Genomic DNA, 113,292 nt, shown 5'->3' with positions numbered 1-113,292 from the left:
TATCATAGTTTTATGATTATTATCTTGCACCAGTATTGTATGACAATGACAATTTGGCATGATACTATGGGTATAGTTCATCACGAATACTAAAGTGATTAAACATGAAATATGCATACATAATTCATACACAATAGAAAAAATATATGTATATATATTATTATGGATTCAAATACTAATGAAAGTGTTGTACCAAATGAGATAGTGTATGATTTATCCACTTCTCTTTTTTTATAGTTTTTTTCCCCATGATTTAGAATTGGCATGTTAGATGATAATAACAACAACATAATGAATAATGGTGCAGACGCCAATTCGATTAATTTACTGACTCTCAAATTGCATAAATTAAACTAATTACAAGCTAATAAAAGACTACTATATTATTTGTCACGTGAATTTGATAGATATATAGTTGGTAAACAAGCTTACAAAAATTTAATGCAATAAATTAAAATTTTAAAATTTGAAAAATACAGTAATCTTATGGGTGAATATCATTTGCTTGGGATTCCATTCATCATTGGGGTGGGAACCCATATATGTGTGTGTGTATTATGTATATGTATATGCACCTATACACTTCTATCTCTACAACTAACTAACTGCTTTTCCAAGCTTGAAGAATTTTTCTTTTTCTTTTTCTTTTTCGTTTTCCTTTTTTTTTTTTTTTTTTTAATTCCCCTGAAATCTTCAATATTATACTATAAAAATGCTTTATAATTAATCATGTAGATATAGATGAAACAATGTGGTCATTTAAATCATAAATGTAATGTTGTTTTTTGCGAGTGGAAAGCACAACCAAGACAAGTTTTTTCAATCAAAGATTCAAAGTAATACATTTTAAACGAGTATTTGGCAAAGAGTACATGTATCTTTTTTGATAATTAAGAGTACGTGCATTCAACTATATATTGTGGGGAACGTATTCATAAAGCCGAAAGTGTCAGTGATTAGCTAGAACTAGCAAGCAGCTTCAATTCTTCCAACCAGAACTCTGACTGGACATTCTTCCTCTGCATTTATTACATGAACAAACGTCCAAGGCATTTTTCCTTTTAAACTAAAATAAAGGTATATCGCATTATGAATATTTTTATGGTGTAAATGGTTTCATGTGGATGATTTGATGTGGATATATTTAAAATTGATAGTTTTTGGATAAAAATATTGATTTTGTTGTATATTGTGCACATTAAAACCGATGTATTTATTTAAAAAGCAACATTCGCACTGTAAAATTCTTCTATACATTAAGATATATCGCAATAAAAAATTAATTATATATAATTATAAAAATATATATATATATATATATATATTTATATAATTTTTTTTCTCTTTCCACATATTTAGAATTTTTCAAAGTTTTATATTTAGAGGTTCATGCATTGTACTCTACTTTATTTAGTTTATTCGGAAAAATGGGGTATAACAACGTTCAAAATAATCATTTTTTATAATGTTTGGCAAAGTATGCTAATATATATATATTTATATATATATCTTAAAATAATGCTAAGAAAACTGTATTTTATGGCTAATGAGATAGTAAATTGAGAAAAACTTCTTTTGTTTTATATAGTTTGGAAATGAAAAAAATTATTTACACCTTTTTAATTTTGTTATTATTTCAAAATCATCATTTATTTCTTTTTAGTTTTATAAAATTATCAAAAGAAACTAATTTATTAGTTTTTTTAATTTATATTAGTTAAATTTAACTATTTAAAGTCAAAATTGTAAATCATTATTTATATTTTTTAAATTTTTTAAAATTATTAAAAAAAACTAATTTATCAGTTTTTCCTCGTTAATTTTAAATATTTAAAACCAAATTATATTTTTAATAGTATTTAATTATAAACACATATTTTTAATTTCTTTACGCTTTTCACCGTTAAAATTAATAAGTAAAAATAAAAAAAATTGATAAATGGATTTATTTTTATATATACAGAAAGTTAAAAAGATATTAATATTATTCTTTTAAAAGCATAATATTTAAATAAAATAATGATAAAATTAAAAAGAGATGTAAATGGAATTTGTTTTAGAAATAAAGCAGACACAAATGTTTTAATATGTTTAAAAGAAAAATAACTCTGATTACTTTCTTGTGCCGACAAAATTTTTAATGTTGGACACAGCGCTCAATTAGAATTATTATTCTTACTAATATTTATTTCAAAAAAAAAAAAATCTCGCATATAGTGTATCTTTACCATGCTTTTGAAATTCCTGAAATTACTAATATTACAATTGGACGATAATAGTATGGCTTTTACTAACAGTTAATATCTTTATTAACATTGGATTATTTTGACAAGAAAATTGTTTTTTATTGGATAGAAAAGTTTCTTTTTTTAATTATTATTATTATTTTGAAGTCGATAGAGTAGGTCATTGGATGAAATTTATCTCAACATCACATAATACCATGTGAACACTAATTAGGATCATCCATGGATGATTATTACTTTTTCTCAAATATTATTTGAAAACGATGCGTGTATATGTAAATCCTTTGACGAGCCAAATAAACTTTGGTTTTCTCATGTAATAGTTATGAGTTCAAATTCTTCTAATGGGAATAAAAAATAATAATAATAGAATTAGTAGACCCAAAAGTACCTTCTGAAACATTTTTATATATCTATATCTATATATATTCCTTTATATTATTAAATGGGTGTTTAAAAAATAGAAGTCCCAATGGCTTTCCTTCACTATCATATCCCTTTTATAAAAATAAAAATTAAAATTAAAAAAAAAGTATACATATATATATATATATATATTTATATAACATATCCCTATTCTCTGGTATTGTACTTATCATCTTTAAATGGTGTCATAACCATCCTTAATAAGTCATTTTCACTTTAGGAAGTGGAAGAAAAAAAAGAAGGCATACTCTAAAGTCATTTTCACTTAAGCAATATTAGCTAACATCTTAATTAGTATGGACCCATTTTATATTAAAGTGCTTTCAAAGCTAGCTAGCTTTTAGCTTAATTAGTTTGGACATTAAAAACTACTTTTTCTCTCCCTGTCTCTCTCTTCAAGGAAAAAAAAATATAAATAAAAAAAGAGAGAAAAACTATCGTATTTAATATATAATAATTAAAAAAAAATTGTGATATTTTAATTTATACATGGATGGAGAAATGGAGTTTTCTAACGGTTACTTTCTGAGGCACATGTGAGTGTTGGCCCCACCAAAATTGTCGTGACCCTTATACAGCGCATGTGAGTTTAAGACCATTTCTCAGTGGCCCAAAAATGACTAAATCTTGTCCAACCCCCCATTATTATTTTATTATATCAACCATCCAAACACTTCTTAGCATTCGGTGCACGTGCTCATAGCCACTGCAACATGTACAATTGTATGTATCTATAGGTTTATTGGTTATCAAATTTCTTATTTATAACTTTTTTCTTAAGTTCAAAGAATCATATTGGAAATTAAATAATTTTGTGAAAGAAAATAAAGATTCATGCAATATGCAATATATCGATATCATTGAGTGCCTTTCAATCCATATATAATATATATGTTATGAACCAATGGCAAAGTTCAAAGGATCTAGGTATTCAGATTTCCATTATTTTAATAAACTCCTCTTTAATTTTGAAAATGGAATTTATATTTCTAGAGAGTATGTGAATAATAAAAAGTGATAGAAAATTCAAAAGGTATAAATGTCAAAACGTAAGGGGTGAATGAAAATCTTTCAAAAATATTGAAAAGACAGATGATACTTTTCACAGGCATGGTCATAGATTCGAAAACTCACATATTTTGATAATAACTAATTAGATCTAATTGTTATTCGGTTTTATGATTTTAAATTTAATCTAAAGTGATTTTAAATTTGATCCAATATGATAATAATTGATTTAAACTTGATTGAGTAGTCAGTTCAAGATTGGATTTGAACTTAAGATATGTAAACTTTAGGTTTTATGATTTTAGATATTAAGTAGTTTAAACTTTTAATTTTGATTTTCTTTTTGAAATAACTAAAATTTTAATTAAAATCTTTTAATATGTTGAAAAATAAAAATATTTATTTTTAAAATAAGATAAATAAAGTGAAATGAGTTAAAATAGTATATTAGTTACAACTCTCTCTCTCTCTTTTTTTTTTCTTTTTTTTATTTACTAGTGGTGCAAATCAATATAAATATTTTAAAAATAACAATAACAATAATTTACTAATTATTTTTAAATATATATTTTTAATTATTTATATATTTAATCAGTTAGGCTTACCGAACCAATTATTAATTTTGAAATTTTAAAACGGATCCAATCTAATTACTATGAAATAATCTATCCAAATAAGTTGGATTAGATTGAATTAGTTGATTTGGTCAATTAATCGATTTTTTTCACACCCCTAATTTTTGAAACCATAAAGGTTGGATTTAATTAGAGCAAAATTTTTGGAAGCTAAATGGTATTAACACTAAATTTAATATTAATAACAGGTAACTTTCTGTCCTTTTAGGGAAAACATAGGAACACAGTCATTATTTTTTAGGCAATAATCATAAGTAGAACTGTAGAAATCCCCCGCTTTCACATAAAAAAACTAATTAGTTATTTTTAATCTTTTCTTTTTACGTAGAACTGTGAAAATTAAATAAAAATTTTCTTGATATTATAATTTTTTACTTTTGAGTAGATAATTAGTATTTTGAAGGCATATTATAATTTTTTTTCTTTTTACTTTTGACTAGATAATTAGTATTTTTAAAGGCATGCAATCTAAGTGTAAGTTGACCAAATCTTAATACGAGTGATATCTTTGTCATCAAAATGTCCTTTGGAGATTTCTTAAATTAAGGAGAGAGGGAAAAAATGTCTGTGGGTGAGTAAATTGTTTTCTTTCATTATACGTTTTACTATGAAAGGTAATCTTAAACTTTGGGTTATCACGCAGAGAATAACTCCATATATGAACTTTTTGTTGTTGTACAAAACCATTTAATAACTTCTTTACATTCCTTTTGTTAAATAATATCTATTTTGCAATTGTATTGTTGTAAGAAGATCTGTTAATTATACCCTAAAGTGGCCAAACCTATATGATAGTGAAGAAAAGATATATACAATTGTTATTTTATTTTTAATTATTATACATGTTAATCACTATAAAAAGTTGTCAAATTAAATGAATTAGGATTGTTTTAACATACAAATGTTAATTAATTCATTATGAATAGGAAAATTAATTAATTATATATAATTCCTATTCATAGCTTGTAGATTGATGTAAACTGGTCTGGTAAAGAAAAAGTTTAAATAAAGTACTATTCTAGAGGGAATAATTCAAAGCACTAACATGATTAATTTGGATAAAAGATTAAAAAAGTATAAAATTAGAATACTATTTTGAGATTCATTGTAATTTCTTTTTGTTTATGACAATGTGTGATTGTTTGTGTTAGTGAAATAGGGAGAGGCATATACGTGGATTGGATTAGTGAAAATGAATCGCACTCATTTCTTCTGTTAAAAAATGGGACAAGAGTAGTTGTCAAAGTGACAAAAGGTCATGGACTTTTTGGCGTTTCAAAAGCACCAAAAAGAAAATGACCCTCTCATTCTCAATCATCTCACTTTTTTTTTTCTTTCTTTTTTTGGTCCTTTCTTATCTCCTTTTTGGATTTGATGAATCATGTTCATCATCATGTCATTGAATTTGCTGCAAAATCATTTTTCTGACCCTCTGATTTATTACTATTGGTTGGATGAATATTGGGTTAATTTAATTTGTTCTATGCCAATGCAGTTTGCTATGAGTTAAATAAGAGCATCTTGGCGGGTGAGATAATTAAAGCATGATTCTTCAACCCTTTTAAAAATTAAATTAAAAATTATATATATATATATATATATAATGAGTGAGCCAGAGTGAGAGAGAGAGGCACATTGACTTAAGAGTGTCTCTATTAATTAGCACTTGTGGAGATTATAATTGTTTACTAGTCTGCTTGGCAATATAATTTTGAATAGACACCATAATTTAGAACAAAGAAAGGTTGGTAATTTAGGTCAAGACCCTTGAAGTGAAAGGACAAGACCTTGCAAATATAATTTATTTCATATATCCGCTCATACATATTTATTTTGTTTTTTATTTGCTAAAACTGCAAAACCAATAAAATTAATTTATTCTTCAATGTGGGGATATTTTTATGAACTTTTGTTCGGTAAATTAAAGATGCATGATTTGCACACCTTATTTTATTTTATTTTTGCCACTGTATTCAACAATAGCCCTTGATATTATTTTTGACATATGACATATGTTAATATATATATATATATGTGTGTGTGTGTGTGTGTGTATATGTATATGTATTTAATAAATCTTTAAATAAAGAAGAATAAAATGAAAAAAACAAACAAATAAAATGAAAAAAACAAACAGATTTTAAAAAGAAAGAAAACAAAAATTGAAATTATGGTTTATTTGAGTTGGTTCCCATTTTTATGCCATTCTTTCTCTTTTAGCTTCTCATCATTTATTGGTGTGAAATTTTCTCTTCATGCTCGTGATATTCCATTAATTAACTTTGTTACTTTTTCCCTCTTTCTTCCACATATCACGGTGCCAAAAAAGTTTTTCCTTTTTCTGTTTTTTTAACAGTTGGGTTTGAAGTTTGAAGAAGAATTGTGATTCCCCAAGTGGACAAAGGGGGTGAGAGATTAATGAGATTGATGAGCTCGATCTCTCCTAACTCACACATGCATGTCACTTTTTCTTGATCATGAAAATTGAGAGGGAACCGAAAGTCCTCCATAGGACAATCATTCTTTTTAGGGTATCATGCATGAAATCTTTTAATTTCCATCTTATTCTTGTTGTCAATGTCTTTTACGAGGAAATTTAGAAAGAAAAAAAAAATATTTTTGGTGTTTTACGAGGCATTATCAATGGCAGGAATAATCCAATTTCTAGAACACTAAAATTGTCAAATTTAATTGAAATCCATGAAGTGTAATATGAAAGAAATATTATACTATCTATTTTTTTGCTTGAAAATAAAATATTTTATAAATAAAAAAAGGTTGGTGCTGAAATGACCATATATGAGAAGATCGACTGGTCTTTCTCCTTCACTACCAGCTCAAAAAAAGAGAGGCATACCACTTAAGCAATCTAGCTACTAGATTAGTAAATGCAATTTAAATCTAAAAATCAAATAATTAGCTTAGATCAATAGCCTTTTATGAACTGAAATATTTGGTTGTAACAAAATGTTAAAGTCTAACCCCTATAATTTTTGGTCACGGACTTAATTGTAATTAAAATAATAATTTTTGTCATTTCGTTGTAAGTTACTTTTAGTTATATTGTTACATGTCACAGCATGTTTAAATGCAACTTGTTTTTGTAAGTGATATCGTCAATATCACAGAATTTTGGATTTTCAGTGACAAAATTTAAAAACCGTACAAAAGTTTTCCAGAGGAAATGGATCCAAAATTTTGCTTCATGGGTTTGTGGATTGCAAGCCCATATATGACAACTGTGCAATTTTTTTTTTTTTCATTCTTTTTTATTTTTCCAGATCATCGGTCCAACCAGCTGTAAAACCCTTTTCTGTTTCTTCTCACAGTCGGTGACAAAACCCATCCCTGGTGCTGTGATGGTTTGCTGAAGCCATCGATATTGAGAAATCTCTCCAACCTCGTTGTGATTCGCTGATGGTGGATGGCCCATTGACTGTAACACCCAACTCAAAATCCAAACTTTGGTGAGTTTGGCTTGTCAACAAGAACTTGTTTTTGAACTTCGGGTTCACAGAAGTTGTATACAATCGCAGTCAATAAGAGCTTGGCCTTGAATCATTAACCAGAGCGCACATTTTCTTCAAAAAGTTCTAATACAGGTTCTTTTTTTCTTCGTTATTCTTCACCACTAGCTTCTTTTTGCGTTTATTCTGATTTGGATTCATGAAAAGATTCAAACTTTATGTTCCAAACTTCTTACTACACTTGAGAGGATTAGTTAATTTTGGATGTTTATTAGGTGTTTGTGAATTTTTCTGTGTGGACCTTTATCCCAAATGATTTTTGCGTTTTTGATATGGCATTGGGCTTGTTTTGAGTGAGAAGAATTCTGATGTAAGTATGAAAAAAGTTGGAAAACATGCCGTTAATAATTGTCGGTTTCTTTTTAATGCTACTCTGACGCGCGTAATCACGTCTAAGTATGCAAAAATGGGTTTTGATGGAAATTTTATATCGCTTAGTGGCCCCATGGTATGTTCAAAAAGTGTCTCTGTCATTTGGAAAATTGACGTTGTAACAAAACTCGTAGTTGGCTCTGAAAGCTGCCTCTTTCTCTCTGATCCTTATTTTTTCACTTGAATTGTTCTTGCTTACTCCTCTCGTTACAATGTAGGATGTTACCAACAATGTCCTTAGTATCAATCATTTATGGTGGATAACATTTTTGTCCTCATGGTATTGGTACCAGAAACCATTAACTCACTTTTGCACCATTCCTCCAAAGTCAAGGCGTTGCGACATGGTCTTGCTTTTCATGCTGCTGTCCTGAAGGCAGGCATGCAATCTGACATTTGCACCTCAAACCATGTCATCAATATGTATGCCAAATGTGGCAACGTTAAATCTGCCTGTCGAATGTTTGACCAGATGTTTGAAAAAAATATTGTTTCTTGGTCAGCAATGATATCTGGTTATGTCCAGGCGGGGCAGCACTTAATGGCACTTGACCTATTTTCTAAAATGCATCTTGTGCCTAATGAATTCATATATGCTAGTGCTATCAGTGCATGTGCCAACTTGGTGGCATTGTCACAGGGTCAACAGATACATGCTCAAGCGCTGCAATTTGGCTATGCATCCATATCATTTGTGTCTAACTCACTTATATCAATGTATATGAAATGTGGTCACTGCGATGATGCATTATCCGTCCATGGGAGTGCCTCAGAGCAAAACACTATCTCTTATAATGCTCTTGTTGGTGGGTTTTTAGAAAATGATCAACCGGAAAAAGGTCTTGAAGTCTTCAAACTTATGCAACGGCGAGGTCTTGTGCCAGATCGTTTTACTTTTGTGGAAGTTTTGGGGATTTGTTCTAATTCAAATAATTTGCGGACAGGCATGGTGTTGCATTGCCAAACCATCAAGCGTACACTTGCCACTACCAATTTTGTTGGTAATGTGATTATGACAATGTACTCCAAGTTCAATCTCATTGAAGAAGCTGAGAAAGTTTTTAGATTGATTCAAGAGAAAGATGTGATTTCATGGAACACCCTTATCACAGCTTGTTCTCATTGCAATGATCATGCTAAAGGCTTTTGTGTTTATAAGGAGATGAGAGAAAATTATGGTGTAAAGCCTGATGACTTCACATTTGCAAGTGTCCTTGCTGCCTGTGCTGGGCTGCCTTCAATTCGCCATGGGAAGCAGATTCATGCTTATTTAATCAAAACGAAACTGTCTCAAGATGTGGGAGTTGATAATGCCCTGGTGTGTATGTATGCTAAATGTGGTTCCTTCGGATATGCATATAATGTATTCAACAAAATGCTTCATCGCAATGCTGTTTCATGGAACACAATCATTGCTGGTTTTGGAAATCATGGGCTTGGAAGACAGGCCCTAGAACTTTTTGAGCAGATGAAGGCAATGGGGGTAAACCCAGATTCTGTTACATTTGTTGGAGTTTTAATGGCTTGCAATCATGCAGGACTGGTAGATAGGGGCAAATCTATCTTCAATTCTATGGAAGAAATTTATGGAATTGCACCTGATCTAGAACATTTCTCATGTCTTATTGATATGTTGGGCCGGGCTGGGAGATTAACCGAGGCAGAAGAGTACATGAAAAAGTTTCCATTTGGTCATGATCCAGTTGTTCTAGGAACCTTGCTTTCAGCATGTCGGCTGCATGGTGATGTTGTGATTGGGGAACGTTTGGCCAGAGATCTTCTAGAACTTCAGCCTGTCACTTCATCACCTTATGTTTTATTGTCAAACTTGTATGCTTCAGATGAGTTTTGGGATGGTGCTGCAAGGGCAAGGAAGATGTTGAAGAGTAGTGGATTGAAGAAGGAGCCAGGCTATAGTCTAATTGAAGTGAATGGAAGTTTTAAGAAATTCACGGTGGGGGATTACTCTCATTCAAGGATTGAAGAAATAAGGGACACACTCAAAAGTTTAAGTTGTCCAGTTGGTGAAGTTTCATTGAATGACTTAACATAGTCCTTTTATATGAAGGTATGTAGTCGCCTTTTTAATCTGACAATAGCTAAAACTAATTGTCAAATGTTGAAAAGTTACAGTTAGATCCAAAGTTATGTAGAAGATACTGTGACCTAATAAATTACACCTTTGTATCTAAAAATAAAGTTTTGCTGACATTACTTCTCTTGGATATGCCTTTTAGGAACCATGATATTCATTAGAGTATTGCACTTCAACATGGATAAATGTTGTTACTCATGTCTCAGGTATGGATCAAAAGACTTTCACTGTTGCTTATGTGCTGTTACTTTGTCTACTAGTTATATTGAAGTGAAGCAACCACGAGGCAATTTCTCGATGCTTTTATAACAATTCATGGCTGACATGCAATATAACTGATGTCCCTGGGAACATATGTTTCATAAATTTGTAAAGTAAGCGTTATTTACTGTTTGACAGGCCAAGTAGGCTAGGCAGGTTAGGTTATGTGTTTTACATTGTCAAATAAAATAAAATAAAACAAACCAAAAAGCTGTTTTTTTATAACCCAAAAGACCAAAAAAAAAAAAAAAAAAAAATCCTTTATACATTGTAGTAAAGGTGTGTTTGAAGTCAACTGTTGTGTTATTCTACCAAAAAGCAATAAAAGAAAATTATTTAAAAAATAAAAAATAAAAATCAACTGCTGAGTGTGGGTTAAAATTATTATTTTTATGATGCATATGGCATTTGGGCTATAGTAAGTAAGAATTTTTATTTTTATTTTGAATTTAACCTTTAGGAGTTAATGCACCTTTTTCCGATTCAGGGCCCGAGCTTCAGTTGCAACTTGCTACTTGGTTTTCCATAGGCCTGCACTTGTTTCTTCCCACTTGTAGTGCTGAATTCTGTTTCAAGCCTGGCAACCTCCGGGCCACCTTTAAATGATGAGGAAGCACTGTCAAGCTTACAGGGTATTCTGAATTCTAAAGGTGGACCTTTTTCGTTCGCTGTAGTTCTTGGTAGAAAATCTAGATGATCATGGTTATGAACTTATGTATGATGTGCGGAGCTTCATTCTTATGTAGCCAATGCCAACTTATTGATTCCTCGGTTCTGTTGTAACAGGTAAATTTAGTCACCTCCTTGTTGTGGAAAACTGTGAAGTGAATGCATATTGGGGATGATGATTGAGCAGGGGAGGGCAAATGCTGTTGCAGTTGAATGTGATTCGGATTTATTTTCTTGGAATGGGAATAAGCCTTCACTGGCATGAGTAAGTGACAACTCCACCTTGTTCTACCACTGGCCGCTTCTGTGCTGCAGGCGTCAAGCCTTCATTTTTTACCATTTGGAGTCAATGAAAGCTACATGTAAAGGTTCTGATAATGACGCAGATTAATTCTTGTCACCCAATGCAGCTGAGCCTTCCACGTGCAAGAAACATGCCTCCTAAATGTCTAAAAAATAAAGATTAGGGATTGTTGATGCATTATTTATGAAATTTGAAGGGTTACGATGCCAAAAATAAAAAGCTGGAAAAGTTTTGTATGGCTTTAGTGCAAAAATCTCTACAATTTTAAATTGATTAATGCTATGGATACCAAGACATTTATAAATATAATATGGCAAGATGACGTGTTATTTTAATGATTGAAATATCAATATAACGCCAATATAAATAAATGAATTTTTGAAAAATAAATGTAACTAAATATAATTTAATAGAATTATAACATTTTATCACATAGTAAATATTTTAATAGACTTCTAGTGTAAATATTTAAATAAACTTCTAGGTATGTAGCATTGTTCTTTAATTGTTCATCCACCTAAGACAGAAAAAGAAAGTAAAATAAAGAGAGAAACCCACATTGATTTAAAGCATTTAACTAAGCTGAGCTACTGTACATGGTACTCTATCTAGATTCTACCAGCACTAAGATCTGCAATGAGAGAGAAAGCCTGTCTAGAAAGGTTGTTGCTGAGGTATTTCAACATATACTTGTGCAATAAAGTAACCGTTTTGTGAAAGATTCGTTGCACCAATGCATTTTACACTAAAAATTTGCCCACAAGCTTTCCCATCTTTCCATACGGCATTATTTTCCAGCAGCAACAATTTTACCACGATCCTTTTATCCATCGCATGCAGATGCTACGAATATATATGGAATCATTGATATCGTTATTAAGAGCTATTAATTAAGATTTCTAATTTTAATGTTTAAGTTACATAAAAAATTTAGGCTGTAGATTAATGTACAAACACGCTTCTTATTGTAGTGCAAAAAATTTGAAGTAAGTTCATATATCACATCAAGGTGTCCACTAGTTGATTGAGAACAACTAGGATAACAATAATCATTCTACTATAAAAATTAAATCTAGGTTCGATTTACAACTTGGAACTTCAAAAACTTCTCACCAAGTCATAATAATAATAACAATAATATATAAACTTCGGTAATTGTTGCATTCATATGACAAAACATATGATTTAGTAATATGAATTAAAGGTTTAGTCTCTTGTTTATACTAGGAGGAAATTTTTGAAGTAAAGAGCTTGCAAATAAGAATACACAATCAGGGTGTATATATATATAATGAATATGCATAAATATATATATATATATATATATATATAATGAATATGCAAACCAATATAATATCTATGTATATGAATAGTATCCTCAATATAGGTTTTTAGTTTTAAAAAATAAAAATAAAAAGAAATTTAAACTATTATTGAGATTTATTGATTTTACTGTTAGCCAGCCAATAATAAAAGTAAATGGGCTAGTCCATAATATCATTACCGATTCAGCATATATGTATTATATATGTATGTAGAGTTTTTGATTCATTTGGGACGTTCTGTTTGGGATTTGTCTATGAAAGCATATTATACACACATACATGTTGGGGTACTCTACACTTGCAGGTGTAAGGCGGGTTATAATGGCTAGCAGTTCCTTCATACGCATATACATTTGTGACAAGAAATATCATTATGCTCACGATCATCAAAATTCCCATGCTCATCCTCATTTTCTGTTCTTTAGATTTTTGAAAGAATTTTTTTAAAATTTTTTTGACGTTAATGCAGAGAAAACAGATTGATTAAATCGACATTGAGATTTATAAAGCAATTTATAAGCAAATATTGTTAATATTAACACTGAAATTGTGGCCGCAATTATAACATCTCATATAGTTTAGCAAAAAAATTTATAACATCTTATATATATATATATATACTCACTTTCATTAGTTATTTTTTTTTTTTTTGTTTCAAAACCTTCTAAATAGTTAATTCTAATGATGGATTTTACTAAAGTTCATATATATAATATATTAGCAATAAGGTTAATTTCTCTTAGAATTGGACCACGTTAGTGAGACAATACATAAATGATTAATTAAAGGCAAATATTCTCTAAATTTATTAGGGACTTTTCAAAATTCTCTAGGTCAATCGGTAAATGTCAAAAAAAGAAAAAAGTAAACGTCATAAAAATTATAATGAAAATTTTTATAATTTTTATTTTTTCTAAAGTGAAAAATCACAATAATTTATAAAGCTATAGAATTGATTGTTTAGCGAATTTAATCATATTATTAAAATTTATTTTCCCTTATTCCAAGTTTGCCTCGCAAGCACTTTGCAAACAGGCCTAAAGTGCTCGTTTCCAGTCCATTTGGTTCTTTTGATCGGACTTGTAACAAGTAGATTTTGTTTATTTTCTATGGATATCCAAAGGATTGTGATGATGATATGTTGTTGAGTGCATTTAGCTAAGAAAGAGAGTTTACAGGGTGAAATTGAAAATGGCTGTCATATTTTGGATCCAAAGTTGGAGATAGTTAACAAGGACTCCAACTCTTATTCTTGTAAATGGGACTGGGTGGGTGTCATGGTGTGGCTAAAATGTCTCATTTTCTGGACAATACGTATACGATGATGGCTCTATTACTGTAGTTGCCTGGGTACAGGCTTTGTTTATCACTTGTAAAGAAGAAAAACAAAAACAGAGGGAAGAAATTGGGATTGCTTTAATCTTACAAGGTAATATTCCTTATAATTGGGACATAAAATGTCCCAATTTTAGGGCAGGGTTGACTTAAGGCATAGGCTATTAAAGGCCTATGCGTAGGACATCCAACATAGAAGGGCCTGAAAATATTAAAATACATAGTATAAGATTTTGTATTTCACTTTTCATTTAATAAATTAGATACAATAATTTTTATTTTTGAAATATAATAAAATTTAATTTAAAAAAAATCTAAATTAACAATATTTGTGTTTTAATTTCTCTTTCAATTTATTTATAAATATATTTTATTAAATTAATTAAGAATTTGGTGTGATGTTTTATGATTTGTTGTCAAAACTTAATCTCAAAAAGCCAAAAAATCATTTAAATTCTTTAATATAGTTCATGAGATAAAAATAATTGTACTTTAATGTGTTTTTTGATCTATTTAAAAAATGTAATTGATTAAATTAATAAATTAGGGGTTTTTTTTCTGATTTATTGTCAAAACTTAATCTCAGAAAGTGAAAAAAAAAATTCAAATAAAAAAAAAATTAGTCTTAATATATATATATATATATTTTTTTTGGGTAAAGACATCATATATTAATTTTTGCTTAGAGCCGTAAAAACTTTTGAGATAACTCTCATTATGGCCTTTGATATTTAAAATTATTATGTCATAGGATCATGAGAAAAGGAGCCATATCGTATGGAATGTGGGAATTTACAAGTAAAGTTCTTGATTTAACATTCAAATAATAATAATAATTAATAATAATGTAATATAATATAATAAACAAACCTCAATGTCAATCGTTAACATCTCTACGCCACATAAAGCAGTGAAATATAAAAAAGTTACGTGCACATTAAGTTTTATGTTGACATCATTGAGCAACTACATAGACCAGATTAACCTAAGTTACATTAACCTTAGCGGTCTATGCCTTAAGCCATCCCTGTTTTACATAAAATCTTAAGAATTGCACTCTACAAGAAATCTCTTTATTGCTTGGTCACAAAAACTAACTATTGTGCCTTAATTTTCAGGTATATAACTAAACCAAAGTGATATTTTTTGTGCATGGTTTGGTTCTTTGAAAGGGAAACGAATTAGATCATGCTCTATACAGAGAGAGTGCGTTTTTTATTGCCACGTATATAAGGTTCTTTGAAATGCTTGAAGATCCATTTTAAAAAAAGAAAAATTGTTATAAAAAAAATTATTTATTTAAGGTTAAAATGCTGCTTGTATCTATTTTTATATGAATGGTATATGCAGATGACAACTAGCCGAGAAGTTAGACTCACACATTCCCAGTTAATTCTAATGCTTGTTTATCTAAAATAAAATGTGTAATGCTTGAATTAATTGTTGAAATTTTAAATGCAAATATGGTAATATATAAAGTACATATATGTTTTATTTTTTCCGAACCTAGCTTTTCTAAAACATGCATGTTTTATACTTACAGCCATTATATGATTTCGGTTACACCCAAAGCTACCTACGTAGCATGAGGTTTAACGCAGTTATTTATATCAAACTTCTTGCAAGCATTCTCTTTTCAAAAAAAATGACTTTTCGAAACATATCCTCTCATGCAAGTAATTGCATTTAATTTGCAATTATCAAATTAAAATGCATTTAGTTTGCATTTTCCGAGCATATATATATATATATATATATATATCTAAAAGTTGTATGAAAACATGGATGATGGTAGATTGTGGAACGGTTTAATTTTTTCGAACTGGTAAAATTTTTGTAGGTATACAAGAAACAACATAATATCGAAGGAAAAGTTTTTGTTCTTTTTTTTTTTTTTTTTTTTTTTGGGTAAAAATTCTCAAAGCACATTGTTCCAGTGGTGGACCAATAAATGGCCATACTAACTTCAAAAGGTTATCATATATAGATGTGTGTGTATATATTTCCCTAGTACTTACCTGTCTAAAAAAATTCCCTTGTGAGATGGATTGGTATTAATGAAGCCGGAGAATCAAGGATTAATTTCCATATAATTAACCTTTTCCCACATCAAATTTTGTTAAACCATATATGATATGTTTAATTTTCTCGTGGACTACATGAATTAAATTTTCATATTGAAAATTAATTTATATATATATATTGCAATTAATATAGATTTGGGTAAGGATATTTATTATATAAGGCTTTGATTAACTGATAACATAGTTTCTTTAGGCACGTAACGAAATAATAAATGTAAGTAATTGCTATTTATCTAATTAAAATTTTAATATTAACCGACGACATTCAACATTCAACATTTTTATATGTAAAGACGCAAAAAATAATGCTAATAATAATAAAAAATAGAAGCCAACCAACCAGACGTCTTTCACTCTCAGTAATTAAGGTAAAGGAATAGGGAGAGTGTGGATGATGCCTGTGCCTGGTTTAATATGATTAAGATGAAATCAATCAGGGAGCTGTGGTTGAGGGAACAAAATAGCACGGCAACATGTTTTTGTCTTTCTTTCTTAGAAGGCAATAAAAAGCAAAACATGCTTTTTGTTTTCGGTCAAGAAGACAAGATGGGAAGTAGAGTACCTGCTTTTCATGATCACTTAAAAGCAGTGGTTGCTGAACCATTCAAATTTTAACAAGTGTCAAAATGTTTAGTTTGATTAGGATTTTAAATAGCCAGATCAACCAAATCAAAATAAAAAAGAATAATAATAATAATAATAATTCTATTGAGAAAAATATATTATATTGGAAAAAAATTATTTTTAGGTGTTAAATATTGAAAAAAAAAACAAGAGATTAAATTGAGGAAAAATAAATAAATAGAGAAATTTTTACTTGGCAAAATAGGAAAAAAAAAAATTCCAAACATTTAAGTGGGGGAAAATTTTTAATGAAAGGAAATTTTAAGTGGGACAAATGAAAAATAAAAATTAAGACCTAATCAGCTAATTTTTACCTCTTGTTAAAACTTAAATGGAAAAACTTTATTAAAAAAAAAAAAGATGGTTCAGTACATATGATTTTTCTCCTTTTTCACTTTGCTTTTTCCATATTTTAAAGTTTTCACTGTCAAAAAGAAATTAATTACCGAACCACTGGTCGCATGCAAACTACCACGACTAATATTAATATTTAATCTATTTAGTAATTTATGTTAAGAAAAAGAAAGTTAAATCAATGGTAGTGTTCTTTCTTTGAGACTGGAACTAATTATTGAGTCTTAAAATGGTAGTTTTAAGTCCTTTTAGAAGCTGTTCAACTGGTCAAGTAATCCAACATATAAACTGAATGCATATATTAAAATAGTGTAAAGGGGGTAGGTCGCTAATTGCCACCTATCAGCATTAACGGAATGCTGTATATATTATATGTAGATTAGAATAAATATATATATTTTTACATGTAAATGGGTAAGCCAGTACAACCTACCAATCAAATCAAACACAATTCCAACCATCTAAATGTTTGTTGTACCTTGAATTTTATACTAATTGGGCGGTTATATATGGATATTATATTTTTATATATCTATATATAATGTATATACGTATATGCTTACATATAAATATATAGATGTTGGTCTTTTTCTCTCTATTTTTGTCTCTTTTTGCAATCCTTGATCTGTTCATGGGAATTCATGTTTATGTTTTTGTGGTTTAGATCGCCAAATTCATATATATATATATATATATATGAATTAGAAACAAAAATATTTGAAAAGAAAAAAAAGTTGCAAAAGGAGATGGACTTTGTGATATAAAGGAGGTTATAACTTGGAAAGTGGAAGGTAGATCTAAAATATTAAATTTTAAAGATGGAGAAAAAAAAAAAAGTAATATATCAAAGGAAAAAAAGAAAGAAGAATATAAATAATACCCGAAGAACTTATATGTACTAAACATGCAGAGCTAGCTTTAGCTCCAAAAGATGCAAAATTCATCCAGGAGGAGACCAATAATGCGACCATTTTAAGCCCGCCATGTGAAATATTGAGACATATTCATAGAACCTTCTGGGTTCGTTCGGTTAATTAAATTGACATCAAAATTGTCAAGTTATTAATTTCTCTGCTTGTTTTAAAGAGTTTGAAAATTTTCATGTGACAGATTCTGGATGATCAAATCTGTATAACTTCAAAAAAAAATTATTAATTTTAATCCCTAAACACAAAATATCCACCTAGATTAAACTGTTGGATATAGCTTATCGTTCAAAGACGGTGGAGATAGATATAAAAATAATTTGTCTACCAATAAATGAATATTGTTTTTGGAAGCGAATCGGTAGCTTCCAGACCACTAAAGATGGAGACTTGAGAGAAAAATGATGAAAAGTGGATAGACATTATCTTGACGCATCTATCTCTTAAACATCTTTATCCCCAAACTTTCGTTGATTGAATCTGTATACTAAAAACACTGAAAAAACCATTTCAGAAAATAAACTATCAAACTATTTTTAATTTTCCAACACATGCAAAGAAACAAAATAAGAGTATTTGATTTGCGAGTTTGTAATTGGTGGAAGGTGTAGATGTGGTTATAACTTATTGGTCAATTTTTGAGAAAATGATGAAGAAAAACTTAGAGACGCTTCCACTTTTTGCTAAATATATTAATGATTTGTATTGAGGCGTGCGCGGTGGAGAAAGAGACAGTTTGGTAGATTTATCTCCATGACTATTTGTTGGACTGCATTGCGTGCTTTATTAATATAAATATTAAATTTTCTTATTTTAAGCATTTAATATAATTCATGGTAAACTTTGAATTGGAAGATGCATTGAAATTGGAATTGACCCTCCATGATTATGACTAATATTTTCTTATAATTAAAATGATGGTGATTATGTAGGAATCAATGTCAATAAAAATAATTAAAGCCGCCTTATATATTGATCCAATATATAATTTTTTGGTCGTGTTGAATTTCTTGGCCTCCAAGCCTTTTTTTTCTTTTTTCTTTTTTTATAGATTTTTTGCCTACTTCTTTTGAACATGCACAACCCTATACTAAATCAGTTTAAAATTAAAATTTATCCTATTTGATCGTAATGTTTAGATCTGTTGCTTTGCATGAAAACATGGCATAAAATCAAGTACTCAATCGATCCACATGGACAAAGAAGAAAAATAATTATTATTTTTCTTTATAATTTTATAATAATCAAAATATTGCACACCTTATTGAGATCATAATCATAACTTGGACATTGGAAAAAGCCCTTCCTTTAATTGACATAAATTTTCTGAAAAATGTTCTAAAGCGCTTATTTAGGAGTATTTGTCATTTTCACAACGTTGTCAATTTGTCAAAATATGATTTTAATTAATAAGCCTTTTATATAGCATACCCTTAGAAGAGTATATATATGTTGTTTGCATTCTTACCATATTGTGAGAGCAATATAAATATATGCATATATTATACGCTATATATTATTTGGTGATTAAACAAGTTTAAAAGAAACTAATCGTTCTCTTAAAATAATCATACATATGGCGGCACCGCCTATACCAAATCCAATGATCTTTTTTTTTTTTTTTTTTTTTTTGGGTGAATACCAAATCCAATGATCAAATAAATGTAACAATATAAAAAGCATAATTCCAACAGCCTTTAGTTTTCCATCTCCTCTTAACCATTTTAATAAATATTAGTGGACCATGGTTTTATGCACACACACATATATGTATATATATATATTTCAATGCTTATCCCCATGTCATTGAGACTCTTTTAGCGTTTACGCTGTATATACATATCCATTTTGAATGCTTTCTTCTTTTTTTTTTTTTTTTTTTTTTTTTTTTTTTTTTTTTTTTTTTTTTTTTTGGTGCGTCTATCCATCTTTGATGTTGGAAAGGGAAGGCTATTTATTAGGTACAAACTTCTGAAGTAACCTATATAAATATATTCTTTAAATAAAAAATTAACATATATCGTATAGAATATAATAGATATCCCAACCAAGATGCCTTTAATTTGTCCCCTCAAAAAAAAAAAAAAAAAAAATCAAGAATCCAAAATTAAAGCCAGCCACTTATATATATATATATATATATATATTCCCAAATCGAAACTCATTGTCCCTTTTGGTATCATATTAATTATTAGCAATCCATGGCACAAGACGCTGCCCATTACATTAGTTACTCTTTTTTTCTTTAATTAATAATGATTGTGGTCAATAAGTTATTGGAAAATTTTAGAAATTTAATAAACTATAAAATCCTAGCTTCTTTTTTTTTTGTGGCTAAAAAAAATAAAAATTAGTTTTAAATCTTTGAAAAACTAAAAAGCCTTACAAGAGATGCCATTATATAGCTTTCCTTCTACAATTTGAGTTGAGCTATCACTCGCAGAATGAATAAGTAATATAGTTTTTTTTTTTAAAAAAAAAAAGAAAGTAAAATGGTTTATATATATATATAGATAATATATCGTTGTTGAATATATAAAATATATCACAAGTTTGTATGAAATAACAAATGAACTATCTTATGGAAACTAATAAGTGAAATTGGTCTTTTTTGGTCATCTAATAAGTGAAATTGTTTGATTAAGGTTTAATGATTACCATCAACAAAATCAATGATTGCATATTTATGTGGCTCTTTAATTTGCTTTTTGGAATAAATACTTTTGTTTTGTGTGAATCTTTTATCATCAAATTTGCAGCAAGCGAAAGAGCGTGTGAAATCAATAAGGTTGTACATATGACCACATCCAACAACAACCCAAAGAAAAATAATAATTATATATTCAATTAGAACCATGGAATTATGTATAAGACAAGGAGAGAAAAACATTGAACCATAAATAAGTCACACATAGCAAGCAGTACAAAGACTAGGCTGTATGAAGTAGGAACTAAGGAATTAAATATATAGGATTAATTAGATTTCGGTATCCTTGATTTTTAGTATTTTACAATTCAACCTTTTTCAAAATTAGAGATTTGAAATCTCAATTTTAAATTTGGTTGTAAATTAGTTTAATTTTCAATTTGATAAAACAAATTGGTAATTATAGTTTTTTTGTCATGTGACTACTTCAACACTTTAATCTTTTTGTTCAATACTATATTTTAAGTTTATATGAAGCTGTGATTAATTTATTTTATCAGATTTGATATTAAACCAACTTGCAATAAATTTAAAAATAAAATGGACTGAATCACTACTTTTGAAAATTGAAAATTTAAATTGTAAAATCTTACAAGTTAAACATATCTAATAAAATTAATCCAAATATTTATATAAAAAGAACAAGAAATTAAGAAACATATATGCCCAAAAACTCTATCAGGATGTTGAAATAAGAAGAATAAAAGTCTGTCAATGAAGTTAACAAAGAATGAAACAAAATAAAGGAGGAAAAAAAGAAAGTAGAAGAAATTGAAAATGATGGTTAAGAATAAGCCTTAGTGGGATAGAATGGAGAAGGAGAGATTGCCAAACCCCTCTAACCCCACACACGTTAAATATAAAAGCCAAAATAAAGAAATGGTATTGTATATGAGAATGATAAGTTTCCTTCCACCATCCTAAGTACGATACATGCATTGGAGGTCCCCCAACAATGAATGGATACAAGAAGATTGATAGTGCATTACATAATATAGTATATAAACTATATAATATATAATATATAAATAATAAATATATATATAATTGATATTATTATAAAATATTATAGTAGCAATATGTATCATAGACAACACAAATACGGACGTTTTGCAGCCACGCTCCTCCTTGTCCATTTGTAAATCCATTTAAAAAAAAAAAAAAAAAACAGTATTCATGGTAGAAATGAGGTTTTCATATTATTGGATGTAAAAAATAAAATAAAAAAGTTTTTCACTTTCACAATCCCAAATTGAACTTCTAAATCATAATGCTTTGCTAATGGACCAGGAAAAAAATTAGGCAAAATATATTTTGTTTTGAACTTTCTTCTTTATGCTTAAAATTTTAAATTAATTGAATGGATCAAGCTCGTTTTACATTTTTTTTTTTCTGATAAAAAAATTGGGTTTATAGTCGAAAAAATAAATAAAGAGAAAAATTAATTTGGTGGCCGAATTGATCAGTACAACGAAATTTGAAAATGATAATGTCGGTTACCGACCAGTAACATAAAGAAAGTCAAAATTTGATTGATGTTTTGGTTTAAATTAACCCAAATATAACAAAAAAAGGAAAAAAAAAAGTACGGACAGAACAGTATATATATATTATATTTTTATTAGATAATTGAATTATATTAAAAATTAAAAATTTAAAAATAATAAAATTGAAAAATGATATATTAAATTTTTATTTAAAAAAATAATATTGTCAATGACTAACAGATATAATTTTAAATATAATTTAAAAATAAAAAATATAATATAATATTAATTTTAATATTAAAAATACGATTTAAACATAGTTATATATACTTATACATACACAAATCTGGATCACTTGGATCTCCAATATTGGTTTGCAGCATTTGCCCGGTTGGTAATTTATTTTGCTATTTCTGGAAAGGAATGCCACAAAACAATTTTATTTTTAGGTGAAAATGTATTTAATTGGTAGCTTCGATTTATTAACTAGCACACCAAGCATGATTTTCACAAATTAAAGATTTAATTACAGAGGAGACAATCGCAAATTGACTACCACTTGATCACATCTATGATCATTTTGTGCCTTAGCATGCTTTTCTCAACATTATTTTTCCAAGTCAATAATCCTATTCTCTCAACCAAAATAAATAAATAAATAAATAATAATAATAATAATAATAATAATTTTAATTTATTAAAAAAAAAAAACTTGCATCTATATATACTGAAGACTCATATCAGAAAAACAGATATTACATTGTGCACTGCCCCCTCGGTTACATATATATATATATATATATATATTTTTTTTTTTCATAATTTACAATTTACTAAATGTCTATATATAATTCATGCATGCACAATAAATTAATTTCAAGTGGATCAATTTGATATAATATACATCTATAATTTTTTTTTTTAATTCATACTGTAAACAGCTATATGTTATATATACATGAAATGTCTAAACGTTTCTATCGACATTTAGGCTATGAACAATAAAATAAAATGGATTAAATTGTGGTCTACATAGTTTGATATATGATTTTTTATATACGTGTTCTAAACGTCAACTAAAATATGAAATTTTTATTTAAGAGTTAAGACACTCTTCAAAGTTTATATGTAAACCGTATGGACATCTTTTTTCGATAAATAAACCGTATGGACATCTTATACCAACATAATCACGTACAGTTTACTTGAAAATTTTCTCTTCGTTTGTATTTAAATTAATTTTTAAATAATTATTAACTTTTTCTAAAATAAATCATCAAATAGAAAAAATAATTGATATACAATCCCGGAGAGAATAATGTTCATATGTCACAACTTTTTTTATATAAAATAAAAACATTAAAATCCAAATTAAAATCATAATATAATATATGAGATGTAAAAAAATATATATTATATTGTTTGGCTGATAAAATTATTGAGATGAGTAGATGGCATTGATTGGTCGGTGGAGCTTTGGAAGGATTGGACCGCCATGAGTAGAAAGGCACGTGGCATAAAATGGTTAGATATATCGATGTACTATGTCTATGAATTTCGATCCGTAATGCACTATAATTCTTTTTTCTTTTTTTTTTCTTTTATACATTGCACTCCACTGTATATATATTTATATATGTACGTATTTATTTAGTAACATTGGAACAATGCTATATGAAATATGATGAAAATGATAATGAGAAAAAAAAAAAAAAAGAAAGAAAGAAAGAAAGAAAATGATATTGAGTAAAAAACTATCTTACAGATATATAAAAGAAAAAAACAAAACTTAATTATCTTATATTATCAATTAATAAGTATTGATTATCAATTAATGCAATGGAATGTAAACACAAGCTGTGGGTAGCCACCACAAAAATTAATTAAAATGCTCGCTATCATAGTTATAAATTTCGCATATAATTAATTATATTCTTCCAAAACAATTAATGCAAGTTTTTTTTTTTTTTTTCCTTTTTCCTATCTGAAATTTCTAATTACGAAAAAGTACTTATGGTTAGAAAAATACAAAAAAGTACATGAATTGATATGCAATCAACAATATATATGAGAAGAAAATTGAAAGAAATTAGAGAATTTGATAGCATTGGCGAACCAAAAAATATATATATATATAATTTTGTACAAATTGATGTGCGGTTAGAACTTTGGTCAAGTCTAAAATTGTAACTTGCTTAAATTAAAAATAAGCAAATGGGCAAAAACCTCTTCAACTTGTTTATAATAAATAAGCCGTCTGCACCAAAAAGAAATTTCCATATGATTACAACATACTAATTGTTTCATATCAGACTTAGGCAAATCTCATGCATCAAATATTTATGTATACACGCATATCATTAGAAACTAAACTAAATTTTAGTATAAATAAACATAAAATTAAGGAATTTGTAACAATATTCAATTATATATTTTTTTTTGAAACTTATTTTTATTTTATTCTGCAGTTAATTGCCCTAATTCCTCCAACCAGGATGCACGTACTGATTTGTGTTTGTAGTTTATTTTTGACTTTTTGGTCAAATTTTGCAGCTCTTGATTTAAAAGATGGTATAATAGTTCCAGTTTCCCCAAACAAAAAAATAATAAAAAAATAAAAAAAACAAACAAACAAAAAGTGATTTTGACATAGAACGATCATAGCCGTCCAATCCAATCAAATTGATGAATGGATATGCCAAGAATATTATTACCCAAAAATTTCAACTCTATTTTTGCTTTTCTATATATTTTCCTAACTCTTCCCCGAGCAACTAAATTAATATTATTATTACCGAAAATTAAATTATTATTATTATTATATTCACCAAAAAAAAATTTAATATTATTAAATTTTTTTTCCCTTCCTCTTTTGCTTTTCGTGATTACATTCTCTTGTTTTGGGTAAATGTGATTACACTCTCTTTTCTGATTCACTAGGATGAATTAGATGGAAATTAAACTAAATTTTGTTTTGTTCTAGTTCATATTATGAATTTATAGTGGATATTAATTTGCAAATATTTTATGTTCTATAATATTGCAAAAAGAGAAAGGAAAAAAAAAAAAAAAGAAAAGAGAAAGAGAGACTTTTCCTATTTGGTATTCACAAACTAATCTTCTCGATTTAATTATTTTCAAGCACAAATTTTTATTTCTCTTTAAGATAATGATAGTAAAGTAAAAATTATCGCTAAATGATTTATATTTATTGATATATATATATATATATATACATATTTATTTTATATATATTTTGTATCCTAAAAAGTAATGTGAAAAACATATGCATGTTATTTATGAAAGAAAATAATTAATCTGATAAAATAAGAGGGAAATCCTTTTGTATCCTTAATTTGTTGAGGATTCTCTATAAGCAAGGTACAATTGTGAGTTAGAAATTTTCTTGTAAATGGTAAAGTTGTCATTTACTGTTTGATTAGATTTTTAAATTTAAATTATAAATGATGTGTTATTTTTAGCTCTTGTCATTTTTTTCCCCCTATTATTGCCGTTGCTATTTCAATAAATTTTCATATTATGTTAGAAAATATCACTTAAATTTACATAAAATTTAGACATATTTAGTATTAGACTTTTGCTCCTTGATTCAGTATTAGTTTCACCAATTTCCCCTGTCCATTTTTTCATGTCCCCGTGTTGTTTATGGAAAATAAATTTTGTTTTAATTCTCAGGTATGAATATGATAAAAAATATAACAGTAAATTTCAATAGTTTAACTGTTTAAGTATTTAATAAAAAAATAGATTTACTATAATTAACATATTAAATATTGAATTAGCAAACGGCAAAGAATAAAGTTATGCCCCCCACCATAGTATATTGTATTAGACTCATAGAGACAACATTGCTCTTCAAGATTGTTCGTAAAGTAAAACATAATGATTTTTTTTTACAAATTTCCTATTACCAATTGAATCTCGCTTTTTTCCCGATAGGCTTCATTAATATAAAGATGAAGTATGTTGGAAGTTATAATAAAAACTTTCTTCTTCAATTCTTACTAAGTTGAAATTCAATCTTCCTTCTTACTTCTTAATTTGTCAACTTCTCACGTTTTTAAATGTGGTCAAAATAAATTGATATATTTAAAAAAAAAAAATAGAAGTTGAAACATTTTAAGTGGATTTGATCAATTGGTTTATTATTTCCATCTAATTTTTAATTTATATTTAAAAAATATTGGCTAGTTTTAGAATATATAGATATATACATTGGACATGGACGAATTTTATTTTTATTTTTTTAAGAAAAAAAAAAAGAAGAAGAATTTTAAGATTTGTCTTTCCGAACCTTCTAAGAAATTGCAATGCAAACTTAAATTCAATCATTTTTAACTCTCATGCTTTATACCATTCACTGAAAAATTATCACATCATGTCTGCCAATACAAGAGAAGAAGCGTATATACCAAACTCACACAAATTAAATATCAAATTTTGAAGTTATCCAAAAAATGATGAAGAATGTTATGATGGAATATGAGAATTTCTATCGGAGAATACATGTCACAAAATATTAAATAAATAGATTAAAAATGGTTGGTGATGGGTACTTGGAAGGTCGGATATGGAAGGTGGTTTTGCAAATGATTAATGGTAAATATTAGAGATCAGGATCCAAATAGTAAATGAATGGTAAGCGAGAATATAATACCAAATATACCAAAACAAAAAATAAAAATAAAAAAAATAAAAAAAATGTCTTTTTTTTTGGTTGTTGTTGGAGAGAGAGAGAGAGAGAGGGGAGTATTAGAAGAAGACAGGTCACCGTAAGCTTCTCAACAGGGTCAAGCACTCCACCATTACCATTTTCCTTCTCTTTCTCTCTTTTTCTCTCTGAACAAACAAACTTGTTATTCTTCTCTCTCTTTTTATCCATTACAGAAAAAAAAAAAGAGAAATAAAGTTGGAAGCTTTGCCCAAAAAAAAAAGGAAAAAAAAAGGGGTTTGGAGAAATTATGGGTTTATAGCTCTCTTTGAGCTTTAGAGGAATCATCTCCTCATCTTTATCTTCTTCTTCTTCCAAATTGAGACGCAGGTTTCTCTCTCTCTCTCTCTCTCTCTTCCATAACTTCCGCATAATTTCTTCCTCTCTTTCTCTCTCTATTTTTTTTTTCTCCTCTCTATCTGTCGGGGTAAAAAAAAAAAAAAAAAAAAAAAGACTGTTTTATTTTTCTTTTTGGTTCCTGCCCCTTGTTATTGTCCGAATTCCCGTAATTTTTGCTCTTTCTTTCTTCATCTTTTACCGGATTTCCATATTCGATTTTCCCAATTTTTCTGGGCCCGGAAAAAGAAGCCCCAATTTGTAATTTTTTTTGTTCGCTCTGTTTCTGCTCAAGATTTTAGCAGAAGATGTGCTACTAATTTTTGCTGGGTTTGGTATTGAATTCGTAGAATTGTTGAATTTTCATTATCGTATTTGAGGAATTGGGTGTTTGGGAATCTGTGAAAATGGCCATTTCGCGAGCATCATCAACTGAGCCGACAATACCAGAACCACGGGCGCCGACGTCGCTGCCGTCGAACTCGAACTCTGGTCCTCCTCAGAGATCTGTGGATGAGAATCGACGTTTCAATGGTCTTAGAAGCGTGGAGTGGCGTATCAATCTTGGGATTTTGCCATCGTCTTCTTCTTCTTCCATAGATGATTATCGTCGTGTCACAGCTGATTCGCGTAGGAGGTAATCTGAGCTCCAAAAACTCTCTGAATTTTATCTCCGTTCAGAAGATTCTGGAATCGTTTATCTGTGAAAAAGCAGCATTTGGGAATTTTTTTTGGTTTTTCTTTCTCAGAAACTTTTGGGTAATTTTCGTCGATTCGAGCTTTAATTTGGCCTAAATTTATCGTTTTCTAGAATATTTATTTTTTTCGACTGACGGTAACCTTTTAATCTTACATTTCTTAGATTTGATATGAAATTGATATATTTCCCTGATCGGTAGTTGGTTTATATAAGCTTTTTGGATGGCTTCAATTCGTCACTATTACATTGCATCAAAGTATAGCTGCATTGTTTAACATTTCTGGTAGTTGTATTTTATGCATGCTTCTTAGTGCATTGACATCTTTTCACTTTGACAATATGTCTGGTAGAGGTATTTAGAGGTGATTCTTGGTCCTCGTCGCAAATATGTTTTCCTTTTCTCATTAATTTTTATACATGATTAGGTTATTAAGCTAATGTTCGTCGAATTTTTAAAACTGGGATTTTTAAATTAATCAAGGTGTACCCTTTCTTGGATAATGGATCAAATGGGTTAATAAACAATCTTTTATTTCTTGGATCCTTAAAGCAAAAGGTTTTGAGAATAGCTATTGCTCATTTCTCAGCTAAGAGATTTGAGCATTTTGCTTTTTAGTATTTGATTGGATCAACAAGTATTGAAGAGACTTGCGAAGTTTTAGAAGTGTTTGATGGTCTTAATTCACGAGTTCTAATATGTTTTGATTGGAGCCTATGTAAAAATCAAATACTTTGGGCCGGGGAAGAATCCTATATTTCCATTGAATTTAGATGTGGTGGTGGGTCATTGATGTTGTTGTGATTCTAATAGTGTAGATTCACTGCTAATTCTGTACAATCTAATATTTATTTATTTCAGATATGCTGGATTGAGACGACGCCTTCTTGTTGATCCACATATTCTAAAGGATGGAAGTAATACTTCTGACCTTACAATGGATAACCCACTATCACAAAACCCAGGTAATATTTGTGGTTTCTTTTGTGCGCTTGCTGATTTTAAGTACATTTTTAAAATTAAGGTAATTTAATACATGGGAATTATTTGACAAATAAATACCTTCATCTTTTGAGTTTACCCATTTATTCATTGTGTTTGACTCAATTTGTTATTATTGTTTTTGGCTGCGGTTTTTCTTTTAGTTATTTACTTATTTTTTGTTGGTTTTTTGCATGGACTTTCTATTCTTGATATTTCCAATGCCTGTATTTTTTATTTTCCTGCTTCACAAAAAATGAATTTCTATTCTCTTATCATTCTGATTACAAGATGGCACATGAGAAGATGACATATTATGTTAGTAGGGAAAAGTGCATTTGTTGAACAAGTGTCTCAAATTTATTTTCCTTCTAGCACCCAATCAAACCATCAAGTGAATTAGTTTCTCCTCATGAATAATGCAATGCAATTTGCCATCTTAGGAAAGATTGAATAATAGAAGTTCTTGTGGCACTATGCACATCAATTTATAGGGTAGCTAGCTAGGTATCTAGTAAATATTGAAATGAATAATCTTATGTTGAATATGAGGTGAATTATTTGTGTAGATAGCACTTGGGGTCGTTTCTTCCGGAATGCCGAGCTGGAGAAAATGGTTGATCAGGATTTGTCACGGCTATACCCAGAACATGGGAGCTACTTTCAGACTCCAGGATGCCAAGGCATGTTAAGACGAATCTTGTTATTGTGGTGTCTTAGACATCCAGAATACGGTTATGGACAAGGTAAATTGCATTGAGAACATGCAGAGTAATTCTCACTTTACTTTTCAATTTTTTTTAGGACTCATTAATCTTTGAATTTGTTTCAACAAAGGAAATTATGTCTGCTTAAAATGATGCCTATGCTTTATGAAGCCGTCAACTAAAGTAGTTATAATGTTGCCTCTCTCTCTCCCCTCTCCTTCATGAGGGAGAAGAGCATAGCTGATCCATTTTGCAGCATCTTCTCAATTCAGATACAAACTTAAGTAATACAAACAGCACATAGTCTAATGCTAAAATGCTGAGGATGGGTCATACCCAATGGTAACTTGAAGCCTCTTTTGGAATACAACTTCCGTTGCAATAATTTATTCTCCATTTAGCATGGACTTTTTCCCCCATTGTCACATGTGACTGGCAAGTTATTAATCAGGCATATATGCTAATGGTTTTTGAAAGTTTAATGATGTATTTCTTTATGTTCCTTTTTGTAGGGATGCATGAACTCTTGGCTCCTTTGTTGTATGTTCTTCATGTTGATGTGGAGCATCTTTCTGAAGTGCGAAAGCTATATGAAGACCACTTCACGGACAAGTTTGATGGTCTGTCATTTCATGACAATGATCTTTCATATAATTTTGATTTCAAAAAATCTATCGATTCTATGGAAGAAAACATTGGCTCTCAGGAAGATGAGTTAAAATCAAAGAGTCCGGAAGAGCTTGATCCTGAGATACAGACTATTATATTGCTAAGTGATGCTTATGGAGCTGAAGGTGAATTAGGCATTGTCTTATCTGAAAAATTTATGGAACATGATGCTTATTGTATGTTCGATGCCTTGATGAGTGGTGCCCATGGTTCAGTTTCCATGGCAGAGTTTTTCTCTCCCTCCCCTGCTGTTGGGTCTCATACTGGCTTACCTGCTGTCATTGAAGCTTCTGCTGCACTATATCATTTGCTGTCTTTTGCTGATTCATCTCTACACAGCCACCTTATAGAACTTGGTGTTGAACCCCAGTACTTTGCACTCCGCTGGTTAAGGGTTTTGTTTGGCCGTGAATTTTCACTTGATGATCTCTTGATAATATGGGATGAGATATTTGCATCAGAAAATGGTAAATTAGACAAAGGTGGTGAAGATGATGAAGGATCCAGCTTTGCAATTCTCAGTTCTCCTCGAGGTGCATTTATCTGTGCCATGGCAGTTTCCATGTTACTTTATTTGAGATCTTCCCTTCTTGCCACTGAGAATGCCACTTCATGTCTTCAAAGATTGCTAAATTTTCCTGAGAACGTAAATCTAAAGAAATTGATGGAGAAGGCAAAGTCTTTGCAAACTCTTGCACTGAACACTAATATCGCATCCTCTTCTCCTCCATTTACTGGGACTTTCTACCGTAGTAAATCAACGGTTGTCAGAGGTCATAGTGATTCATTTGGTTCTGTTTCTCCAAAAACTCCATTGAATTTGGTTCCTGAAAGCTACTGGGAAGAGAAGTGGAGAGTTTTACATAGGGAAGAAGAACTTAAGCAAGGTGTTTCAAAGAAACAGATTACAACTCAAAAGAAGGGGTGGACAGAAAAGGTAAAGTTGAGCCTGTCAAGAACAGAATCTGATCCCACTTCCTCGAAGCTTGAAAATGGCAGAAAGAAGCCTAAGCCATCTGTTAGGCGAAGATTGCTGGAAGATCTATCTCGGGAACTTGGTTTTGAGGATGATATTGACAAAGTAGGCTGTCATGAAGTTTCAGGTCATGAGGAAAAAGTTTCTGTAGAAGTAGATGACAACAAAGTAGATAATGTCAGTAAGGAATTTGCCTGCACTGCTGAAGAAGGTCCTTTGAGTGGAAATAATGGCAGTGAAGAGAGTTCATTTATATTCTCAGATCCACCAAGTCCTCTTAGTGGGGCTAATGATCATGAAATTGACTCCGAGAAAAGTAGTGTTACTTCAAATATATCTCTCGATGACAATGATGAACCTCCAGAGAGTATCTTAGAAGAATCTCCTCTTCCGATTTCTGATAATCCTGAGGGTGTCTCTCAAAAATCTGAATGCAACAATGATTCTTTGGGAACTTCAGGTACAGGGATAAAGGAGCGCAAGCTTTTAGGTAAATTCCAGTGGTTTTGGAAGTTTGGACGAAATGCTGCTGCTGAAGGGACATCTGAGAAAGTTGGCAGTGGCTTTGAGGCTACAACATCTGCCAACAGTGAAAGTAATTCAAACACAGCTGGCCATTCTGCAGCTGGAGAGTCTTTGAATTCTTTAGTTAGCTCAAAAGGAGATGCAGTTGACCAGAATGTGATGGGTACTTTGAAGAATCTGGGGCACACTATGCTTGAACATATTCAGGTATCGTTCGTCTTGTTGTTACTCTTTTTGGTGTAGTTTGTCATTTCCTGAATGATTTTACTGGACCGTCTGTTCTTTTGCTGGGGATATTTCCCTTCATTTTCCTGCAATGCTTATCCTTAAAACTGTTGGCTTCTAGTAGGCTGTACTTCTAAGCTGAAAGTGCTCAAGAATGTAGTGTAGAAGTTTTATTTTGATTTTGATGAAGCCTACTAAATAGGTATAGAAGTAGCATAGTTCAGATAAACATATTGTTTAACATATTCTGGGAAATATGGTGATGAAAAGTAAGCCAACAACTTCTTAGGATCTAAACTCTCATGTGCCATTTCCATGAATATTCAACCGACCATTTTGTCTGTGCAGGTAGTCGAGTCTGTTTTCCAACAAGATCGGGGTCCTCAGGTTGGTTCATTGGATAACTTCTCAAAAAACATTCTAGTTGGCAAAGGACAAGTCACAGCGATGGCAGCTCTAAAGGAGCTTCGGAAAATCAGCAATCTTTTATCAGAGATGTGAGGTTGGCATAATTTATAATTTACTCTGTATATACATTTTGTAATTATTATTCTTTTAATGCCACAATAAATTTAGTTCTATTTGGCTTCTCCTCTGGGCCCCATCTTGTTCTGATATATAAATCCAAAGTTTTGGCAGTGGTACTGTGCTGTAGAGACCGCATATGTGAATACGAGTTTATGTAATGTGAATTTAAATGTCTTGAGGAGATAAGTTCTATACTAATGTGTTATGGAATTTGCATTTTAACAATGATGTTTAGCATCCATACCATACCGTTGAAGATTTGGCAAAATTTTTAAGGTCGAATTGTTTCAAAAACAAAATAAAAACTGAGAAGAAGTGAAAGATTGTGGCAAACCAAAATCGGGTAAGATAATGCTTTTGCCTGGCAAGGTGTTGCAGAGCAAGAAACATGATTTTTTATGGAAAATATATATAAACGATGCTAGAGTCTTAATTATGGTGATCGTCAATGGAACGAATTGTCGTCCACAGCGGTGGATGGATGCAGGCGTTTACATAAAGCCTCAAAGATGGCAATGAAACTTCTATAACGTTATTGGTTATAATTGTAGAATCTATTTGGCAGCTTAAAATTAAAATGAAATATCCACAAATACTTCGTATACGCATACACACAAGTTAGGAGAAAATATTGGATACAACTTGAAGTGGTTTTCTGAAGTAATCCGTGATTAAAGATGGTGCTACTTTAGAAAAAGAAAAGAAGAGAATAACCAACACGTTGTATTATTTTCCATTTCAAAACTAAAAGCTTAGATTACAAACATTTTCTTTTGTGACGTTTTATGCTTTTAGTTAAAAGAAATAAAAAATATGGTATCTAATTATTTAAAAACAAAAAGAGAAATTGAAACACAAAATAATTTGCTTATCTGTTTTTTTAGTTTTATTTTTTTGGGGTTTTCAAATAAAAAAGATGAATTTAATACAGGCTTATTAATTACAATAAAACACTTATTAATTTTTTTAATAATTTTTTTTTTCAAAAAAATCTATTATATAAAACTCTACTTACTAAAACTCTACTTTCATCAGCTATACCTATACAGAGCTCTACATACTAAAGCTCTATTTTTATCAGCTATATCAAATTGACCTTAATTAAACAACGTTTATAATACTAGCGATGCATTTTTTTTATTCTTAACATGGAAAAAGAAAATGTATCACACGAATTATAAATTTTGCGTTTTCTTATGATACATTCAAGGCACATTCGAAGGACATGCGTTCCGATAATGTAATTTTTGGGAATTCTACAGGCCTGGAAAGTGAATTTTTAGCGGTTCATATTTGGAGTTGTACTTTGTCCAAAATATAAAAAATGAAGTTGTACTAAAAAATAATAATAATAATAACTTTTTTAAGGCATTCCAACAAAAAAAGAAAAAAGAAAAATCTGGTATAATTGAATCATAAATTTAGTATTCAAGATTTTAGCAAAGAATGTATGAAAGTGTTTTACGTCTTATATTTTTGGAGTTTATGCAGCTTGACATCAGATGAATACAACTGAAACCTATGCTTAATATCTGTTAAACTATTGTATGAATATGAAAAATTTGTTGTTTGTTGACTTGATATGCACAATAGAATCTAACGCTAATCAATTTATACTCTTGTCGCTTTATAATCTTAACAAAAAAATAATTAAAAAAAAAAAACTAAAATACAGAGCGTGCCTGCTACATGAATAAAAAAGAACCATTAAACTGGGGCTATAATCACACCACACAAAATATGTATTATAAGCTACATCTCAGGGTAAATTGTACTTTTTACATTTATTCAAAACCTTAAAAAAAAAAAGGGAAGACTTTCAATTTTTTGAAACTCCTGAGTAGGCCTGAAAATCACAATCTCAGCCAAGTGTAGCCTAATCAATGTTATGGAAACCTGGGAGAAGAGAAGTGATGAAGCCAAAAACAATCATCTGAATCTCCTTGACAATTCCCCACCAGTGGTTTGCACCATTGCCTCCATCAGGTTCCGCAACATTCTCATTCTCAATTGCCCGATTTCCTTCATCTGCTGGCCGATTCTCAATCTCAGCTCCAGGTTGTCCCTCTGCCAAAGTTGTATACAAACATTTTCTTCTCCATTAAAAAATATTACTAAATCATAACAATAAAAAATAAAGAGAGACATTCGACTTAAAACAACTTGTATGTTCACATAAAAAATAAAAATGAGTGCTACTTGTTCCAGGAGCATAACTTCCTCAGACCATGAAACCAAGCATGGTTTTACTAAAAAGAAAATGAAACCAAGCACGATCTCTGTCTTTTAAAACAAGCGAATCAGGCAGCTAAGTTCGGGTAAATGCTGGAATGGAATGAACAAACATCAACTGATTTACTCACCACACCAGTAGAAAACAAATACATGTGTAAAAAGGGGTCCTACTTCAGGATATGCAAATCAAAATATCAAAGTAATCAGTCAACTTTTTCAAAGGTTCTATTAGGATTTTCTCCTTCTTATATAATATATTTTTTCTTTTGCATGTTTATATTTTAGGTTCAAGCATTCATGAGTAATACTATGTATTTTGAATGTATTGAAACGTGTTCTTGTTCTACTGCTGAACACAACATATTAAAGTGATTTACATTTTACCACGTATAGAAGAGAGATAAATATTTACCTGGGAAAGCAACATTATCAATCCCAGGCCTTGCAGCAGGAGGCACATTATCAGCCCTGACTGCAGCTCTTGGTGGATGGGGAGGCACAGCTGCCCTATGCATACCTTGTGAAAGCCATCGTATCAGTGGTGTGAGGGCACCAGTTTGATATCTACAATGTTGCACAGAGAACAAAGTCAAGCATCAATGTACGACATTTCAAATATTATTCTTAGTCAATAAATGCAAGAAGAGAAGAAAAAGAATTTCAAATAGAAAAAGCACCATGTAGACCAACCTGCATTACATAGAGTTAAGTGATGGTTGAACAGAAAAATAGCAGAATTTAAACAATCAGAAAAGAAAGACCTTAAATTATGGTAAGAAGTTGCAGGCAAAACAAGTCAATATGATTAGAAATTCCAAAACTTACAGATAGACAAGTGAAGCAAAAAACACAAGGACAACAAGCCTTTGTCTGGATCCATCTTGATTGAACAAGAATATTACAGCTGCCAGCTTCAGAATGAGCAACAAATCAAGCTGAAATGCAATTTGAAATCTCCTCACAACAATTTGTCTCTGAGGTGCAGGCTGTTGTTGACGCTGCTGTTGTTGCCCTTCTTGCCCATGCTCCTGACCTGAAGCCCCAACCTCAGCACTAGGCCTACTGTTGATGGCACCCATGAGGATAATCAGCAGAAGTATATAAATGTTAACACTGCCTGCTCTAGGAAAGATGTATATAATAATATAATGAAATCTTTCATAGAGAGAAAAAACCTAAAGAACAAAAGAACTTGAGGACAAGAATATAATTCTCTTGGTAATGCAAAAAAAGATGTTAAGTGCTGCAGAGCTTCTCTCTCCCAAGGCAAAAGCAAAAGGGTCAAGACATATGATAATCACAAACTCCAAGACAAATGTCCTAGCTCTTTATCCTTGCATTAGAAACTGAATGCCTATTACTAAAGTAAAAAGGTTAAAAATTTTCATGCATTTATAAAGAAGGTTCATTGTGCTCAAAGAAGCCAGATTAACTGAATTCCAAGTCTTTCCAGGATCCATTGTCTTCAACCTTGTTATTTTTTATTTTATCCAGATTAGATCGTACATACTAGCCTAAACTTCTGCTCCAATGTAAGAACATAACATCACCAAATCGTACATCATAGCCTAGTTTCTTGATCTATCCTTTTATACCAAAATATACCTATCTGCAGAGGGACGTAGTCATATAACCTTTTCAACTAAAATGTTCTATGGCCTCATAACTTATGACGCTAAAATAAGGGACTTAGTCATATAACCTTTTCATCTAAAACGTTTTATGGCCTCATAACTTAGGAAGCTAAAATAACCCAGCTATGGATGAGCGCTGTAAATCATAGCAGAAAGCTAACTGGTTAAATGATAGCTTCCAACATTCACAAACCACAACAGACATACTTACGTAGGTATGTTGTAGGTAAGAGGAATAAGGGTGTTAGGTGGAACTCCAGCAATAGGCCCCATGAATGGATAAACAGGAACAGCATAAATGCCAGCTCCACGGTTTGTCGGTTCCTGATTTTGAGATGGAGTTACAAGCGTTGGGTACATGATAGGAGGCATCTGAAAATCACCATTTGGAAAAGCTGGAAACCCTGAGAATGCTGGAACCTAGGACAACAAAGTCAAAAAATGATTAAGAATGAACCGCATAGAACAATCCAATAACAAACGAACATGCATGTAAAACCTTATCAAACCCTAACAATAAAACTGTGTTTTGTTTTCCATTTGTTTCCCCTTCAAATATTAAAAGATAAGAAGCTGCAACATGATAGCTCAACATTACAACTCAAATAATCATGGGCAAAGTCTTCCACACCCCATTAAAGGAAATTCAAAAAGCAGATGACTCACTGTTTTTGCTGCTCTGGAACATGAGATACTACATATATTTTAACCCCTAATAATCAGGAAACCCACTAGCACACCCATTCTGCCTATCCTTCTCAAAAGCATAACAGCAATTGGTTAGGGTGGGGGGGAGAGGGGAGGAAAAAGAAGCTTCTTTTAGACAAGGGAGGGATTAGAAGGCAACTTAGCATAAGCAAGCTGAGAAAAACATGCCATTTGGATTAAACCAAAAAAAAAAAAAAAAAAAAAAAAGATGGAACAACTACTGTGTCACGACCCAAGTTTTAATAGTCTATGAGTAATAAAGCTCCCAGAAACATAGCACAGTTTTGCCTTGGTTTCCTAAAGGTCTAATACAAATTTGATACATTAAAAGTAATATGCGTGCGTGAATAAAACAACGATATAGAATATTTTCGAACTTCATAATAATCACCCCTTTTTTTTTTTTAAAGGAAATGAAAAAAATTACTAAGAAAAGAACTATAACATTTCTTGAGTTGATCGAATGTTTATATGTCAAAACCAACACAACTATGCAATTAATATTCACCAAAAGTAATTTATCGCCCAAACAGTGATCAAGATTCTCAAACACATCCCTACACCACCCGAAGCTTAGAGCTTCGAAATTCTTGTTTATGGATATACACAGAGACAACGAATACAAAAGAATAATTTGCATACAATAAAAAAACGAAACCTTAACATCCAAGGAGCTTATCAATAAAAGACAGTGATAAATGAAAGAAATCATCGTAGGCTTCGAAGAAAAGATAATGAAATTGGGAAAATGGGATTGGGAGGAAAGTGGAAAACCTGTGGATGCTTGAGAGAGTCTTCGGGGGATTTCAGGGAAGAAGGAGAAGAAGAAGAAGGTCGTGAAGTAGACGACGCCGTTTCAGGCTGTTCCGCCATTAGAGAGGTCTTCTTGTCTGGACGCTCAACAGGGATGATGATGGATCATGGATTCGATGTGCGTCGTCGTCTTCGAATTCCTTGTTTCTTTTTCTTTTTTTTCTTTTTTTTTTTTGGTTTTTCCTCAATGTTTTATACACTTTATTGCGTGGTATTTTTGTAGTCCACCCAATAGTCTTACGCCACGTCTGCATTAAGGAATAAAATAATTAACCGAACACTGTGCTGTGCATTTATATCTTAAAGTCTCCCTTAAAAAAAATAAAAAAATCTATAATTAAACGTATTTAGCTTTACATTTATGTTTTAAATAATTTTCTAAAAGAAAAATATTAAATATTTGTATTTCAACCTATTAAAGAAATAAAAAAGCAAATTGGGCAAAAACATATTTGGTAAGTGGTAACCATTCTCATGTTTAATTTTTTTCGATTTCCTTTTAAATAAGCATATAGCTTGAAACGGTTATTGCAATAGTAAATAATATTTATAAATATATTAAAATATGTTTTTTTCTTAAAAAAAATACTAAATATGCGTTGTATTATTATTATTATTATTTTCCCTCAGATTAAAACAGTAAAAATTAGAAAGGTTAAAAAAAAAAAAAAAAAAAAAAAGAAGAAGCAGATTTATTAGCTGACCACTTCTATTAACAAATTATTCATTGTCTCCTTTGTTGTTGTTGTTGTTTTTTTTTTTTTTAATATATATTTTTAATAAAATTTTATTTTATTTTTTTCGACTAAGGGAGGCCAAAACCACGAACGAAAAAAGAAAGAAAAATAACTTGTATAAGGTCTCCGACAAGTTACTTTGACGAAAAAAATTCTCTAATTAGTTGTTTACACAAACAATGTAAAAATTTTTAATTTTTATTTTTGATTTTGCTCTTACAAAATGGGATGGAACATTATAGTGAATTTGTGTCATATACTTGGCAAAAGAAAACAATAACAGAGAAGATTTATTTGTATTTTTGATATAATATCTATTTATCAAGATTAGACTAACTAGTATATTCAATTTAAAATTTTAAAATTTTTTAAAAATTTAGAAATATTCAATTCAGATTTAAAAAAAATCTATACAAATATAATGATATTCAATTTAAATTTTGATAAATTTTATAAAAATTTATCAATATCTAAAATGTATTTAATGAAAATTTTATAAATTTTTTTTAAAATCTGATAATATTAAAAAAATCATTAATTTTAAAAAATTTTAAAAAATAATAAATTTCAATTGATTTAAAAAAATTTTAACAATAAAATTACAAAAAAAATTATCAATATAAAATTCAGTTTTAAACTTAAAGATTCAATTATATTCTTATAAAATTTTTATAGAATCTGTAAAATTCCATAACAATCCATCAAATCTTTTAAAGTCTATAACTCATTTTAGATCCATCAAATTCTAAATTGAATACAGCCTAAAAGTAGAATTGTGTAAATAAATAGACAGCTTCAAATATAAGTCAATTAAGGTACTTTTCCACCCCACCCCACCCCACCCCACCCTATCCCACCAACACCTAGGTCTGTACAATATTCCAACTTGTTTTCTTCGCCCTCTGCAGTCCAGATTTTCATTCCTCTTTCAAATGCTTCATCATAAAAGCCATACCAGCCACTGCAAATAAGGAACTTGAGATGGTTAGAAGAGCCACTTCCAAAGGCATAGCAGCTTAGCTTGGAGGACTATGGCAGCCAGGTAGGCATGTAGCACATGAATAAATTCAAACCTACAATAAATGAAGAGATTTGAAATCAAGATACCAAAGTTGAATGCAACCATTAGAAACTGGACCTTAATGTTAAAAACAGAGAATGCTTAGAAGAATCAAGCTCTGGTCATGAAGTGAGATGAAGAAAACAATTATGATTGACATTCATTCAATTAATTTTCATCGGGCTCCGGTGTTGAGCAAAGCTATTTAAGATCGCAATGATATATCCACTGCAAATACTTATTAAGTATCTATTAATGGGAACAAGCTGAGTAATCAGATATTTGAAACAGATCTTGGGTTTCAGTGGAAAGCAAACTCACCCTAGCAACTAGGCTGCTACGGATTTGTTTTGATTATCCTTCCTCATCCTCAAAATGTGAGGTGTTTTGTGAATTGGTTAGAACCTTTACCTCCATCTCCACTTCCATCTCTGCTGATTTATCTGCCTCCACATTGACTTCAAGTCACAAAATATTAAATGTCTAAATGCATATGTAGAAGTGCAAATAATTTACTAAGAAAAGTTTATGCATCAAGGTTTAATAAATTATACAGGAATAACCATATTCTTCAGGAGAGGAACGGCTTCCGACAAGGATGGTCCATATCGTTTGAACATTACCCAAAACCATTATATTCCCAAGTACAATGAAAGAAGCATATATGAATAAAGTAACTAAAAATCCAACTCAAATGCATAAAAAGATATTCAAGTTATGTTAAGATTCTGATTCGTATTCTATTTTTCGTTTTCCTTTTCACCCAATCTTTTGGTTTCCTTCACCTCTATCGAAAATCTGTGACTCGATAAATTCAACAAAGACCTCATATCTTTCTCTTCTCTTCTCTTTTCCTATAACGAAGACAATCTTATGTACACAAACTACTGTTCTCTCATTTTTGGTTGAATAAATAACCATGCTTAACCATATCTTCATGGACACTTTTATATCAAAAAACCTCAATAAAAGAATTTTCTAACAAGGATGCATCATGGATTATCAATCAAAAACTCAGCATGACAATTCCTTAGACACTCCCTCTTATAGATTTGTTGACCCATAAACTATATGCAACATCTGTCCATCATAAATATCAAACTACTACATGGCATAGCTATATCTTGCTGTACAACTCTTGTTTTGCTGTTTCACAGGTTGTATAATCACTACTTGCACCACAAATAATAGGTTGTTGACTGCAGTAGATATAATATTAACGCCAGTAAATCATGTTGAATGAAAATGCTTATCCGTGGGGAGGGTCTCTTGCTATCGATGTATGCATCACCAAAGACCAAATGTTACCGATAGATAGACTTCTCAGTTACACAAGAAGGTTACTCACCCAAAAAAAAAAAAAAAGAAAAGGAGAAGAAGAAGCATGAGAAGCAGTAGCAAGAAAGTTACAAATATAATTTAATCATGACCAAATCAGGTTTTACTTTTTCTGCTTTACATGGGTGTCATCGAACAGGATAAGCTCTCTCGTTTGTCCTAGATAGGTCAACTCAACGAGCTCTACTTGATAAGATAGTAGAAATACAGATGAAAAGACAACTGTTCTTGGGAAGGACCAACAATGCAATAAATTCTTATTGGCGATAACAACAATCCATAGTCCACAAACGAGCACACATATCATGCATTAGGTTTACAAAACTTTTATACGCTATGAAATATTAATATATAAGATACAAATATTGACTACAGCGATACAACAAAATGATTACGTGACTATATAAAACTAATTCCTCTAGTTATTGATGCAATTTTTCATCTTGTACTGTGGTCTTTTGCCCCCTCACCGTATAAATTTTTTTTCCTTTTTATTTTTGCTGAATTTACAAAGAATTTAAACGTGCTTTAAGTTATAAGCAATTCCCACAACCACAATTTTAAGAAGTTATTAATTTCCGACTATAAAGTTGCTAATTTTCCAATTCTCATACAACCCGAACAAATTGAAAGACATAAGATTTATCCGAATTTCATCCATTTCATATGTTCTCTCACCAACCAAACAGCGTAGAAACCCAGAAAATTCGATAATTAAGAATTCGAAAAAGATGAAAAGAAAAATAAAATGGAGAGATTCCTTACCATGGATGAAGAAGTCAGAGCAAGGCCAACCACGGTCGGTGGCTAGGGAGAGAGTCTCCTCCTCGGAGAGCCGGTCGGCCAATTTCCCGACCAAATCGACGAACTTCACGGAGTTGCGTCGGGGCGGGACCCAAAAGGAGGAACCGGGAATGAAGGGAAGCCAATCGGGGGTCGACTTCTGGACGATGATCCTCTGCACTACGTCGTCGAGCTTCCTGATCATCAACGCCTCCGATTCACCGTCCGACGCCGACGAAGACGAAGACGAAGACGACGATGCAGGGTCAAGATCAACCTCGATCAGCTGGGCTTCGCCGGACAGAGTCGAACGGGCTCGGTGGGCCTGGATCAGATAAGCCGGGCCCAGTAGCCTGGAGCTCAGGGAGTGTCGGAGCAAGACGACTTGGGAGAAAACTCGGGCCATCAAGTTTGTCTAGTGGAGCGAGTGGGATAGAAGCAAATATGAATTTATAGACGATGAGCTCTGACGGTGACTGTGACGGTGACGGTCAAATGTAGTGTATGTGTACAAGGATAATAACGGCATGAGAAGTTTTATTCTATTCCCATCAGATTGTGCACGTGTCTAAACGTGAGAACTGAGAAGGAATATACAGGTTGTGTGCATGACCGACTAAGATTTCCGCTAAAGTTACGTAAATAACCTCCGTTTTTTTCTTCCACTTTTATTCCGTTTATATTTGCATATGTAATATATGGCATCCAAATTGCATACACCTTTTTTATTTTTTATTTTTGTTGAATATATATATATATATATATGTATGTGTGTTTTTTATCGATCATCATTTTATTGCCTATGATACATATATATATATATATATATATATTTGTATACATATATTATATAAAAACCCTTCCTTCGTGATACGATGACCTCCTAATCTGATTAGAAAGTTTCCCGAATTTGCAGCTATGACCCTCAAATGAAAAATTTACAACTAGTCCTCACAGTTCACAAAATTGCAGTTAGTCTAAGCATTTTGCATGAACTCTAATTCAAGCTTCTAGCATTTTTATAAAAAGCATGAGAAATGACCAAAAAAAAAAAAAAAAAAATGAATTTGTCAATTTTCTACATAATGACCCTTCTCCAATTGAGAGGTTCAAAAGTTAGCATGCTTAATCTAAGCATTTTGCATGAACTTATAGACTCATTCAAGCTTCTATCATTTTTATAAAAAGCATGAGAAATGACAAAAACAAAAAATTTGTCAATTTTCTACATAATGACCTTTCTCCAATTGAGAGGTTCAAAAGTTAGCATGCTTCTTTATTTAGTGATTCTCTTGTGCAGGAAACCCAAGTCCCTAGTTAAAATTCCTGTGCATTTTATTCATAGTACCCTAGTTATTGCTTAAAAAAGCCTGTTATTGCCAATTTATAGGACATATTCCAAAAATTACTTAAAAAAATTCCATGTATTGGACAATTTTTCATTATTATTATTATTATTTAATATTATCAAAATGATACATCCATTTATTAGTTATGGTTCTCCGAAACAAATATACAAGGAAAAAACAAATCAACTTGTCGACGAAAAGAATTAGCTTATCAAACTTCTAAACAAATTGAATGCCCCTCTTCTACACCAAAGAATAAATGAATAAGCTGAGTAAAATTTCAAAACAACTTCTACATCAGATAATGATTTCCCTGTTGTGGCGCTGTACTCTGTGGAAAAGTAAAAGGATCTCCAAATGGATTTCCTGAAGTTTGAAACTGTTGTTGAGGAAACTGAGGTTGTTGAGGAAATTGAGGCTGCTGTGGATATTGGGGGTATTGGTGAGGTACCATCATCATCATGTTCTGTTGGTACTGTTGAGCCTGTTGTTGTTGCATCATTGCCATTTGAACATTGGTTGGGGGAGCTATGTTGTTGGACATTGAGAATGGGTCTAGTTGACGCTGATGATCAAATGGATTTTGCATGCTCATTCCATCATATCCATTACCATATCCTGCATTCTGCATTTGTAAGCGTCTTCTAGCACCGTCATCCTCGTACAAGCTATCAAGTAATAACCTGTTGAATCCACCACCCTGATCGAAACCCAAAAACATGTTCAAACTTAGGATGGAGACAACCATAACACAACCAAATATCAGTGTACTTATTACTAGGTGAAGTTGATTTTATTAGTATTCATATCAAGAATAACTTTATTATCGTTGAATGAAAGCTAACGAAGCAACATGGTAGATAACTTTTGCTTGAAACAAAGAAATGTACCAATTTGCTTTCTCCCACATGAGCGGTGTTGTTGCTTGGTGTGGTAACCAATGCCAACTCCCAGCCTGAAGATCCACTAAGGTCCATCAAATTACTAGATTGTGAATTGTTTCCTGCATCGTTTGAAGAGCAGTATCATATATCAAAACAGTTACAATCATTTTTAATGAAAAATCCTAGGTAACCTTAAAAATGATCATCACAATTGTTGTGTTTAAAAATGATCATCACAATTGTTGTGTAAAGTGTAATTCCTTTGAAACCATTTATGCTATTTTCCACTATGATGTGCTCCGATATAAAATAGAAAGCCAAGTCCATGCACTGGTTAATTGATTACTGAATGCTGGATACTAGGTTGTAATGTCTTAAAATTCTTAAATCAAACATCGCAATTTGGGGCCTACCACCAGGTGGAACTATAGCAAGAGCCATAGCATTGCTTTCCTCAATTTCTGCAGCTTTTGGATTTACTTCATTCAGACCCTGCAAAAAATATAAAAAAGCAAGCACATATCAAAGCAATATAACCGAATTCCTGTAGAACTTTAATTGCATATAGGGACATACCAGCAGATCAGTTTCATCAGTTGATATCAACGGTGGAAGTTCAACCTTCTCTTCCTTCTCGTCCTCCTCCTCCTTAGGTTCTGGTTCTTCCACTGTATCTGCCGGTGGTTTTTCCTCAACAACTTGTTCTACTTCTTTTTCATTTTCTTGGGGTTCTTCAGTTTTCTGAGGCTGTTGATCAGACTCCTGGTACTCCTACATTGGAATGACATATATATCATAAATCCAAGTATAGGTAATGCCTGTAAACCATGGCATATACTAATATAAGAGTTCACTTATACTTTTTGACGAGTATTTCGCAGAAATTACCAACCTTTGCTTTGTCTTTTACCTTTTCTCATCTTTATAAGAATTTAGGAAGAGAACAGGAATTAATAGGAAACATTTGGATAAAATGGTTTTCAGTGTTTTTCGTTATACATTACATAGGAAAAAAAATACACTGCTTAAAATCATAGGGTAACTGAGAACATCAGTCAAACATATTAACTGCATAACATAACCAAGCCAGTAACTTATTTAAGCCATGATTGCAACTAATTGGGGAATATAAAAGAGGGTTTCTTGAAAGGAAGGAGAACTAATACATGCTATATAGTCTCATAAATCATAATTAACATCCTGAAAACTCACTGAGTTACCAGAAGGTTAAAAGGTTGTTGGTTGGGTATTATCCAGATGGCATCCCTTGAATGCTTAAAAGTTCAGCTAGTAGCTAAAGGTTCTAAATATTTTCATGTTAATGAAAATGTGTAAAAGCAAGCAGGGAGCGTATACTGCCTAAGAGCCTTCGTGGCGGATAAAGCTTGAATAAACAGCAACAAAAACTTGGGTAATACATGTTTACATGGTAAGAATGCTGGATGCAGAAATGCAAAAAAGTATTGGAAACTTTCATCAGGTATCAGGTGGCCTAATTTGACATCTAAGTAGCTCTAAGCAAGAACACATAATTGCTGTATTGAATAACAGTGAATTAAAAGATCAGGGTTAGTCTAGCTCAGCTTAACTCAAGCAGCACAATTACATCGAATTGGCAGGTGAAGATTAATTAAGCAATTTAGGATTGTAAACTTCCTAAATTCATACCTAGGTAAGTGAAATTACAACTATGATATAACAGACAAGAAGGTTTTATCATACTGGAATTTGGTTTATAATCCATGGATGTGGAAATAGATAAACAAAGACACATCCATACAAGTCGACGTGGACATATTCTTCTATTTTTGTGAGAGTTTTCTTACCAATCTCTTGTTAACAGAACCAGTACGAGGTGCTTCTTTAATATATTCTTCCATTGTTGCAAGAAATGATGGAGGTGGCTGTTCAGCAGAGAAAAGAAAAAAGTTCAGTGACCAATTAGTGATTTCAGCTTAGTAATTTAGTTTCACAGAAAGTGGAACCTGTCTCAATGTAGGAAACTGGAAATTTCTAGCAAGGTCCAATCCCTTGCAGTATTCATAAAACTCGGCAAGATATTCAGCCTGCACAAGAATAAGTTAAAAGGAAAAATACGTTATGAATAAACAACTATATAAAGAATCCTCGTCCGGCTAGTGATAGAACAATATATACATACAACTACAATCTTTTCAAAGAAGAGCATCATATGTACCTGCTGACCAGCTCTTTTGTAAATGTTGAGAGCTTTGACGGCATCATGTCTTGACATATCAAAGAACTGCAGGAGGGTTAAGTTAACATTTGGATCATTAGAAAAAATAAAAGAAATTTTTTTCACAAATATGTGATTTGGTCAAATAAACATGGTAATAAAAGTGAAAACTTACCATGTCTACAAGATTTATAATTCCGTCATTGATGGCACAATATATTTTAAAGCTCTCTTTTAATACCTATATGAAAACATTTTTGAAACTAAGTAACTAACAGCTGGCATCATATAAAATGCATTTGAAGAGATGTTGCAGATAAATTTAAACGCGAATGTAATAATGCAAAAAACTGCAATTTAGAGACAAATGGTCCTTCACATTTACTTATAACACACCACATTCTCAAATTACTCAGTGGAAGGAAAATGGTGCCGAATATGTTTTTGCCTATTAGTTGTACCTTGAAAACAATAGAAGTCACAATCATCTTGACTTCCATACTCAGTTTCAAACTTTTATTGGTTCCAAAAACTTTCATTCGGTACTGCTAAGGAAAGCAATTTTTTTTGTGGTTAAAATTTTGCACACGTATTGGAGCACAATTGTTCTAATGTAAACATTCGCCAGCACACAGGTGAGAGGAAATGTGTGCATACATTACTAAATGAAAATAGAAAGTCACTTGGCTGATAGTGCATAACCACTGTGAATAGTATAGACAGATATCATGCATACCAGGGCCAATGCATATTGTATTAGGTAAGTGCAATAGGCTGCTCCTTCAGGCTGCAAAAACATTAGTAAATTAGAAAGCCATCCTTGGATTAACAAAATTAAGCTAAATTCAACAAGAGGAACATAGCACAAAGAAAAGCTACAAGTAAGATCCAAATTCAGAAGAATTATATATCCATAGCAACCAAACCATTACCTGGCACCCAATAAGGCGGTAAAGAAGCTGCTGCAATGCAGGTAGCTGTTCCAACAGTTCATCACAACCCAACATCCTTGTTCTACTATGTACCTGTCACCAGTTAAAGTATCTAAAAGTTATTCAATCATAATTTTCGAGTCTGACGCAAAACTAGGAATTTTATTCTAAATAAAGCAAAGCACACACCTTGGATGCTCCTGGTGAAGTTTTTGTCAAACGCTCTGTCTCAATGTCATATTGCAAGACTCTAAAACACTCAAGCCTTTCTTCCAGAAAGAGCGCGTAGGTCCTTACCCAAGCAGAACAGTCCCAAGCTGCATGAAAACTTTTAGTCTAAGAAGGGAACTTACTATTAATGGAAACCTGTAACAAAAATGCACCAACACGATATCTTGTCCGTCAATTTACCAAGGGGGCTTGAGTCATCTTTAAAGTTGGATATTTGGAGAATATACCCCCGCACTGAGTAGGCTAAAAGCTCCTCTCTAAACGTAGGATCACCCTCTCTTAATGTCCTGTGGATGACTATCAATGTCTTTATGGCAACCTGTAGACGGCTGTGAGTTAAGAGATTTCCATTCATAAATATAGCAGTTGGTAACATTATAAAACTAGTCTCTCTCTCTCTCTCTCTCTCTCTCTCTCTCTCACTCACACACACACGCGCACACACACACACACACACATATATATATATATATATATTTAAAATTATCATGTATAAACAACAAGAACGATTAGAGAAGCTACAACAAAAAGACATTACAATCCAACTCTTCGTCTTGGACAATCTCTTGGCCAGTGCGTGAATGCAGTATGCCACATCTGCCCGAGGACGTACCACCGATGTTGCAGAGAAAATTCCTAAACGAAGAAACGGAATTTCCCAAAAGGAAAAGAAAATATTCAGGTGTGAGAATAACAATGCAACGAAAGCGTGTCCAATCGAATATATAACGCAATTAAACATGTAAAACCGACCAATTTATGATATAACAGCGGATCACTGGAGCAAATTCATATTGGCAAGCAAACAAACACAAAATGTAGGTTGGATTGTGCATTCAATCTATACGATGCAGATCCAAATTCTCTTTGAATCAAATTAAAGATAGAGATATAAATGAACTCACTTCGAACATGACGTTCTTTGGGAGGGCTTTCAACGTGATTGGTGGCCTTTAAAATGGAAATATCCAAATCCTTCGCAACAAAATCATACATACCCAATTACCAAAAATCAAAAATCAAAATCCAAAGCTACCAAACTCAACCAAAAAGCTTCAAAAGAAAAAAGAAAAAAAAAATTACAAAAAACAATGAAAAAAAAAAAACCAATATTTGTAAATCATTTTTTTTTTTTTTTTGGTTCAATTCTTACCTTATACTCGCTATTGACCTTGGCAAGGCCAACCATGGTGGAGTCTTTGAGAGCTCCATAGGCCTTTCTAAAGCTATCCATAAAAAAAATAAAAATAAAAAAAAGAGAAAGAAAGAATTTTTAACGAACCCCCAGAATTATTAATGTTGTTCTGGTAATCGAGTTTAAAGAGAGAAAACGTTTTCTTCGAGAGAGAGAAAGAAAGAGAAGAAGACGGTGAAAAAGGTGACGATGATGTTCTTCTTCTTCTTCTTCTTCTCTGTAACCGTGTCGTTAACAAAAACAACCAACGACTCTCTCTCTCTATCTCTCTCTTCTCTCTTGCTCTCCAAAATGTGCGCAACAAAAGGGACCCAAATGCTTAGAGAGGGGTAGTTTCGTAGTTTTGGTGATCGTCTAAGGCTTAAAATTGTTTGATCGTTTTTGGAATGGAGGATTTGGTTTCTACAAGGATGGTTGACATGCCTCGGGCTTGATTTCAGATTAGAAAATGGCGGGTAATTTTCTTGTTCGTACGTGAAGTTATCGAAATGCCCATTGCTCGTTTAGATATAGTGGTGAATAGCATGGCTGATTTGGTCATTTCGGAATTTACAGGTGTTGGACCCACATTCATGCTGGAGTAGCTTAAAAAGGACAGGCTGGAGGGTAATGGAGAACCGCACTTCCAACTCATAGTTTTAATTTTTATTTTTTTGGGATTTTGATAGGAATCAGGAGGCAGGTGGTATTTCTTATAAAGTTTTCATTAATTTTAATTATACTCTAAATTTTAAGTTCCTTTTGTTCAATGTTTTGACAAATGTTTATGTTTTCCTAATAAAATTCCATCATAAAAAAAAATAAATAAATAAAGAGTGTGTAACTTATTCCAAGTTGGGAGAAAAATACTATATATTCTCATCTCAATCATACATATATAGAATAATAATACATTAATAATAACTACATATATATTGAAGAATAGGGAGTTTCTTATGTAACTTACCTAAGAATAAAGTTTAGAAAAAAAATTATATATATATATATATATGTGTGTGTAGAAAATTGATTGTAAATAAATAAAATAATTATAGTGGATTGTAGTCACATAAACTGATCAAATGTAAATTTAAAAATGTTGATAATATCTCTCTCTCTATATATATAGTCAAAATAACTATAGGCATATTGAAGAAGCGGTGTATTCAAATAAAATGAAGGTGTAGATTTATAATAATTTGTTGATCGACATAAAAGCAAGTGGCTAGTTAGAGCATAAAGAGTATATTTTCAATGACCAAAAGTATCTTATAAGATAAATAATAAAATTTTAAAGTATTCTTTAACAATACTTTATTTTAAAATATTATTTAATAACACTTTTTATTATTCTTTTCTCTATAAATATATATTATTGAATAAAGGTAGAATTTTGGGGAAGGTGTTTAAAAAATAACAAAAACATAAACAAAAAATTAACACAATTTAAAATTGTTTTGAATTTTATGATTATTTTTGTTTTTAACTTTGTAGTTAATATAGATATTTAATAAAATGACATTTTAAAATAAACAAGTTACACAAATTTAGATAATAATAATAATAATAATAATAATAATAATAATAAAACGGCATTTAAAAAAAAAAAAAAAAAAAAAGAAGCTGTTGGGCTAAAAAATTTTAGTCCATTAGATCACCACAACTTGAGCTTAAATGTTAACCGAATCCACTGTGGGCCTAAATGTGAATCGGACCCACTAATTAATCTTTGGCCCGTGATCCTTATAAAATGATCCAATGGCTCCGATGGAGCAGTAATAAATAATTAATAACCGGATAGAGCAAAGTCATTGGCGTACATCATTTTTTTATTAGGGTTGGGTTTTGTTGAAATTTTTTTCTTTATATTCCCAAAGCCAAAATCTCTGAATCTCCATCGCTGAAAAAGGGTAAAAAAAAAAAAAAAAAAAGGGGAAAATGGCGTGGAGGAATTTCTACAACGAGATCAAGGGATTGAAGGTGAAGGAATTGCCCAACTACGTGAAGCCGATGCTGTCGATGGAGTACGTGAAGAAATCGGTGCAAAGAGGTCTGGACAACTACAATGCCAAGTACATCCAGACCAGTTCTATCGATCCTCTCTACCATGTCTGCTTCGGTGGGATGATCTTCTCCTACCTTGTCGCTCTCCCCGAGGAACGCCGCCATCTCGAGCACCAGCAGCACGCCAAGGAGCACGGTGGCCATTGATTTTTTTTTTTTCCTTCGAAAAGGTATGAGCTTTTTGAATGGATGGTTCTGGAGATTTTAGCTCTTCATTGATTTTTTTATTTTTTTTATTTTTAAATTTCTTTTAGCGTTTATGAAATTGTAAATCAAATGGGTGGGTGATTGGAATTTTTTATTTATTTGTTTTCTGCATATTTTTTTGTATCTCATTTTGTTATGTAATCTTGGAATAGGTCGAGGGAGTTTCAATTCAGCTGTTTTGGTCGTATAATTATCTTTCTTTGTTGCTAAACTTTTGTAATTTTTCGTTGATTTTTTATTGTCTCAATTCAGATGAGTGTTTTCTAGGAATGGGTTAATTTCATTAGATGTCTTACTCAATGCAAAAGAAGTTAAATTGCGAGTAATGCACATCTAAACAAGAAAATGCCCCATGCTTAGTTTATATTTTGTGAAAAAAATTAATCATATTGTTCACTAGGTTTTTGTAATTGAGCGATTCCTGTTCCAATGTTATAACTTTCACCTTAACAACTGAACATACTGTTCTATTTTGCCATAGAATTTCAGTTTTGGAACTTTTAAGTAAATTGTTTTGTTGAAGCATAGAATTATGTAGTTTCACAATTTCCTTTTTTTTTTTTTTTTTTTTTCCTTTTGGAGTTATGTAGTTTATGGGGATAGATATTCCCATATGGTTACTGTGGCTTCCTTTTGTTGTGTTCTAGGAATGTTTGAAATGGATGGGTGCTTAAAAAGGTAGGGATGTATAATTCAGGGTGCGATTAAGAAGGCAGTGAATTGAAAAAGGGGTGTGTGGTCTCTAGAATAATGGGAATGCATAAATGGTATTGAAGACAGAGGGTAGCAGAAAAAAATTCTTGTCTTCTTTTGGATGCTGCAAAGAAACTTGAAGAAGGCCATTCTATCAAACTTAAGGGATAATCATTACGATATGAAAGCGCAGCTTAGGATGAAAATTTTCCAATCTAAATTTTTTGTTTCTATGATTGAAGTTTCAATATTTATAGATTAATTTTCCAGCCCTGGTAGTGCATATCTGCACTCGTATTTTACTTATCGGACTAGAATTTAATGAATGTTGTAATGTTGGCTGCTTGAATTTTCTGTGCTCTTTTGTGTTCTGCTCCTGTCTTCTTCTCTTGTCTAATGTTAAGCTGTTTGAGCCCTAAATTGTTCCATGCATAGGTGTTCCTAATGGCCTCGTAAGGCAATGTGGGGATTGAATTCATTGAACCTATGTTACCACAATTAATGGCCTGACAAGACAATGTAAATAACCTGGTTTAAGTGACCAATTCATGATTGCATTTATTAGTCTAGTAGGAAGATACAATGCCAATTTCAGTTCCTCTCGTTTGTGGTTTTTTGCTCAATTTTTTAATTTACCTTTTCATTTTGCTTTCTTTATCTTGCAGGAATGAACCTTGCTGCTGTTGATTTGATGACCATCAATTTGTTCAGTGCTTTTTTGCTTTTGATATCTGGATGTTATAGACAGAAAGATACTGTTTTCTTCAGTGCATGGCAACATTAAATGATAAAATAAAATTCACTCCGACAATCACTTTGACAATTTACTTCGTGATTTGAATGTTAAATGAATGGCTATCCGAGGAAATGACTTTCTTATTTAGTTTTTATTTTTTTTATTTCTGTTAATGATGATTATGAAAATGTTGACATTTTTCCTTTGATGTTTGAGATGAGTCCAATAAGATTTTGAAGAGACTAAATGTTGAGGGTGAATAATGCATCAACTACAAATTATGCTACTTTAACAATTTATTGATTTATTTTTGTTTCTGTTATGGGATGATTTGAACTCAAAAGACTCAAAAAAATAACTATGCTTTTTAAACATATCATATCTAAATTAGATTATTATGTTAATTCTGGTACCAGATGCAAATATTTTGGGGTAATAAATGTTTCACATTACCACAAGTAATGCAAAAATTTGCGGTTACAAATGTTTCACATTTTGAAGTAAAAGCACGTTTCTGAAGACGGAGAAAGAAGAGAGAAACACAAATACATTGATTTATGATATAACCTTTTGTAACATAAAAATATTCTTTACATGAGGCCAAAAAGTAAAGGGAAAGAGAAACTTGCAACTTGCACAAGATCAAGCTTTTTCCCTTAGTTCTGCTACAGGAACATAAATCACAGACCTCCCATTCAAAGATGGTTTCACTGAATTCTTAGCTTTGTCATTTTTAAATTCTAGCAATTTTTGCTTCAAATTTTCTAGTCTATCTTTAATTTTGCAGAGTCTCTCCATCTCCTCTTCTGCAGCTCGGCATTCGCCTACCGTAATGAAATTTACTTTCTTCTTCTCTTTAGTCCGTGCTTTTAGAAGCTTCTTCAAGCTCACATCATCACTAAATTCCAAAGTCTCCTGAATGAAAAAGATACCAAGACATTAATCAGGATTACGAATGATATAGAACCCATGGATGCTTTACCAGGGCCTGATTTTGGCTCTTAAAAGATAAAGGGGAAAGAGGAAAATGCAAGTAGAGAAACCTTGTAAATGCTAAACCTATATGATAAACAAGTCATTTTTGCATAATATCAAATGGTGAAAAACACTCACTCCTCATTCAAAGCTAAGATACCATGCCAAAACTTTTAACAAACAACCAAAACAGAACTTTGCAATTTTAAGATGAAGCTTCTGATAAACATGGAAACAGCCAAAGTAGAAATTCCAATGATGATTTAAATACCATCAACAGTCAAAACTTAATAAGTACACTTCCCATATAGATGCAAGTGAGATGCAATTCTAGCTCTAGGCTTCTAAAGAGAGAACTTCGATTTAAACCATGCGATGCTATATTATTTAAAAAGTCAACTCATAAGTTGATCCATACCTGAAAGGAAAATGATTTATTAACACCCAATCACTAACAACTTGTGCAAAATTTGTGAATGAACTTTGTTAATGTGTGTTTTTTGTTGTCTTGATTATTCATAACTGGATCTACTTCAAAAGGGCTTGAACTTCACTATGATGTACGGAAAAGACAAAACAAATGCACAGAAACGTGCATGCACACAAACAAAACAAAAACAATAAGAAAGGATATAAAGGCAAAAGACCTACCTTGCTGTTATTTGCTGGTAACCTAACCGAAGATTCCTTCGGTTGCCTTTTCTTTACAGGGCTACTTAATGTCCTTCGATGCTTTCTCTGACAAGACACCTTCACATCCTTGGGGTTATGAATCACAGTTTCTGTTGAGGTATCTTCTGATGCCACAAGATCAGCAGAATCTTTATTAAAATTTTCACATCCTGAATCCTTGGAGTTTCCAGAAGTAAAAGAGTGAAGTTTCTGTCTCTCAGCCTGCAGTGACTAAAGCTCAATAAGAGCAATTAACATTTTCAGATACGTGGACAAAATCCTCGAATTCAACTAAAATCCCCACTTTTATATACATATATATATGCATATGTTATCCCTTGTCTTTCATCAGATCCAAAAATACAATTGTATTTGTACAAAGAAGAAGCCAATTATAACACCATATCAGTGTTTCATTTCAAAAGTAGAAAATGTGGGAGTTGGAAATCTATGAGAAGTATTCCACAGAAAAATAACAGCAAGTGAATCCATAAAAAAAACATATGGGATACAAGCTTACCTTTCTGGTTTTCAATGCTAAATAACGCGCATTCTTGAACCATTTGCTAACCTGAAAATTACCCGTTAAAAGTGTTAAGAACTGGAATCTGGATAACAACAAAGGAAAAAGAAAAAAAGAGTAATAAAATGCTTTAGATCAATGCCCCCCCCCAAAAAATGAGGTGTATAATTGTTGGAGAATAAAAAGCCCTTGCTCTGGTTTTAACTCTAGAATTGATTTATTTTGCACATACATGCAATAGTTGTTTATTACCAGTTTTCAATATATTTCAGTATTAGAATCAATCTGATATATGCATAATTACCTTCTCAGGGTCAAGGCCTAACTCTTTTGAAAGATTTTCCTTCACAGCTCTAGAAGGAAGTTCATTTTCAGCAAACACTTCACGAAGCCTCTGGTACAGAACAATTGAAGTGAGAGTGCATAATTAGTAGATTGAGTGAGTGAGAGAGAGAACTTTTAGGATTTTCATCGAAACTTGGATCAAAAGCTTCATGTAGATTGAGAGAGAATGACAATTTTACTACCTCTACTGCATTGTGAGGAATTCTGAAAAATGATCTCCTAATACGTGTTTCTTGAGGAAGTTTCCTTTCCACTTCTCCAACGTCAACATCTGAACATTTTTTGTCACTTTCATAAAGAGTCATAAGGGTACTAGCTGCATCAGACTCCTTTTCTCTTCGCCTTTTTTTAGCAGGACCCCAGTCTTCATCTTCACTAATTTGCTCATATGGAAGTGCCTCCTTTCCAAACATTTCCTTTACAAGCAAAATAGCACATTAAACTAAGATCTGAATTTCAGCTTTCCCTTAAAGAAAATAACATTTCAATACAGTAAGAGTGACATTCTAAGAATTGTCCCGCATTCACATTTTTCAAGGAAACTGTACCACAAGCGTTAAATTTAATCAAGAATGTTACTACAATATGGTTTGTTCAAATAAATGCATAATGTATCCGAATCAATAATGATGCACATTTTGTCCTTCAATTAAAACCAAATAAGACATTATATTATAACAGGCTATCCTACCTCAGAGAGGGCAGAAAGAGAAGCACCCTTGTACTACCTCATGAATAATGGCACATTCAAATCTCTAGATATATAACCAGTATAAGCAACCAAACTCTCTCTCATTTTTCTTTATCCTTTTATTTGGTACTTGCTTCTTAGTAAACAGATATACAGAGAAAGAAGGTAGAAATATTACTTTGATTAAGTTTGCAACAGCCAAAAGCAAATAACCATTAACATGCAAAGTGTTGCTCTTGCTTCTTAGTAAACAGATATACAGAGAAAGAAGGTAGAAATATTACTTTGATTAAGTTTGCAACAGCCAAAAGCAAATAACCATTAACATGCAAAGTGTTGCTTAGAGATCTGTGCATGAACTATCTTTTCTATTTTCGAGAAACCAATTTACCAAATTTCAAGAACTTTGAAATACTTACATCATATAACTTCTTGTAATCTACATCTCTTCGTTGCCTGCGGCTGCAAATAATTTCTGCATCAGTAGATTCGCCAGATGCAGCACTGCTATTTGATGATAATTCATCATCTGACACGTCATCGCCAGTGGCTGCTCCACTGATGCTGCAGCTGTTTTCTCTTCTGTCTGGATTATAATCATCATCTTCAGAATCATCTGAAGGCCATTCTTCGTCTGGATTTAATAGTGAATTTGCACCATCAGGAAAAGCAGCTTCTTCCTTGAAAACATCCTACTCCATGGAATTTGTATTCATTATATAATAAGAAAAAAAAAAAAAAAAAAAAAAAACACCTTTAAAAAAAAAATACCAAAGAATTCCTAACTTTACTAACCTGCCAATTACTATTCAAGTATTCATTATATAATAAGAGAGAGAGAGAGAGAGGGAAAAAAAAAAAAAAAAAAAAAAGAGCAGCTTTAAGAATAAAATACCAAAGAATTCCTAACTTTACTAACCTGCCAATTACTATTCATGGAAAAGTGGGTGCCAAGATGAGCATTGACTGCTTCAAGCATTTCCATTTTACAATCACAAAATCTGCAAAACCAGCCTTGATCTCCCGGAGGAACTGTAAATTATCAATAAAAATTGAAATTACTTAAAGAAGCCATTTGATATGCTATTCGGCCAACCAGATCCACGAGAAAGTGATGAAATAAACTTACTATTTTCAGTATCCAATGGAGGATCCAGACATTTTTGGTGGAAAGCAGAATTGCATGTACCATCACAAAGTATAATATCATTATCAGGGAAAGCATCACGCAGCTTGCACTTTGCACAAAATATCTAGAAGTTCCAAAGACAAAAACATAAATTTACAAGGTCAAGACTAGCAAACAGAACACAATCAATCTTCCTAGTTATGTAAAACTGGTCAACTATCCAAAATCCTAGAAGAAGTAGCTACCTAGTCTAGGTGGTTAGGCCTCAAATGGGAGTGAAAAGATGGCCCAGGCTCAAAGCCCCTCTACATGATACCAACTATATCTCTATGGTAGCCCAGACAAACTAAAGCAAAACACCAACAGCCCAGATATAGGGGCAATTTGTTTCCAGAATTTAACCAAAGATTAAAGACTAAGAAACTTTCAGTTGATATTGAATTGCCATCAAGATAGAGAGAGAGAGAGAGAGAGAGAGAGAGAGAGAGAAATCAATCTGATACTTGGAGCTGTGCAAAGTTAACATAATTCTTAATATGACATCACAATATTATAGTATTGAACACCCAAAAGTAAGTGAAAATTTTGGAAACCATATCTAGAGGACTTGCACACATAACAATATCCTACACCCATGCCCGACACATGTAACTTGGAAAAAGTGCTAGCACAAGTAGGGCACTTGAAAACAGCCCCTTTGAGTAATCGATGTCTAAATGGATACAGAGATACACATAATCAAATAGTTATTGCACACACACAGAAATATGATTGTGACGGCATGTACTTACATGTTCATGGTATACAGACCCATCGGGAGCAATAACAGAATCTTCAATGCTTCCTACTGAACTAAGCAAATCCAGCTGCCGAATTACATCCCGAATACCAAGCTTACACTTTAAAATCTGCTTATTGGCTCTTTGAAGCTCCTTTTCTGGCTTGATCTTTTCTCGACTGTGGTACAAATTCAAAAAATTGAAAGTCATTAAAATGCCATTTGATGCAAAAAGAGCTAAAGAAACTCCAAAAATTTACAGTTCCACTTACCAGCTTCTTATACAGCATCAGTTACTTTGAGATGCATAAATGCATAAAGCATTTTTTATTTTTAAAGGAATTAAGAAAAAGTTACCATTTTGATTTGTTCATAACAAATCAAATGCAGGCCCAAAGCTAGACAAGAAGATACAAAGCATTTTACTTGCAGGCAAGTTGGTTAAGCAGCATTAGTGAATAACAAGATGTTAAATTTAAGGAAAAACACAACATAAAAATTAAAAAGATGCATACAAATCTTACTGGAAAAGTACCTATTTCTATGAATAATTGTGTATATTAAGTTCTTTATGAAATAATGTATAATTTATTTGTACCTAAAACTAATTAAGTTAAAATAAAAACTTCTTAAATTTCAATACTAATACATTTAAAAACCAGCCAAAATGCTGGAGACTCTTTTCCAGCACTTACAGTTAAACACATGCACAGACAGAGAGAGAGAGAGAGAGAAAGAGAGAAACATGTACGATATTCATGGAAGAAATATTATACTTCTAAGAGGTTATATATCATCCAATAGTAATTTTCACTAGTAAGAATCATCTACTTGGTTTGGTACTAAGAAAAAAATATCTGTTAAAATCTTATCATACCTCTGGCCTTTCCAGCCTTCACCAGAATAAGCATCAATAAGGCTCTGTTCCTGCTTCATTTTGATCAAAAGATACCTTGTTCTCCTCTGCAAACGAGAAGCTTCATCGAGCTCCACATTAAGCTTTCGTCTTTTCCTCTTCCTTCGCCTCCTCAATTTTTTAATTTCAATGTCCCCATCAGCAGTTTCCCCGTTCCCTTCACAGCTACCATGGGCAAGTTTCTCACTCTGAAGCCTCAATGAAGAGAGTTTCTTGGAAGACTCTGTATCAGGTGATTTATGGAGAATTTTTCTACCAATCAATTTTCTATTTGTTGGACCATTCCTAGTCCGCTTGTTCAAAGATTCATTATCTTTCCTCTTTGAAAAGCTTGAACCAGTTGTCTTTATATGAGACTTCAATTTTGGTTTATGCTTTTTTCTATGGGAAATTTTGCTGTCCCTTTTCGTATGCATTGTCTGCCAAAAGCATTGACAAAAAATTTCAATTCAATAATGTGCCTCTTCATGGAGATGAACTTGTCCAATAGAACTAAAAATTCATAATCCTGGCTCTAAAATAAGGTGCATTGTTGTATAGAAAACTAATTGCAGAATATCAGTATTGTCTTTAGCATTCTATGATCACTCAAAAGTCAAATAAAAGCAGCAAAAAGTTAAAAAGTCTTTGATCCATGGATGGTGATTACCACCATCATGAAAACCAACCAACCTATGATCACCAAAAGGAGAATTGAACGAATACCCAGAACATATTTACCCCAAATTTACCAAGAAAACATAAAAAGTCGAGACTTTGAATCAAATGTAAACCCACAAAGAACATAAAGAACAAACTTTAACAAAGACTCCCAAGACAGAAAAGTATCAGCCAACAAATAGAAAGCTTACCAGAAAAAGAGAAGAGAAACTCTGCAGAAAGGATCTATAAATTGCTGGGCTTTATAGCTGCTTGTATACATATATATACATAGGAAAAAATGTTGAAATTGATGAAGAATATGCCTTTGAAACTGGTGAATGATTGACGGGATTGGAGTTAATTTACTGAAAAAAAAAAAAAATTCAAAAGTTGAAATTTTTAGATGATGGGTTTCTCGTAATTATGGCTTTTTTTTTTCTTTTTTTCTTTTTTTTCAGTCAGTACTCGTCGCCGGCCTTGCTATTCCCGAAGAACAGCCATCCACCGTTCCCTATTCTCACTGTTCTGCTCTTCTTTCCCTTATTGAAGTTTTCTTTTTTCTTTTATTCACTTTCTTCTTATACTCTTTTATGCAAATCTACCACTTAATTGGAAAATATTTCCATTTACTGGGACTTACTTCTTCTAATTTTTTTTTCCACCCTTTAATAAAATAATTATTTTCTTCACATAAACTCACTATTTTTTATATTTTTTTCTGTTCAAATTCAAGAATGCTATAGAAATTTCCATCATATTATGACTTTAGGAAAATAAATAAATAATATAGAGGAAAAAATTTTCTATAAAAAAGTTTAATCTTTATGGTACCGAATTTGGTTTGGACACTCGAAATTTTTTTTTTCAATAAAAAAATTATATTTTTGGAATAATAAAAAATTTATTAAAATTACTTATCACAAATGTTACTATTGTTGGTGGAAACTTTTTATTATGATTACTAACACATTTTTTTTTTTTTTTTTGTGTAATACTAATAACAAAATATTTAGCCTGTTAGGCATATAGGTTCTCAAGGAGGTCCCGTAGAATTTAACGAAAAGGAATCAAAATTTAATTCAATTTTGTAAATACCATAAATTTAAATGTCATCTAATTCCAAAGTGTTTAAAGGAGTTCCAATGGATTTAATTTAATTTTCCTTGGAATGGTTGCTTTTTTTTTAAATGCGTAATTATGAGTAAATTTTACTAACGAATAACTTCAAAGAAGGAAGATGATAATCAATTTCAATTCAGAGAGGATACAATTAAAAAAAGAAAAAAAAAAGAAAAAAAAAAGAGCCAATTAAAAAACATATGGACATGCAATTCATGTTTAGAATATATTGAATTTTTAATTCTTCGTTGTTTTTTTTTTTTTAATTCTTTTCTAAGAATTTTTATTTATTTTGTTTGTTTAGCCTTTATGAGTGCATATCTCATCGACAAATATTAAAAACCAAAACCAATTTTAAGAAAACTTCTAAATAAAAGTCAAAAATAATTATTTTTAGATATTATATCTATATATATATAATAGCCAAACAACAGGCTAATAACTTGATTGTTAATTACTCAATCATAACTCTCACTCGAGAATATAACAAACACTTATTAAAAACAAAAAAAGAAAAAGAAAAAGAAAAAGATAAAAAATTGATATCCCATCTTTATCACATTATAATCAATCACGTTCACTATGTATCATTTAGGTAGATATAGGAAAACTTGTAATCTCAAAATTTTAAGAATTTGTCCACACTTTATGAATTTAGATCATATAAAAATATAAATAATTTAATCATATTTAAAAATTAAATATATTTATTATTGACAAAAACAAATGTTAAAAAGCTAAATATAATAAATATTGAAATCCCATACATAAGTAGGATTATAAGAACTTTTTTTGGAATTGAGAATCATACAATTTTTTTTGGGTGAATAATTGAGAATCATATATTTTGGACTGCATAGTGCTTATTCCAACGTTTAACACTCAACTTTGTTTTTAATTTTTTGCCCTTAATTTATTTAATTGTTTAACTATAAATGTTATTAAAGAATAATTATCATGGACATATATTATATAATATTTTAATTTTGGATAGAAAGTATTTTATTAATTAATTTTTAATTCTAATTTATAAAAAGAAATTAAGACTAATGTCATTTTTTTTTTAATTTTTTTTGGTGCTTTAAACTAAGACTAATGTGATTGTTTACAAATAAGTAATGAACAATGTCTTTGGATCTAAAAAACTTATGTGGCCCAATTTTGTAATTTTGTAACGCCAAATTCAGATCCGCCGCCGTTCAAAATTTAATCCTCACTCTAAAATTTATAACATAATTTTATAATTTTAGTTTTTCGTTTTTTGGTGGGTTTTGAACATAAAACATAAAAACAAAAAAAAGTTCTGTCAACCAATTTCTAAAAGTTTCTCAAATACATTATTAATCTCAGGAACAATTTTACAGTTCATAATTCATTGAACACAACTGAATGATATAAGATAGACCAGCCAATACTTGCATATTTACAAATGAACAATAATTTGGAAGGGAATGTCAAATCTGTGTTTCAGTTCACATGTAACAAACCAAATTTCATCAAAAACCAATGGCTTTAAGAGTTTAACAAAAAAAAAGATGAGGAGAGAGCTCTAATCAACAATGACACATAATTCAGTTTAACCTGAAAACTGGAAGCAAAAAAGCCAGTGCTTATATATGTATTATAATGGAAAATTTTCATCTAAACTATTACAATCTAGTAAACTATAATGAAATATAGCTCATTGGATTTGTGTGGCTTGAATGTACACCTTGTGTAAAAACTGTGACAAACATTTCAACAATTCCTCACCCGATTTCAGAGTCTCTGTACTTTTTTGCATCCACTATAAGGTTCTCTGAAACGCCATCGCTTTTGCTGCGATTTCACTTTTTCCGGCTAGCAGTCAGGCGTGGCCTCAGCTACACCACACAGTAACATCACAATGGAGGGAAAAAAAAAAAAAACAAAAAAAAACAAAAACGAGAAAAGCAAAACAACATATTGTTCATACACATACAATGAACCAAACGAAGAAATTCTGATCCTAAACCAAGCAAAATTTATACTAGTATTTTCATAGACATGGGCGTTTGGGACACACAAGTTAAAAGAAAGATGCTTCATAAAAGGGAGTCCAATCGATATGAAAGGAAGATGCCTCTGATACTTTGGAAGGATCCGGATTGCCAGCTCCCACTCATAGTTTTCTACAGAGAATTGGGATTCACTATTTCATATTCAGATCAATTTCCAATATTCCTATGTCCCGCCTCCCAAACAGGTCCTAGGAGAATCATATGACGCATAGATGTTTCCCCAAATAAGTTTCACAAAAATGGCATGCTTAGTTTTATTCTCTTAGTTTATCTAGTAAGAACTATTCAGCAGGGCGATATACCATCTCAATATACTTCAGTTGCTTTAACACCTGATCCGTTTCCAATTCCTGAGGCAAATATAAAACAGCAAACCAATAAGAATAGAAACAGTGATAGAAAAGAGGATTAGAAGACAAGAATTAATGATAGAAAAGAAAGCAACGATGAATTTACTTGACAAAATAATGAATACTTCTTTATCTATATATCTATCTACATAGGTGTAACACATTTTACACGACACTGGAAAACACTTTGCAAAATGAGATGAATTCAACCCTGCACCATTTCTGTTCAGTAATTTTCTTGGCCAAAAACAACGCATTGGATAATTATGTAATCAAAGTAAACTCTTAATAATATAAATTTCCAACATAAATCCAGGAAAATGTTCAGATGCTTTAGAAAGTTATTTAGGATATTGATTTCAATGCTAGCAGGTCAGTTTCATCAATCTCGAACAAAATATCTTACGAGGGGGATCAATTCGACTCATATCCTGATAAATAACAACAGTTCTACCAAGAGCATTTCCATTACAGTCTAACAGGGCCAGATAAAATTCACAGATAAAGAGACGACTGATGACTGTAAAAAGAATGTTACCTGAGGCACAGCACAATCGGCATGTGATGGGTCCCAGAGGATGGAGCAGAAGCACTCCCACTTATCAGTTTGGGTTTCAAAAAGAGGAGCCCTGTCATGTAGAAATTTCCAGAATGTCATGCATCTTCAGAATAATCAACAAAAAAGGTGGAAGTTCAATATCATCTTCAGAATAGCAAGACTCTCAGAGGTTCTCTTTCTTATTTTAAAAAATTACAAAATATCAATCATACAATCTACATGCCCTTTTTGACCCCCCAAAAAAAAAAAAAAAAAAATCTACATGCCCTTGACCATTCAACATAAAAGAGTATATTTTGCTTTACCTGCGCCATTTTCCACAGATCGTTCCATTTACACCATCTCCAATACCATCCAAAACCTCACGACATTGAAGCCAATTGCTTATAGGGCTGTGCTTAGAAGGACTGTTTGAATTCTGATCCTACAAGGTAAAGATGTGTAACTTCTCTCAAAAAGTCCCAAAATTCCATAGACAAGTTGGAATGAGGCCTTACATGCAAACTAATACTCTCCATAGGATCCATTTCCAAAGGTTCACCAATGTAGTCAACATTACTGCATCAAATCAAAATAAAAAAGAAGCTATAAGTAACAAAGCAAAAGGTCGGAGTAATGGATCAGCAAGGCAGATGATGAAAAATAAGTGTTCTTTCATAATAAAGGACTGCGAAGACACAGACAAACTTGTCTTTTCTAATCAGAAAAGAAGGTTCTTCACAATTAACTAGGACAAGCAAAAGAGTATAAAATTTCTAGTTAAATTAAATTTCTAGCTTTAACTAACTACTGCACTCCCTAATCTCAGCCCAAGTTGTTTCAACCCACTAGCAGAATATGAGAAACTCACTCCTAAAATCACCAAATTCTGACAAAGTCTAATTCAATCTCAGCTACCATTTCCAAAAAAAAGATCCATGAACTTTATTTGTAAAGATTAAAAGTAGGGGATTTCTAATTAGTTCATGTCTTGATGCTTTAAAGTACTTATGGGTCTTAAGAACATAAGAAGAAGAAAACTGACAGAAAAGGGAAAAGAAAAATATGTGTATGCGTCTGTATGTTTAGTCAAAACAACCTTTACTACCTATGACTAGAAAACAGGAAACCTGATAAGAAAAAAGTTATATTTATACAAGAATTCATGAATAAACACACCTATTTATTGGACCTGACCAGTCAGGAACTTCTGCTTGAAAACCTTTACCAATTCGCACACCAGTTGTATACGGCTCAGTGTCTCTCAGCATTAACGTTATAGCATTTGATTCACCTTTAGATGACAGATTTTTAGCACCGCTCATCACACTGGCAATATGTGGTGCTTTTCCCTTTACTGTCTTCTTTAAATTTTTATACCTCTTTTTTAAGCAAGAATGACAAAACCATTCATCCGTAGGTATTTTCTTTATACGGGGGTTGCAGCAAGACATGTGAAAAGATTCTTCACAATGATCACAGATAAGCAAGTTTGTTGTGGCTTCTGAACGACCACAAATTTTGCATGACCGGAAGCATAAGTCACCATTACCAGTTTCAATATTTTCAGCAGAAGCACAAGTCCTGCTTTCCCAAACTCCTCCTATAAGCCCGTGGCTTCTAAGAATAGAGATGCAGAAATCCTTTTCCGACAGATCTTCTTGCATGTCCTCCTTAACGGTAGCACTAGAAGAGGAGCACTCACCAGTTTCATCCATTTCAGTCTTCATGGAAGATAAAACATGTTCGATATTTGACTTTGATGATGAGCAACTATCATAAGCACTGTCTACCTCTAAAATTCTTTGCACACTACTTTTAGGTGCTTCGTCAACAACTGCTTCACCAACCGAATATCCAGAAACAAATTCTGAATTTGAAATATGGGGCATGCTATTGCATAAAAGAGGAGACAGCACAGGAGGTTGAATGACTTGAATTTTATGCTCAAACTGAGGACCAAGATTTTGATCCTCAGTTGCAACCAAAGGGGCATCAGAACTAATAACAGAAAAGCAATCACCACTTCTCCTTGTGATGTCTGGGACCTGTTCCGAAAGAATGGCAGCTGAGTTCCCTCGCGAATTCCTGCGCTTATACACAAGATTATGTAGAGAGCCTTCCGACATTGTACTCACAGTTGATAGCTGAAAAGAACTTCGAAAATCCAAAGAGCATGAAAAATCTGCAATGCCTTTATCCTCTGTAATTGATTCAACTTTTCTGCAGTCACCATGAGATTGATTGTCGCATTTTGGACACATCTGCCACATTTTTGCACCCAAATCACATAAGATTTTTTCCACGGTCAGAAAACACAGAATTGAGCAGCTTCAATATAACTAGGAGGGGAACTCTTGTCAAAATTTTCACCTGAAAAACAAGCTTTTGAATATCTGGTGTACGTCACTCTGAAGTCCCAAATGAAGACACTGATTCACTTTCTTATGCTTCAAACATGAGTTTCATTCTAATAGCCGGAGCAACCTCCACTCACTGCATTAACTTTCTAGAATCTTGCCAAAATGAAAAATAAAAATAAAATGTTTGGTCAAATGACCAGAATAAGATGCAGGCAACATATTTTTCTCTGATTCTGTAAACTTTTTGCTTCTAATGGATTATATAAGAAATTAACAGCAAACAAAAAGTTGAACCTCGGAAAAAAAAAAAAAAAAAAAAAAAAAGAGGTGTATGAGAAAATACTAGCAATTCCCATGCCCACTCACACATTACACCACTCTTATCACCAACAGAAATGCTTCCTAAGAAATCATTCCCAAACAGGGCCTAAGACAGTTTAAACATATAAATTATTTTTCAAATCCATACTTTTAGAGGACAGAGAATCACATCCACAATTTTGGAGATTACAATAACTGGAACATTTATTTTCTAAATTTAGCCTTTGTTCCTTTACATATAGCACTTTACTCCTCATATATGAGACTTTAAACCTCCTTTCATCGTATATGTGCTCATCATTAAATTATATTTCAACATCAATCCTAATAGAGTTACCCTATTCAGAAAAAAAATACAAAAAAGGACACATACTGAAGAAAAAGCATTCCTCACTTCCATTCATAAAAATAATGTATGAACATTTACATATTAGTATAAATTATCTGGTGTTAAAAAGCAAATAATATCCATACATAATTTCCTTTTTCCAAGCTCACCATGCCATGTTAAGACGTTACTAAAGAGGAAAAATCTTAAGTTTAAATAAGGTGGACCCGAATATATATATATATATATATATATCGTGCTAAGACAATAAATATTCCATGTTGATCGATCCAATAATGTGATAGAAATTGGGCCTTCCATGCTCATCACATGAAGTCCCATCCAATGACCAGACAGAAATTGGGCCTTACATATGCAACACAATAATTTAATAAAAATGGGAATAAGCAAGATTTGAATGTATGATCACATAGATAAAAGGCTCTAATACCATGAAGAAATAGGAATAACAATTTCATAAATATAGGTTGGCCAGTGTTACTAAGAAGGATTTAAAACTACACCAATTCTAAGAGCTCTTAATTAAAAATTTATTTCCTAAAAATATGTTGTATTAAAGCAACACCAAACTAGATATACAAATGAACTAAATGGGAAGCACACACTCCATAATTAAAACACATATCACAACTGTCCAGACAGAACTAGATATAGAAATTAATTAGATGACAGCACAGGGTTCATAATTATACACGCATATAACAATAGTGAAGACATATAATGATAGTGAAGAAATACTTTGGAAGATAAGGGTCAACTTCCAATGTTACGTCTTATTGAATATCAAAATTAGTTTAAAGATTCATTATGACATTCATTAAGTTAAATCATAATGGAAAAAGCATTAATCACCAAATCCAATGCACATGTAACATGACTAGTAAATACAAAAGGAGCTAGAGTCCTCATGTCAGATTCTAAAGTATACATCATATCAAAGCCTTTTTTTTTTTTTTTTTTTTGTTGGTAAAACTCAATATCTTTCCATAACATTTAAACAATTAGATAACCACTCTATTAAATTGTCAAACTAAATAAAATATGAGCATGAAAGATCGTACTTATAGGACTTCTTCCTAAAGTCATTACCTTTTCAATGCTTAGAATCTATTTACTTATATTCTTCTCTAGATATAAATGGTAATAATAGCGGTACCGGTAATATACTAGTTTGTTGTATGTAACCCCATGCATAACCTTTTTATTTTATAATACACAACAAAAGCTTCCTTCCTAAATATACAGAATTGGACAGAGAGTTCTTTCCTCAGTGACCTGGCTTTCCAATCATCCTCTTTACCATACTACCAACTGTTCCTACTTGTACTCATGTTAGCTTTGATCCACCTTGATCCCTTGTTGCTCCGTACTACCAATCATCCAATACACTTGCAGTCTAAGATCCTCCATAAACATTACTAAACCATCAAGTGACACATCCATATGCACTTCTAAAAGAATATTTTTGTTCCTAGTTCTATCCTTCGAGTATCACAACAAATCCATCTTAACATTCATGTTAAGAGAGACGTGTCTTATATCCATGTTGTTTCTTCTATTCTGTATCACAAAGCATAACCAACCTAATAGCACACCTATAAAATTTTCCCTTCAACCTCCTAGGTATCTTATATTCACAAAACTATTCATGCACTCCTCCAATGAATCCATTCGCCTCGCTTTACTTTTGAGAGTGACTTCCTCATTGATATCTCCATCTTTATAATTGACAAAATTATAATCAACTATGCACTGCAAATTCCTAAAAGCATTGACATTTTCAATCAATAAAGAGCCTCTTCATAGAAAATTATATTGTCCCTTTAACAAAATTAAAAATTCATAATAGTGGCATCTAAAGTTAATTTCATTGTCCAATATAGTACACACAAAAAGCAGCCAAAAGAGGGGGGGAAAAAAATAAAAAATCTTGATCCATGGATAATAGTGATGATCACCCAGAAAGCAAAACAACAATCTCAAGAAAACCAATATCAGCAACAGGGTAATTGAAACGAATACCAAAGAGATACTTGTCACACAGTTTTGCCAAAGCAAACGCCAAAACGTATCAACTCCCTGAATCAAATTAGAAGCCAGACAAAAACTAACAAAGCAACCAAGACAAAAAGGCAAAAGTAAACATGAAAAGCTCACCTGAAAAAAAGAAATGCAAAACGCTGGAGAAGAAGATCTATAAAAGTTTGTTGGAAAATTGATGAAGAAGAAGCATTTGAATCAGATGAATTGAAACATGGGTTGGTATTAAAAAAAATTAAAAAAAAATTAAAAATATTCCAATGAAATTAGGATGGTTTTAAGGCAATAGGCGTCGCCGGTTTTGTTGTGCTGAAACCGCCAGCAACCCACCCCACACGGCCTTTCTGTCTCTCTGCTCTCTCTGTCCCTTGTTTTCACTCTTTATACTTACCAATCAGCACACAGACAGACAATTTTTATCTGCCTCCTTCCATTAAAATAAAACTAAACTCCCCATTTTTATTTATTTTTTAAATATATAAAATTTGAATAATATTAAAATTACTTAAATAAATCTACAATAATTTATTTATCTTTTCTAAAGGTTGGTTATGTTAGCCATTGAAATATTAACACATCAGATTTGATATATATTTTAAATGGTATTTTTTAATTTTTTTAATAGTATCTAAAATTTTATAATCTATGTGTAAGGATAAGAGCAATGATAATTTATGACATTTGATATATTTTAAATTCTTTTAATAGTATCCGAAATTTTATAATCTGTGTAAGGATAAGAGCAATGATAATCTATGCAGTAATTTGATATGTTATTATTTTATAGGTGAAAAATAAATAAAACTTAAATATGAATACGTAAATTTTTGATAGGAAAAACATAATTAAATATTAAGTTATAGTTTTTTTTAACTATAAATTATCCTAAATTTTGTTATTTTATTATTCGAACCTAATAGAGATCCTGAATTACTGAAATTATTTTCTTCATTAAGTATAATTTATTTTTAAATAATAAAATTATAATTTAAGAAGTGATATTTTTAGTAGATCGATATTATATCTAAACATGACTATATCATTGAGCAAATTCGAAAAGTACAAATCTTATTTAATAATTATTTAAAAACATTCAGGATGTTTGATTTATGAAATAAATAAAGAAATAAAATATTTATTTTGATTTGGATTTTTTTTATATTTAATAAATTTATAAACTTTGCAATAATTATTTCATATGAATAAATATGTTTTTATTTGAAGGAATAAAAATACATTTTTAAAACCTCAAAATTTTTATTTTTATGTTTCAATCTGAATAAATTTTGAAATATAGTTTATATTTACATTTATTATCCTATACTAAAAATATATAAATAAATATATAATTTAACTTTTAATTAATTTTTATCAAATTCAAATGTTTTTGGAAAAATTATTTATAAAGGCTAAATTTTTATTTTAGATAAATAATTATTCTGTATACTAAACTTAACGGTAGTCTTTTCTATGCATAAAGATTAAACTAAAATAAAGATTGGAGTTTATTAGAGTACTTTCAAGTTTAACATTTCCGAGTGGATACATTCAAGTTTAACTTGATCAAAAACCACCTTAAATGGTAATGTCACTGTTTTTTTAAGTTTAAACCCCCGTCTTTAATTTAAAATTTTTTAAAATTAAAAATATAAGTTCAATTTGTACAAGTTTGATGTTCGAGTTTGGGTCATTTTGTACTTTGGATTTTAGGAATTGAAAATCAAACGCCTTAAGTTTTGTAAATATTAGTCGAGCTTGACATTTAAAGTAGAAACTCATCTTAGGGAACCAAAAAAAATAATAATAAAAAAATAAAAAGCAAATCAACACACTAGTTTATTAGTTCATGAAAATTGATTTTAGCTAGATAATCTTATACTAATTGTGGTTGAAATATAAACATTCTTACAAATAGTGGACTTGATTTGGTTAGACAACTAATAGTCCATAATTTTTCTTTTCAAAATCCGCTTTGGTTTAATATCTACAAGTAAAAAATAAATGAGAGAAGGAAAATAAAAAGCATTTAAACTATTTTTTATTTTATTTTATTTATTTATTTATTTATATTGTATGAAATGCATTTCAAGTACTTTGTAGTTAGATTTTTGGATATGAAAATCACATCAAGGTGCACTCACACAAGGTGCACTTTTAAGGTAATCTAGATTGATATCTCGCGTAGAGTAAAATAATCATTGAAACGTTGGACAAATAAAATGTTACTACAAAAAGAAAGCTAGTCAATACACTAGTTCATTAATTTTTTTTTTTTCTTTATGAAAGATTAATAATTAGTTAGAAAAGTTGATTTTACAGTTTAGTTAGATAATCTTATACCAACTGTGGTTGAATTCTAATTTACCCAAAAAAAAAAAAAATTGTGGTTGAATTGTAAACATTCTTATAAATAGTGGATTTGATTTTGTAGTTATACATAAATTTTCTTTATAGATTTCATTTGGTTCGTCATAAAGTTTTCCATGTCTTTGATTGACATGAACCAATTAGGGCTTTAGAGTTTTTCATATAACAATATTTTACAACTAATAGTCCAATATTTTCTCTTCAGAGTATTCCATATAAAAAGAAAAATTGTTCAAAATTATATTGATTTTGGAATATTGTTTTAAGAAGAATTTATATTTAAATAATATTTCTATGAAACGATAGTTTTGAATATCAGTTTATCAATTTCGTGAAATCCTAATAATAATAATAATAATAATAATGAAAATAAACTTGTGCAAATGCAAGTATGGGTCCAATTTGTTTTAACCCTCGGTTTGCAAAATATTTTTGCCAGTCATCATGCATTCGTGAAATTATATATAGTAATATAAATAAAGGAGTATAAGAATATTTTATGGGAAAAAAAATGGAAAGAAAAAAGAAAAAAAAGAATGTGGTAGTAAATTTAATATCCATAACCAAAAGACTTGCCAGGTTCTCAAAGATGAAAGAGTTAAACTTATGCATGTCCATCAAAATTACAGATCTTCAGTTGGCCAATCAATATCCTAGTTCATGGCAATAAATCATATCAGAAAAGATGAATAATGAAGAAAAATGGGATCAGAGGGACCATAAAAAATATTAAAAAATATATATATCTATCAGATAACATAAGAATACAATTGATCATTTGACAAGGTTCCATCTTCTAATTACTGCCAGCCAATGAGTCATAAACGAAAAGCACTGCAAACAGAGTAAAACAGAAAAAAAGGAATTAACTATGAATCAATTAATAATTATATTATAAAATATACTACCACCTGCTATCATCATTAATGCTACTATCATTTAAAATTTAACATAAATATTGTAGCATAAAAAAAATTGGTGAATTTTGATTCCTGATTAGTAACCGAATCATCGTCAAAGAAATTAAAGAAAATCTAGATAAATTGATCTATCACTTCAGTAGGCTTCATACTCAGCATTTAACTCTATAAGAGCACACGTTTCCATTTTGAGTTTTTTCTCAACAACATCAAATACAACAAAACAAATAAGTCATTTCCCCAATAAATAAATAAATCTCATGCCATATATATATATATATATATATATTATTTCTAATAGCCACTCACTGGATGGAAAAAACTTTACAGGGAAATCCGGCCAATGTATAATCTAAGCGGCTTACTGCATCAACACCAAAGGGTCAAGAAAGAAAAGTTAGATTTATACCAGGAAAAGAAAATGAGATTTGCATAGAAAAAGCAATTAAATCAGTAACACTATATATATGTTTTTGTTTTTTTTTTTTTTTGGGTGAATGCAGTAACATTATATTTAGTATGACTAGTAGAAAGTAAGAACATGGAAGCGAAAGAAAAGGAACAAATTAAGGTGCAATAAAGCTGATAGGACTTTACCAGTTATTAGGAACAATTGCCTTTCTTTTCTTTAAAAAATTCACAGAACGGTTGAAGAACATTCTTGGTGTTGGGATGGTCCCATTCCAGTGATTCCCACCAATTTTTATGCACCCTTACCTTTTGAAGACATGGAGGAGAAGATGATGCTGCATCAAGTAGAGGGATCCTCTTTAGCTTTGGACAATTAACCACCGTAAAGTGTCGGAGAGAATCCGAAGACATTTTGATCCTAGTGTTGTAGAAGCTCTTCAAATTTGGAAGGTTCCCCAACCTTAAATCCTTTAACTTATGGAGACTTGATATGATGATCATATTTGTCGCTTCCCAATCTTTATCTTCTTCAGAAGTATCTGCTATTATCTCCACCATCTCCTCACAATTATGAACTTGCAATTTTTCCAAGTTTTGGAGGTTCAACAGCAATGCAGGCATGAATAAACTCTTTACTTTTGGACATCCAAATATGGAAAACTCTTTTAAACACGAAAAGTAAGTGCCTTTTCGGATCACTAATGGTGCATCTCCATCTGTCCCAATCAAAACCTCTAAATTCATCAAATCTGTAAGATATATTGATTCGAGAGTTCTTAAAAGCTTAAGTCTGCAAGAAGAAGAACAAATCAGTCGCTTCATCCCATTAGAACCCTCAATGAGACAATTCCTTAGTTTAGTTGTCTTTTTCAATGATGAAACATCACATAAACTTGTTACATCATGGCATTGTTGAATATATAGGGACATGACATCTTTAGGGAGCTCAAGCAAGTCTTCTCCTCCAATGCTCTTGCTGATATTGCACTGATGTAAGCAGACAGCTTTACCGTACAAAAAGTTTGATTTCAAGCGCCCAAGTCCCACTAGAAGCAGATAGTTATTGGGGCCTCCATCATCCCGAGATCTTACATATGCATTCAAGGTATTGATGTCATGCAACTGCCCTTTGAAAGTTTCTAGCTTTCTCAAACCAAGTATCTCCTGTACTCTGACTTTTGCTGCAGATAAATTGAGCTCATGAACTACAAGATATTGGAGATGGGAAAGTTTTAGAAAAATACCATCAGGTATCATCTTTAGAGTTTTCGCGTCAAGATTGAGGTATCTCAGATTGACTAACATTTCCATGCCATGGGGCAGTTCTGTGATTGCGGTGTTGTAGAAGTCCAACCTCCTCAACGCTTCAAGTTTTACCAATGAAGGCACATACTTCAATCTTGTACAATCTCTAAGCAGTAAACAAGTGAGACTCCTTAAGCCAGAGATTGAATCAGGCAGAGTTTCAATGTTAGTATGGGAAAGATCAAGAACATTGAGCCTATTCATATGTGCAAACAAACAGTCTGGTATGCTAGTTATGTTACGGTTCCCACGAAGAAGAAATGTTAAAAGTCTAGGACACCTTGGAGATGCAGTTGGAGGAATGTTTAAGATGTTGTTGCGCATCAAAGAAACTCTCACAAGATCTTCTTTCCATTTTTCTTCTTCTGGTAAATCTTTCAGTCCCACTCTAGCTTCTACCATAAATGGTGAACTTGTTTCTGCGATTTGGATTGCCATATCTCTTACCATATCATGCAGTTTCACATACTTTTGTCCAATATAATTTGTTCCACCTTCCAACAAGCAAACATTTTCAAGTTTATTCAGTATAGTGTGCCCTCTGTTTAACTCAGCCTGCCTGTCATTCATTTCAATAAGTCTCTCATCAATGAAAAACTCTATCAACTGATCTCTTCTAATTTTATAGTCTTCAGGATACAATGAGCAATATAGAAAACATTGTTGAATTTCTGGATAATCTTTCAACTTGTCATAACTATATCTTAGTACATGAAAAACCTCACTTTTCATATCATCATGACCTCCTTTACATTCTTTCAGCTCGACCAATGCATTTCTCCACTCACAAATGTCATCTACTTCTCTCATACATCCTGCCATTGAAATAATTCCGAGTGGCAAACCAGCACATTCCTTTACGAGAGACTTGGCAATTCCTTTGATTTGACAAGAAAGTTCTGTGCCATATCCAAGTTTGTCCATAAATAATTCCCAAGATTCTTCATGAGAAAGTGGTTCCACTTTAATCTTCTCTTGGCAATCCATCCTTCTACAAACCTCTAATGATCGACTTGTCAAAATCACCTTACATCCTACACCAACCGGAATTCCCACATTCTCAAAAAGAAAATGATTCCATACATCATCTAAAACTAGTACACAATTATTTCTTCTTGTCAAAGCATCTGCTAGTTTGGCTGCTCTTTTTCTTTCATCATTCTCTTTTGAAAGATCTAGATTTACAGTTTTTGCAATATCATTTTGCAATTTATGGATGCTACCATCCTGTGATACAGTAAACCAAAAGGCAAAAATCCCTGAATGGTTACAAAGTTGGTTGTAAATATGTGTAACAAGGGTCGTTTTCCCAACTCCTCCCATTCCATATATGCCAATGATCGAGATGCTATCATTCATCAACCATTCCCAAATCATGTTCTTGTTTTGTTGAAACTTTTGGCCCACTAATTTTCTTGTTAGCAATGCAACTTCTCTATTGTTCTCATATGCTTCAAGAGTGAGTCCTTCAGCAAAGTTACTCTGCTCAATAAGTTCTCTTACTTCTGTTATAAGTGTATCTACACTATTCCTCAGCAGTAAATTTGTGTGCCATTTTCTTTCTTCTACTTTTTGTTCTATTTGTTGAACTTGGCTTTTTATGCTTTCAACATTTCTCAACCAATTTTCAACAGATCTCTTCCGTTTCTTTAACAACAACGACTCCGCATATTTTAGCTCTTCACTGATATCATATTCTTTACTTTCTAGTTCTATCAGTTTTCTTTTCATTCTGTTCATCTTATCATCAAGGCTGTCAAAATTATTGAACCTCTCCACAATGTCCATTATACTCCCAACATTGTCCATACCTAGTACCATAAATAAGAAAATAAAATTTTAAATGTATGAGAAGAAAAATATTGTGAAAATGATTCATTCTAACACTCCATTATAGTAGGAAGCTATAAAAATAAGATCTTGATACCAAGCATATAAACTAGTAAGGTTTTTTACTGAATTATTCATCTTTATTTCTCTTGAAAGAAGTAATTCTTCCCCCACACCCTCTTCTAGTGTTTCTTTTCTAACTCTTCGTTAACTTCTGGTGTGGTTTTTTTATTCCCCCTATTTTCTCTCCTTTTCTTTTTGTTTATAATTTGTTGATAGATTTCAAATTTTATAAATAGAGGAAAAATAAATGAAAAATGACATCCCAAAAACCAGCACAATTACATAGTAGCTCAAAAAGAACCAACCAAATATTGTTATCTATGATAGAAGAACCAAAGATTGATCAGAATGAGATGGATATAGAGAACGTACCTGGCTCCAATGTCTGATTCTTCAGTGATCTTTCAGGAATGCTAAAACTTTCTAAGCAAAGACCAAACCCACAGCCATCAAAAGAAAGAAAAAAACAAAATATTGTTAATAAATAAAAGTCTTATCATTTGAGAAGAAATAAGAGAAACCAAGAAAAAAAAAATTCCAAAAAAGAAAAAAGAACAATTTTTAAGAAGTCAAATATACCTATCATGAATGCTAAACTGGTATAGGAGTACACAGAAGTGGAATTAGAAGTGGAATTCCACTCCTTGTGCTGAAAGTGCTTCTCTTTCATTTCATGAGAATTGAAAAGTCAACTCAAGCCGAAATAATTGAAATAATGAGCCAAAATGTCAAATATAGCCAAAATAAATAAATAATACATATATATATATATATATATATATATATATATATATATATATATATGTATTTCTTTTTTCCCTAAAGCCATTCCGTTCACGTTGATATGACCGTCTCAAAACATATAAATTAAGGGGAACTTCCAAATTGAAAAGGCCAAATTAAGCAAATGAGAGAAAGATTAAAATCCGGTTGAGAGTTTCCTAGGCTTTGTACAAGTTCAAGGTTGGGATGTATACGTTGCTTTGTTCTTTTGTGTTTGTTTTCAAGGAAACGTTTATATTTCATAGTTCCAAAAACATAATTCATATAAAAACATCATGCATGTTTATAGAGGAAACAGATGTTAATCCATGATAGGAAACAAGGAATTTCTTACTTTGTACAATAAGAAAAGCTAAAATTATTCATTTTATTTACCCGTAACTTTTTTTTTTTTTGGCCCTTTTCTTTTGGGTAAGTGACAAGTCTAAGCATGGAAACACATGAATAACCTTACAAAATGAAACAGAGAGTTCTACAACTCCTGATTCACCCCAAAAAAAAAAAAAAAAAAAAAAAAAAATCTACAACTCCTGTATGGTAAAGACACTGTTTACTTGGCTCTAAAAATTAACAATACTAATTTACATTTTTAGAACCAGTAGTCTACATATTGGAAGACATATTTTATTATTATAATTATTATTATTAACAAAGTATTGAGCATGTACTTAAAAAAAATTATGAAAATATTTGAAAATTTTGAGTGTTCTACAAAATACTTTACTTGTTGATAATATAATGCTTTTATATTATATATAGGACCATGTTCAGGTCAGGTCCTTGCAACATGTTGCATGATAAATTTTCTTTCGTAACATGTAGCAGGACGTAAGTCCAGACAAAGTCATGAACTTAAAAAACCTAGCCTGAGCCGGATTGATATCTACATATATATATATATATATATATGGACTTGAGCACACATAATTACAAATGCCTATACTGCAGGTGCAAAATAAATAAATACATAAGAACCTTAAAAAATAAATCTCTGTTATCAAGAATATAAAGGTAGATCTCAAAAATTATGAAGCAAAACAATGTCATTAATCTTTTTTATTTTTTATATACTATAATGCCATACAAGATGCTTCATCATTTCTAAGTTTAAGACTTATTATACATTCAAAAACCAATGGAATTTTTCAAATCACCAAAATACCTTCTTATTTTACAGAATTCAATACCATTACAACTTCATATCACAAACCAAATATATAACATAAAAGATCAAAATTCCAACCTCAACCATAATAATCAATGGACACATTATGGGTCCTGAAGCTTAATGTTCAGAATCTGTAAAGGTAGAAGACAACCAAAATTTTCCCAAGATTACAAAGAATCTAATTTGTGTAGAAATGGCAAAACTGAATTGAGAATTTCAAGTCAAAATAAAGCTGAACATTTTCTTCAAGCCCTCCCACAGCAAAATAGCAATGCATCTGGTAAAAATAAAGTGGCAATTTTAGATTAAGACTAACACAACAAGAGCAACAAAGAGGCAAATCGTACTAGTACAAGGCTCATTATGGCTCAATATTCATACAAGTGAGAGATTATACCCAAAAAAATCATTGTGTTTCTGGCAAAATGAGAGGCCTGTGAGGTTTTGGAGCTGAAAGAATGCAAAATCATAATTAATAGGTTTATTAATGGGAAAACAGGGCTCAACAATTGCTAAATGTTGCAAACAAAACATTAATCATGATGAGAAGTAGATACCGTTAGGGTTCCCTTGCTCATAGAAGCTGCGGAAAAGAGATATTGCTTCAGATGCCATTATTCCTCCACTGCATTTGAAATCCTTTCCTTGTGGAAGTCCACCACTATACATACAACACAAGAAAAAGAGAATAGCCCAGTCACTTGAATTGCAAGACACAACATAATTCTAGGTGGATGCATCAGAAAATAAAAAGGTACAAATATTTAAACCAAATAACCGAAGTACATTAAGGACTGGATTGTTATCTATTAGTAGTCATGGCTAGCATAAAGCGAAATAAAAGTTATTTGTAGCAAAGACTGGATCAGAGAGGGCAAAGCCTGGCTGTGTAGTTGCCTGTGGCAACTATTTGGGTGGAAATGGCTGTAGATTATGCAATTAAAATTATATCACAAAAATTGTTCTATTAATTATATGCTATATCCTGCTACGGAAATAAAGCCTCCATAAAGTGTAAAATTCCTTGCTGATATAATTAAGCATAATAGTTGTCTCAATATAATGGCATGAAAATGATGAAATATATGAAGTTTCCCAGAAGAAATTTGGTAACCAGACAAGAGTTGAAAAATACATGCTTTTGAAGTTGGGTTTAGAAATAAACCTGGTGACAGGATTAGAGTTGCTTGAATGGAATGACAGTATTGATCCACACCCTCCAAATTTATCATTTGCACAGCCATAAAATACTTCTTTTATACCTGAAACAGGGAGTGAAAATCACCAATGCAATGATCATAAAAAAAAGTTGCATCTCATTAGCACTGTATCAAAAAAAGAGCATACCAAGAATTGATAAGGCTGATGCACACATGATGCATGGTTCACATGTAACAAAAAGGCTACATTTTGAAAAATTTTCAGCAGTTTCTGATTTTGAGAGCCCCTTTTTCTGCCACTTCTCAAGAACAGTATCAATTGCTTCCATCTCTGCATGTCTTGTAGCCTGCATATCTATGGAAAGTACATTAAACTAGAAATCTAAGGATTTTTAATGAATATTTATAAAAAGGCATGGATTTCTCCAAAGCTAACAAAACAAGGTGCCTAAAAGAACTCTACTGTTTCCTTTTCGTAATGACTTTTAAGCTTTAGGTGAGATGCTGTATTCTAGAACATTTTAGGCAAGAAGAATGCATTAAACTAATATCCAAGAGCTTGCAAATGACATAGTAGTTAAGCATAGAACTGAACTAATTCATGGAAGTAGGAGGCAAGTATGACCACAAGGAAAAGAACAAACTTAAACTAGCTAGATCAAAGCAAAAACTTTTTAGAAACATTTTATTATTTAGTGAGAACTGAAGAGAGGAGAAGCTTAAGGTGAATGTACATTTCGCGTCTCATTAGTTCGATTTCTTCCAGAAGCTATAACCTCTCCGTCTTCAACAATCACACAGCTGAACAATAAAATATATAGTTTTCTCAGAGGCTATCCACTTTAATAAATAAATAAGGTCAGAATAGGAGATAAACCAAATCAAATAAAGATTCTGAGAAAAAAAAAAAAAAAACAATAAAATAAAGAATCAGCTTACCCGACAGGCACTTCAAGGCTATCCAAGGCAAGCTTCGCCTTCCATATGAAAAGCAGCAGAAGATATGAGTATGAGAGAAAAAAAGTTAGATTCCAGCAAGAAAAATGAAAATTAAGCAAAAGAAGTCAATCTCATAACATTGACTGAAACATCCACATGCCAGGTTGGTCAGAGCTGAAATAAAAGCAGCTGTTAGATGTCATGACTTATCACAGAGCAATTCATTGAATCATGGAATGGGCCACTAAAGAATAAGGGATAAACAACAAGCAATTAGATCCCTTATACGGCTCCCCAACCCCCCATGCAAAAATAAATTAGCAATAACTACAAAGAAAAAATTGAAAGCTTAAATTGTTTCTCCACATATCCACCACCTCAATGCAACAAAATTTAGCTTTCTTTACTTTACTGGTGATTTATTTGGAAAGAACTGTAATAATCTTAGGCTAGTTGTAGGAATGTGAAAACATTGAACCTTTTTTTTTTTTTTCAAGCGTCATTAACAAAGATAAAGTCCAGTCACAAAAGTGTTTTCCATTGTTTGACATGAAAAGTCAAACAAATAAAGCCCAGGAAAATAAAAGATCAATGTACAGAAGCAGTCTGCAATCCATGAACAATATTAATTAAAAAAAAAATTAAAAACAACAAAAAGAAGAAATTTTTTTAAGAAGTTTGTTAATCTTCAAAGTTGAGTATTTATGATGAAGACAAAATTATGAAACCTACCCATATATACTCATAGCTAGAATTTAGAAAACAAAAATCAGAATCTTTAACTCTTACTTTCCTCTATCAGTTCCTCCTTGTCCTTTCATAAAACATGTCCAGAATCTCCTTGTCTACTATTCCGCGATCCAAACCTCAATATGTTGTTAATCCTAAAAGCTTTAACAATAAGGATTAAAGGCAGGCTTTTTTTCACTGTCTTAACTCTTATGTCGGGAGTAATTTAATTTATATACCTTAACAATTCTACAAGGAAAAATATTATGAATAAATGTGCAAAAAAAAATTACACAATACACCGTATTTGTATACCAACTTTTAGCAAGTACAAGAAGACTGAAAAACACATGTAAGACAACACTTTTCTCCAATTAAAAAAGGCTCACTACCTGTTGTATAGCAAGGTCCATGAACGCAAGAGTGATGCTAGAACAGTCTTCCTTAGGAGATGCCATCTATAAAAGAAACACATACAAAAAATAAAAATAAATAAATAAATTGAAACGTAATGGGTCAGAAGATCAACAATTATATTGAAACAGCAAGAGTACATTTTTCAAATTGCTTGATAATTCGTGAACATGTGAGCTCAGTTTAGGACCATCACAAACTCAAAAGTTCAAACTTTAATTATGTTTTTCAACGAAAATTTTCAACAATATATAGTATCTGCTTTAATCCAAATATAGAAGAGTAAAGAAAATCATAGATTCATAAAGGGAAAAAATTAAAAAAATTAAAAAAAAAACACTGTCAAACCTATAAACCCAGAGACACAGTTCCACTATAGCCAGCCACAAAGGAGAGGTTCAGAATAATACTGAGAAAATTGGGATAATAATAAAAAAATAGGACAAAACTTATGGTTTCACATTCCCTGTATTTCTGTTGCCTAGTAAGAGAGGATGCTTTCAGAAGACTGAAAAATAAATTAAAGATCCGGCGCTGCTTTCATATCAAAGGCAAAGCTCCGGCTGTTATTGGGTTAATTTCAATTAGTCCTTTAAAGCTTCTTATAATTACAAATCTGATCCCTAATTTTAAACGTTTCCCTTGCCGTGATGAAGGATAAATAAGTAAATTTACATTTTAAAAATGTTGTCAGTGGACTTCAAAAGATAACGAGATGCCTTGGGTTAATATGAAAAGGCCTCCTGCATTCCTTCGTCTTAGACCACCATGTTAATGTGCTTGTTTGTCTACGTAACCCATTGATTGGTTGGTTTATTACCTGTGATGTGAACAAAGAAGTAAATAAATGGATTTTTCCACTGGAAGAGAAAGGAATAAATGGGTTTTGCAATGATAATAAAAATATAAAAAAATTGGATAAAAAGGAGAAAATATCAAGTGGAGGCATATACTTCGTGGTTAGTTATTGGGTTTTGAATTTGGTTATGTGGGTTTGGATGTTGTTGGTATGTAGGTTTTGATTAGAATTTTTGCTGTGAATTTATTGGCTTGAACTGATTTCAATTTTTTTTTTTTTTTAAGACCGCTATTTTTTTACTGTTTTAGATATTGTAACTCAAGTTATTCTTTTTTTATTTTATTTTTTGGAACTAATTTTTACAATTTAAAGTCTTTTTGCTATTGAATTAGGATTTTGTTTGTTTTATATTGAATTTAGGCATGGTTTTTCGAATATAAATTAGCTTTTATTGTATAGGGGGTGTGTGTATATATTTATATATATATATATATATAGATACATTTTTTTATTTAATCGGTGTAGACTGTGTATAAATCGGGATTTTAGGTAATAAAATGGTTGTAGAACAAAGGTTTTTGGTTTTTGGGTTATATAAATAAAAAATTGCAATTAAAACAATTAAATTGTTTGTCCATCTTATAAAGGTTTTAATGTCATTGCACACGTCAAGAGAGCCAAATTGAAGACATACCACACTCCGTTAGGGAGTTATATTGAAAACGGTGCGTTTGAGTAGGTTTAATAAAAAGAAGGAAACTCTCTTTTTGGTCTTCAGGTTCATCATCGGCAAAACTTTGTGTTCTGCAATTTTTTCAGACCTCCTATACTGTTCACACGGTTTCTCAAGGCGGAGCAGGAGGATTTGATTCAGTGACTAAAGGTAAGTGTTTGTTTAAATATATATATATATATATATATAGATATATTTTTCAGTGGGTATTACGTACTTTCCCACCTCTCACCCTTTCACCTTTCTTAAATTAGAAAAGTTATATGTAAATAAGAAAACAGCGTTAAAGAAAGATGAACTCTTTTACAGTTTTCATTGTTTTCATTTATGTGATTTCTCATTGGAATGTTTGAATCTCTTCCTCTTTTCCTTTTTTCTTTTTGGTTTTTAAATTTCATAACTTTATCATTCTTCTAGCAGCCGGCCTCGCTATTAATCTGGGTTTGAGATTTAGAAAGTATGTTAGGTTTGTAAAAGAAATTGCAAGCGATTGGACCAAGTGTTTTTTATTCAAAGAAGCTAAGGGAGCTTAAAGATGGTAGAAATATGTCATCTTTAATGGGGCTCTGTCATTATGTTGTTATTCATTTGTTTATTTTTTGGGTTTGGTTATTTGAAGCATAACTTTTGCACCTTTTGTTTTTTTTTTTTTTTTTTTTTTTTTTTTTTTTTTGTTTTTAAGTTAAAATAGCTTATGCTGGCCATACTCTGCTTTACCTAAAAGGCTTTGCTGGTTTATAATGAGAATACTGATACTAGGAAGATAAAAAATAAAGAGAAGTTAAATCACGATTTGGGAAATTTAGGATTTGCATGATTATCCACAATACTATTAATTTTTAGATTAGGTACATACATAGTTTGTTTCCATTGTCACATAATCCATTGTAATCATTAACTAGGACTTTTTTATAATTTATTGGGTTTTTTTTTTTTTCAATAAAGTATAATTTCTTGGCTTTATGTATGTTTATTTGGTGTGTTTAACTTTGTTTCATTAGCAAGATGGAAGAGGATGAACTCCAGTTTAATAGCAAGAATGGAGAATGTAATGATGAGAAGGAAAAGAGTAGGAAACGTGGGAAGAAGCAAAAATTTGTAAAAGATGCTGCTGAGGCTGTAGAAAAGCTAAATCATATGAAGAATCCTCAAGAGGAGGAAAATCGATTATCCAATGATGGAAGAGAAGGAGATAGGAAAACTAAAAAGAAAAAGTACCCGTTGAAGGAAAATTTTAAAACTGCAGAGGAAGAAGAGATGAATCGGGAGAGTGCACCAAATGGGTGTGGTGATGGTTTGGCTGAGAGTAAGAAGGATAAAAAGAAACGATATTCAGAGGAAGCTGATGAGGGTGAGGAAGCACAAGAGGGCATTAAAACAATCAGTGTGGAAGAGGGGATTTTGCAGTTCAGTGATGGGAAAGCAGAAATCAGGAAGAACAAAAGGAAGAAACGGCTTCTAAAGGAAGCAGCTAAGGCTGTAAAACGTGGGGTTTGCTACTTGAGTCGCATTCCTCCTCACATGAATCATTTGCAGCTTCGGCATATTCTTTCTCAATATGGAGATATACAAAGGATTTATCTTACTCCTGAAAGAGAAAGTAATCAATAATCTACTTATTTTTCTCTTCTTTTTTCTTTCATATATTTCTATTAGATGTGCAACAAGTGAAAAGTTTTTTGTTGATTGCACATTCATTTTAGTTAACCAAGTTGATTTATTTTATAGATGCTGCTGCTCAAGTACGTCGCAAGCGGAAAGAATTTTCAGAAGGGTATGTGTGACTATGAGTTTATGTCATACTAGTAGCTTTAAATTAGCAGTCCAAAACCAAATCAAAGTCATATTTTTGGTTTGAGCCAGTAAATTTGGTTTTTATTTGTTTTAAGTTTATGAAATCCAGCTTTTTTGTTTATTTTGGTTGTTGAAGACGTTATTTTGTAATTATAAGCATATAATCATTTGGTTGTCATTTCACACAATGTAGATGGGTTGAATTTTCGGATAAAGGGGTTGCTAAGCGGGTTGCTAATATGCTAAATGGTGAACAAATAGGTACATGCACAAATCAAAATACTTCACTGTTTGTATATATTCTCTCTCTCTCTCTCTCTCTCTCTCTCTCTCTCTCTCTCTCTTATTACTTTACATTTATATGTAGTAGTCTAATACTATACACGCAACACACACTTGACATAGTGTAATGCGCTAAGTGGCTTATGGTATGGAGAGCACTGGATGCCCCCATTCTCATTCAATCCCCCCTGCTCTTTCTTCTGCAAGCATGAAAGAAACCACCAAGTAATTTACTTTGGTGGTATGATTCTGGGGCACCATTATGTTGCATTCTTGTTCATCATCTAAGACTATGTAGCGTTGACAATTCATGTTCTTGTATTTTGTTCCCTTTTTGTATCTGTGTGCTTGCCTGTAATAAGTCCATTGTCTTTCTCTTGTAGTTAATTTTTCATATCTACTTTTTATTGTGTTCAGGCGGGAAGAAGAGGTCATCATTTTATTACGATATTTGGAATATCAAGTACCTAAGTAAATTCAAGTGGGATAATCTTACTGAAGAGATTGGTATGAACCTTCATCAAATATTTTGTATTAATACTATATATCATAGTGTTTAGACTATGAGCTAAAGTTAGAATGTTTTTCTACAGCTTACAAAAATGCTATTAGGGAGCAAAAATTGGCTTTAGAAATTTCTGCTGCTAAAAAGGAAAGGGACTTCTATCTCTCCAAAGTTGATAAGTCCCGTGCCTTGAGTGCCATAGAAGAAAGACTGAAGAAGGTACTCTACTAGTAAACTTTAATCTGGTTCAATTTTGGTGCATTTAACTAGACTCCTTGTGTTGGATACGCGAATTGGGGTTTATTTTTGTTTTCCTTGTCTTCCTTTTCTTTTGTTTTGTGTTTAACAAGAATGGGGGAAGTGATTGATGCTTTTCTAGATTTAATGCTAACTGATGATCCTCTAGAAGTCGGCTTGTTTTCAAACAGCCCTAATTGTCTTAGTGTATTGAAATTAATATTTAGAGATGCATTTACCCTGTGTTACGAGTTTGATATCATTGGAGGAATTTGAATATGATTACCATTATGTCGTGCACTCGTGCTCATATCATTTTGAATTCCAGGATGCTTTTCAGTTTATTTATTTTTAGTTCTCTCTATAAACTATGGACCATGAATATTTGGACAGTGCAAATAATTCCAGGAATGATGCTTTTTACCAAATAATTTGCTTTTTAAGAAGTATGACCATGTTTCCACCTTGTATAATAATGCTCTCCTCTTACAGAAGCAAAAGCACCAACAAGATTCAGGAACAGGTTCCGATCTCCCAGTAGGCCAACAGTTATCAAAGGTAGTTCGACAATTCCCACAAACGCGACCTATTGCAGACATAGCTGCACATAGCAAACCTCAACTTTCTAAAGATATCTTATCTGGGGTGAGCACCATTTTGTTAATAGACAGCCATATATTATAACTTGATCTATAAATTGAAGCTTTCGCTAATAATAATTCCATTTGTAGGTATTTGGTGGCCTTCAATGATTCAAGGGATTATTATACTTGAAGACCGAGTACAAAAGATGTTATGCGGGTGTCTGTAATTTGAATTAGTGAGATTAGGGAAACTCACTACCCAGTTTTGTGAACTAAAAATTCCAAAAGGATAGTGACCTAGTGACCGTTGTACTTGAATTTATTTAATGAATCACCTTTTCAGAGAAGTTTGTTTATGGGGATAAAAACAATGTGGTTACTGTTTCGTGCTGCCCCAGTCGCAGGATGGACAATTTTCAACTACTGTTTATACTGTTGCAAGTTTCTGTCTTGAATATTCATCTAGACCCCCCCCCCCCCCGGCGGGCGGCACCCCCAACTAGTCGTATGGGATGGGGTGCTTGTGGTAAGCTGCATTGGATATGAGGAATTCCTGAAAAAAGAAAAAAAGGCAAAGTCCGGTATTTGACGAAGATCTTTCAATCAACATAAAGGTTTTATGGCTTTTGGTATGTTAGGCTGCGTATGCGATGCATCAAGATGTTGGGGGTTGAAGTTTAAGAATTTCTACCCCTGCTTATGGTTTGATAATGTAGAGTTGACATTGTTAAAGAAACTATTTAAATCCCATTAAACTCGCACAAAATTAATTGATTATATATGTATATATATAATGAACTGACTTGATTCCTCTTAACATATTTAATATATTTATTATTTATATGTATCCTAGAATGTAATTGGTATAAGAGAAATTCACACCGTATACAGTTGCAAGCTAAATTTCTAAAATAAATCAAATAAAGAACATATAGTGTTTTCTGTGGTAGAAGTGGATTACAATAACAGGTTTGTATATAACCTCGAATGGACCTAACAAATAAATTGTGTACCAATGAAAAATATATATATTGGCGAAATTATGTTGAGAAGTCCCTAATTTTCTGCTACTGCTAAGCCAAAATATTATATGCAAACGGGAAAAAAAAAAATAGAAATAAAAAAGGAAGCAAGTTGCAGCAGCCTGAGCATCTCTGCTATATCTTGTGGTTGATGGACCTTGGGGGCACGCAAAACCCACTTGAAGCCAATTACTGCAATCACCAACCAAAATAAAAATAAAAACGAATTATGAAGACCCATTCATTTCCGATACATTGCACTTTAATTCTTAAATGAAATTAGTGATATGAATATGTGGATTCCCTCTATCTGCCTTAGTCCATGATAGCAATGATAAGGGGAACCCACAAAGTTAAACATAAATTTCAGATAAAGCCAATTGTGGATAAATACTTGTGTCAAAATCAAATAGAAAAGCAAGTAGAACACGGAAAAAGACACAATTAGTGAATTCCAGTGAAAACCCAAAAAAATAAAAAAATAAAAAAAATATCCATCGCCTCCCCGGATCCAAATTCGATTATCCTCAATACTTGTCATCGACAAAAAATGGACTTACAATTTACCACATACGCCGGAAACGGGTCTCGACTCTTGGCCAAGGCACACCCTCCTTATAAAAGCCTGTATTATACATCAAAAAATCAGTACAGTTATATATATATATTGGTATAAAAATAACAATATAAAGTTACAAACCTTATATTAATCTACATTACCTCCTACTCCATCAAAATATTAATTTTGAGACGTTGTTTGAGATAACCCAGTTTCTTCTTCCCTGTCATTCTTCTTTCAAGGAGCTTATGAGCGTGATTAAACTACTCCTCATTTGCAAAACCCACATGAAATCTGAGAAAACAAATATATATATATATACACATATATGTATTCACATACAAAAAAATTATTCAAAAGAAAATAGAGAAATAGAGATATTTTACATTAGGTTAAGTAGTAGGAGGTGGGCGGGAGTGAGAAATGAAGGCCAACCACCTGGACAGGAGGCGGGCGTGTCGCTGTTGTTGTAGTTGCTGATGATGATGATGATGACAGTGTTGGGTGTCATTACTGTCTGATAAGCGTCTGTTGGAAAACCTGCTTAAGCCCGTGATTTCCGACACGCTTCTCGAATTTATTACTGTCCTGCCACTGCCACTGCCACTGCCACTCCACCTGTTCCCATCAATGCCTATGCCAGTGCCATTTCCTTCTTCTTCTTCTTCTAAATCTCCTTTCTTATTCCTCTGCAACGCCACCAGCATATTATTCTGCTGACGCGTCACTGTCGACGCCCTCGATGATCCTCCTGAAAACCTACGGCTGTCACTGATTATCATTTCTGACCGTAGATATAGCAGATCGGACGGCTGTACATCGCTCCATCTCTGGTGGAACCCACTGCACCCGGGGGAGATAATGATTCTGTGCTCCACCCTCCTCTCTTCCGAGCTGTTGTTCCTTGTCTTTTCTTCGGTCAAAAGCAGCCCGTCCTTTCTGGGTCTGTCAAAACATCCCATGGCTACGGACTCCTTCCTCTTCTTCTTCTGCATACTCCAGCTATCCAGAGACCTCCTATAAAACGACGCCGTATCACAATGACCCGACTCCCCACCCGGTTTCTGCACCAGCACTTGTAAAAACCCGGTCCCCCCTTCGCCCGCCGACGAGTGCCGACCCGAAACCCTCCGGTAACCCGAGTTCGCCGTCTCCCACTCTCCACCGGCGCTCCTTTGGCTCTCTATATCCGAAACGGTGCCGTTTGCTTCGGCTTCTTCCAATGGTGGTGGTGGTGGTTCCGGCGGTGACAATTGGTGGTTCTGGTTCTGGTTCAAGATCTTGGAGTCCTCGACGAGGAGGATATCTTCCGGGTCGACCCGGTACCGACAGAGGGGGCAGGTGGAATGGGCGTCGAGCCACGTATCGACGCATTCGACGTGGAAAGCGTGCTTGCATTTGGGAAGCAAACGGAGGACCTCCGAGGACTCGAACCTGGTGAGGCAAACGGCGCATTCGAGCCCATCCTTCTGACCCATAAGGGATCCGAATCTGAAAACGGGCAGAGATTCGATAACGGAACGGTCAATGCCGGAGTTCTTCCTTGCGTAGGAGGAAGAAGGAGTGACACCACCACCACCACCAACTCTGGAGTTCAAAGAATGACCGCCATAGCCAACGGCGATAAGATCACTGCGCTTGCAGTGTTTGGCATAAAGAAGAAGAAGCAAAGTGACGGAAAACATGGTTGTTAAAACACCCACTATAACGGCTATACTGGGTCGAAACGGAGAGAATTTAGTCCTGACGAGATTGGGTGGAGGAGGAGGAGGAAGAGTTGGTGGTGGTGGTGGTGAAGAAGAAGGAGAAGGGATGGAGATAACACTGCCATTGGAGGAAGCGCCATTGGTATCACGAAGAACAAGTGTATTATTGTGTGCTGAAGAAGTTCGGAGGAGGAAGAAGATGAAGAAGAAAAAGGAACAAAAATGGCGAGCCATGTGGGTTTGGAAAAAATTGAAAGAAGCAAAATCCGGCAATTTGGTATTTGTTTGGAGGAGGTTTGGACAAGGGGTCCCCGGGGAGGTGAGAAGAAGGAGATTCTCGTGGGAACACAAAAGAAGAGGAGCGCTGATGAGCAAAATGATACAAAGAAGACGAAGACAAAGACATCTATCTAACCAAACAAAACTCCATCATCATCTTTTTATTTTTTATTATTATTTTTTAAATAATAAATAAACTAGGTAATTTATTTATTTGAATATTTTGAATAAATAAATAAATAAACAAGTGTAAATGCCGGCTGTTTGTTTGGACGACAGACAATGACACAACATCACACTTTAAACCCTTCTCCCCTCTCTTCCATTGTAATAGATAGTGACTTCAGTAAATATACTATATTATAAGACAATGCTAATGCAAACTTTATAAAAATAAACTTTTTGTGATTTATTTATGTATGTTTATTGTTTATAATCTATATATTATTTTTTTACTTGAGATTTAATAATGTTTTTTTGGATTTTCTTCAAGTCCAATTATAGTGGATTTGAAATTATTAAATCATGATGTGACTCTCTCCATATATTTGGTTGTTACAAATTCAATAATGTTAACCATAGGTGCAACTCAATACGATGGAGTAAATTAATATTTGATACTTGAAGAAGTAATAATTTCTAGTTCAATCAAAACCAAAGATTACTAAAACTATATATATTTTTTTTTAATGTACAAATTGGCCTTGAAATTTTACTTTATGAATGATTTTCATATTGTCATTTTTTTTTTTGGGTCAAAAATAAATTTTATTAAACAAAAGTCAGGATTACAACATTTTAAATTGAATATTAAAAAAAAAAAAAAGGAACAGAAATCCTAAGGTAAATTAGTGTTCCAGCCACATTTCAATAACCGTTTAATCAGTAGTTTTGTTTCTCTCTCTTAGAACGAAACTTAGCTCCCACTAATTTGATTTTTGTAGATATTCTAATATTAAGAAACGTAGTATTATGAGTCCAAAAAAGAATGCCAAACATTCAGGTTTTAAACTTAGAATCTTAAGGGGATCAATTTATGCATTGTCCTTTATTTTTCTTTTCCTTTTGTAAAATAGCAATTTGATTGAAATTGATATAATTTATGAGTTCATTTTTTATAGACTATTTTGATTTCAATTTTATCATATAATTTTTTATTGTAAAATAATCAAAAAAGAACCAATTAATATAGATGTATGTACAAATATTGTGGATGGAATTAATTCAAATGCAAAAATAATTTGTGATGGAAAAGTTTGGTGAATTGTGGAGGGGGTGACATTGGAGAAAGTGTAAGAGGGTGGAAGGAGGAGCACGTGAGAAATGCCTGCTTGCAACTCCAACCAACAGCAAAACATGCGCCACAAACGCAATGCTTGCTCCGCTTTCTTTGCCTTTCTCGATGCCGTCCTCTTCCTCGCTGTCTTTTACCGCCTCCACTCTTTTTTCTTTTTAATTACAAAATACATTTATACGGCACCGTTTCCCCATTGCTGCTTGTCGTTTCCATCATGCTCCTTGGGAATTGTTTATTCTCCCTTGGCTTTTGTCTCTTTGCTATTTCATTAAATTTTCAAGTAAGACATTATTCTAATCCTAAAAAATTTACGGAAGATTTTCAATTAAAAAGGAGATCTATTGCATTCTATTTTTATAATGATAATTTTTTAAAAGAAATTATTATTTTTTTCTCTTTCATTAATTAGTTGAATTCAAAACTCTTAACAAACTAATTACCCAATTGATTCAAACCGAGGAAGAAAATTTGAAGTATACTCCATGGTCTATAATAAGTAAAAGACAACCACCATAATATAAAAAAACACTAGTAAAGAATCAAAGTCAATATGCAATTGAACTATTATAATATTCTGACTAAGAAATTAACCAAAAGTCAATAATTATTATTATTATTCTTTATAGCAACTCAATAACTTAATCCGAAAGACATCTCATTCAAAAACTATAAAAGGCTGCCTATTATCATTTATGTTAAATTGGTTAAACATTTATGACAAACATAAATGCAATATCTTAATTTGTAAAATTCTTTTGAAAATAAACCTTATATATATATATATATATATATATATTGTGGTTTTAGTGTATATAGATGTTGAACTTCAAGAAATACAAGAATTCAAAAGCCATAGAATAGAGATATGTATGGATGGTAACAAGGTGATCATAAATTCACTTGTTGTTATGATCATGATGAAATCAACGTTTCTTATTCCAATCATAGTACAAGCATACATTGATGATCCTACTTCATCTTCTTCTTATTCACCTCCAATTCCTTCTCTTCTCTTTCCTCCTCCTGTGTTTGATGGTAATAAACCTCTGGTAAAAACCCCTCCCGCGTATAGATTCGTAAAATACATAAGATATATAAACATATCGGTAATTAGTGTAGTGTTGTGGAATGCAAATATGCCAAAAAATATGCTAATAAGTTATATGAAATATTGTATTATTGCATGTTTAGTATCACTTTGCAAAGATTGCAGTATGAACTCCGTTGTTGGTCATGAATCTTCGCGAGATTTTTCGATTCAAATTATATCATACTTTATTTGTGCCCTTTCTCCAATGCTTTATCTCACTTTTTCATAAAAAAAAGAAAAAAAAAATTGTTTTTTCCCATATATTTTACACAAAATAAGCTCGAAATGTTCCTTCTGGAGCAAACATTAAGCATTTGCAAATTTATTTGGTTGAATTGAAAAATGCTTTTTCTATCGTATATTATGGGATACTTTTTTAAGACTGCGAGCAAAATTTCTTCGCTTGTTTTCTAACATCAATTATAACCTGAAATTCTTATTCCAAATTCAAGCTTCAAGATAGTTTGAAAATGGTGAGGAGTGACATGTCTTTTTACAAGTGGTAAAATTATTTTCCATAAAGATTTACCAAATAAAAGTTCATTTGAGCAATTTACAGCCTTTTTTTGTTTTTTAGTCTTGGTTAAATCAACGAGGATTCTACAAGCTTTTTACCACCGTGAAGCCCATAAAGACATATCCGTCCCCTCAGCATTTACTTCACCTTTTAATAATTGAAGTAAAAAATAATAATAAAATAAAAAAATAAAAATCAAAGGAAACTTTCAGATTACCATTCAGCTTTACTCATAGATGCGAAACTTCGTTTTTCTGGTCATTCAGCTTCTCAGAAACCAAACAAGGCATATATAAATAAATAAAATTAATCTCTTTTTTTTATTTTTTATATATATTTAAATTTGGGGTGCGAAGGCTTTACCAAACTTAAAAATTGTTGTGACGTGAGTAGTATAATATTCTCCAAATGGCAGTCCAGCAGCCGCCAAAGTAAATAGGATTTTTATAAAAAGACCAAAGAAAGGAACTCAGGATAAGTACCATCTGATTTAACTGGAGTTAAACAATTCCATCAAACATACCATCAAGTATATGGACCTTTCTCTTATCCAAACGGAAAATACAACCCAAAATGGAAAGGATAATCCATCATCATAGTTCTTCAGTCACATGATTTCAACCTTCAGAATTTCTACCGAAGTGCTTTAATACAGATGGTGGTTAAAACGTTGAACCATTAAACCCAAAGAATGACCGCTGCAACCAAAATCGATTTACATATAACTCTTTGAGTGGTAGATCATGCAATAACAACAAATTAATAGTTACAAAAAGAAGCTAAAGGAAGTTTAGCTGATTAGCACACCATCACAACTACCAGTGGGTTCATGAAAAATATAGAACAGAACAAAACAAATAATGGAACTAACCTGAACATCATAAAATTTTATATAGAAGCGAGAGCTATCTATGGACAGCTTGGTTTGCAGAATTTCTGCAATAGTTGAACTCAGCTTTCCATTAACACTTGGTCCAATGCCCCCAATGGAAATTAATTCTCCATAGGCAGCCGGTGCTTCGGTGCCCGCAAATGCAATTGGCACTCCCCCATTTAACAAAATCATCACATACTATAGCATTAAGAAAGAAAATACACGAATTCATATATCCATGTAACTCACTATATTAGATCAAAAGAGAGTAGGAAAATGAGTAGAGTGTATTTTAAAGGTCTAGTCATCATATTATAAATGTTCCTGCTCTCGATATCTTGTGATATTAGTTTGGCCAACTTGTCATTTTGAGCTAAAGGGGGTATTATACTGTGCAAAGTGAAAACTTGCTGCTTGCTACAAGTCATGTTTCATGCGTTTGTAGACCATAAAGACTCCGAAATACCAGATACATAGATCCCACTTGGAGAAGATCAGCAACCTTACGTGTGGAACCCACCAAGATCTAACTCTTTGTTATAACAATTGTTTGGCGACCCACAAAAATACTTACCAGCATTTCCTTATAAATTGTGTATAAGGTATAATTTTTAGTATCTTAATTGTTTTACTAGCTATGATATTCTGTATTTAAGCATAAAAGATAGGATTATGGCTGGTGCATCTTTCTCACCATTTATGAAGTCAGTGCCTTATCTTGTACTTATCATAAACACAAATAAGAATTAGTTTTAATCCATTAGGATTTCAAAATTTCCTGCGTATTTGTTAATTTTGAATTTTCCTTCACGCTTTAAAACGACAGAGAAAGAGGTGCTAAAGTATAGCAGAATAAGTAAATAGCACGTAGATCCTTACAATCAGGCCCAGCTACCCAAATAGTTATTGCCTAGTGGTTGCCTGCCTAATCAGAGGCCTCCGAGAGTAAAGATTTCAGCATGCAATGTGAGGCTTATACCGAACCACACAAGAACAACAAACACAATAAATATTCAGGGGAATACAGAACAACGCTCTACCTAATGCTACTGTGCACACTAAGAAACATAAACTTTTAGCGTGATTCAGTTGGTAATATAAATATAACAACCATGTCCAAGCTCAATAAATGCACTTCCGGTTATAACCCAATTAAGAAATTAAGCAGGATTATAATTCTCTGCAACGTGGCAAACCAGGTCTCTAACCCATTTTGAAGAAACAAAACCCATTGCAATTGGAAAATTGAAATTCTTCTTTGTCAATAACAATTTTATTTTCACAGCAAAAAAGTAAAAAAAAAAAAAAAGGGGGAAAAATTTTATGTAAAAAAAAGAAGTTGGGAATTTACAACCTCAATAAGCAAGCAACTAAAAAGGACGAAAAGTAATATTGACATAGTAATTTTATCAAACAGTATACAGTCAATAACAACAGCATCATCATCATCGTCATCAACAACAGGGAAAAGAATTCGCACATGATGACACGAACCAGCAAAATGAAGTTACAGACAGCAAACAGAAACGTGATAGTTACATACATATATTTATGTAAAATATGTAACATGTACATATGACTGTATATATATATATATATATATGTAGAAATTGAGGGGGAGAGAGAGAGAGAGAGAGAGAGAGAGATTTACAGACTCAGGTTTGCCAATGATCTTAGCAACTGCTTTGGTGGCGTCCTTGAGAATGTCAGAAGCCACAACAGAATCTACAGGAACATTGGTAAAGAGATTCAAGGTTGGCATTTTTCTCTGCCTTTTTCCGTTCTTTTTCTGCTATTTCTCCTCCTCGGTCTGAGAGAGTCTGAAACGGGTGGTTGGGGACGACGAATTTGTAGATAACAGAGACAAAATGCAATTTTGTATTGTATGTTCGTGGCTTACTATTACCCCCCAGTGCTCTGTACGGTCTTACTATTTCTTTTTGTTTTTTTGGCTGTTACTATTTCTTTTTGTTATTATCATTATTATTACACGAAAATTCTGTTGTACAGTCTTTACGTTAGATATAAATAAAAATATATTAACATAAATGTTTTTATTAAAAAAATTTAAAAAGTAACAGATTTAATTTTCTTCAAATTTGTCCTCATTTTTTGAGAAATATGTTATGGAATAAAGAAACGTTGATTAATATAAGAGGTAAAAATGACAAAACAAATAATTCAATTTTTTTTTTTATTTTTTTATGTGAAACTTTAAAATACCACGAGGGATTATAATTTCTTGTTTATATTTAGAGAATTATCATTGTATGAGAAATTACCCATAAATGATAAAATCAAGTTTCTTATGACCAAAAAAAAAAAAAGAACTTTAAATTTTATAATACATGAGAGAACTAATTCGCTAGAACCCATATTATCTTTAGAAAATACCATTTAAAATAATTAACAGTTTAGAAGGAGACGAAGGAGGAGAAGGAGAAGAAGAAGAAGAAGTTGTTACATCATTCTCCAGACAATTTTGGAGCGACCTTGTAGGGTACACCTCAAACCAAACAAAAGAGAATATTTAGCTAAACAGTCAGCCACATTGTTTGCAGTTGTTGGAGTGAAATTGCAGCTAAAACCTCCATGGTTATGAAATAATGCCTTCTTCACCTTCTCCAAAATCTGTGATACCTCTGGTAGCTGAGGTACCTGATCTCCATGAAGTAAATTGATCGCCTGCATACAATCTGATTCCAAAATACCTTCAGAAAAAAACCCCACATTTAATGCTAAAGTCACAAGCTCATGAGTGGCTAAAAACTCGACTGCTTATGGAGATATTTGATGAGGAGTTGGTTTTGATAAAGCCCTTCCCAACATTTGTCCCAAACTGTTCCCAATTACCAGCCCATTTGCAGATAAACCTCTACTCTTGTCATAAGGCCCATCCAGATTGATTTTCACAAAGGGGAATTTAGGCCAATACCACTATTTTACGGGTCATGATGAAAACTCCCCATTCCATTCACATATTTTTTGTTTTGTCCATTAATTTTTTAATATTCCAAAATTGTCCTTTTTAATATAAAATAAAAAAGAAAAATGAAGATGAAAAACTATTCTTTCTTCTTCAATCACTCTAATCACTCTTTTTAGTCGCGGCATGCAAGTCTAAAACTCCTTGGCCCTACTTCCTCTTCTTCTTCTTCTCACCACTCTTTCCATTCCTTTGCTTCTCACCAACTCTCTATAACTTTTTTCTTTTTCATTGTTCATTATATTTTATCCATTCCTGTGCTTCTCACTAACTCTCTATAATTTTTTTCTTTTTCATTGTTTATTATATTTTGTTATAGTAAATATCACAATGGTCTCATAGCAGAAAAGGAATCTGCTGCACATGAAGATTTAATATTGACTTTAAGGAATCAGTCATTGCTGGGTACTAGTGAGGTGTATTTCGACACTACTAGTAGCAATGGGTGAGTCGATGATACCCGGATGCGAATTCCGATCAATGAGTTTTTCTTATGGTGAATGATCATGTGGTAATGTCTCAAACCCATGATGAACGACAAAGTAAAACCAGCTCTAATCTCCGTTATACTCCATTTTTATACAAACCCAACTCACCAAAGAAAAAACACGCATAAGCTAGTTCGATTTTAAAAATCTTAAATACAAGAATATTTTCTATATATATTTCTTTAAAAAAAATTTACAAATCAAAAAATAACTACGAAATCAAGAGAAAAAGAGACAAGCTCAAAACCTTTTTGAATCAAACCCAAACACAGACAAATGTAAATCGTCCAAAACCCAGTAACAAAATACCAGAAAAAATATAGAATATCTGAAATGAAATCTATAAAGCGAAACTGACAAGTTCAAAAAATGGATAACAAATTGCAAACGCGTTTCTAACACTGCAAAGCAACCAATATAAAAATATACATTATTTCTATAACAAATAAAAAAGAGAGAGGGATATCGAGTTGGAGAAGATGAAATTTAAGATCTTAGGGTTTGATTAAAAACAAAAATTAAATGGAAATGCTAGACGAAGAAAAAAAAAAAATTGAGAATAGAATAGGTATAGAGGGATAAAATAGAAAAGATTGAAAAAGAGATGACAGTTTTCATTATCGTTTTTCAAACAGGGATATTGGGCCACATTTCCCTTTTCACAAACCCATTTGGAGGAGGCTCCCAGGCCTTGGAAATAGAGGCATCCAGATGAGTGACAGTGTCACCATCCAACCTATGCGGTTCAACCCAAAAAAATAAATAAATAAATAAACATGATACTTCTCATCTTGACTCAATTGACTTCCGTAATATGATGATATCTTACTGACTGATAAATTTTAGCTTTCGACACCCTATATGATATGGACCAAATTGAAATATCCATTTCTATAAGTAATCCAAGTAAATGACGTGTAACTCAATTTTTTATGTAAAATAAAAATAATATATTATTTTATTGATGAAAAATAATAGCCAACTATTCCTAACTTCGAAACAAATGATCAAGAAAGTCATGTAAATATTTCCATAACATGGCAAATATATTTTAGGAATTTTGTTTAAAGCAATTATTGGAATAAATTAGCAAAGAATTATGTGTATGCATAGAGAGCTTGTTTGCCTAATCCTAAATTCCTACCTAACATAGTAAAATGCATTAATCAACTCAAACCACAGGGAATGAAGCAATATAGTGAAATAATTGTGGAATCCAAAGATCTGGACAGCATAAATGCAACAAGAACCAGAAACCCAAAATATATATATATATATATATATATATATATATATTCTGAACACAAAATTGGCAACTTGCCTTACCAACTTTTGTAGATTGAATACATAAAACTTTTTAGATTGAATACAAATTTATGAAGCATAAAATCACTAATGCTAAATTACATTCTTCTTTATCCTTTTTTCTTTCTTTCTTTTTCAAGATTAGCCACCTTACAGGCACCCAACAAAAAAATATCTGACAATAACAGGTTGAAGAAAGCAAGAGGACCCACTGGGGGGAACTTTACATACTACAATATTTCTCTAATCAGAATAGAATGGAAAGAAAGGTTCAAGCAGAGAAAACTGCCACTAGACTATAGATAGTTACCCAATCAAAGCCTGAAAGCACTGTACCCTCCCAGGCCAGACGATCCGTACACACCATAGGATTGAGAAGATAATGACGACGAAGGGTAAGTTGAATTGTTCAACTGAGAATAGGATGATCTTAACCCAGCATCTATCCTGCCATAGGTGCTTGCAAGTGGATCTTGGTGATTGCTTATAACTTCCTATAAACGCAGATAAACACACATATACATCAGCTTTCCTATATCCATACTACTAATATATTAAAATAATTATAAGCATTGCATTTTTTGAAATAAAGAAACCTCAAAAACACCTGTAAGCATCTTTACGGAACAATAATTTGTAATCATGATATCCCAAAAACAATCCACGGCACCCAACAAATGATTGTATTATCCCTCATCTTGCCAAAAAATTTGACGTACACCAAAAATTAATGGCAAGGAAAAGCAATCATGGTTACAAATATTGCAAAATCCATGAACTACACAAGAGAGAAGAGAAGGCAATCACACCTTGCCTCACTCCAAGTAATAGATAAATAAGTTTCATTCAAAATGCAGTGAAAATCATGATACTGTAGTTACGACCGACCTTATAAATGATCAAACAATTACACAAGGTGTCTAACTCTCCAATCACCCAAACACTAATATTTTTCTAATGAAATATCATTTTTTAAATTCAAATTCTAATCCATATGGTTCACCGCATCTTGTACACATGTTCTAATCCATTTGTACACATGTTAAATCGTCCCAAAGAATCATTTCATATCATTTTCAGAACTCAGATATTTAATGGTACCTGAATCAATTGTTGAGCCAGCTGAACCTGTGATGAGGTGCCTTTAATTTCTACCGTGATTTCATCAGGAACTCCCCTGATCTCTTGCACCGTTAATATGGCTCCACTTGTACGACGAATGTATGCAATATTAGACCCTTCAATCCCAATAATGTCCTCAGCATAAGAGAGTGGGATTTGCATTGTTTGTGTAATCTGATAATGTCCGGCAGACAACAGAGGAAATGATGTAGATAACTCATAATCAACAAAAGAAGTTAAAAAAAAAAAAAAAAATGACACTTTTAAATTTCCCATTCTCTCATAATCCTATTGCATTACATCACCTATTGAGCTTGACCATCAAAGTATGCCCTCAAAAGTGGAGGGCATGTGAAACTACCTACTCATCAAAGAAATAGGAAAACCAACATATCTAATTGCAATCTTAAAATGGTTTTTATATTTTATTTTTTATACAATTGGTATAAGAAATTCAAATTCCACACTATTCTTTTAAGACATTCATTTCAAAATGATATGGGCCCAACTCGGAAGTCTAGCAGAAAAGGTTTCCCCTTAAAACAACCCCAAAAAGTTTTCATATAAGTGCTAAATTGGAGGAAGCAATTAGCCTCATTGGCATTACATGCCATTCAATGTGAAAGCATGCATATGAGAGGCAGAGTCTACCTTTCTACCACAAGCGTGCAAAATTATACTAAAAATTTTTAACAGTTACAACCACCAACCTGAGTAACGATGGGAGCACCAGCACGACCAAGGCCTGAAGATCGTATTCCTGAAAGTGTTGGATCTTGTCCATAGATAGAAATTCCAGATGAAGGGAGTTGCGCTTCCAGCTGTGGTTCCCGATCAAGATACAGAGACTCCCTCTTTGATGAAAGAGGATAATTAGTACCAACTCCAGTTTGTGAAGCAGTATGCAACAATGACTTGTCAGCCCGTGGTGTATTGTCAACAATGACTTGACGCTCTTGTGTGACAGTCGCATTGTACTAAAAATAGACATTCCAATAATAAGTCCATGGAAATTCAAAGAAATACAAAGCACAATCATCATAGGGAGCAACGCTTACATTCTTCTCAAACAGTGGAAGAACACTATGATCAACCAAAAATTTCCGCAGGTGACCAATTACTGCTTCTAGAGCTTTGAGAACCTTCGAGGCTTCTCCCTGCAACTCAACAATCCTCTCATCTGAAGCAGCATAAAACGGCACTTCATCTGCCAGCATGTTAGTTTCATATCAAATCTGACTGAAAGTATTACATTATTCAAACATAAAATTACATCCATAGTTAAACTCATGATTTTCCCAAGAGATCATAGATACTAAACTTGTTCCCCACAGCAGCCACTCCTAAATTTCCATAAGAACACATACGATCACTAGTTATTACCCTTGTTAGGAGATGCAACAATAATACTCTCTCATACACACATAACCCAGCACCAGTTCAACATCACACCAAGTTCACCCAACAAGATATTTATTTTTGCATCAAAATACAATTGTAATTAAAATTATCTAATAATTGAGGCTTAAAAGGACAGGGAACATAGGAACAAGATTTTTTTTTTCTTTTAGGGTGAATAACCCTAAACCAAGTCTAAGAATGAAAAACATCTACAAAAACAGATATTCAGCACAAAACAAGTGGCTAATTAACAAGTTGGAGTATAGCATATATCAGCAAAAAAAAATTAAATAACAAACTTGCCTTCTCTTCGCAAAATATGACGCCCTAAATTGACAGCTAATTTAATTAAATAAATAGCACTTTATAATAACTACCTTCAATCATTTGTTTTGATCATAAATTTAACATAGGGTGACCCTTAGGTTCGAAGAATCATATATTTGTCCTCCTTCACATAACCGTTAACTTAAATCCAATCAAACTTACAAGTACATAAAAGACGCTTATACACTAGAAAGGGCAAATATATAGAGAGAGTTTCCAGTATCATTTTTCTTCTGGGAAGTTCCCATATTTAGTAATCACTACTCTGTTACTTTCCTCTCAGTCCCAGTGTGACTGCATCAAATGTCTATATTCCTTCAACAAATATCATGAAAAGACAACATCCCAGAAAAACAACAGGATTAAATATTACATAAGTCAAGAATACTAAAACAATGTTATTAATCAACATCCTTCCCACTTACATGAATCAAAGGAATATCCTTGAACTCCTTTGAAGTACTGGTCATAAAAAACAAGCAATTCAATACTATCCCATAGTTAACCACACATCCTGAATCTCATTTCTTTCCATCCATTATTGAGCAGAATCAAAATACAGTCATCATTGCACATTTCCAAAGACCAATTCAGCTTACAGCCACCTTGCAGTATAAACAACCTTGATCATACGTTCCTTTCATACTGTGCTTAACTTGAGTAAAAGAAGCCCAGCATTATTACGATGATGCTTATGGCCGTAACAACAAAATGATCGAAGCACCATAAGGGCACTTTCTTAGTTTTTTTCCTTTCATAGAGAGAAAACTGAAGGGAACTATTAAAATAATTTATTTTAACACAGTTCACTTGCCTAGAGACAACAATTATCCCAAAGGTCCAAATTTGTTCTATATATCTGAATTAATGGACATCCACATGGCAGCTTAAGTCAAAATCAAATTACATTTTAACCAAATAAAAAATAGAATGACCACCCTACATCATCACATAATATCTTGTACCATCTTCTCATCATTCCTTACATGCATTAATCCAACACATCTATGCTCCAAACTATTACAACTTGTTACATAGATAAGCCAAGTGCATTAGAACAACAACTTATATCACATCTCTGTTTCCATCAAAAAGTTATTCAATCTGAACCATAGGATGACAATATCTAGCAGTAAACTTCGCAAGCTTTAACAAAATTGTGTGGAAAAGAATAGATGAATAAGCAGGAGTAATGGGCTATTAAAAATACCTTTTTTATTTAAATAAAGATACACTATTCAACGTTCAAAGCATACCTCCAGACAATACTCGTACTGAAGCAGCAGTGCTCTCCTGTATGGATTTGATCAATGAACCTTGCTTCCCAATTAGATTTATGGCTTGTGTAGATGCAACCAACAACCGGATTGAACAGAACACAGCTGCAGCAGTGCCAAACAGGCTAGCATCACCCTCAGCCTCAGACAATCCAGAAACACGTTTAAATATTCTTATTACAGCATCCATTGCAGGAGAAAGAGGAGCATCTGGCTCTTCCTTTCCTGAGATCAATACCTAAAAGAAACATATATTGAAAACAATGGCAGGAAAGTATTACTGGCATATAACATTAAGACAGATTTTTCTCTACGTTTTTATGTATCGTAGAACTTGTTTGAACCATTCAAATTAATCAATTGATATTGAGGCTATACAACAAGCAAAATTGAAAAAGCCAAGGAAGGAACACAAGCATCTTTTTTTCAAATCAGATTGTTACATATCATGGGCTACCTAGATTTCCCCACAATTGAAGTGCATAATAAATGCTATAAGATACAATTACTTTTGGCATACGCTTCCAATTTAAGCAAAAACCCTAAAACTTAAAACTGACCATCATGAACAACTATTAAAAAAAAAAAAAAAAAAAAAAACACTGGATTGATACAGAAAGCACTTGTCACATCAATGATTAATAAATAAAGAATTTATGGACATAAGAATCACACATTTCAGTTTGGCAAACCATAGCAGCAGTAAAAAAAAAAAGCTCTTTTAATTTGTATTAATTTTCGTTTAGTTTTCTTATTGCATTCTCAGCAGCCAAACATTGAACTAGAGCAATTGGCATACAACGAAAACACAAATATCAAAACCGGCAAAATAAGAAAGCAGAAAAAAAAAATTTAAAAAGTAAAAGCCCACTCACTATACGATCAGGAGTGCCTACGGGACCATCGAGAACGCGAATGCGGGCGCGAGTCTCTTCGCACATCTTCTTTATGAGCTCGCCCTTTCGGCCGATGATGCTACCGACCTTGGCCACCGGAACAATTAACCTAAACACGCAGTCCCCAGGCCATCCTGGCCACTTCTTGTCGGCGGTGGCAGCGGTTGTGGCTGTGGCTGTGACGTTACTGTTGGTAGTAGTAGCGGTTGTGGTTGGCTGAGCATCAGATTCCAAAGGTGGAGCAGAGTCGGACTCAACTACGGAGTTCTGATTCTCATCTGTAACGGGGTTTATGAGGGTGTCAACGACGGCCACCGTGGAGGTGGATACAGCCGTGGCGGCACCGTCGGATGCGACTCGTTGTGAATCGGATAGCGTCGTTTTCGTTGAGCCGTTCTCGACGGTTTCAGTGGTCGCCATTGATGAGAGAGAGAGAGAGAGAGAGAGAGAGGTGGGGGGTTAGGGTAAGGTTTTAGGGGAAAATAAAAGGAGGGAGAGAGAGACAGATGGAAGCCAGGTTTAATCACTGTTTTTAGCACTCATCTCTCAATTAGACCCCGGGAGGACGAGGTGCACGTGACCTTACTTTCTCATTTTTATTTTATATATATATATATATATCTTTTTTTTTGTTAATAATGTCAGGTGGCATGAGAAAATGTTGATTGTGGTTCAAAGTCTACTGGTTGAACAGTAAAAACTGTGATGCTATGTGAGTATCTTATTGGATACTAAATCAAAAAAGAAAAAATAATAATAATAATAAGTACTAAATTCCATTTAATCTACCATGCATATACGGGTGAAAAAGGACTTGTCCTTTCTTGTTTAATAAAAAAACACACACACACGCACACACAAACTTGGATAAAGAAATATCGTTAAGATCCAAACAATAAATTGTGATATTTGTCTGTTTTGGTTGTTATAGTAGTAATATTAACAACTAGGTAAATAAATATTATCCTTTAAAAAGAAAACTAGGTTTTTGTTGTATAATTAATACTAAAAATCTTTGCATCAACTTTGTTACAATTTAATTCACCAAATTATACTCACCCTCTCCCTTTTAAATTAAAATTTGTTGTAATGGTAAAAGAAATTTATTACCAATTAATATGGTATATTATCTGACCAATAGATCAAATTTATACTTAATTATAGTTATACTTTGTCATTTCAATATATATAATATACTTTAGACTTTTCATCCCAAAATAATTACTGAATTATGATTCAATAATATTGAAATTGATTAATTATTATCTGATACAATTTCAATTTAAAAGTAACTTGTATTTTTACAATAAATATGTTGACACAAAAATCATATATTTGAATAAATGAGGATTTTTGAAATAAAATATACATAAAAAAATTAATTTATTGTTTATTTATGAATTATAGTTTTTCTATTTTTTTCTAAAGGTTTATCAACTACCTATTAAACACTTTTTTAGAGCATAATATTTTTTTTCTTTGTTTTTTAATTTTTTTTTAAAGGACTAAATTTAAATTAGGACGAAGACAGGGGTTATTATTTTATTTTTTTAGTTTTATTTTTATTTTCTTTTTGCTTTTAGAGAAACAATCACTTTTGTAAATCGCTGAATAGCCATGAGGACGGAGCGTCATTTCTAATACCCTAAACCCTACCCTTCTATTCGTCTCTCTCTCTCTCTCTCTCTCTCTCTCTCTCTCTCTGCCCTGCACTGTCTAGGAACTGTGTGCTTCCAATCCTCGCATTCTCTAATGGCGAAGGTAAGCAAAAACGCCATTTGCAGCTTTCAGATTCATTCAAATTTCTTTGTTCTTCTTTTTTTTTTTTTTTTTTCCTCATTAGATGTTTAAAAGGCTTACTTGAGCCGCTTTGACATTAACTTTGTACTTACTGATCTGTGAGTTTATGTTAGATGGTTCTGTGCTTTTTTTTTTCCCCCCCTCTCTTTTGTGGCCTATTCCCCCTTTCATATGTATTGGCACTAGTATTCTTGAAAAATGTCTTTGCTTGATAAAAATGCCATATGGAAGTGATAAAAAACGATTAAAGCCTGAGTAAAATTAAAAAATATATATATATATATGTTGGGGTAAAAGATTCTGTCTTTTATATATTCTCTTTGTGTTTTGGATGTTAATTGTTTTAGAATATGAAACTAGTGGTTTAACTGGTGTGAGATCAGGGTCTCGTTGAGCTTAACATGTTTCAGTGACCAATTAGATTGAAATGTGGGTATCTTGTTGTCTATTTGTACGCTTAGTCGTTATATAGTTTTTTTCTGGTTTTCTGTTTTGTATGCTGATATAGAATGATTGTTGGATGGAACCAAGCAGAAGCTATGTCTACTGTGGGCTATCTAATATTCTCTCTTGATGGTGGTTCTCCTCCTGTTTTGCCTTGCCCATTTTTGGGATGAGGATGGTGGGATTGACCGGGAATGAGAATAGATGCCAGTATAGGGATCATGAATATCAGCTATTATATTCTACTCTTTTATTGAAGTGGACTGGCAGAAGTCTTCTTTTATTGGAGTCATGCATGAAAGTAGGATTTTGTTTAACAGATTTCTGTCAAGATTAGAAGGGATTTGTTTATTCCATTTTGTTAACAATAAATTTTTAATTGGTTGAAGGTATCATACAATTTAGTGCTTTAGAATGACTACATTAGATGATGCCTGATTCAACCTTTTGTTTGTAAGCAGGAGCTACTCTGCAAGAGTGGCAGAGTTATTGCTAGATATATCAGAGCCAATCCAATTGCTGGTGGTACTACTGAGTTTAGCTCTTCTGAATTTAATTCTTCAGCTTTAAGTGGCTTCGCTGCAATCAAATGGTGCTGCAAGGGTCGGTTTTTTGGTTCTTTGTCCAAGGTTTGTATTCAATCTTATGCACAATGTATTTGTTTTCTTGACTCTATTATCTATGCACTTTTTAAGCATGCATGTATATAAGTGAGTTTCAAGTACATTTCATGGTTTTGGGTTGTCCCATTTATTTAAATGGGAAAACAAAAAGGTTCTTGAGAAATAGAGGAGAAGTGCAAACAAAGGAAATACTAATTGTCCTTCCTATGCCAACAGGGCTATATTTAAAAAAAAAAATATATATATATATATATATATGTATATATTAAAGTGCCTTAATTAACACTTCCATTCTCAAAAATTAAATGTTTCTGAAAGTTCCTTCAGAACATTTTATTGAGGCCATAAGGGGAACATAATCTATTCTCCTTAAAAGATTTTGTATTAATCTTCTTTTCCATTAAAAATTTTACTGTTCCTTTTGCTATGAATAATAATGCTTTAACTGCAAATCTTTATACAATTTACCTCTGTTCACATGCCCCTACCATTTTGATGTCATTTTCTTTCAAATTGAAGTGCATAATGTTTGTCTCCAGACAAATGCCAGCTGCCAAACTGAGACATCAACCATATATAGTAATGGTTTGCTATCAGTATCAGCGTCTCTCAGAAATCATTTGCCACAGTTTGTTAGATGCGCACCAGTTCTACCTCCTTTCCCCAGCAGGTGCATTACAACGGTGGGAAATTCAGTTGAATCGGCTTCAAAAGACACGTCTGCATCTATTTCTGATGTGCCTCCCCGCATCAAATTTAAGAGGCTCGATAAAACTGCCAGGCACATAATGCAGGCAAGCATCCATTTACTGGATGTTAATAAAATTGGAATTTTTCTCTTCCCTCCCTTTATTTTTCACATTTGACATCGCAGATTTTAGATAAGGAAGCTGTTGGGGAAGTGAAGGCACATAGAGAAATACCAGATATAAAGCCTGGTTATATTGTGCAACTGAAAGTGGTATGCTAAGTTATTGTTTAAGGGATTAATTTTTCCATTTTCACCAATTGCAAATGTGGGTTTCTTAGAGAAGTAAGTTGCTATTTATAACCTTTCATATGTGAACAGGAAGTGCCTGATAACAAGCGACGTGTTTCAATTCTAAAAGGCATTGTCATAGCAAGACGTAATGCTGGTTTGAATACTACATTTAGAATAAGGAGGCTAGTGGCGGGGGTTGGAGTTGAATCCCTCTTTCCTCTGTAAGTAGTGCTAGAATTTATCTCCTTTAAATTTTATTTGAATTATAGCTAGCCTCTTAGGCTTGCTGCTTTTATTTCTAAGAGAACATATCCTGTTGTGTAATGCTGAAATTGCTACAATTATATATTGTAAGTGATTTCACTAAGCACTTTTACTGCTTTCTGTAGGTATCACTTACCCCTTATAAATTCTACTATTGATGGTGAAATAATCAGTTTTTGATTGTACTAAGATGGTGGTGAAAGAACTATCTAAAGAATTCTGCATCGGTTTAATTTTTGATGCCATGTATTGAGAAAATTTTTACTAGTTGATCTATTATTTCTAAAACAATAATTACTCATGCTAGGAAGTAGAAGCAAATTTTGCATCCCATGCCGTGCCTAGTGTTTATATGTTAATACTATCATTCTCTGGCCTTTGTAAAGGACGGTTTTTGCAGTTGGTTGACAACCAGTCTAAAAACTTTCACTTCCTATGAATACAAAGTCTTTCACAGATTCTCTGTTTTTGGGAACAAATACGTGCTTACTGTTGCTTAAGTCTATTGAAAATGATTTCATCATCATATGGTGAGATAATAAGAATGTGATTTACTTTATTACTGTTTCAAATGAATAACTGGTCATTTCATCTGCTCCTTGGATAACTGGTCATTTCATCTGCTCCTTGGTGTAATACATATATTTCTGAAAATTAATCTGGGGTGATTTCTATCATCCCATGTGTATGGTTTTCTTTATCTTAACATTTGTTTTAAAGTTGAAAATGCTCTCTCACCTTCGCATAATGACCATAAGGGTTGGGCAATTCATGACAGGTATTCACCTAATATAAAGGAGATAAAGGTGCTGGACAAAAAGAAAGTGAGAAGAGCTAAGCTTTACTATCTCAGGGACAAGATGAATGCACTTAAGAAGCACTAGCAGCTTACTTAGACTGCAGGATAAAAAAGAGCCTGCCTTGTTAAAGAAGATGGTGGAATGCTTTGCTTTTTGTCAGAAAGGTCGCCACTATCCTAGTAATTTCTTTTCCTTTTGTTTTTATTTCGAGTTTTAAATAAATTATTACCCATAGAGAACCCGTGGAAAATTGTCAACCTTGCTGTCCGTGGTGTTCATGTAACAAGTAAAATTCTTCTTTATCTATAATTCTTTATGCAACTTGAAATAGTTTGCTATGATGTGCAAGAATGGTAGGTTTAGGTATTCCAAAGACATAATAGGTGGGAGAATAGAAATATAATTTCCTGGCACTTGCTGCATCAAAGATTTATTTATTTATTTATTTTGGCCCCCCTTTGTACGACTAATTTCGATTCAAATGAATAAATATTCCTTTTTTAAATCGAGCAATATGTGTTATATCAGTCCCATGAAGATACATTTTAAGCCTACATTGAATTTTTGTTTGAATTTGAATCCTAGTCTGTATAATAAAAACATATGATTGAAAAATGAATTAACATTTCAGGAGTTTGAAAATTAAAATAAATAAATAAATAAATAAAGTAAAAATATCTGCTTTTAATCATTAAGTAAAAGTATCATTGAAAAATAAAATAAAATAAGAAAGTAATAAATAAATAAAAATTAAAAATTATAATTTAGATTTTTACAAAGTTTTTAGGGGTGTCGTTACTTGAAAATAAGTTAGGATACCAAATTGAGTCGGGATTCGATGTAATCATTTCGAAATTCTAACTTTAAAACTAAAATTATAAATTCATTTTCTAGTCAATTTTTGATGTTATTTTTCTTAAGAGAATCTATACCCCAAGCATAACCTAAATTGGCAAATAGTTAACACCAGCAGATAAGGTAACAAGTTATGCGAGAAACCACCAATTTGGCAACACAAACCAATATGAACATCTGAAATGGAATTGGGTTCTTATAGAATCATTACAAAAATTCAATATGATCAAAATTTGAGTAAAGAAGCAAACAAAATGCCACTGAGGGCCAGGAAATAAAGATGATCAAATTTCCGAACTTATAAATCTTTTGAAGCATGTAGTTGAATCTGAAACATCATGTTCTTCATCAACAATCGCCATGCTTTTGAAGGATGGGCCAAATGGTCCCCCAAAAATGTGTATACTTATAAGTACATATTTGATTGAACAAAATGTTATCTGAGGAATACCGTTATTTATTTTATTTATTTGTTCTTTTCTTTCCTTTGTAAGAAAAGTCCAGGCAAGGGCTTTTATCTGTGAAGAGGAATGGGGGTTCATTTCTTTGTATAGATGGGCCAAAATAGCTAAACCCAGACTTTGCTTTGAAGATTGTCCATCTTTGAAAGGAACAAGCAATTTGTTTGGAATTTTGCTTGTATCTTTTTCAATATCATGGATGTCTCAATCTTCTTTATCCACCCACGCTCCAGAAAGAAAGCTCATCAAATGTTAAGTATTTTCTTAAAATGACAGTTCTAAAAAATGTAACAAGATATTTCTCACTTATTTCCTAGCTAGATATAAAATAAACTTTAAATTAAAAGTTTCAAAGGCCCACCTGTAATCATTCCTTATGACCTTAAAAATACACCGCTAATTAATCTTAATTTATTATTCTCTTCAAAACTATTATTGATTAAAAATGGATATTAAAGGTCTACTGTAGGGTGATATTGATACATTTATATTAAGACATTGTTTTGGATCAATTGCACTTTTGTATTTTTAATCTGTAAAGTTTTGCAATGAGACCATCAACTTTCAAATGCAGTGATTTAAATCTTTAATTTTAAATTTGTTTTTGTTTTAGATTGGTCTAATTTAAAATTTTTGTCAAACAAATTGATAACAATTCTGTCCAAAATATATAAGAGAGTAATAAAAGAGCTCATGATTTTGATTGATGAAAAAAAAAAAAAAAAAAAAAGCAAATCCGTTTCTAATTTGTTTAATCAAAATTGGTGATTAGATCAATCTATAATAAATTTAAAAAATTGAAGACTTGAATTATAACGTTTAAAAGTTGTAGGTTTAAATAGTAAAAGTCTATAATTTAATTGTATTAACATGCAAATAAATTTTTTTCTTTTGTGAAAATTATGACATTATTAAAAGAGTGATTTATAAGTTTGAACATGTGACTAATATGTGAATATAATATATATATATATATATATGGTTTCAATATGATAAGAGATTTTGAAAAAAAAAACTGTGAAAGATAACCATTTACAATTGTTAAATCATAAAAATCATATAAATTTTATAACTATAAATATTGTCTTTGACAATTTTTTCATAAATATTTTATTATATTATCTATATAAATAGAAATTCTTCATAAATCTTTTATATTATATATATATAGATATATGAAAATCTCTATGTATAGACAATTTATGAGTGGTTTGATATTTTATTTTTTCTACAATACAATAAAGAAAAATATGAGAAATTATGCCTTGAATTTTATTATTTTTTTTTCCCACTCCCATTTAGCGTTCACTTTACTTCTCACTAGGTTCTTTCTGAATTGAGTAACCACAAAATAAAAACAAATCCCAAGTGGTTTATCCAATACTACAAAATTATAGTGGGAGACGGAAACTTCAACACGTGGCTTCAAAGAAACCAAGCTTGTTATATTTCTTTTAAATGATTGATGAGGAATATAAGATGATAATTGACAGGGCTGAGAAAGCCAACGATGGAAAATAACTTGTGAATGCAGTAGCACTCTATTATTTCTCTTGACTAATCATAAAAACATACACACACACACACACACACACACATATATATATATATATATATATATATATGTATGATGAAGATAAATATGATAACATAAAAAGTCCTATAATTGGTTTACAAGGGAATGAGTCAAATGATTCATGAAATTTCTATTCCTAATAAAAATAAATATATAACACCTTCATTCTGTTTATCCTATTTCAAAGGCTGTAGGATTTCCAACTCACACCTTGTAAAAAGATAAGGTTTTGTGGGTACAATCTGAGGATATGCTTTTTTGGCCAGAAATAAGGAATTGAAGGATATACCTACTGCTTAGCTTAGCTTGGCTACTAAATTTTTATCCTCTTTCAAAAAAAAAATTTTAAAACTTTTGGTCCTCTAAGCCTAGGTATATTTGAAATGACCGCCCTTCCTGAATATTACTTTTTGACTTTTACATGATTTCCCAGTGAAACGAAACTAAAACAGTCCAAAAACATCAATTGTTGGCCTACGTGTCTGAATGTGACTTTTAGTTTTGTTATTTCGAATTCATAGTAAGCTGGAAAATCAAAATTACAGTGGCAATATTACATTTTCTTGAAACATAATTAAATGCTATACATGATTTACGATTTTGTTTATAATATCATCTTCTTCTTTTTTCATTTTTTTAATCAATAATACAAGGATACCTGCCCTTTTCACCAATTCTTTTGACATCAACTTATGTGACATTATTTTATCCACTATATATATATATATATATATATATATATATATATATATATTATATCATATTATTTTATTAGTTTGTATTGAATTTTATCTATTAATCGTTTCAAATGTAATTTGTTAATTTTTCAATCATTAATAAATTATCATAACATTTGTGACATCAATTGAAAAAGAAAATTGGTGATTATAGCGTTAATATTATTTTAATTTTCGATTGTAAAATATTATAAGCTAGTTAGTTTTTATTGGAAAATTAAAAAAGAACGAAGTAACTGACCAGAATATTACAGGTGTCAAGTGGCTAAGCAATTAATGGGATATTTTGGGAAAATATCTTTGAAAATAAAAATGTTTGTCTACATATGGAAACCTACAAAATTGCAAGTGGCAAAACATGGTGCCTTTCGTCATTTCGCCGTTTAGAAAACAAGAGCAAAATTTACAAAAAAATAATTTAAAAAAAAAATGGAATAAAATATATATTCTATTATTACTATGGCAGTCACACAAATATTAAGGTCAAAAATAAATTTTACCTGGACAGCAAATACAAAACAAAAGATTATGGACGTAACAATGAAAATTTGACATTTTTCCTAAATTCAATACACCTATCTTATTCCACATTAGCAGATATCAGGAGCTTGGACCATAAAATTTCTCAAGGATATATTTTGGATTTACACCATCTATATCTACATGTATGTAAACTTTTTTTTTTTTTTTTTTTGAATTTATATGGAAAGAAATTTAAAAATAATAATAATAAAATAGTAAAATGAATACAACATTAAGATTGTGCAAAATTCAGAAATCAAGAATGTGAAAAAATAAGAAAAGTTCAACTCCAAAATAAATATTGCTAAAGTTAATAATTGATTGTGTTTTTAGGTCAAAGCTTTCTTTTATGGTCTATAAAAATTCCAGTACTTTGTATGTTCATATAAAAATTAATGTGATGTGTATATATATATATATAATATACTTAATAGAGTTTAATGCAAAAAGTAAATACATTATTACAAAAAAGAAAAAAAACAGAAAAAGAAAAAAAAAAGGTAAGTGATATGGAATGTTGCAAGATATTTTACTTGTACTTTTAACTCGTTTTCAATTGTAGGGTTATTTCTTCTGGCCAATCGATCCAAATAGAAATAGTATTCTATTTCTACTCTGGAAAAGTTCATACACATGATAATAAACATTTACTTATCCATCTCTCTTTCTCTCTTTTTATTTTTATCTATTTTATTTAAATTTATTTTACTGTAGATATTAAATGACTACCCAAATCCCAAATCTAACAAAAAATTAACAATAAAAAGCATAGGATTATTCCTTAAACTATACATATAATTTGCCATAAATTTTGTTATCTCAAAGTGGGGATTAAGATTCAAAATCATTAACAATCCAATGATTTAAGGTTTCTTATAAAAATGGTAGCTAAATTATGTTTTAGATATTCATTTCCTTTATTTTATTTTTTTTAAATTTTTTATTTTATATATATATAGATATTCAACTCGTTTATATATTACACGAGCCTGTAACCAATATGGAATTTTCAACCTTATTTTATCCTCCATATTTTTATTGAAATTATATATCATGTTTGATAAAAATAGTAATTTTTGCAATTAAGCTGTATTGAGGGGTCAATTTTTCCATTGAATAACCAAACTTTACTTTACTTTCTTTGAATTTTTTTGTTTTCTGGTACTAATTTTCATAGCCAACATGAAGAGGTTTATGTGGAGGAAACAATTATTATTTTCTTTTAAGTCGGAAAAAAAGAAAAAAAGGAAAAAGAAAAAAATGAGTAATCGTATGAGGTTTATCATGTAATCACAAGGCAATGAAGGTAATAAGCACAACGTATGATTGCCATCCGCCACACATTAAAACGGCTAAAGACACCAAAAAGGTTCAAATCATTGCTCCTACGTGAGGCATCCAAATACCCATCACCACTCATCCCTCCTCCTCCGTCCAACCTTGATACACGTGAATATCCTCCAACCCCATCAAGACAACTCCACGTATGCCCTAGAAATCTCAACCCCCCAATCACCTCCCGCCACCTCACTGGATAAGAAACCTTTTCCATAAAATCTCAAATGGTGCTTTTGCAGGTGGTATGGGTGGCATATTTTGGAATAATCCAAGTGAGACATCCATACTTGCCCCATCATTAGGATTTTTTAGCTCTTCTCTTCCCCAATCTACCCATTCTCTATCCACATATTCACATAAAATGCCACTCATTCTTATTTAATTTCTTCATTGC

At 31.8% G+C, this 113,292-nt stretch overlaps 15 protein-coding genes across 32 annotated transcripts; 5 read left to right on the top strand and 10 right to left on the bottom strand.

The window, feature by feature from the left end:
- Positions 1-7,454: 7,454 nt before the first annotated feature.
- On the top strand, positions 7,455-11,878 carry LOC107428104 (pentatricopeptide repeat-containing protein At1g08070, chloroplastic). Of its 3 annotated transcripts, none has more exons than XM_060813806.1 (5): positions 7,455-7,917; positions 8,433-10,282; positions 10,452-10,515; positions 11,058-11,220; positions 11,357-11,878. In XM_060813806.1, exon 2 carries the CDS (start codon positions 8,468-8,470, stop codon positions 10,265-10,267), a length of 1,800 nt encoding a protein of 599 aa, XP_060669789.1. In that variant the 5' UTR covers positions 7,455-7,917; positions 8,433-8,467; the 3' UTR covers positions 10,268-10,282; positions 10,452-10,515; positions 11,058-11,220; positions 11,357-11,878. The 3 variants fall into 3 exon arrangements, with proteins under 3 accessions (XP_060669789.1, XP_060669791.1, XP_060669790.1); XM_060813808.1 differs by having other exon boundaries at positions 7,458-7,782; positions 8,508-10,282; XM_060813807.1 differs by having other exon boundaries at positions 7,458-7,917; positions 8,508-10,282.
- Positions 11,879-27,117: 15,239 nt separating this feature from the next.
- LOC107429016 (uncharacterized) lies at positions 27,118-32,987 on the top strand. Of its 2 annotated transcripts, XM_048473764.2 has the most exons (6): positions 27,118-27,447; positions 27,804-28,090; positions 29,013-29,116; positions 29,702-29,878; positions 30,352-32,216; positions 32,583-32,987. In XM_048473764.2, exons 2-6 carry the CDS (start codon positions 27,861-27,863, stop codon positions 32,733-32,735), a joined length of 2,529 nt encoding a protein of 842 aa, XP_048329721.2. In that variant the 5' UTR covers positions 27,118-27,447; positions 27,804-27,860; the 3' UTR covers positions 32,736-32,987. The 2 variants fall into 2 exon arrangements, with proteins under 2 accessions (XP_048329721.2, XP_048329724.2); XM_048473767.2 differs by lacking the exon at positions 27,118-27,447 and having other exon boundaries at positions 28,072-28,212.
- Positions 32,988-34,448: 1,461 nt separating this feature from the next.
- Positions 34,449-38,328, bottom strand: LOC107427880 (uncharacterized). The gene is made up of 5 exons (XM_016038319.4): positions 38,114-38,328; positions 36,843-37,051; positions 35,823-36,059; positions 35,410-35,561; positions 34,449-34,829 (listed from the first exon to the last, which is right to left on the bottom strand). Exons 1-5 carry the CDS (start codon positions 38,210-38,212, stop codon positions 34,639-34,641), a joined length of 888 nt encoding a protein of 295 aa, XP_015893805.1. The 5' UTR covers positions 38,213-38,328; the 3' UTR covers positions 34,449-34,638.
- Positions 38,329-39,586: 1,258 nt separating this feature from the next.
- On the bottom strand, positions 39,587-42,524 carry LOC107429094 (uncharacterized). Of its 6 annotated transcripts, none has more exons than XM_025074172.3 (3): positions 42,053-42,519; positions 40,271-40,392; positions 39,587-39,850 (listed from the first exon to the last, which is right to left on the bottom strand). In XM_025074172.3, exons 1-2 carry the CDS (start codon positions 42,474-42,476, stop codon positions 40,304-40,306), a joined length of 513 nt encoding a protein of 170 aa, XP_024929940.1. In that variant the 5' UTR covers positions 42,477-42,519; the 3' UTR covers positions 39,587-39,850; positions 40,271-40,303. The 6 variants fall into 6 exon arrangements, with proteins under 6 accessions (XP_024929940.1, XP_015895326.1, XP_015895386.1 ...); XM_016039840.4 differs by having other exon boundaries at positions 40,271-40,407; positions 42,053-42,513; XM_016039900.4 differs by having other exon boundaries at positions 39,587-39,962; positions 42,053-42,512.
- Positions 42,525-43,495: 971 nt separating this feature from the next.
- Positions 43,496-49,193, bottom strand: LOC107427232 (putative clathrin assembly protein At5g57200). Its single transcript, XM_048465192.2, has 15 exons — positions 48,817-49,193; positions 48,569-48,638; positions 48,202-48,299; positions 47,844-47,982; positions 47,622-47,749; positions 47,433-47,525; positions 47,237-47,287; positions 46,676-46,741; positions 46,501-46,566; positions 46,289-46,369; positions 46,130-46,207; positions 44,880-45,074; positions 44,717-44,795; positions 44,310-44,422; positions 43,496-44,119 (listed from the first exon to the last, which is right to left on the bottom strand). The coding sequence occupies exons 1-15, from the start codon at positions 48,895-48,897 to the stop codon at positions 43,712-43,714; spliced, it is 1,746 nt and encodes a 581-aa protein (XP_048321149.2). The 5' UTR covers positions 48,898-49,193; the 3' UTR covers positions 43,496-43,711.
- A 1,474-nt stretch (positions 49,194-50,667) lies between these two features.
- Positions 50,668-52,680, top strand: LOC107428239 (uncharacterized). The gene is made up of 2 exons (XM_016038773.4): positions 50,668-51,071; positions 52,467-52,680. Exon 1 carries the CDS (start codon positions 50,776-50,778, stop codon positions 51,046-51,048), a length of 273 nt encoding a protein of 90 aa, XP_015894259.1. The 5' UTR covers positions 50,668-50,775; the 3' UTR covers positions 51,049-51,071; positions 52,467-52,680.
- Positions 52,681-53,066: 386 nt separating this feature from the next.
- Positions 53,067-59,783, bottom strand: LOC107427973 (pathogenesis-related homeodomain protein). Of its 2 annotated transcripts, none has more exons than XM_060818922.1 (11): positions 59,418-59,783; positions 58,528-58,985; positions 57,664-57,829; positions 56,873-56,996; positions 56,663-56,775; positions 56,163-56,435; positions 55,235-55,468; positions 55,012-55,101; positions 54,705-54,755; positions 54,164-54,415; positions 53,067-53,452 (listed from the first exon to the last, which is right to left on the bottom strand). In XM_060818922.1, exons 2-11 carry the CDS (start codon positions 58,980-58,982, stop codon positions 53,180-53,182), a joined length of 2,031 nt encoding a protein of 676 aa, XP_060674905.1. In that variant the 5' UTR covers positions 58,983-58,985; positions 59,418-59,783; the 3' UTR covers positions 53,067-53,179. The 2 variants fall into 2 exon arrangements, with proteins under 2 accessions (XP_060674905.1, XP_060674906.1); XM_060818923.1 differs by having other exon boundaries at positions 54,164-54,406.
- A 1,915-nt stretch (positions 59,784-61,698) lies between these two features.
- Positions 61,699-68,739, bottom strand: LOC107428388 (uncharacterized). 4 transcript variants are annotated; one of them, XM_048480186.2, is made up of 8 exons: positions 68,445-68,739; positions 65,628-65,770; positions 64,434-65,518; positions 63,773-63,833; positions 63,581-63,699; positions 63,255-63,345; positions 62,669-62,716; positions 61,699-62,189 (listed from the first exon to the last, which is right to left on the bottom strand). In XM_048480186.2, exons 3-8 carry the CDS (start codon positions 65,516-65,518, stop codon positions 62,154-62,156), a joined length of 1,440 nt encoding a protein of 479 aa, XP_048336143.2. In that variant the 5' UTR covers positions 65,628-65,770; positions 68,445-68,739; the 3' UTR covers positions 61,699-62,153. The 4 variants fall into 4 exon arrangements, with proteins under 4 accessions (XP_048336143.2, XP_048336149.2, XP_048336135.2 ...); XM_048480192.2 differs by having other exon boundaries at positions 65,628-65,763; XM_048480178.2 differs by lacking the exons at positions 65,628-65,770; positions 68,445-68,739 and having other exon boundaries at positions 64,434-65,542.
- A 2,503-nt stretch (positions 68,740-71,242) lies between these two features.
- LOC107428451 (probable disease resistance protein At4g27220) lies at positions 71,243-75,939 on the bottom strand. The gene is made up of 5 exons (XM_048465193.2): positions 75,803-75,939; positions 75,596-75,646; positions 72,212-75,141; positions 71,924-71,978; positions 71,243-71,528 (listed from the first exon to the last, which is right to left on the bottom strand). Exons 1-3 carry the CDS (start codon positions 75,891-75,893, stop codon positions 72,218-72,220), a joined length of 3,066 nt encoding a protein of 1,021 aa, XP_048321150.2. The 5' UTR covers positions 75,894-75,939; the 3' UTR covers positions 71,243-71,528; positions 71,924-71,978; positions 72,212-72,217.
- A 1,108-nt stretch (positions 75,940-77,047) lies between these two features.
- LOC107428540 (tRNA-specific adenosine deaminase TAD2) lies at positions 77,048-81,019 on the bottom strand. 2 transcript variants are annotated; one of them, XM_016039203.4, is made up of 9 exons: positions 80,765-81,019; positions 80,395-80,460; positions 79,274-79,311; positions 79,069-79,135; positions 78,548-78,689; positions 78,340-78,436; positions 77,732-77,835; positions 77,572-77,624; positions 77,048-77,451 (listed from the first exon to the last, which is right to left on the bottom strand). In XM_016039203.4, exons 2-8 carry the CDS (start codon positions 80,458-80,460, stop codon positions 77,581-77,583), a joined length of 558 nt encoding a protein of 185 aa, XP_015894689.2. In that variant the 5' UTR covers positions 80,765-81,019; the 3' UTR covers positions 77,048-77,451; positions 77,572-77,580. The 2 variants fall into 2 exon arrangements, with proteins under 2 accessions (XP_015894689.2, XP_015894610.2); XM_016039124.4 differs by having other exon boundaries at positions 78,522-78,681; positions 80,765-81,004.
- Positions 81,020-81,901: 882 nt separating this feature from the next.
- LOC107427072 (pre-rRNA-processing protein ESF2) lies at positions 81,902-85,735 on the top strand. Of its 3 annotated transcripts, none has more exons than XM_048481015.2 (8): positions 81,902-82,098; positions 82,954-83,548; positions 83,677-83,722; positions 83,936-84,003; positions 84,442-84,531; positions 84,618-84,748; positions 85,259-85,411; positions 85,498-85,735. In XM_048481015.2, exons 2-8 carry the CDS (start codon positions 82,954-82,956, stop codon positions 85,516-85,518), a joined length of 1,104 nt encoding a protein of 367 aa, XP_048336972.2. In that variant the 5' UTR covers positions 81,902-82,098; the 3' UTR covers positions 85,519-85,735. The 3 variants fall into 3 exon arrangements, with proteins under 3 accessions (XP_048336972.2, XP_048336971.2, XP_048336976.2); XM_048481014.2 differs by having other exon boundaries at positions 81,905-82,098; positions 82,950-83,548; XM_048481019.2 differs by lacking the exon at positions 81,902-82,098 and adding an exon at positions 82,247-82,486 and having other exon boundaries at positions 82,950-83,548.
- Positions 85,736-86,236: 501 nt separating this feature from the next.
- LOC107428696 (RING-H2 finger protein ATL43) lies at positions 86,237-89,247 on the bottom strand. 2 transcript variants are annotated; one of them, XM_016039367.4, is made up of 4 exons: positions 87,370-89,247; positions 87,093-87,225; positions 86,933-86,997; positions 86,237-86,564 (listed from the first exon to the last, which is right to left on the bottom strand). In XM_016039367.4, the coding sequence occupies exons 1-2, from the start codon at positions 88,869-88,871 to the stop codon at positions 87,195-87,197; spliced, it is 1,533 nt and encodes a 510-aa protein (XP_015894853.3). In that variant the 5' UTR covers positions 88,872-89,247; the 3' UTR covers positions 86,237-86,564; positions 86,933-86,997; positions 87,093-87,194. The 2 variants fall into 2 exon arrangements, with proteins under 2 accessions (XP_015894853.3, XP_024929812.3); XM_025074044.3 differs by having other exon boundaries at positions 87,318-89,244.
- Positions 89,248-92,218: 2,971 nt separating this feature from the next.
- Positions 92,219-94,625, bottom strand: LOC107428926 (uncharacterized). The gene is made up of 3 exons (XM_016039562.4): positions 94,346-94,625; positions 92,692-92,892; positions 92,219-92,518 (listed from the first exon to the last, which is right to left on the bottom strand). The coding sequence occupies exons 1-3, from the start codon at positions 94,454-94,456 to the stop codon at positions 92,483-92,485; spliced, it is 348 nt and encodes a 115-aa protein (XP_015895048.3). The 5' UTR covers positions 94,457-94,625; the 3' UTR covers positions 92,219-92,482.
- A 2,852-nt stretch (positions 94,626-97,477) lies between these two features.
- Positions 97,478-103,062, bottom strand: LOC125423063 (RNA-binding KH domain-containing protein PEPPER). The gene is made up of 6 exons (XM_048476273.2): positions 102,476-103,062; positions 101,580-101,838; positions 99,654-99,802; positions 99,306-99,572; positions 98,575-98,769; positions 97,478-97,967 (listed from the first exon to the last, which is right to left on the bottom strand). Exons 1-6 carry the CDS (start codon positions 102,914-102,916, stop codon positions 97,788-97,790), a joined length of 1,491 nt encoding a protein of 496 aa, XP_048332230.2. The 5' UTR covers positions 102,917-103,062; the 3' UTR covers positions 97,478-97,787.
- Positions 103,063-104,095: 1,033 nt separating this feature from the next.
- On the top strand, positions 104,096-107,914 carry LOC107428836 (large ribosomal subunit protein bL19c). 2 transcript variants are annotated; one of them, XM_016039457.4, is made up of 6 exons: positions 104,096-104,257; positions 105,202-105,369; positions 105,903-106,157; positions 106,238-106,324; positions 106,433-106,566; positions 107,388-107,914. In XM_016039457.4, exons 1-6 carry the CDS (start codon positions 104,249-104,251, stop codon positions 107,491-107,493), a joined length of 759 nt encoding a protein of 252 aa, XP_015894943.2. In that variant the 5' UTR covers positions 104,096-104,248; the 3' UTR covers positions 107,494-107,914. The 2 variants fall into 2 exon arrangements, with proteins under 2 accessions (XP_015894943.2, XP_060671424.1); XM_060815441.1 differs by having other exon boundaries at positions 105,883-106,157.
- The last annotated feature ends 5,378 nt before the right edge of the window (positions 107,915-113,292 follow it).

The sequence above is a fragment of the Ziziphus jujuba genome, chromosome 1, assembly GCF_031755915.1.
Source record: "Ziziphus jujuba cultivar Dongzao chromosome 1, ASM3175591v1".
NCBI classification, from domain to species: Eukaryota; Viridiplantae; Streptophyta; class Magnoliopsida; order Rosales; family Rhamnaceae; genus Ziziphus; species Ziziphus jujuba.
This window is presented reverse-complemented; position numbering and strand designations above follow the sequence as displayed.

Bases quoted from the DNA above. Each gene is read 5' to 3' on its own strand.
- LOC107427973 (XM_060818922.1), bottom strand. From the start codon at position 58,982: ATGCATACGAAAAGGGACAGCAAAATTTCCCATAGAAAAAAGCATAAA. The intron at 54,756-55,011 runs GTAATTATGCAT...GGTAATTTTCAG, and splicing joins TAGGCCTTGACCCTGAGAAG to GTTAGCAAATGGTTCAAGAA. The intron at 53,453-54,163 runs GTAGGTCTTTTG...TTTTTCATTCAG, and splicing joins TACCAGCAAATAACAGCAAG to GAGACTTTGGAATTTAGTGA.
- LOC107428104 (XM_060813806.1), top strand. From the start codon at position 8,468: ATGGTGGATAACATTTTTGTCCTCATGGTATTGGTACCAGAAACCATT.
- LOC107429016 (XM_048473764.2), top strand. From the start codon at position 27,861: ATGGCCATTTCGCGAGCATCATCAACTGAGCCGACAATACCAGAACCA. The intron at 29,117-29,701 runs GTAATATTTGTG...TTATTTGTGTAG, and splicing joins CCCACTATCACAAAACCCAG to ATAGCACTTGGGGTCGTTTC. The intron at 32,217-32,582 runs GTATCGTTCGTC...TTGTCTGTGCAG, and splicing joins CTATGCTTGAACATATTCAG to GTAGTCGAGTCTGTTTTCCA.
- LOC107428696 (XM_025074044.3), bottom strand. From the start codon at position 88,871: ATGGCTCGCCATTTTTGTTCCTTTTTCTTCTTCATCTTCTTCCTCCTC.
- LOC125423063 (XM_048476273.2), bottom strand. From the start codon at position 102,916: ATGGCGACCACTGAAACCGTCGAGAACGGCTCAACGAAAACGACGCTA. The intron at 99,803-101,579 runs GTATGCTTTGAA...ACATGCTGGCAG, and splicing joins AGTACGAGTATTGTCTGGAG to ATGAAGTGCCGTTTTATGCT. The intron at 98,770-99,305 runs GTTGGTGGTTGT...GGACATTATCAG, and splicing joins GTGCTCCCATCGTTACTCAG to ATTACACAAACAATGCAAAT.
- LOC107429094 (XM_016039840.4), bottom strand. From the start codon at position 42,476: ATGGCCCGAGTTTTCTCCCAAGTCGTCTTGCTCCGACACTCCCTGAGC. The intron at 40,408-42,052 runs GTAAGGAATCTC...TGTGACTTGAAG, and splicing joins CTCTGACTTCTTCATCCATG to TCAATGTGGAGGCAGATAAA.
- LOC107428239 (XM_016038773.4), top strand. From the start codon at position 50,776: ATGGCGTGGAGGAATTTCTACAACGAGATCAAGGGATTGAAGGTGAAG.
- LOC107428388 (XM_048480178.2), bottom strand. From the start codon at position 65,527: ATGTGGCAGATGTGTCCAAAATGCGACAATCAATCTCATGGTGACTGC. The intron at 63,834-64,433 runs GTGTGTTTATTC...GATTTGATGCAG, and splicing joins TGGTCAGGTCCAATAAATAG to TAATGTTGACTACATTGGTG. The intron at 62,190-62,668 runs GTATATCGCCCT...TGTGTGGTGTAG, and splicing joins AACTGAAGTATATTGAGATG to CTGAGGCCACGCCTGACTGC.
- LOC107428836 (XM_016039457.4), top strand. The intron at 106,325-106,432 runs GTATGCTAAGTT...ATATGTGAACAG, and splicing joins ATATTGTGCAACTGAAAGTG to GAAGTGCCTGATAACAAGCG. The intron at 106,567-107,387 runs GTAAGTAGTGCT...AATTCATGACAG, and splicing joins GTTGAATCCCTCTTTCCTCT to GTATTCACCTAATATAAAGG.
- LOC107427880 (XM_016038319.4), bottom strand. From the start codon at position 38,212: ATGGCGGAACAGCCTGAAACGGCGTCGTCTACTTCACGACCTTCTTCT. The intron at 37,052-38,113 runs GTTTTCCACTTT...TTGTTGTCCTAG, and splicing joins ACTCTCTCAAGCATCCACAG to GTTCCAGCATTCTCAGGGTT. The intron at 36,060-36,842 runs GTAAGTATGTCT...TGCCATCAACAG, and splicing joins CTTACCTACAACATACCTAC to TAGGCCTAGTGCTGAGGTTG.
- LOC107428926 (XM_016039562.4), bottom strand. From the start codon at position 94,456: ATGCCAACCTTGAATCTCTTTACCAATGTTCCTGTAGATTCTGTTGTG. The intron at 92,893-94,345 runs GTAAATCTCTCT...TTAATGCTATAG, and splicing joins TCATTGGCAAACCTGAGTCT to TATGTGATGATTTTGTTAAA. The intron at 92,519-92,691 runs GTTAGTTCCATT...TTTTGGTTGCAG, and splicing joins TAAAATTTTATGATGTTCAG to CGGTCATTCTTTGGGTTTAA.
- LOC107428540 (XM_016039124.4), bottom strand. From the start codon at position 80,460: ATGGCATCTCCTAAGGAAGACTGTTCTAGCATCACTCTTGCGTTCATG. The intron at 78,682-79,068 runs GTACATTCACCT...ATAGATATGCAG, and splicing joins GAACTAATGAGACGCGAAAT to GCTACAAGACATGCAGAGAT. The intron at 77,836-78,339 runs GTTTATTTCTAA...TTGTATGTATAG, and splicing joins AACTCTAATCCTGTCACCAG to TGGTGGACTTCCACAAGGAA.
- LOC107428451 (XM_048465193.2), bottom strand. From the start codon at position 75,893: ATGAAAGAGAAGCACTTTCAGCACAAGGAGTGGAATTCCACTTCTAAT. The intron at 75,647-75,802 runs GTATATTTGACT...GTCTTTGCTTAG, and splicing joins CAGTTTAGCATTCATGATAG to AAAGTTTTAGCATTCCTGAA. The intron at 75,142-75,595 runs GTACGTTCTCTA...TTATGGTACTAG, and splicing joins GAATCAGACATTGGAGCCAG to GTATGGACAATGTTGGGAGT.
- LOC107427072 (XM_048481015.2), top strand. From the start codon at position 82,954: ATGGAAGAGGATGAACTCCAGTTTAATAGCAAGAATGGAGAATGTAAT. The intron at 84,004-84,441 runs GTACATGCACAA...TATTGTGTTCAG, and splicing joins GCTAAATGGTGAACAAATAG to GCGGGAAGAAGAGGTCATCA. The intron at 84,749-85,258 runs GTACTCTACTAG...CTCCTCTTACAG, and splicing joins TAGAAGAAAGACTGAAGAAG to AAGCAAAAGCACCAACAAGA.
- LOC107427232 (XM_048465192.2), bottom strand. From the start codon at position 48,897: ATGGATAGCTTTAGAAAGGCCTATGGAGCTCTCAAAGACTCCACCATG. The intron at 46,208-46,288 runs GTTCCACTTTCT...TCTGCTGAACAG, and splicing joins AGTTTCCTACATTGAGACAG to CCACCTCCATCATTTCTTGC. The intron at 44,796-44,879 runs GTATGTCCCTAT...TATTTTTTGCAG, and splicing joins CTGATGAAACTGATCTGCTG to GGTCTGAATGAAGTAAATCC.